Source organism: Esox lucius, chromosome 9 (assembly GCF_011004845.1).
Source record: "Esox lucius isolate fEsoLuc1 chromosome 9, fEsoLuc1.pri, whole genome shotgun sequence".
Classification (NCBI taxonomy): Eukaryota; Metazoa; Chordata; class Actinopteri; order Esociformes; family Esocidae; genus Esox; species Esox lucius.
In genome coordinates, this window is record NC_047577.1 from 9411494 (window position 1) to 9549457 (window position 137964).

Genomic DNA, 137964 nt, shown 5'->3' on the forward strand with positions numbered 1-137964 from the left:
GCTTCTGCTTGGTGCTGGGTATTTTTATAAACCTATGAGGGTGTTCACTGAAAATAGAGAAGCAATTTGTGGATACCACAACACAGTACATATCTGGATAGTGATTATCCTGAGTGCTAATCAATAAAACCAACAGTAATTTTAATTTTTTTACAAAACAAAAGATAGGAAGATAGGTTGTTAAAGAGAGTGGGAGGAAAGAGAGAGAGACCTGAGTGAGGAAATGAGAGGATAGACGAGAGAGAGAGACAGTACAGAGAGACAGATCTCTCTGTTGAGAGATTAAAAGAAAGGGTGTGTGGGTTGCTGTTGCTTGGGGTGGTTAACAAACACACACACTCATTAGTCGGCCTATACTGAGTACTGGGCTATAACCCAATGTCTGCTACTTTAGCTCCTAGACAGTAGCTCTTAGACACACACACCCTACCAATGTTTATTCCCACCAGATGCACAGTAGAATCACGATCCCCAAATTGTACTGTCAGACAGACAGACTCCCATGGAACTCTGCTAACAGGGAGATAAAACCTTGAGGCAGGCTTCTTATCCACTTCACGGCAACTGGAGAAAATGACATGTTAGCTTGCGTGTGTGTGTCTGTCTGCGTGTGTGTGTGTGTGTGTCTATTGCATCTTCAATACACAGCCCTGTTCCCTCTTCCAGCGCCCTCTGAGATAACTAATAACCCAGCCGGCTTGCATGTCACTACTTCGCCGTCCGTCGATCCCTCCTTCTCTCACGAAAAAACAAACTGCTCAACAAACCAATACTTAAACCTCTGAGAGGGTGCGTGTTTGAGAGAGAGAGAGAGAGGGAGAGCGGGGGGGGGGGGTGTGAGATGGAGAAAGGAAAAAAGCGATTGAAGTAGAGCGGGTGAAAAGGAAGGGTACGTGGAACTGAAGAGCAAGGGAGGAACAGAAGGAGAGGCAGAAGTGAAGACAGGGCAGGCTCAGCGAGGTCAGCAGGGGCGAGGAGAAATGGAGAGGGGAGAACGGAAATGAGAGGGTAGACGTGAGGTTGTGGGGAAAAAAACGGTTAAAAACATGAGAAACACCTCAAACTATTAATCAGTCACATTTATTTTACAAAGCCCTTTTCACAGCAGCAGTTGTCACACAGTCCTATTACAGAAACCCGGCCTGAAACAGGTCATTAAATGCATCTGGGCCGTGTCCAGAGTCCTTAAATAGAATCCAAGTCAGCCTCAGAACCAGGTGGACCAGGACAGGGACGGTCAGGTGGGGTGCGGGCTGTGGCTGCAGGAATCATCAGGCAGCAACTTCATCTGCAGAACATCTCGGAGGACTTTGGACAGGTACATCTACGGGTCATTAGGGCCTGGTACTGTAGTCCTGAGGTGTGGTCCAAGGGCTTGTGTCCTGACAAACAGGACACCAGGAAAGTTAGAAAGAGCTTTCCTAGGATTGCCAAGCATTCCCAAGCATACTTCTCAGACTAAGCATTGTACCCCATCACATAAAGCAATGCAACGTAACAATGTGGGACTTACATTCAATCAATCGCATTTATTTTATCGAGTCCTTATCACAAAGTGTTTATACAGACAGCAGTAAACACAATGTGTTTGTACAGACAGCAGTAAACACAAAGTGTTTGTACAGACACCTAGCCAAGAAAGCCAAAAGAGCAATCAACCGCAAGAGCTAGAAAAAAGTCCCGAGTGCCCCTAGTCCCAAGAGAAAGATGGGAATAGAGGCAGAGATAACTGCAAGACGACAGAATAAAAGAGAGACTGAATGGAAGGAAGTGAGGTCAAGACATAAGGCTAGGTCAGAGATTCCCCACCATTTTATCCCAGAGACCAGTAAATCAAAGTCATAAGGGAATATTTTGCAGCTCAAATTTAAAGTATGTTTTTTTTTTTTTTTAAGTATTATATACTCGGGCCAATTGCTACAACAGTTGGGAAAAACATGAAAAAAAAAACGTATAATATGGAAAGATAATAATAATCATCACATTCAAATATGTGTGAGGAAAAAGAAATATGTGAAACTTCTATGTCATGACCCAAAGAAGACTTACTGTGAAGCAATTAATTATTGGCCAATCAGATCAAACACTTTTAGCCAATACACACAAACATTTACAGCACCATTAGTCAATCAAAGCACAGGGTAATATCTTAAAAGATCTCCAGAAATTCTGACCTTCATACCTCAGCCAATAGTGAACAATAAGTTAATGAGGTGATTGTAATCAACTGTATTTTTTTTTTCAACACATAAAACAGAAATATTTAATAATCTCATATAAATAAGAGATGCATCTTAATTTATCAGGACAGACATTCTGCCAATTGTGAAACTGGACAATAATGTCTTGACAGATTATTATGCTCTGATAAATGTCACAAAGATTCATAGGTCTCTCATAAATTGAACAGCAGTAAATGCTCTGCTGGCCAAAGGACAGTAAAACATTCACTTCACTAACTTACTGTCAGTGGCAGTAAAGAAAAAGTGCTTGTCTGCAGTCTGTGTCTGTGAGTGAGTGTGTTTGTGTGTGACTCTAAAACAGCTAAATCTGCATGACACTAATTCTTTGTGGTTTAGTTGTTGCAGCTGCCCAGACGGTTGATTAAACAACACAGTTCCCCAGAGAAAATGAACACTAAAACTCATTCTGTTAAATAAAAGAGTAAAATGACACTGTGCTTATGTGCGTCTTCACATATTACCATGCCTGTGAGGACCTGAGGACCTGAGAGGGACTTCTTGTACTCCAAAACTCAAATGTGATCAGATCTTGAGCTATCCTAATGACTGATAAAGTTCATCTGATGAAACAAATAACACAACTGAAAAACAGCTGCAGTTTTACTTTTCTACAATGAGCTAATCAAAATCGAATTTCTTCTTTGGACAAAGTATTTGAACCTCTAGATTTCTCAGCCCAGTTAAGTAGTATTTGGTCCCATATTCTTTGCATATACTGGCCAACCCTATCCCCACAAAGCCATTGGATGAATCTGCAGTCTTTTTTATTGTGCTGTGGGCTGTTTTGCCCAAACGAATGGAGAAAATTAACTCCTGCCATTCTGGAGTCACATAGTAAGATAAAAAGAGTAATATATAATGTAAATTCAGTGGGTGAAGACAGAAGAGAGTTTTTGCTGAAGGAGTAGCGGGCCAGATTCGAACCCATGCAGTGGCAGTAAAAGAGCACTGGTGTCACCCGCTCAAACTGCTGGCTCAGACACCTCACGTGGTGCCGCGCAATACACACCTCCCCCCTTTTTTTTCCCGCCGAGAAATGTATTGCGTTGGAGACTCGTTGTCTGCTACAGCGATTGAATGATACGATTTCTGAGTTAAAACAAGGCGAAAATGAGAGTGGGAGGTAGGGAGACTAATTGTCCTGGACCTGAGTTCGAGCTCAGTGTATTTCAGAGATTTGCGGAATGTAAACATCTATGGAGGGGAATGGGACTGAAGGGGAATTGAGAGGAAACACTGGTAAACTCAAAACAGGTGTTATTGTAGCATGAAAACATACAGACACGCACACGGACACACACACAGACGCGCGCAACACACGCACATTGGTAGATTTGAGGCCACAAGTGATTGATCCCAAAGATGACATAAAAACAGGCCAAAATCAAGGCTCTCAAAGGACCCCAAACTTCCATTTATTTTCTGAGATGAGTATTCCTGTATTCCCAGGTGACACATGGAATCTGACAGTTCTTCCAGAAGACTCTTTTATCTCCCTAATTCCTGGAGACTAGGACAATCTGGCCCGATCACAACACACATGGATATCCGATAGGCCTTCAGGCTGTGTGTGTGTGTGTGTGTGTGTGTGTCCATGTCCACATTTCTCCTACTAAGACTTTTTTTAAGCCGGCCACAATGTCCAGTCACTTTCACTCCTAAACGCGCAGATGAGAAGCTCAAACTGCTCAGTATACGCTGGATGGAACCGATGAGAACCGAATTTGGATGAAATGATGTCGATAAATAACAGGGGAATTAGGGGAAGGCGGAGGCACAGGGGCATCGGTGGAGGTGAGGGAGGTGTGAATGCAGGTGGAAAACAGCTGCTCCGTTCCTCCTGAAGGGCGAGGAGGACGGAGGGACGGTAACACTGCAGAGAGACACTGAGACAGGAGACAAGACATGAAAGAGGGACTGATGGTGAATATGATATACGATCATAATATTGTCTTTTTTATATTATCATTATTGGTGGGAGAGAAGGGAGTGTAAAGATAAATTGGAGATTAGAGAAGACTGGAAAGTCTGTGGTACAGTAAAACCGAAAGCTGAATATTTTGAGGTACAGTACAACAGAAGACTGCATAGTCTGAAGTACAGTACAATAGAAGACTGCGTAGTCTGAAGTACAGTACAATAGAAGACTGCATAGTCTGAAGTACAGTACAGCAGAGACTGAATAGTCTGAGGTACACTAATACAAAAGGTTGGCCTTCTGGGTAAAAGTAACCCCAAGAACCAAAAATATTCAGGAATTTGCTGACCTGCACTGATCACACTGTCCACATGTTTCTGATAAGAATTAGGGTAGATATGTCAGTTTTGTATAAGAAGCACACATACACATACACACACACACACAGCCAAACACACACACACACGTACACACACACACACACACACATACACTCACACACACATAGCTTAGCAATCAATACCAATGCTAGTCAAGTCAACCAAACAGATTGCTATATGCATTTGGCAAAACCCCACAGGACATGGAATGGAATCAAGACCTCACCTAATTCAAAACAGGAATCGGTAGATTCTTAATAAGTTTCACAGAACAAGAGCTGTCTGAAAATGATCATGACAAATCTGACCAGAAGTAATCACTAATCTAGTCAGGATATACCAGTGACATAAGCAGGATAACTAGGTAGGGTAACTGATTATATCTTAGTTGTCAGATATCGTTCATCAAGAGAAGAGATGTGAGAGAGAAACAAGGAGGGGAAAAGAGACAGAGCTCGGAGAGAGAGAGAGAGAGAGAGAGAGAGTGGTGGGTGGAGAGAGACATGGAGGGAAAAGAGAGAGGGAAGAGATGAGAGAGGAAGAATTGAAAGATGACAACAATCAAAAAACAAATTAAATCAACTTTATAGTGTTATTCTATGATGACAGACATATTTATATATGTTATACTTGGCAGTCTTACGGTATATTATCATAAACTAAACACAACAAAAATCCTGAGTGACTGTGTCAGAAGCCCCCAGCAATGTGGTGTGCTTCTGTCATTGAGGGGTAGACTCCAAAAAAGAGTATTGCTAGACAGGAACGAAAAAGAAAAGTATCTTTAAAAGATGAAACTACACTGTATGATGTACTTACAATATGTTAGTGGTTATTAAATAGAGTAACTGTTCTGCCAGATACAAGTACACTAAAGACTTGAGTGATGGAGCTGTGCTTCAGGGAGGGATAGAAAGGCTGATCAAAAGAGGGCTGAAATGGGAGTATAAGCAACAGTCAGTGAGGAGGGAGAACGGGGAGTGGAAAACCAGAGAGACACTTACTGAGAGAGACACACATACAGACACATCGAGAGACAACAACAGAACGTGTGAGACCGAGAGAGAGAGAGAGAGAGAGAGAGAGAGAGAGAGAGAGAGAGAGAGAGAGAGAGAGAGAGGGGGTTAGGGAGAGGGTTTCAGCATTCTCCACGCGCACAGCTGACCCCTATTACGAATGCATTCGCGAGCACTATCGCGAAAAACACAGGGTAAGTTAAAGGGAACTTTCTGACATAATCATTTTTATATTATATGTTTAATAGGTTGACACTGCAACAAACTGTGTTTCTCTGAATGCGCGTGAATGCATACGTTGTTTTGGAGCCGCTTATCTACTGAATACATGCGCGTGTGCGCATTTCTAGTTAGGCTACCCCCCAGAAGAAGCCAACTCAGCAGTGTTCCGTGCTTGTGCGTCTTTACAGAACTTATAGAGACTTACTTTTTCGAGATCCACGTCGCTTCATGTAGAGTTGTGTCATCACGTGTGCCAGATAAATTGATATGTAGACGTGGCTGCTATGGTGAATGCATTGCAGCAGTTATTCGGGACATTGTTTTTTTTGTATCTTAAATCATTTCGACAACGTTGACAGATTGGGATCTTCATGCACATTACGGACAACTAATTCACTTGTTTTCATAAGGACACATGCATCATACACGTAAAAATAAACTGTTGGCTTTTGAACGTGCATATACTGTAGCCTAAAATCGGACGCTTTAGGAAAAGTCAGTTTTACCGACCTGACAACACCCTGTGTTACCGTTAACGGAAAACGTTAACGTATCATGACAGATGTCAAAGCAACTGTCAAAGGGCAATCTGAAATTCAAATGACAGCAAACATGGAACCTCGCAACTGTTTTGATAAACATGTCTTAAACACGTGTCATTCATCAGGTCTGACAAGTTGTCAGTTTCCATCTGTTGGGTTCTCCTGTAACTTCGATTTGATCAATTGGGTTTAATAACGTTCTAGTTCTGTTACTGTCGAAGATAGACTGCCAGCAACCTTCCCCCAAACCAACCGTGCAACGTTTGACTGCCTGACTGCCTGCCAGTCAACTGCATGTTATTTAGATAGGATAATTGTATCATTTTATATGTTAATCTTGTAACTTCCCAGATTGAAACAAGAAATATCACCCATTATTTCTGTCCTCACTTTAACCAGCCATCCATCATTGTAAAAACTTAACATTCCAGTATTGGTGTAAAACACCAGGGATCTCCTATTTGGCCCTGTCTCTGTCTCTCTTATACAAACACACACACACACACTTGGTACTTGTTCTCACGCAGACACGCACACACACACTCACGTGTTGCATACACAGGCAAAAATAAACACACATTCTTGTGTACATACACACTTTATTCCCCCCCCCCTTGCTTCCCTCATTCTGTTCCATTCTCTGCTATCTCCAAGTCTCCCTCCCTCCCTAAATACTGTGGGGTGAAACCCTCCCTAAATACTGTAGAATCAAACAGGCTGTAAATATATGTTTCCAAGCATTCCACTCCTCAAGGAGGAAGAGAGGAAGAGGTTTATTTGGTTTAATGCTTTGTGGTCCTACGCATTGTTTTGGTACCACACACCTCCTGGTGGACGTCCATTCTGACCTCATCATTCACAGAGGCGCCAGGAGTTAATGAATCAGCCTGCCTCTTACATGTGGCTCTATGTCCAAACCGCCGTGAATGTTGCTGGTCCTTAAGCTTCTGTGGAAAGTAACATTTGCATTTTGGTCTCACATCAAGGTATGGATTAGACATTGGTTTAGCAGTGTGGCTAGGGAAAGAGTTGTATCAGATGTTTAGGAAGACCAACTGCAGAGCCAGACAGGCATTTGACACTAACCTGTCCAGAGAGTGATGGGTGGCTGTCTCGTGTTTGAACCCACCGTAAGACGGTGCCAAGACATCCTCCTGTAAACCTCAGGCCAGGATTCAGTCCCACCTCAGGCCGTCGCTCCGAGAGGCAATGTTACCGACCTCCACAGACACGTCAGTCACGTTAAACGCTCTGAGCGCAGGCCCGTGGGAAAATGAAAAGCCTCTACGCGCTGCATTGGCGTCAACCCGCGGTCAGACTGCATCGCCTGTCTCGATTAGACCTCAAGTTCGGGGACATCGAGTTCATTAACCCGCTTTAGTCAGATGTACGTGTATTGAGCTTCTGAAGTGTTTCATTTGATCTATGGCAGGTTATAAACTGAACGCAGGAGGACTAGTACTTGTGACTGCGAAAAGCCCGCGACCAGAACTAATGTTTGTGGTCACGTAATCCGGATGAAACCTAGAGAATTCACTTTAGACCCCATGTTCAGTGGAACGTGACTGAATACGGTTCCGTAGTTGAGAGCAACAGGACAGGTCGGGGTGATTATGTCGTCGTTCCTATTTACTATGACGGGTAATTCTTCCACTGACCGCAGAGACATCTCACTTCATCCCCAATCTACTTTTACGAGACCACAGTGTTGGGACCGTACAGTCCATGTTACTGCTGTAATGTCTGTCCTGCTGTCAGTACTAAGTTTCACCTGATAGCAGCCGATCTCCGACTGTCTCGACTGCTCTCTCTTCATCTTTCCCTCCGTCAGTTTCTTCTCTCCCTTTTGCTCTTTCCTCTCCCCCTCTGCGTTTCCGTCCCCTCTCTCAACTCTCCCCCGTCTGCTTTTACCTCCCACTCCTTTCACCCCTCCCTCCATCTCTATCTTCCTCCCTTTCTCTCCCACCTTCCCTCCCCCTCCTCTCTCTCTCCACTTTGTGTCTCTTTAGTTTGAGACTGAAGGGACACACGCAGTGATTGTTTGGCTTTGGGTCCTCCAGAGTGTCATTCCAGGCGGGCCTGATGCCAGATTTAAATTACCCCGGCTTGGTGCACAGAGGCTGGGGCAAGGCCCCAGGGCAGCCTGGCCCATGCTCTGGTTAACCGGAACAACGTGTGGCGTGTGGATGGAGCTGACAGGGACAGATGACAAGTCTATTTCAGTGATGGATGGATGGATTGAAAGAGAGAGACAGAGGGTGGACGCAAATGTGAGGGATGGCGAAACCCGACTGAGAGAGAGAAGGGGGTCGAGGGTGAGGTGGAGACAGAATGGAGTGATGGCCAGACACGGGCTGCGGAGAGAAAGAGAGCGCCGGGGCGAGACAGAGCGGAGGTTTGCTGGGCGGAGATGCTTGCTGGTATTAACACGGCTAATGTGGTGTGCGTGTTTGGCTTGGCGACCTGCCGGGACCTCCTGTCCCGCTAACAGCTGCGTGGCCGAGGGACGCTTGTTTGAAACGTGTGTCCAAACCCTGAGCTCATGTGGCTGTGTGACTCTGGATTGGATGAGTGGGTGGCTGAGTGGGTGGCTGAGTGGGTGGCTGAGTGGGTGGCTGAGTGGGTGGAGGGTGTTGATATTCTCATCACGGTTGATAGGTGATGCTTATAGACACTGTGCCAAAAAGGTGCTCTTGTGTTGCTAAATGCAGGTGGTCACGTTTAATTCAGTGCAGGTGTGAATATGAGCAAGGTAGGTTGACACACACAGTCATCATGTTGTGTTTATGTGCGTGTGTGTATGTGTGTGAGACAACACAAACACAGCCAGCTGCCTCTGATCTCACCCATCAACTAACTCTCTCTCTCTTTCTCCTCCCCTCCCCAGGTATGGTCGTTATGTTAGGGGTGAGTCTGTCCGTCCTCTTGCTCCTCCCCTTGGCTTCCCTCAGCCCCTCCCCTTCCAGAGTTTGCAGACGATGCTGCGACCATCTGCAGCCCCCAGAGTCCTCTGCTTCACACCCCGCCCACACTGTTGCAGCCACACCGTACCAGATACCCGAAGTCCGGACCTACATCAACATGACCATACTCAAAGGCAAGGGGTGGTACATACACAGCGAACAACATTATCATACACACTGAACAACATTATCATGTTCATTGAACAGCATTATCATACTTAACAAACCACATTATCACACACACTGACACACATTATAACACATGCCGACCCACATTATCAAGCACACACCAAACCACATTATCATACACGCTGAACCACATTGTCATACACAATGAACAGCATTATCATGTTCATTGAACAGCATTATCATACACACCCAAACAACATTATCATACTCACAGAACAACGTATTCATACATACCGAACAGCATGATCATACACATCAAACATAATTATTATACTTATATCGTAATTATGTTAAAACAAAATCTCAATGAGTGAGTAACATTCCTGACGGCTGAGATACTCTATGGACTTTTTCAAGAAAACATGTTTAATAATTTATTCATAGCCTCCAGACAAGAGGATTTGTGGGCTTTGCCTTGGAGCAATTTCCCAACCCATTACTGGCCTTTGAAATTGTGACGATTTGTTAAGAAAAGGGGACTTGGCAGGAACAGCGATCAGCAGTTCCCAAGTACACCATAATACAAGATGTGTTGATTCAAGATACAGTTGTGAGGCAGCCAGCTGCAGCTTTGAGTTTACACAACAAAAATGCGTACAAAAGTGAAAATTGTGTCGAGCAGCTATTGCATCTGGTTGCTTTACAATATGACAAAATAAAAAAAATGTAAGCAGTGTACACACGCGCACACACACACACACACACACACACACACACTCAGACATTCGTAGTTCTTGTAAGGACGTGTGGTAACTGTTAGACCCTCAGCCACAAAGAATCGAGGAGCAACACTGAACACTGACTGCTCGTCGCCTAATCCTGTCCGCTAAACACACATACGTAGACACACACACACACACTCTCTTCCTCTGCCGTTCCCTCACCCAAGGACAGACACACACACACACACACACACTGCACCATGACAGCCTGGTATGGGAAGGGCTCCCCACACCACAACAGTGTCCCTAAGCGGGTGGTTTAGACAGCTCTCTAAATCACCGGAGCCGTCTGTAGTGGTATCCATGGGTACCATGAAGGACCAGACATGCCGGCGACGCGCTGTTTATACACGTGCTGTCAAACCGACAGGGGGGGCTGTGTCTCCCCTGGCTCACGGGCGGCTATTCTTTACAAACCGCTGTGCGTCTCAGCACTCGGGCTGGACGGAGTGACAGCAGCCACGTGCGCACGCACTCGCACGCACGCATCCTGACCCGCGCTCACACTTCGTTTTACCGTTCATTAGCGCTCCGATGATTCAGTCAAGTGTTCACTGCCGCGCAGTTTGCACATCCCCACTTCCCTGCGTAACGTGCGCCGTTAGGCTCCACCGCTTGGTTTTGCGGGAAACACACGTCATGTCCGGTCAGTCAAAATGTCTGCCTAACTTAAATCGTAATCTCACCAGAAACCGTTATTATGGCACCCGGAACGGCACCGGAGCTTTTATACAACCAGTCACATGACACACAGGTCCTTACTGTGCTGTCTAAGATTTGCGCGCGTTAAGGGCCACGCACAGACAAGACGGCCATACGTTAGCGCATGCGCTAGGCCCATGGACGTGATTACAACAGTCCACGGCAAATCAGCTTTAAATGAAAGAACATACCCATATGTAGGCTTGTGGGCCCTTTCCCACACACAGACCAAATGGCTTCCAGCCATTGATTGAGTGGCTTTTATTGGTTGAGAGGTTTTCATTTGTTGAGAGGTTTTCATTCGCTGAGAGGTTTCCTTTGGTTGAGAGGTTTTCGTTCGTTGAGAGATTTTAATTGGTCCGACGTTTGGCTTAGAAAACCGTGCCCAAGCTATTTCCCTTTTCTCTGTGCCTCCAGGTGAAAAAGGCGACAGGGGAGACAAAGGTCTGCCGGGGAAAAACGGTAAAGAAGGTCCCCATGGTAACCGGGGTCCCTCTGGTCCTAAAGGCACCAAGGGCCAGGCCGGTGCCCCTGGAGACGCCTGTAAGACGCAGCACTCCTCCTTCTCTGTCGGACGGCGGAAGTCCCTCCACAGCATCGACTACTTCCAGGCCCTGGTGTTTGACACTGTGTTTGTCAACACCTACGAGCACTTCAACATGTTTAAAGGTAAGAGGAAAAAAAAAACAGAGAACACAGACACACACACACGCACACACAGACACACACTGTTTTCGTTCTGTATTACATATGGTTACTGATTTGATGTCTACAACAATGCTTATTTGCAGGGTTTTGTTCTGTTAAGGATCAATTCATTACCCTATTCTTATTCTATCCTTTATTCTGTAAATTAATGGTAATAAATGGACTGTTTTAGACTAGGCCTGAATTTGCTTTAGACTGTTCATGGTTGCCACATATAGAAGAAGACCTAGGTCTTCTTGCATGCCCTGTTCTTAGAAGCAATGTGGGCCACAACCAAGGCGCTAGGCCTCAACCCTATCTTATCAACGACCCTGTTCAGTTGGCGCCAAGGTAATGCTGCCTGTGTCTCCTCTGTATTCTTCCTTTTGTGTAGCTCAGATCAGGAGGTCTGGTAACTATGACCTAGAACTATGGTTGCCATGGCAGTATAGGGTTCTATCGTGTTTTCCTATTAGTATGACAACTTGTTTTTCGTATGTATCTCATAGAATTAGAGATAACATTTTGGGGGCTGACAGGGGGAGTATAAAGAGCTGGAAGCCATCATTTGTAATCAGAACAATTGTTATGACACTACTCTGTTGGTCTCTGTACTTATACTCAGTTTTGTGAAAGCAGTTGATCCCCGAATATCCACGTAATGAAACTTGAAATAATCAACTGTTATACCAGACTTTGGTATTTTTTACCACAGTTTCAACCCGTTTTACATAACCAGTAATCCCTTATCTCCGCATCCTTCTTTTAAGGTCAAGTCTATCCCTCTGTCACGGTAATCTCCTTCTTCAGTGTTAGCTGTCGCTGGGGTGCAGGGTTTTGCTCCAACCCAGCGCCAAAACACCAGAGTCCAACTAATCCCTCTCCGTCCTCCGTCCTCGTCCGCAGGCAAATTCTACTGCTTCATCCCGGGCGTCTACTACTTCAACGTGAACATCCACACGTGGAACTTCAAGGAGACCTACCTCCACCTGATGCACAACGACAGGGAGCAGGTGATCCTGTACGCCCAGCCCAGCGAGCGCTCCATCATGCAGAGCCAGAGCGTCATGATGGACCTGGCGCTGAACGACGAGGTCTGGGTCCGCCTGTACAAGCGGGAGCGGGAGAACGCCGTCTACAGCGACGACGTGGACGTGTACATCACGTTTAACGGGTACATGGTTTCCCCCGGGGACCAGTGACGGGGGGGGGGGGGGACGAACTCTGGGCTGCATGTCGGTTGTCCCGCCATTTCCGCTGTTTTCAGGGATGACGTGGGACTCAACCCGGGGGGTTTGATTTTGAAGCTATTAGCGTCTGACCCACATGTGCCTACACAGCTCCTTAAATTTGAATGGGGAACTCTAGGTTCATTTTTGTTTCTCGCTTCAGTTATTCAAATGTGACACTGGGTTGATTTCAGTTGTCCCAATGTTGTGCCTACAGTAGACCGGCATACATGTTTTCCTGTTCCCTACAATGTCCTTCCTACGCTGTTCTCAGGTAGCCTTGGCATCAGGAAGATTTTGGTCACAAATTGACGACATTGGTTTGATAGTCCTTATTTTAACCAAACACACTTATTTTATCATACAATTTACAAACAATATTAACATTTCTCAACGCCTTTTCAATGTCTCCAAGTCAAAGGTTGGGGAATAGAGATTGTTGAAGTAATTCAAGTTAGTCTTGATTTCATGTTGATAAGTCTGTGTTCACAGGGCCACATTTTTAGGCTGCTGAGCAGCTTGTAACCTGTAAATAAATGTATAGACCTTAGAGACTTTAGTTACCGGTAACATTTTGATAATTAATCTGGGTGCTACTCGGTTTTGAAATGACATGTTGTTATTATTTTTGTTATTATTGTTGTTCTGATGGTTTGAACCTAGTGGTTCTAACCCTTAAAGGTGATTGAATGAAAGCCATGGTCTATCAGACTGTATTCCGTGGATAATACATTGGCATTAAACATTTTCACTGTTGTAATAACGTTAATAACCGATTCATAATAGCAATTAGTCACTTCTGGATCTCTGGTACAAAATCAATTCATTCATTGTATTTGTCAACACCTACACCTTATTGCTATATATATATATATATATATATTCTTTGGTAAAAATGTTGAGACCACTGCAAATTGAACATTTCTGTTCCTCATTCAAAACTTTCCTTTTTAACCTTTTTGGAAAGGAAAGAAAAAGGTGCAGTGGTCTCTTAATTTTTTTCCGGAACTGTATATATATCAGTTCCGTGATTTAATATATATATATATATATGTGTGTGTGTGTGTGTGTGTGTGTGTGTATAAATTCACCTTTGTTTTAAATTAAATGAAAATCAAACTTACAGCTTAATGACAGCAAATCAACAGCAGCTCCCTGTGTCCATGGGGAGTGGGGTTTCACCGGAGATCCCTTCCATGGGGACTGGGGTTCCACCGGAGAGCCCCTCCATGGGGACTGGGGTTCCACCGGAGATCCACTCCATGGGGACTGGGGTTCCACCGGAGATCCACTCCATGGGGACTGGGGTTCCACCGGAGTTCCACTCCATGGGGACTGGGGTTCCACCGGAGATCCACTCCATGGGGACTGGGGTTCCAACGGAGATCCCCTCCATGGGGACTGGGGTTTCACCGGAGATCCCTTCCATGGGGTCTGGGGTTTGACTGGAGATCCCCTCCATGGGGACTGGGGTTCCCCCGGAGATCCAGGAGACAGCCTCTGTTCTACTGTGTTGCCAAGCCACCTAATCTTCTGGTTCACGCTGTGCTCTACACCATGCCCACTAGTGGTTCTTTCCCCCTCTACACAGGCTCTGAATCTGAGTACTTCCAAGACGGTCTCTAGATTTCAGATATAGCCTGGCAATGGGCCGACCGGTTCCCTCTAGCTTCAATGGTCCGGCCGGTTCCATTTAGCTTCAATGGTCCGGCCGGATCCCTCTAGATGCAATGGGCCGACCGGTTCCCTCTAGCTTCAATGGTCCGGCCGGTTCCCTTTAGCTTCAATGGTCCGGCCGGATCCCTCTAGCTGCAATGGTCCGGCCGGTTCCCTTTAGCTTCAATGGTCCGGCCGGTTCCCTTTAGCTTCAATGGTCCGGCCGGTTCCCTCTAGCTGCAATGGTCCGGCCGGTTCCCTTTAGCTTCAATGGTCCGGCCGGTTCCCTTTAGCTTCAATGGTCCGGCCGGTTCCCTTTAGCTTCAATGGTCCGGCCGGTTCCCTCTAGCTGCAATGGTCCGGCCGGTTCCCTTTAGCTTCAATGGTCCGGCCGGTTCCCTCTAGCTGCAATGGTCCGGCCGGTTCCCTTTAGCTTCAATGGTCCGGCCGGTTCCCTTTAGCTTCAATGGTCCGGCCGGTTCCCTTTAGCTTCAATGGTCCGGCCGGATCCCTCTAGATGCAATGGGCCGACCGGTTCCCTCTAGCTTCAATGGTCCGGCCGGTTCCCTTTAGCTTCAATGGTCCGGCCGGTTCCCTTTAGCTTCAATGGTCCGGCCGGATCCCTCTAGCTGCAATGGTCCGACCGGATCCCTCTAGCTGCAATGGTCCGACCGCTTCCCCCGAAGCCGTCATCAGACCAACTGTAGTCACCAGGTCATGAAGCCTTCATCAGTCAAGGCAGAGAGAAGAGGTTGCCTGGCTGCGTGTAAAACTCAAAACAGCCTGGCGATTACGGTAGAGTGGGCCGAGCCTTTGTTATTGCCCCGACAATGCCATTTTTTTGTTGTCGTTTTGTTTTCCGACACATTTGTGGGTCACACTTTATTCTGTGAGGCATGGCTTCCATCTGCAGATGTTCTGCAGGTGGTTATACCATCAACGAGCCAGACTCAGCGGCCTCCTCACTGGGTACATCACCAGTCTAATGTCTGGTAGGAGCCCCTTTGGCCTCTGTCCGCTTCAGCATCTGAAACTTGCGTTGAGATGTCCTTCGGCTCTGCGATGTTGGGAAAGAGAGATTAAACGCGCATGGTCTGTCTGTCAGCTTGAATGGGTCTGGCTGTTCTCTGACCTCTCCCTGTTTTTGCTCACAGCGCCGTTCACCGGATGTCTTTTAGCGTTGCGCCATTCTCTGTGAGCCCTCGAGAGCGTAGCGTGTGAATATCCCAGGGGGTTTGCGGTTTCGGAGAAGCTGGGATCATCGCGTCTGGCACCAACAGTCCCACCACGTTTGAAGTTGCTTAAATTGCGCGTCTTCATCATCTTTTTGGTGGAACAACAACTGAACCTCTTGATCACGTATGCATGAGTTATTTATTGACTTGTGAACAGCTGTTTGGTAAGGTCAACGGTTCCTGGATGATATTCTGCTGATTGGCAAAAAAAAAAACATGACCGCAAGAGTTTTGTGTAGATTTGCACCTCCTGGAGCAAGAAAGCGCAAACAGATCTGTGATTCAAGTGTTCCATGCAGTTTCTATTCGTAACACGTGTGCAGTCTTGTATAAGCAGGCTAAAACTACACCTCAACCTTCCTTCATCCAAGCTACAACCAATAGTTGGAGCCCCTTCTGTCATCACATTAAGACATGGAGTCAGTTTATAATAACAGCATGTTTAAATCAGCGAACTGGCTTTAACCTCCCTCCACCACTGAAATACCTGTCACCATGCACTGGATAACAAACCACAAATTGAAGAGTAACAGTAGCTTATCCATGAAGGAATGTTGATAGAAGCCTCTGAACTTAGCAACTCGAGATAGGAGAGAGGTTGGCTCCGAGCCTTGGTGCAGTAGTGATAGGGTTACGAGTGGTTATGTCATCTGCTACGTCATGTTTATTGTGTTTGAGGCCGAGTCACGGACAAAGGTTTAAGTGTTACGAGGGCGGTTTTGAAGGACATTTGTTTCCCCTCTGTGTCAAAATAGGCCATTGTTTTCTCCTCATACCCCCGCTCCGTTTCCCTTCCCTTTCCCTCTTTCTCCTGCCTCCTATCTCTCTCTCCCTGGGGGCGATTTCTGTTTCAGTCAGAACCAGGACAGGAAGCTAGCAGGAAGCGTGTGGGTTCAGTTATAATGCCGACCAGACTTAAGGCCGACCACACTCGTCTGACAGACGGAGCGAGTGGGAGGAGAGTACCCGACGAGGGGGTCAAGTACTAAAAGGGAAAAAGAGGGAGGGACAGAAAAAGGCAAGGGGGGGGGGTGTAAAAGGAGAGAGGAAAGAGGGAGAAGAAGTGGATGGGAAGGGGGGAAGGGAAGAGAGACAGGAAACTAGGCGGGGGTCAAAAGACAAAGAGAAAAAGAGGACGGCCAATTGGCTGTGGGAATGTATGCCAGATCGTTAAGATGGAATAATAAGATTGTGTCTCTTAGAATATAGCACTGTCTTTTAAATCCGCAGCAGTTCTGTACATCTTGTACTAAAACCTCTGACCTTGTTGTTCTCTCCCATTTCTAGACTGAATCTGCTGTTATAACATAAGCATATGGCATGTGAACAAAAGCTGCCAGCAGACACTCACGTAAACAAAACATTTTTTTGCGAGGGAACCTTCTCTGACCTAATGTAAATAACATTGTCTAAATATTTGGAAGTTGTACTCCTCTCAGACGTCCGCATTGCCTTGGCAACGGATTGCAGCGTCCGTTAACTGACAGATAGCGGGATCTTATTGTCACCACAGACACACAGACGCACAGACACACTCTGCAAACAGCGAGAGGCCGGGCCGTGCGAGTGAGGTTGGAAAAAGAAACAGAGGGATTTCTACAACTCACCCCTGAGGATAAAACGAGACAAGCTTTCTTCGCTTGGCTTTGTGTGTGTGTGTGTGTGTGTGTGTTGGAACAATGAGTCTTTCTTGGCAGGACTGGATTGTATCAACCACGCCTAGATGGCAGGTGCCAGTACAAACACACTACCCAGGACCTAAGGTGAGACAGAGGGGAGTGAGAAGAGGAGGTCAAAATTGCAACTTGCGTGCCAATAAAGCCTAGTGAATTAAATAGAAAATGGAGAGAGAAGGGTGAGGGGAGTCCCGGAGAAATAAGAGAGAGGGCAGCATGGATGTGCCTGGGACACAATCACAGATGGTTCCTTGGCAATGGATTCTATCTCCAGCCTCTACATGTAGCATCTTTTCAGTGACCTTCAGTGTACACACCTCAACCTAACCATAACCTTAAGTATGTAACATTATGCCTAAAGTTAACCCAGCCCTAATGCTTGAACCTAACTGGTAATGCCGAACAGTACTTCTAACCCCAATCGAAACTTTAAACCTAATGCCTGTTGGAGGTAGGAGTACCACGTGCAAGTTCTTGCTCCGTTTCCACCTGTCTCTCTACTTTTCCATCTCTCTTTCAGTTCTTTCCGCCATCCTCTCTTCAACCTCCTCCTCTCTCTCTGTTTCAGTTCCTCTCATGGACTGAGATGCTGAGTGATTACTTACAATGTAATTTTCTAGACCTCCTACTGCTTGGATATTAGTTGGGGTGTTTGTTTAGGCTGAGTAGGATGAAGTTCATAGACGATTTAGCATTGTCCTTCCTTTAGGTGTAAAGACCTTCTTCTAGTCCATCGATGATGCAGTTCCCACTAAAGCCGTGCAAATCAGCACTCAAGGCTACTTCTACCATTCTGACAATCTTCACCCAGTTCTGCGTGGCTACCTTTTCAAACTTCACCGCTGTCAGACACTCTTTTCTCGTTCAGATCAATGGTAGTAGACTTTTACAAAGAAGCTCATGAAAAGATGTGTGAATTGGCGCAAAAAAAAAAAAAAAAAAAGGCTGACATTTACATGTACAATTTGTTTAGTGCTTGTATGCAAATTCTGTCCTTGGTCCACAAAATATAGTTACATTAAATAAATTGTATGTCTGAAGTTGGGTTTTCCGCCATAGCATGGACTCGAGACGAACGGACACACACACACACACACCGACATACTTCAGTGGCAAAAGCAGCCTGAGGCTGTGTTCTTTCTCTCCCCCTCCCCCTCCCACCCCCCTCTCAGGAACCTTCCATCTGGAGAGTAAACATTATTAATCATTTTTAATTCATGAGTCCTGCAGCTCTTGTTTACCTCTCGTTATGGCGGTCTTAGTGTGTGTGTGTATGTGTGTGTGTGTGTTTCGTTTACATTAGACAAGATCCCCTCTGTGTAACAGACTCAACAGTAAAGTGTGACTGTTAATACACAGGGATTAACCTGACCCTGTACATGCTGTTCAGTCACTAAAATATTAACATGACACTGTACATGCTGTTCAGTCACTAAAACATTAACATGACACTGTACATGCTGTTTACAGATTAAGACATTAACATGACACTGTACATGCTGTTTACAGATTAAGACATTAACCTGACACTGTACATTCTGTTTACAGAGTAAGACATTGACATGACACTGTACATGCTGTTTACAGAGTAAGACATTAACATGACACTGTACATTCTGTTTACAGAGTAAGACATTAACATGACACTGTACATGTTGTTTACAGAGTAAGACATTGACATGACACTGTACATGTTGTTTACAGAGTAAGACATTGACATGACACTGTACATGCTGTTTACAGAGTAAGACATTAACATGACACTGTACATGTTGTTTACAGAGTAAGACATTGACATGACACTGTACATGCTGTTTACAGAGTAAGACATTCTGGGGTTAAAATGTAAACCACCCACAAACTCCCAAATCCTATTTGACATTACCTCTAATATTGATCCAAAACCTAAACCTTACCTTGAACCCAAAACCTAAACCTTTAACTTGAACCCAAACTCTTACCTTGAACCCTAACATAAAAGCCAAAAATATCCCACTGTCTCACAGGTTTCTATAGCCTGGTACAAACAAGAGTACTAACAGACACACTCACTTTCTTCATTAAAATAATAGATACAGAGAGAGCATGTTTAGACTGCCCTAATGACAAATACGTTTAAGTAACATTTACATAACATGTAAATAGAATTTTCAATTTAATACTATGTAATGTGGAACTGTCTGGGCCAGTTATGTAGTAAGACTCAATACATGCACACACAGCCCTTTGTCCTCCTGTCCTGGTAAGGAGTGTAAACTCACTGACTCTGTTGTTTACCTGGTAACTAACATGGTGCTCTTCATCGAACAAGTGCTGTTGCTGATGATAGTTGAATTGCACCAGCAGAAAGTGCTATTGTTAGATTTTTTTTGTTGCTTGCCAACATCAAAATTATAATCTCTCTAATACCTCTTTTTGCATGTTGCAACACAAACCGAGTGAGACATCGGCTGTAGACCGCAGTAGCCACGGGGAATATCTGTCAGTAAAGTTTTCAATTAAGATTTCCACCTTTTTACATCATACTTATTTGTAGTTTTTTTTTTTTTTTATCTCTGACGCAAATCTGCCTAAAATTTTCATTCATGTGGATAAAACTATCCAATCCTAAACAGGCTCAGAGTCTGTGGCTGAGATTCACATCACCAACAACGCTTAGATGTGGTTCCTCAGTGTGTGTGTGTGTGTGTGTGTGTGTGTTTGTGTGTGTGTGTGATAGAGTATTCAGAAACAGAGTAATACAATTATAATTACACACTCCAACAACCTTTTGACTGTCGTTTTATTTATGTATGGTGATGAGTCAGACACGCTCAACAGTTGCATCTCAACGGCACCCTATGCCCCCTTCACAGGGCACTGCCATTGGCTTAAGCCCAAGGGAACAAGGGAACAATTTGGGATACACCCTCATTTGGGTTTGCAATCAGGAAGTGTTTCAAGCTCCACTTCTTGTTTCACTTCTGAGGAGATGATCACGTTCAAAAGCAGACGGAAAGGAAACAGCTTCTCGAAGGTAATGGAGCAACTGTTAACCCAGGGTTTTACACAAGGGTATGTTGCTGAAATTAAAAGTGATACACAAACATTCAATGTAAGAATCATATGAAAGGTCTAATGCCGCTGGCATTAAAGTCTTACTCAATAGGATCTTGATTGGTGCTGGTTTTCGGATAATTAATTGCAACCACCTGGTGTCCCAGCCAGGGCTACGTCGGTCCCTGATTGGAGTGGAAGATTGTTTTTAAAGCAGCAGAAGTGGATTTGAGGCTCGGGTTTTTCATTGGATGGACCTATTGTGTGGGACTTAATGATGTTGTTGTTTTCGCAGCGTCCACATGGGGGCGGTATTGGATGTGTTGGATTGAGCTTGATTGTTTTGGGTTGTTGTTGTCCTCGACTGTCCTCGGCTGATCTTCCTGTAGGATAGTGCTCGCCCTGTTTCAACCTTGGCCCTATAAACCAAGGATTTCCAACACGTTACAACAATCAACCGCAAGCTTGCCGAGGACCATGAAGATGCTGTGAACAAGGATGCTAATGGTGACCGCGACAAATACATTTATACTGGCTACAGTCGCTAACGTCTACGACATCATATACATTATGTCCTGCGGTACTACATTATGACACTGTGTCTTTTCGTTGACGACGGCGATGATGACGACGGCGATGACGACGAATGTCAGCTTTGCGCCTGTCCAGAGAGGTGCTCTTTGATCCAGCCGGTGAGTTTCGTGACCCGCGTGTAGACGCCATAGTAGTCCGCCCGGCCACACCCCTTCCCCCAGCTGACCACACCCGCTAGGAACCAACGACCCGAGGGCTCTTGGCAGACCAACGGACCCCCGGAGTCTCCCTGAGGGAGGGAGGGAGGGAGGGAGAGTCATTTTAGTTCAATCAATGTAAAGCCTATTTCTATTAAAGCAATACATATTTTCTACCAATGATTACTTTTTTCAACCTGCTCCCACAGCAGGATTCTACACTACTGGACGGTTGGCAATTTCTCCACCGGCTGACACATTCAAATGAGTGCACGGGAGCGTGATGAGACGTTTCGGGAGGTGGGCGGAGGTCTAGGTCTGGTTCCTGCCCCCCCGTGATTGGATGTTTCGTGAGGTGGGTGGAGGTCTGGGTCTGGGTCCCGCCCCCCCGTGATGAGTTGTTTCGGGAGGTGGGTGGATGTCTGGGTACCCCCCCCCCCGTACCTGACAGGCGTCCTTCTCTCCGCTGCGGTAGCCGGCGCACAGCATCCTAGGAGTGACCATGTAACCATAGGAACGGACGCAGGCCTGCTCGCTCACCAAACGCACGTCCACCTTCTGCAGCACATTACTGGGACTTCCTGGGGTCAGAGGTCACAGATCAATAACAAGGTTTCTGCGGTGAAGTTTAGGGCGACTCATCTGGGATCAGTCTCCACTGTACAGCCAACGACTCATTAGTTAACAAATATCCATTGTTTGGTCTCCTTGTGTGTAAGTGTTTAGAGGACTGTGAAGACGATGTGTAGTACATCTCCCCCCCTCCCTCCCTCTCTCCCCCTACTCCTGACCTCCTTCCTTCAGCGTCCCCCAGCCTGTAACCCAACAGAGCAGTTCGGGTTCGTGCTGATGCGTGGGGGATGGCAGGCAGACGGGCTGGGCCGGGGTCCCCGGAGCCGCGGGTCTCTCCAGTCGCAGCAAAGCCAGGTCATAATCGTGCGTCTCGTCGTCATAGTACTGGTGCAGGAACACCTGCTGCACCCGAATGGACTCCTCCATCTGGCCGCTGCGATTCAGAAGCAGTTTGCCAAGACAGGCCGTCCACGCGCCTGGAGAGAGACTGGCGGAAGGGGGGTGGGGGGGGTGGGGGGGGGGAGGAGAGGGGCCAAACTGAGACTGAGGAAGACGGGATCAAACCGAAGGAGAGGCGAAGAGGAGAAGAACGAAACTACCTTGTTTCCGCCTCTCTCCCTTTCGTGTACTCACCGGTCGTCATAGAAACAGTGAGCAGCGGTAACCACCCATTGGCTGGAGACCAGTGACCCTCCGCAGACGTGTCTTCCACTTATCTGGAGGCTGACCTGCCATGGCCACTCCCCCTCTGATGCGTTGACTCCTCCCATTATGCGACTGGAAAACTGCCTGAGACCACAGTCTGAAGAAAGGACAAACATCCATGAATGTGTGTGTGTGTGTGTGTGTATACTCTTTCCTATCAGGTCCAAAAATCACCAAAATATCTGGACATACATAAATCACCAGATTTTTTGGTTTTGGTTTTAGATTAGGAGTTGATGATAATACTTATGGGTCCTGAAAACATGGTGTGGTGTGTGTGTGTGGGGGGGTTAGGTCTTACTGAACGAATGGGGACAAAATGTCCCAATGAGTATAGTAAAACCAGAAAAAAATTACCTAATTGGGACCTTTTGCTGGTCCCCGTGAGGCAAAAGTCAATTTCCGGCTCAGGGTTTAGGGTCAAACTTACAATTGATTTTATAGTTAGAATTTGGGTTTCTTTAAGGTCCAGGCGTTGTTGGTTAAGTTTAGGGTTAAGGTTAGGCATTACATCTAGGTAAAGTTTAGGCATAAATGTTACTTTATTGAGGTTAAGGTTAGGTTTAGGGTTAAGTTAGGGTTAGGGTAAGGGTTAGGTTTAGGGTTAAGTTTAGGGCAAGGGAGTATACAATTTCTATTTTCTGGTCCCCATGAGGGTAGCTGTACAAACTTATGTGTGTGTGTGTGGGGTCTCACCACAGTGTCTCTCATCTGAGGCATCGGGGCAGTCAGAGATGAAGTCACACTCTGGGTTTGGCTTCTTCAGACATGTCCCGTCAGCACACACATATGTCATGTCAGTGCAGTGAACACCTAGACACATACAACACACACACACACACACACATATGTCATGTCAGTGCAGTGCACACCTAGACACATACAACACACACACACGTCATGTCAGTGCACACCTAGACACACACACACACACACACACATATGTCATGTCAGTGCAGTGCACACCTAGACACATACAACACACACACACACGTCATGTCAGTGCACACCTAGACACATACAACACACACACACACATAAATGATGTGATGCTCATCAGGCTCAAAAACCTAGCCAGCTGTCTTGCTGTGGTCTGTCTTGTTAGCCACATATATATGACTGAGAACAATTAGAGCCACCAACCTTCACACCCACCCACACACCCACAGTTACCCTCTGTGCAGTTCTCCTCATCCATGGCCTCGGGGCAATCTGGGTGCTGGTCACACACTTTGAAGTGGTCCACACACCGACTGTCTTCAGGACACTGATATTGGGCCACACACACTTGACACACACACACACACGCACACAGGCACTGTCAGCCACCGATCACGCTGTTTGTTCATTTGTGTTTGTTTGCGTGGGTGACGTACCACAGTTTCTTTCGTCCAGTCCGTTGGGGCAGTCTCTGATGCCATCACAGGCTGGAACACACAGGCCATTTAGAGTACAGAGGAACTGGCTGGGACAGGCTGAAACACGCACACACACACACACACATACACACACACACGAAACCATTTTTGTAAATCACCTAACCAGGGGCCCATTTCAGACAGACTGACCAGGAGCACCTTTCAGACTGACTAACCAGGAGCACCTTTCAGAGAGACTAACCAGTTTGGTGATTCAGTGGGAATATCGCAGGCCCCCCTCATTGGCTCCCCCCGATGTTAAAATCTTCCCTCTTAAATCCATTGGGACACACCTAGATGTGAGGCGTGTTAAAGCCGACTTACGGTCTGACTGGTTGAAGAGGCTGTAGTGGACCTGAAGGCCCGGTCCAGTGATTGACACCTCAGAAGTCATGACAATGCTGGTTGGTGTTGAGAGAAGGTAGACACGTTCGGTGTACGGCTGGAGACTCCGCGTTCCACACAGCCTGAGGCGGAGACAATCGTGGTCTTTACAGTGAAGTCGGTAAAAGTCGGGCGGGAAAAGATCGCGTGCGTCTGTTGCATTCGACAAGCGGTGCCGATTGATGTGTGTCAATCACCATGTCGGCAAAGGCTCATCACCTGCTGTACCTGCGATTCTGTAGCGTCCACTGGCCCTGGGTACAGGCCTGACTGTAGGTAGCCCTGCTCAGCTCATAGCCTTCAAAATGCAGGGACAGGCCATAGTCCACAGTGGGCACCTAGACACACACACACAAACACGCACACGGAAAAATGACCCCACACGCAATAACGACATATCTGAATATACTCGGAAGCACGCGTGAAATGAAATCGGACGTTCTGGAACAGAACGGTTCTATGTTATGACGTTTTGGAGATTACGGAAAAACAACAGGAGCCACAACACGACAGTAGAAGCCTGTTGACAGCAGTAAAAGCCAGTACACAAAACTAGGAGCCACTGCAGAACAGCAGAAGCCAGTAGAGAACAGCAGATGCCAGTAGACAACAGTAGACGGCAGTAGACTGAACAGGCTCTCACAGTGAATGTCCAGGTACAGTTGGTGTCAGGGGGATAGAAGCTGGGGAAGAATGGGGTTTCTACATAACCCTGTACTCCAAACACGGGCTTCAGCTCTATGGCAGAGGAGCACACTGAGGGAGAGAAAAAAAACCCCATTATATTTGTGGTTAGAATTGCATCACCATCTGCCCGCGTTGAATAAAAAAAATAAAAAACACAGATCCGAACAACAGGATGCCAGACGATCCCTGCCTCTGTGGCAGTGACATTAGGCCCCCGGTAGATCTCCGTCGCACGGCGCAACGCACCATCTGGCTCGCCAAATAAAGTCCGACGTCTAATCCTTCTCTCTGAAAAATCAAGAGGGGGGGGAAGGGGGCGGGGGGGCGGCAAACGTGTGCTAACCGGCGAAACAAGGCGTGTGGTGGTGGTGGGGGGAGGGGTGGGGTCATCTCACCTTCAGTGGTCCAGGCCTGCGCAGACAGGGAGAAGGGGTCTTTGTAGTTGTAGAGGCCCTGTTTCCAGAGCACCGTCATCCACTCTCCGGATGATAACACATTCACCACACGCTCCTGTCTGCTGCAACCATACACCCTGACGGACAGGGAGAAAAAAAAAGTGCTAGTTTTGGGCTCAGGTTGTTTTGACAACAGTCAGAGCTACAGCCCTTGCGGTCGAAAGTCGCATGCATTTCCCTGCAAGGACCGGCGTCTAAACGGTGCGTGAGCTCACGAGGTGATGAGGTGAGTATCAGTAGGCGTTAAACCATCATAAACAGCCAGCCTGTCTCTACACTCCGGCAGCAGCCACTCCATTCTCAGTTCCAGTCTGAACCTCTGGGCCCCCGAGCCTTGTGGAGCCCTGAGGTGCCAAAGGCAGGACGAGCGTTGGGTGTCCGGGCCCCTCAGAGTCACCACTGTGCCAGAGGTTACCCCTTGGTACCTGTAACAGTCTGATAGAAAAACAAGCACTGGGAATGGATGACAACAGCCAAGTTTGCCTGCCACTTACACAGTCGCAAAACTGTATTTTTGCAAAAAAAGTGAGAAAACTAAATAAATCATACCAAATGAAGCTTTCAAAACTTCTAGAACCTTAGGTTCCATTTCTGAGGGGATAAACAATAAACAAACAGGGGAAGGTGAACAACTCATTACAGCATAAACCGACAAACAAGTCCTCCGCCCGCGCTGGCGTTCCCCCCCCGCTTACCCGTCACGGCGAAAGACGGGAGGTGTATGAGATAACCTCCACAGCTGGCAACCTCCTCTCTCTGGCTCCCCCTGTAGGCTTCCAGTCGACCCTGCAGGCTGTCGCTGACTCGCTCCAAAGTGACCTTCTCAACATGGCTGCCGGGGACTGACAACACCAGCCAGAAGTGGGCCGCCACGCTCCCCTCCCTACCGAGGCCGCGGATGAGGGACAAAAGAGAGCCATGAGGTGATGTTCAACTGGTCACCTTCACACCCGATATCCGCTTCCTGTGGTGTCAGATGGGCATTGATATAGACACAGCACGCGCCGTAACGTGGGCGTGTATCGCTGGGAAATCGCTTTACGTACCCAAAGGCAAAGACCTTGGTAGAGTTGAAGTAACGCGACAGGGCTGACTCCTTCACTATCCTCTGCACCTGGGAGACACACACAGTTTGAATTGGAAGGTAGTACAGTTTTTATGGTTTGCGGCTCAGTCACTCTGGTATTTGCCAGGTAATTGCATGGATTAGGTTTTGTAGACTCTGGACACAGCCCACATGCATTTATTAATAATTAAAACTTGTACTCTTAAAATGTTCACCCGGCACAGCCAGAAGAGCCCCTCTTAGGGAGTTTTTTCCCCCGAGCCACTGTGCTCCAACCCTGTTGTTTGCTCATTGGGGTTACAGCCGGGGTGTTTTCTAAAAGCACTTTGTGACAACCGCTGATGGAAAAAGAGCTTTATAAATACATTTGATTGACTGATTGCTGGGAAGTTGCCGGGTAGCTGCCGTTGGTGCCAACATTTTACAAAGCAACATTTAATGGTTCGACCGACCAATCGGCATGCTCTCAGTGCTTAGCAGACTTTCGGGGGAAATCCTGTGTGACCAGATGCAATGCTGGTTCAAAGATAGCAAGCTAAGGGAAGGGCCACATCAGAAGCTCTAAGGCACACTGACCTAAATAAATCATAAATAGACTCTTTGTCCTGAGATAACTCAAAGCAGTAATGAAACCAGATGAAAAGAATTAAACCAGATGAAAAAAAGGGTTAGTGGATAGGAATAGGTATGTGCAGCTCACGCGATTAGGGTTAGGGTTGTGGTTAGGATTAGGGTTGTGGTTAGGATTAGGGTTGTGGTTAGGATTAGGGTTGTGGTTAGGGTTAGGGTTAGTGCATTCATCCTATACCATGTCTTCTACATCCTTGGCCTGGGCGGTAAAGGCCGGGCTGGTGTGAGATGACAGATCGGTTGAAAAGTTCCTGTTCAGGATGGAGAGTCTCCCTGTGTACTGCTTCTGTACCCTGGGCTCCGACACCCAAACCCGGTACTCTGGTGGAGGGAGGGAGGGTAGAAAGGCAAAGACAGGAAGAGCGAGAGGTCTGATGTCATATAAGTCCGGCAGTCCTACTGTTTTGCTGCTTCTGTACACTGGGCTCCAACACCTTACGGGTGAGAGAGGGAGCGGAGGTGGGTGTTGGGAGGGTGTCTGTTGTGTTGTGCTGTTCAACATGATGACCAGTGGAGAAGGGTGTTTGTGTCTGTGTACACGAGTATCCCAAGTTCCCATGACCCCTTGCTCACCCAGGAAGAACCAGCCAAGAGTCGCTCCGATGGCGAGGATGATAACGCCGATGACAACGATGACGACAAGGAGACACTTATTGGGTTGTCTGAATTTACCGGCTGCCTTCTGTACACAAAAACACCCCAACAGGTGAACAAACATAAGAATGGTGTGCACAAACCTCCGTAACAGCGGAAGAGGTTTCACCCTATAGCTTAAGTCTAGAGTAGACTAATCTGACTACACTTAAATAGCACAGCGCAAAACATGCCTGATTCCTTTATTCGAGGACTTTAGGATTAGTAGATTAATTGACTCGGGAGCGTTGGATATGGACTAGACCGTGGATATGGAATAGGCTACGTTCATTGGCTGGATGTCCCGAAGGAGAGGTTTGAGAACCGTTGTCAAGGACAATGCACGTAGACTTTGGCAGTCAATGTAGCGATGAACGGTGTAACCCAAGCCATAGCTAGTTTTTCCGACTCTTGCGTTACATAATGTCTGAAAACACGAACACTTGCCTGATGCCACTAACAACTAAACTAACAAGTAAAACATATTATTGCCATAAAATGTAGCTAAATCATACATTGTCAATGTCACACTACTCCTAGGTAGGCAGCTAGGCTACTGACCCCTTCCAACTTCGTATCCACAGGAGCTGGCGCGACCTCTTCATCAAAAGAGCGCGACTCTTTAGAGCCGTGCCCGAACGCCATAACTTAAATCCGTTGTTCCATCTCCACCCAAATAAAATACAGATGGTGTTGAGTTTATTTCCTCATGCGTCTCAGTAAAATCTCCGTCCAACTGTAACGGATACGATTGCTAGAAGCTACAGGGTAAAAACGCCACCTCTTATTTGCAAGTCCAAAGGTACTTTCGATCAATATTTCCCAAAGCGAGTTTGGATCTCCCGCTTTCCAATTGGAAAAAAAAAACACATGAATAACCGCCCCAACTTTAATCAATAACAACAGCAGCCAAAAAAGTATGGATTGTTCAGCCAGCCTACACGTACAAATATTTAATTGTAATAACGTATACAGCACCTGTAACACCGAAGCATCCTCTCAGGTCACAGTAACAGATGTGATGACATCCCTGGTCGACGCCTAGCAACCACCACTGCTGCCACCATCCCAGCAGCCTGCATCCCAGAGGTAAGTCGTCTATTTCTAACGCCATCGGCCCATTTGTAGAACTGGTCAGGCACCGCGCTTACAACGCAGTATAAATGTGTGATAATGTATGTCTGCTAAAAAGAATGGCTTAAATGTAAACTTTATTCATTTGCATATTCATATGTCTTATAGTATCGTTTAATAATGCGAAGTTACAGTATAAGCATGTACTAAATCTAAACACAAGCCTGAAAACAGTATAGCAAGAAAATAAATAAACGGAAGTGAGTCATATAGGTTAATACAATATTGTCTAAAAAAAATTCCCTTCTGAAATAAGGTGAAGGTTATTAAACAAAAAACGAGCATTCTCTCTTTGAGCCAGACAGTTAACCATAACAGCACTGGTAAGTAAACCTGGATAAGAGGTACTGTTAAAGGACTGAGACTTCTTTAGGCCATATTAAAATAAGACGTTACATTAATTGTCGTTCTTAATAATTGACTGCATCCGAACTCTGAAATGTTATCCTAGTTGATTTCTGAGCATCGCACTGGCATATAACCACCAGCAGAGGGCTCTATAAATATTGACCTGACGAATACAGTTTACCAGGCAACAACCTGCCTGGAAGATCGCTACTGGTACCAAGACCTAGAGATGGAGCTAACCCTGGAAAGGTGAAAGGTAGCTAGAGCAAACTGGTTAGGTGTATGGGGTGAAGCTGAAGGGAAAGTGAAAGTGAAGGGAGAGCGCCACAACACACAGAGAGCAGAGACCCAGAATGCACCTGGGCTCCAGTCACTCCACTGAGACATGGCTTGTCTTGGGTTGTCTTGGGTTGTCTTGGGCCATGACCCTGGCCTGGTACCTCTTCCCTCTCTCCAACTTGTCAGGGTCCAGGTCAAAATGGGTCGTCTTTTTCTGAATGAGCACCTCCTCAGCATCCTGCAACAACGAATAACACTTATAATACAATTCTGTATGTAGTGTATGTGTACATTAAGATAGTACTTTACTTTAAGAACTAATGTATGTGTATGTTAAGATAGTACTTTAAGAACTAGTGTATGTGTACATTACAAGAGTACTTTAAGAACTAGTGTATTTGTCCTATAAGACACTGCTTTTGTAAGTTAACATTTTCACCAATCTCACTATTTTATGTAGTCTCTTTTTTTCTGCTTTCTCAGTATCAGACCTGGCTGGGCCAACATTCTAACCATCATCTGCATCACCCCCCCCCCCCCCCCCCCACGATGTCAGCAGGAGAAGGAGCACTGTGTGTACTGGGAAATGGTCGGACTGAAACTACTGTGGTTATCACCACCTATCTTGAAACAGGAAAGGTGTGCAGTATATATTTTTTTGTCCCTGTGCACATGTGTGTGCGTGTGTGTGTGTGTGTGTGTGTATGCGTGTGTGCATTGGGACTGTGCAGACTGAAAATAATGCGGTTATCACTACACCCTCAGCTCTTTCCTCTCCCCCTCTAGCTCACTCACTCACTCACTCACTCTCTCTCTCTCTCTCTTCCCCTCCAGCTAATTCACACACGCACTCTCTCTCACCATCCAGTCCTGTGTTTCTTGTTTCCACTGTAGTTGAAAGTCATAGTTTAAGATTAAACTAGAAATGGGAGCACCAGGTGTCCAGTCGATGGACGTGTTGGTGATGGTGGGCTCGCCAGGGGGATGCATTTTAACTGTCCAAATACAAAACATCACAGTTAATGTAGTCCTAGTGTTAACACTAAAAGAGCTGCTTCTAGAGTTAATGTAGTCCTAGTGTTAACACTAAAACAGCTGCTTCTAGAGTTAATGTAGTCCTAGTGTTTGTTTTCAGCTTCCAACAGAATAAGAAAGAGACGCGTGTGTGGAGGGATTTGTGTGTTCTCATTCTGAAACCTGGTAGGAGACTGGCACCTGGCATGTGGGCCACTACTTTTAACCAGGTCCCATAGAGTTCTGGTGTGAAGTAGGGCACTTAGTAGGGAAAAGTCCGCCATTTGGGTGACATGTGAAACATTAGAAAGAGGAATATGAAGTGGGCTTGGCTGCTTTCCGCTGTTTGTCTGGTGTGTTTGTATTTTGGTTTGATCATTTTTATCTGTGAAACTAGATCGGGGAGGGGACATACGTGTCCCCATAGATACATACGCACGCACGCACCCACACAAACACACACACACATCTTTATATATACACACACACACACAAACGGCATCATATTTTTCAAATGGGTTTCAAATAGGGAGCAGTCAGGTTTCTTGACCACATCCCTGATCTAGCTAGGTGAGAAATGTGTTATTCTCTGTAACACTTTATTTGAGTAGGTCTATACACAGTCAATAACATTTACAACCTCAGCAAGCATTTACTTTGTTTTTGATATTTTGTTCATAATATGCATATCAGTAGAGCTTCTACTGATATTTACTTGATAATCCAAGTAAAGTGTAACCAAAGACTAAAATGTTAAAAATATATATTTGAAAAAGCAAAAAAGGGTATTCTCAAGATAGAGAGAAATATTTCCCACTCTGCTTAAGACAAGCCAACAGAGAGAATGTTATCATGTCACCAAGAGCTGGGATATCACCCTGGTAAAACTCTGTCTTCAAAACCCTGATTCAAAAGCTTAAAACTGAAACTCAAGCTAAAAAACCTTAAAACTCAAACTCAAGCTAAGAAAGCTTAAAACTCAAACTCAAGCTAAAAAAGCTTAAAACCCAAGCTGGGCTTTTCATTTGGGTCTTGTAATGAGGACAAACATGTTTTGTTGCGTAGGATTACGGTGATAATCTGAGTACTCACCAGGCACACATAACATGCTACTCTTAGATTTACCTCAGATTACCATCTAATACTACAAGAAAGACACACCGGTTTATTTTAATTGACAGTTCAGTACCAGGTTATCTATTATAGGACAGCTGACAGCTCTTTGTTCACTTTACAGAGACATGAAAATGACTGTGTAATCCCTAAAAGCATCAGGACAACTTTACATTAAATATGCTCTTTTCAACTGCCATATGCAGTTGCTCCACATAATCTCTTATCTTGTGTCTTTGAGTTCAACATTATCAACCTCTCCCTCATCGCCACTCATCGTCAACACACCTTTTATCTGATAGGTGTTTTTTTCTCAGAAGGAGGTAGAAATCTTCCACCATCAGGCTGAACGTTATATCCGTTTAACCACAGTGACCTTTAGATGCAAACAGCACACTGCCCATGTAAGGCAATGAAAAACATACTGATCTAATATACTGTTCTTTAGAAGAATATCGTTCAGAGGATGTTGTAATGAGGTTATGTTTTCTATGCATATAGATTGGGACTTGCTGGTCTTACTGAAATTATCATTTTTGCTCAGCCCACTGTCAATATATTAATACTATAATTTATGTAATGATACTCTTGACATTGACCTGGCAGATGGAGATATTTTTTTTTTATGTATTAGTTCATACAAACACCAAATACAATTATTCATGAAAATAAACATAAATACGATGAAAGGTAACCAGAGTCTGGAAGAAATGGCATAACGAAATAGTGCTAATGAAAAACAACTGGGCAGGTATGAGAGAGAAAACCCAGCAGACAACCTAAAGAGCTTTCTGCATGTGATGAATGGTACTCAAAGGGTCAATTTGAGGGCCAATAGGAGATCCAGTGAAATGCTTTGATCGTGAAACGTCATACAAGAAAGGGCCTTCTTGGGGCCAGGGGTCCAGGGGCTTAACTAAAGCTGTGCCGGATCACTTGGACAGAGACAAGAACCTGAAGTATCCAAAATCAAAAGCATATAACACAACTGGTCATTTCTGGGTTCAGTTCTTCTCATCTGGTGTTGTGTCCAGAGGCCCATCGCACAACATCTCACAGTAAGCTATTCATTACATTTTGGCCAGCCTGGAGTTAGGGTCATTAGCTTAGTCCAAATTCATGAATTGAAACAGTCATGCCTGATAAGAAGAGGTTTTAAAGTGGGCCCTTGGACACCACAGCTGGTAAGGCCTGCTAAGGTATTTTAATGGAGGCCACACCAAATTCTGACTCGGTTGACAAACACTGGGTCTTTTTGTTGCTTTTCAATGTGTTACTTCGATGGCAAATTGTGTTTTTTTCAAACAAACACTTATGGGTCAGAAATAGTGGCCTACGGCTTTTTTTCTTAACACGTGTGTGTTGTATGTGGACTACACTCTGCATGCACACATGGAATACACATTGTGCAAACACACATGCGTACATGCACACACATACAAACACACAAACACACGCACAGGGAAATAAAACCGCAATGTATTCATTTCACAGAATGTTTACGAGCCATTTCCAATAACAAACAAACCCGAAAAACCACTGACAACCATGTCCTCCCCTCCCGTGTCACCTGAACCACTTCTCCTAAACGAAACCACACGTTAACCCCCTCGTCACTCGTTTTCTCTGCTTTTTAATGGCCCAGTCAGTCAACCCCTCAGTCGCCCAGTCAGACAACCCCTCAGTCTCCCAGTCAGTCAACCCCTCAGTCTCCCAGTCAGTCAACCCCTCAGTCTCCCAGTCAGTCAACCCCTCAGTCTCCCAGTCAGTCAACCCCTCAGTCTCCCAGTCAGTCAACCCCTCAGTCTCCCAGTCAGTCAACCCCTCAGTCTCCCAGTCAGTCAACCCCTCAGTCTCCCAGTCAGTCAACCCCTCAGTCTCCCAGTCAGTCAACCCCTCAGTCTCCCAGTCAGTCAACCCCTCAGTCTCCCAGTCAGTCAACCCCTCAGTCTCCCAGTCAGTCGGTCAGTCAGTCTTCCAGTCAGTCAGTCACTCTCCCAGTCAGTCAGTCTTCCAGTCAGTCAGTCATTCTCCCAGTCTCCCAGTCACTAAGCCTGTCAGTCAGTCTTCCTCTTAGTCTCCCAGTCAGACAGTCTTCCAGTCAATCAGTCAGTAAGCCTGACAGTCTCCTAGTCAATAAATCCGTCTCCCAGTCAGTCCCCCAAGCAGTCAGTCAGTCTTCAAATCAGACAGTCAGTCTCCCAGTCAGTAAGCCTGACTGTCTCCCAGTCAATCAGTCAGTCTCCCTGTCAGTCTCCCAAGCAGTCAGTCAGTCTTCCAGTCAGTAAGCCTGACAGTCTCCCAGTCAGTAAGCCTGACAGTCTCCCAGTCAGTCAGTAAGCCTGTCAGTCTCCCAGTCAGTCAGTCAGTCAGTCTTCCAATCATCGCCTCACACCCTCCTCCACATCTCTCTAACTTCCTGTCTGCCAGTGTCTGTGACCTATAAAAACACCCATGCTATAGACATGCTATAATTCTGGCACCCTAAACCTCATTCAAAGTTCACTATACAGTGAGGGAAAACATTATTTGATCCCCTGCTGATTTTGTAAGTTTGCCCACTGACAAAGAAATGATCAGTCTATATTTTTAATCGTAGGTTAATTTGAACAGTAAGAGACAGAATAACAACAAAAAAAGATTTCTGGTTCCCAGGTGTCTTTTATGCAGGTAATGAGCTGAGATTAGGAGCACACTCTTAAAGCAATGAATCAGATTCCAAACTCTCCACCATGGTCAAGACCAAAGAGCTGCCTGCAAGGTCCCCCTGATCAAGAAAGCAGATGTACAGGCCCATCTGAAGTTTGCCCATGAACATCTGAATGATTCTGTGGAGGGAGCTGAAGGTTCGAGTTACCAAATGTCAGCCTTGAAACCTTAATGATTTGGAGAAGATCTGCAAAGAGGAGTGGGACAAAATCCCTCCTGAGATGTGTGCAAACCTGGTGTCCAACTACAAGAAACGTCTGACCTCTGTGATGGCCAACAAGGGTTTTGTCACCAATTTGACAGGAATATGGGGAAGTACAGAGGCTACAGACATACATTTCCACCAGTGGCTGCAGCTTTCACCCTAGACCACCTTAGAACACATCAAAACAATCAACTCATGAAGAACGGTGCCCAGGGCATGAACAGAAGTAACGTAATAACAGACCATCATCATCATGTTAAAGTAGGAACAACTGTCCCGTGATCATGCATTTGAAATCTCCTTCCACCTGAAAACTCCCAGCACATTGAACTAGTGGGAGTGTGGCCTCTACCCTACCCTACCACAAGCACCTCTCCGCGCCCTGAAACCTAGCAGGATCACTCTCTAAGAACAGTGGGTTTCTGCAGGAGCCTGGGCATTCTGACGTGGTGATCAAGTGTCTTGTCATCCAGACGGACTCTGTTGTCCAAGTCATCTCCCGCTCCCACACTCTGACACGCACACACTCTGACACGCACGCACCCACACACTCTGACACACACACACTCTGACACCAACGCACGCACACACACACTCTGACACGCACACACTCTGACACGCACGCACCCGCACACTCTGACACACACACACTCTGACACCAACGCACGCACACACACACTCTGACACGCACACACTCTGACACGCACGCACGCACCCACACACTCTGACACACACACACACACACTCTGACACACACACACACACTTTGACACCCACGCATCGCACTCACACAATTGTTTGAATGAACAAACAAAAATAATCTGGTTCATACCTGAACACAGGCGTGTTTCATCTATTAAAGAGGGCACTTACCCTTTTTATAATTGACATTCTAGCAGCTCTCTTGGACTCCCAGGCTTTAAACCATGTGACTAACCCCAGTGCTATCTGGCCATAAAACATTCCAGTTGAGTTTGCTGTCACCGAGAATGACAAGTTGTTGATAAGTAAACGAGCTCTGTCCCCAGAAAGAAAGAAATGCCTGGTTACTTTCTCTGAAATATCAATGAGTGAAAGGAAAAATGGCATCTGATCAAAAAGGTTTTTCTGTGGTTCTCAGAATGAAACGACGTCACGACTTAAACTCATATTTCACTTCCCTTCGGTTCATGGTTGGTAGTGGAGAAACCCCAATGTATCACTTGTCTTCATCAATCTCATTTACGGGCTTTGTTTCCTTTTTCTAAATCATCAGACAGAACTTTGGTTTAACTGTGAGTAATCTGATGATGGTAAAACAAGGACAGTTTGAAATTGTGTAGATATTTCACCCGTCTCCATGAGGAAAAATACACTTTGGTTTATTATGGACTTATTTATTATGAATTTACAGTTCGGATCAGGGTTAGAATTAGGTTTAAGGTTAGGTTTAACATAGTTATTTTCTGTTTAATATTTGTAATTCATTCTGAACAATTAGCAAATGTAATTTTCAATTTGACATTAGGGACTATTTCTGTGTTAATTCAGCAGCAAAAATATCCACATTTACTCAATTTTGATTTCACATTGTAACACAATAAAATGTGAACAAATCCAAGGGGGTGAATACATTTGAGAGCCACTATACTTCATTGTTAAATGGCTAACTCCACTACAGTTTTACTGTAAACCAATTACTGTCCAAAATCACCATAATATATATATATATTTTTATAATTTAGACAATCCTGACTTAATTAGTGGTGAAAGTGTCTGTTAAGCAGAGAAGACAATTCACTGATGAACAAACAGTGTCATGGGTGTGATGCTCAGACAGCCTTACTGTCAGTGTCATGGGTGTGATGCTCAGACAGCCTTACTGTCAGTGTCATGGGTGTGATGCTCAGACAGCCTTACTGTTAGTGTAATGCAAATCACTCATTTTAGTGACAGTCCAGAATGACAAAAACGACATGAGTCTGTTTAAATTGTTTATTAATACCCACAGCAAAATAGTTTGAGTTAAGTTGTCCCTGTAAGAAGCTCTGGGTAACAATGCTGTCTAAATGACATATAACGTAAACATGAGCCACTTGTAAATATATTACAATAAGAAAATTACATTCATTGTCATAAATGGTGCTTAACTTGGGCTGCAATAGGTGCTGGCACTCATATTGTTACCGGTGCTGTTTGTATTAAAGTGAAAGAGCTCCAATAATCCCACATCGCTTTCACCCGCTCCGCCCCCTCGACAGTTTGGCAAAGGACACTGTTAACAGCAAAGACAACACTACTGGGCATCAAGCTTCCTAATGGTCAAGAGGTACAAAAGTCTCAGAGGCGAATGGCCCGGGTTTAGAACAGGTTTCCGCCTCTATTTAACACTGTCGCGGAGGATCAGGACTCAGGAAACCAAACCAAAATACTAATACTGAAATGGCAAAATATCTGCAACATTGCAACGCTATCGCGGATCTCCCACACTTCCCATATAGAGGAGCATGGCGTTTGACGAGACTAGCAAAAATTGTCAAACGCCATCTCAGCTGACCTCTGAGCATCTCGCTGGCATATAGCCACTGCTAGAGGGCTCTATTTCTGTTGACGAAGACATGAGAGCCTTCTCCAACAAGCTCCCTGGAATGCCACTACTGGTACCAAGACCTAGAGATGGAGCTAACCCAGGAAAGGTGAAAGGTAGCTGGGGCAAACCATTCAGCGGGATGGGTAAGGGGGTGGAGCAGAAGGGAAAGTGATCGTCACCTAGAGGAGCGTGGTTGAAAGTGGTCATAGTGGGCCGGTCCGCATCCTCCACACTCCCCTGTTTTTCCAGATCCTTTCCCCCACGGCAGACGTCTGAATCTGGGCTCATGAGTGCCTGGCGCTGGGCCTGGTCCTGGAGGATCTCCACACGTTCATAGGAGGAAAACATCGTGAGGGAACATCCAGCCCCGACTTCCCCACCCGTTACCCCCAAACAGTCCAGTCCGGGGAATGTGAAGGGCAGCTTGGGGAACACATCGCCGTGGATCGGAGGAACAAGGCCGGAGACAAAATGGGGGACAGTCGCAATAGTCTCGTCCGAATCCTCCACGCTCTCCTGGCTTTCCGGCTCTTCTCCCCCACTGCCGATGCCTGAATCTGGGCTCTTCAGGGTCAGGCGCTGGGCCTGGAGCTTTTCAACACGCTCATAAGGAGACACCAGGAGAATATCTTCACCTCCACTAAGTAAACATCCTCCTCCATCCTTCTCCCCACACACCATCCCTCCGCCCTCCACACCGTCCCCCATCCCTCCTTTAGTCCCCCTGTCCTCTCCTCTGTCCTTCTGCTTGCCATCTTCCACTTGGACACTGGCGCCACCTGCTGGTCCATAAGGAGAGTGTTCCGAGCAGGGATCCAGGTTGGTGGCGGTGAGAGATCCAGGCCGGGAGCATCGAGACAGGAAGTAACTGCAGTTGGAGTAGCTGGCGCTGGATGACTGGGCGCAAGTGCCAGCCCACCTCTCATCCAGCAGTGGCGCAGTACCTGTCTCTCTCCTCAGGGGGGCGATTGAGTCGAGCTTCTCGTGAATCTCTATCTGGGTGTCTTCATGGGCAGCAGAAAGAGATCCAGGACCCAGCCAAGCCTGCGAAAAACACCCACAGAGACACCCGCACACACAGACACACACATACACACAGACGATATGAAACATTACAGTTACTATTGGTGATCAGTAATGTCACTTTTAGGTTGACCAAACGCTGTAATCTGAGCACAATGAAATGCTTCCAGGCAACTCAGCTGTTAAAAAGGATTATAGAACACAAACATTTGTTTCATCAACTGGACATCTATTGCAGAACCACACTCCAGGACTCACCCTGAAATCTCCATTGAAGTCATGGTCGAGTCCGCTGAAGAACTTGGAGGGATCTGGTATAGGAGCAGTCACAATCCTCTTGAACGAGTTACCGCTGAAGATGAAGAGGTAGCTGCGGTGAATCTAACTACAGAACATTCCATCCTTTCAAATGAACCATGTTCCCATTTACAGTCGGTTCACATTCAAATACATAATAATTTACATCTTTAATTTCACAATTTTCCTTTCAAAACATCGATGGTGTGTTTGTCTGTGTGTTTTTCTACTTACAGTTTTCCTTGGCAGAAGCACAAGCAGATCATTAGAAACAGCACGACCACCGACCCGACCACTGTGAACACGATGGAGTCCTGGTCCATTATGTCGAGGCCACCTGTGAACCGGACCGGAGGAACAACACAGGACATACTTAGAACACACACAATTCGGAACACTAAAAATAAGCTAGCGCACGGGCCTGGCACGGCCCGTTGTTTATTTCTGTTTGGGCCTGTTTGTTTTGTTCAGAACATCCAGATAATAAGCAGAGAGGGAAGGATGGAAGGGAGATCAGCGAGACAAATACATTTGCTGACTAAAAACAGAGCGCGCTGCTCATCAGGGACCAAAAGGCTTATCACTGACACTCGCAAGTTCTTACTACATATGTAGGTAACTTAAAAAGACACCTTCGGCCTTTGCTTCTCCTACGGCAGACACCCACAATGCACTGGGGCTCCAGTCGCTCCACTGAGACTGAGCTTCAGGGTCGGTTTGGGCCATGACCCTTACCCTGGCCTGGTACCTCTTCCCTCTCTCCAACTTTTCAGGGTCCAGGTCAAAATGGGTCGTCTTTTTCTGAATGAGCACCTCCTCAGCATCCTGCAACGATAAATAACACTTATAATACAATTCTGTATGTAGTGTATGTGTACATTAAGATAGTAATTTACTTTAAGAACTAGTGTATGTGTATGTTAAGATAGTACTTTACTTTAAGAACTAGTGTATGTGTATGTTAAGATAGTACTTCACTTTAAGAACTAGTGTATGTGTATGTTAAGATAGTACTTTACTTTAAGAAGTAGTGTTTGCATACATCAAGATAGTACTTTACTTTAAGAAGTCGTGTGTGTGTACTTTTAGATAGCACTTTGCGAAATAATGTGTGTTCTTTAAGATACAACTTAGAGCAGTTGTGTATGTGTACTTACTTTTATTTACTTTTAAAAATGAATCTTTCTGTCTACTCTCAGTCTGTCTGTGTTTGTGTCTGGGCATCTCTCACCATCCAGTCCTGTGTTTCTTGTTTCCACTGTAGTTGAAAGTCATAGTTTAAGATTAAACAAGAAATGGGAGCACCAGGTGTCCAGTCGATGGAAGTGTTGGTGATGGTGGGCTTGCCAGGGGGATGCATTTTAACTGTCCAAATACAAAACATCACAGTTAATGCAGTCCCAATGTTATCACTATCACAGCTGGCTACTGCTAATACAGTTAATGTAGTCCTAATGTTATCACTATAACAGCTGCTATTTCAGTTAATATAGTCCTAATGTTATCACTATAACAGCTGCTATTTCAGTTAATATAGTCCTAATGTTATCACTGTCACAGCTGGCTACTGCTAATACAGTTAATGTAGTGCTACTGCTATTATACTTAATTAAGTCAGTAGAGTGTGGTAGTAATGATAGTAGTAGTAGTAGTTATAACAGTGGTAGTATAGTAATAGTAGTAGTGGAAGTAGTAGGGTGGTAGTAGTAGTAGTAGTAGCAGTAGTATTCGTGGTGGTAGTGGTACTTGTAGAAGTGGTACTGGTAGTAGTAGTGGTTGTAGTAGAAGAAGCAGTAGTAGTAGTAGTTCATAGTAGTACTTGTAGTATACACTTACTGTGGTAATAAGGAATATATGTGCTATTAATCTGAATCATATTTTCTGAGGTTCCACAAGACACATGAATGTGCATTTCAATATGTGGCCAGAGGGTCTGAAAGTAAATTTCACAAATGTTCACAGAAGTGTCCGGTCATCTACTGAATGTTTTAATACAGATACATTTAATAAAAGTTTAAATGTTTACTTCATAATATTTTCTTAACATATTGTCATTAATGTAATAATGCGTATTTGACCAATCGTCTCTTTTTAACTTTTGTAGTAACTCACCGAATACGTGTAGTTGTAGTCGTCCGTGATGACAAGGTTGCCACCTCTCAACAATGTGTTGGAGCCCCCCAAAGATTGCATCTCACATTGACTGAAGTTACACAAATAGAACATGGTTAAGCACACACAAATAGACACTAATACCCTACAAATGATGAACACGCACATGCTTGTTTTACTGTTCTTGCAAGGACTTGTAAACCTAATCTAAACCTTAAATCTAAACCTAATCTAAACTGGTTATAATAAACACACCCCCGCCCGAAATGTAACCAAAATTCTAACGGTCACTTTAACACCTTTATTAGCCATATCTCCTAATTTTGCCAGATTTCAAGGTTGCTAATCTTCTGAGGACACAAACACACACAAACACAAACTCACACAGACAAAAAGACAGACACACACACACACACACACACATATTAGGCAAATCTGCAGCTGAACCCCAGTATCAGGTCCACTAGCCAGTGTCAGTCAGAGTCACTGGTCCCTTAGAACAACCATGTCACACGGCAGCCAGTCCACTCCAGCTCGTGACCTTAAGGTGTGCGTCTCAAGTCTACATTACCTTAATCTGTTGTCATACGTCCCATGTAGGGTGCATGGCACGTCCGGAGGAAGCCCCGTGATGTTCAGCACACAGGTGACATTACAGATAAAATCATTGACACACTGCAGCCCTGCAAGAGGTGAGAAATGACACGACTTTCAGTCCCAAACATCCATTCGGGGCCTGGATGTGTAACATGTTGTTTTCTATGCGAATCATCTTTTTTGGTAGAATCCCTTTCATACCTAAGTTAGCCAAGACATTTGAAGTCTTAGAGAGAGTCATTTTAATACCTGGGGCATATAGCCGTACTGAGTCTATGACATAATGCCCCGTTAAGAAGCCCTTTCACAACCAGCGAAATCCCAGAATGAACCGCTGTGTGGCGTTGCGTAACGGAACACTTCACAAGCTGTCACATACTATATGGCAGCCCATAAGGCTTTATGAAGGTGCTTATAATACATACTTGGGGTCAACTCACATGGTTGCGTTGCGCTGGAGCAGGTTCGCAGGGGGAGGAGCAGGGCTTGCAGTGATAGCACTGGCAAGAGGAGGCGGGGCAGAATCTCCATTACAGTGACCTTGATCTCATTCTAGAACCTGGTAGGAGACATTCACAAACAGATGGGAAGTGTCTTAGATGAGAGCGTTCTCATTCTGAAACATGGTAGGAGACATGCCCTTAGCAACACCTGGCATGTGGGCCACTACTTTTAACCAGGTCCCATAGAGTTCTGGTGTGAAGTAGGGCACTTAGTAGGGAAAAGTCCGCCATTTGGGTGACATGTGAAACATTAGAAAGAGGAATATGAAGTGGGCTTGGCTGTTTCCGCTGTTTGGCTGGTGTGTTTGTATTTTGGTTTGATCACTTTTTGATCATATGTTTCACCTATAGACACTCACACACGCAAGAAACGTAACCTTTAATTGCTCCTTTAAGTCGGTCTGGACATGCACTTGATTCACATTAAAGGGACACAAACGTTACTGTTTAAGGCTGGAGACAAACTGGAGGGTTGATAAATTCCCTCACTTGTTTTTAAACGTGCTCTTTCGAACTTGCACCATTTTAGCTATTAATGTTGTGATTTTACCTGCAACATCAACACCACCTCTATCTTTTAACACTTCTTTCATCTGCCAGGTGTTTTTTTATCTAAAAAAAAGGAGTGAAAATTTCCCCTATCTCACCTCAGGCTGAATAACACCAGTCAAACCGCAGTGACCTTTAAATAGGAAACTACTACATTAGAGCAACAGCCAACAGTACACTGCCCATATGCAGCAGTGGAAGTGAAAATAGGTCTAAAATGCCATTCTTCAGAAAAATATTGTGCTAATTAGGCATGACAAGGTTATTTGGGCTTTAGCCGTTTAGCCGTTGTGGAGCTCTGACGCGCCGTTCAGTTTTCTAGCGGCTCAACTGGCGAACACTAGGACCTGAATCAAATGGGTCGAAGAGAGACGTTCATTTGGCACCATGATTTCTTGATTTTATAATAAAATTATCTGCAGAAAATATTCACCAAGGACTGAATATCTGCACTGCAGGATCAAATGCTGGGGAAAGTGGGTCTTTGTGTTTCCCATGCATTCCTCCTGGAGGGTAAAGTCAGGTAAAGGAAAACATCTGCAGGTCTAATTAGTCAGATAAAAATAACCTGTTTGAACATGGATTCCACATTCACTTTGGGGCAGGATACTGCCTCGTACAGTGACTGTCAAAGGTGTCCATCCATCTGGGACCACACATTTTATCGTGACAACATGCAATCAGAATGGGTTTATTGTGGGGTTTTTGCCACTGACACACACAAAAAAACAGTCCATAATGTCAAAATGATAAAAGAAATTCTACAAATTGTCCTTTGGAAAGTCCATAATGCCACAATAAATATTCCATTTGGATGAGCCTCTATCAGCTTAGCATTTCTGGACGCAGGAATGGCTGCCCAGTGTTCTTGCTCAAGCTCTGTTAAGTTGGGTGGAGACCTAGTTGAATCTCCTTTCTGAAGACTTGGTTGCACTACAACTCAGGTGTCATTGCAAAGGGGCCAATAGTTATGCTACTCACCTTGTAAATAAAAAGGGGGAGCTTCTCTTCTTCATCTTGCATTAAGAAAGGCTCATCCACCGTTTTGATACAAAATACAATAATGTTTCCAAAAGCTAGCAGCAGATCAATAGAAGAAACTAAAGGGCACAGCATCTAATTATTTTATATGTTGAAACTGCTGCATAGCTATGGACGAAATCCCCATAGTCCAAAACAGATATGAAAGTGGCCTGGACTTTTCAATTTCCCCTTCCACTATTTACAGGCTTCCTGTGCCATTTCAACAACAGCACTTTGCTCTATACTGCAGGGAGTAGGAACAGGTGCCCCTTCGAAAAAGACCGCCAGTTTAAGTCAAGTGGCAATGAAATGCATCGACAACAGCATATTTTTCAGTAATGGAAACAGTGCCTTAAATTTCTTTAGAAAAGTGTCACTAGAATGTTACTGCTAAACTATTCTTCAAGCTTTTAATAGTTTTCCAAATTTTTGCTGGATTCCCTTTAAAGTCAGACAGTGTGTTTATGTAGAAGTCTGATTTAGCTTTTCAGACATGGGTGAATAGATCCCTGAGCGGCTTAACCATCAGGATCTGTTTTTCTAGCCTTGACCAATTAAGCATTTCTTTTACCTTTGATAGATCAGACATGAACCATGAGTCGGATCTACTTCACTCTATATTTCTTAAAAGGGACATGCTTATCTGCAGCAGCAGTAAATTCCTAGAAGTAGCTTAGGGCTAATTTAGGTTCTAATATAGCTAAATAATATTCAAGGTCCGTTCTGTAAAAGACATGCAAAAGCTTGTTCAGTGTGGTTTTTGAAGTTTGTTTTAGAAATTAAGAAGTCATAAATCTCCTAACACATACTGACACAAGTAAGGGGTGTGACATAAGCGGTCACTTAAGGCCCCCTCAACTGCTAGGGGGCCCCTACCGTAAGGAGAGGGGCCCCGAATAACATTTTGCTTAGGCTAGAGCAGGCACTGGTGTGTTGTAAATGATTGACATGAGTCTGCGCACGCACAATCACACACACTAAGAGGCTGAAGTTTACAAAACCACAATGTCCTCGTTTCACAGAATGTTTACGAGCCTTTTCGAATAGCAAACAAACCCCAAAACCACCGACAACTATGTCCTCTCCTCCTCTCACCACAACCGCTCTCCTACTCTCATGATCTCTGTGGTCACGAGGGGGGGGGGGACTTCTGGCACGTTGCCCCCAAAACTCGGTGACCTTGATCTTAACACCCAAAACACAGTATCATTTGAATCTAACAAACTAGTCATTAAGGAATAATATTTTTGATCAGATATATTAAGTGGTCATCAGTGACATCATGTTACATTGAGATATACAGTAAATATGAAGTGACTCACGGGCTAAACTCATCCATCAACATGGAAAAGGCCAGATAAAAAACACAAAAAGAAATGAAACTAAAGCATGTTGACCTGTCACACAGAAGTGTGGTGGTGGATCCGTGATGTTGTGGGGCTATTTTACATCCAATGCCCCTGGGAACCCGGTTAGGATACAACCTGGACTCCAATTATCAGGAAATTCTGTATCTGCCAGGGTTGGATCTCCCAGCAGGACAACGATCCAAAGTATACCTCAAAATCCACACCAAAATGGTTCACGGACCACAGAATCAAGCTTTCGCAATGGCCATCACGGCCCTCTGACCCGAATCTTATTCATAACCTGTGGATTCATCTGGCAAAGAGAATCCGCAAGCGAGGACCAAGGACTCACAAGGATCTGTTCCTGTGTGGAGGAATGGTATGAAATCCCTTCCCAATTGTTCTGAGAATTAATAATGACATTTGATCACAGGCTTTTTTTGTTCATATCTACCTAGGGCATCGATAATTCTGGAGGGAACTGTATCTAGTGCATCACATTCCCCACGGGCCGTGGTCAATGAGTGGTACAGAAAGTGTGTTTGAGGGTGCCTTTGAGTCATGCACCATCTTTCCCCACAATGACAGCGGTCTCCAGTTGAAAACTACTGGAGAAAAACCTGCGAGGTGTGTAGGGTTTTGGTTCAGCTCAGTCTGAACTTCACGTCTTACCACACTGATGCAAAATTCTGCCCCCAGCCTCCTCCAGAAGGTCTTTAATCTTGGTGGGCTACTGGTGGCCCAACATTTGTGCAGGGTTTTGGTCCAACCAAGCACTATAAATTGTTTGCATACATTTTTTGAAATGCCTGCAGTACACAAACATTTATCTGTCCTGATTTCACCTATTAGTTAGGTTTACATGTATAGAAATAGAATGAAGAAAACACAAAAATATTGACTGGAATAGGGATTGAATACGCATTTAAGACTAGACAGTAAGTGAAATACAGATGAATAACTTTTTCTAAGGTATTTCCTTAGTTATAGATGTATTTGACAAAAGAGTGTGGAGAAGCTCCGGACCAGATTCGAGCAGATGCTTTAGCAGTACATGTTTGTGGGAGGCAGTGTCTTAGACAACACTCACATAATAACGACATTAATAATAACATCATCACCATTTGTAAGACTTTTACTGTGTTAGTGGCAGAAAAACAGATGTCAAAGACCAGAAGGGTGTTATTGTTTCAAATGTATACTACCCCAAAGAACTCTGGACTAGCTAATAACCCCACTCAAAACCACCCTGGACTAGCTAATAACCCCACTCAAAACCTCCCTGGACTAGCTAATAACCCCACTCAAAACCACCCTGGACTAGCTAATAACCCCACTCAAAACCTCCCTGGACTAGCTAATCACCCCACTCAAAACCTCCCTGGACTAGTTAATCACCCCACTCAAAACCTCCCTGGACTAGTTAATCACCCCTCTTTAAACCACCCTGGACTAGTTAATCACCCCTCTTTAAACCACCCTGGACTAGCTAATCACCCCTCTTTAAACCACCCTGGACTAGCTAATCACCCCTCTTTAAACCACCCTGGACTAGCTAATCACCCCTCTTTAAACCACCCTGGACTAGCTAATCAACCCTCTTTAAACCACCCTGGACTAGCTAATCAACCCTCTCTAAACCACCCTGGACTAGCTAATACCATTCAAGTCTTGTTCAGTAAGGGAACAGGAGGATGAAGCTAATTGTGTCATTGCTTAAATTCGGTCTGGTAAACATTAGTGGCAGGATTCTACACAGTGCCCTTTCAAAGGGGAACAACTGTCACATGATCAACGACAAAATTAGTGACAACAGATGATAGCCCTTTTAATGTAACAGGACAGTGCCATCTCCACCTCTAACACACAAATGTTTAAATGAAAACCAAAAAAAAATATTATCTGTAGTCCGCATGAACACATTCTGATCTCACAGTTCAGAGTGAGCACTTACCCTGTACATTGTCAACCTTCTAGATGCCCTCGTTGGAAACCTAGGTTTTGGCCGGTGTGACTACCACCTTCGTTGTCTTGTCTCAAAGCCCTCCAGTTGAGTGTTAAGTGTTGAATTACCACATGGTCTCTCGTCAGACTCAACTTGTCTGATGAGTCAAGCCAATCACGCTCTCCGTCTGTACTCAGATAAAGGTTGCCTCTCTTCTATGAAATGTCAGCTCCTGTACAGAAAAATAACTGATGACGAAAAGGGATTTCATGCGGTCTTCAGAGTGAAACCACAACTTCTACCTGTTTCTCGCTTCCCTCCGATTCAGAAGCGCTAGTGGAGAATCCCCCACCGCCCTTTCGCTGAGCTTTTTCCACTGATCGCAGACGCTCATTTGATCTGTTCCCTTTTTTCTCAGACAGTTTTTTTCTGTTCAACTGTGAGTGTCGGTGTGGATAAAGAAGTTGCAATTGGACTTTGGTTAAGACTAAGCGGTAATACATAGGAAAACAGAGAAATGAGATTTGCTGCCCTCGGGTGGATATAGAATGACTTGTGGGGCAAAAAGGGAGTCTCTTTTCGACCGCGCTAAGCACGGTGAACAAAGACGGCCTTGGACGGCCGAGGCTCATTGAGGCCCGCGGGAAGTGAAGGCTGACCCGTGTGGTCCGATCCGACAGGCTGTAGCTCAAATTGCTGAAAAGGTTAATGCTGGTACTGATAGAAAGGTGTCAGAACACACAGTGCACCGCAGTTTGTTGCGAACCGGGCGGCGTAGCCGCAGACCAGTGGGGGTGCCCACGCTGAGCCCTGTGAGCACGGCCGAAAGCGCCTACAGTGGGCACACGTGAGCTTCAGAACTGCAGCACAGTGCAGTGGGCGGCCTGGTCTGATGAATCACGTTTCCTTTTACACCACGTGGACGGCCGGGTGTGTGTGCATCACTTCCCTGGAGATCACAAGGGACCTGGGGGCACTTATGGGAAGGCAAGGCGGCGGAGGCAGTGTGATGCTTTGGGCAATGTTCTGCTGGGAAACCTTGGGTCCTGCCGTTCACGTGGGTGTTACTTTGACACGTACCACCCTCCTGAGCGTTGTTGCCGACCATGTGCACCCTTTCAGAGCAACACTATTCCCTGGGGGCATTGGCCTCTTTCAGCAGGATAATGCGCCCTGCCACAAAGCAAAAATGGTTCAGGAATGGTTTGAGGAACACAACAAGTTCAACGTTTTGATTTGGCCTCCAAATTCCCCAGATCTCAGTCCAAATCGAGCACCTGCGGAATGTGCTGGACAAACACGTCCAATCCATGGAGGCCCCACCTCACAACTAACAGGACTTGAAGGATCTGCTGTTAACATCATGGTGCAAGATAGCACAGCACACCTTCAGAGGTCTAGTGGAGTCCATGCCTCACTGGGTCAGAGGTGTTCTGGTGGCAAAAAGGGGACCTACACAATATTAGGCAGGTGGTCATAATGTTATGGCTGGTATATGACAAACACAATTCTTGATACATATTCCCCGTATTCGGGTGATTTACCTACGGCAAAAAGACAAGGTTCCATCGTTAACTTATTGTTTTTATTGTCAAATGCACACAAAAATGAAACCACGTTTCTAACAAAATAAAGACCATGGTGACATTAGAACAGGGATAGCATGTCATAAGTTAATTCCACATTTACATGGACTGTCATAAGGGTTGTGGCGTGTTCATCAAATGAAACGGTCCTTAATCTGTCTATGTGCAGGACAGAGCCAGGCTGTCATCAGAGATACTGAGTGGAGCTGTTTAGGGCTACTTCTTAGTCAAACACGAGTCAAACTAGAGCAGCAAGAAAGAAAACAGTAGTGAAAAGTAGTGTCAATATTTGAAGGCTTAACAAATATATATATATATATGTGTGTGTATGTATATCAAATAGTGACACTACGTTTCACTACTGTTTTCTTTCCTGAGGCTCTAGTTTGAATCATGTTTGACTCCATATCTATTTATCTACGTCTATATATCTACACATGCCTTCAAATATTCCACCATAGTGTTTTGAGGAACTTACACTGATGTAATTTCCATGTCACTAATAGATCTAATGAAACATTGACCAACTGCCCACGTTCGGATCTCAAGCTAACCGGACTTCCTCCTATGACATCAGAAGGCAAACATTCCAGGGAACGCCGACCCACGTCATGTCCGAGCAGTAGAATACCGTAACCCCTGTCACCGATATAAGGCCACGGACCGGTGCAATTCCCTCCAAATGATTCAAATCAGGATAAGGCTCAAATACGATTCAACAGTACCTACAGGAACATTCAACCCAGATCCCTCACGCAATAATCGCCGCGCAGGAGGGGAGCTTGTCCGTTCCCCCTTCTGTTCAACCCCCGATCGTCATTCGCTCTCATGCGATCGCGCGGTCCTCCTCCCCTGCGGTCCTCCTCCCCTGCGCTCTCTCTCTCCCTCTCTCTCTCTCTCTTTCTCTCTCATCCGATCACGGGGCAGTGTTTCCCGAAGCCGGCGGAGATGACGTGCTCGGGCGCGGCTCGGGTATACCACTCGGACCAGGCCCCGTCGTACACGGACACCCCCGGGTGGCCGCATTCGTGGGCGGCGAGGGCCACGTGGCAGGCCGTCACGCCCGAGCCGCAGGACGCGCAGATCGGACGTGAGAGGTCCACGGCGGCCCGGGCGAACAGGTCCCGGAGCTCCTCCCGGGGACGCAGGTGGCCGGTCGGGGAGAGGACGGAGGTGAAGGGAACGCTGGCGGAGCCGGGGATGTGGCCAGGCTCGGTGTCTGGAGGAGAGAAGGGCACAGGTCATGTTCTCACACGGGCGCGCGCGCACGCGTTGTACAGTGCATGCATGTATGTGTACGTGAATTTACGGTGGGGCATATACGCACGTGTTCTGTGTCTGTGTGTGTGTGTGTGTGTGTGTGTGTGTTTGGTCGTTGTTGTTGCTGGGGGAGGCCAGTGGGAGGCAAAGACTGTGCTTATCTGTCCGTGACACTACGCAGGTCGTTGCCACTTAGGTGTCCGCCCCTTCCCTGTTACCGCTGAACAGCCGAGGTTATCAGGGCGAATGACGCTGCTGATAGTCGGGAGTTTGGGCAATGTTCAAACGCTGACAGTAATGGTCCCTTCTAAAGGGCGGGCTGAGATAACGTCAAGCAAGGAGCAGCTAGGGGAGTAGAGCTCAGTGTCAGCAGTTCTGGGCAAAGAGTGTGCGTGTGTCTCAGCCCCTGTTTGTAGAACATGTGAAATAGAGAGACACAGGTGGGGTTTGGCCTAATTTACACAATCTTGAAGAATGTTTCGCCGCCCAAAGCGACCCAATATCGGCCGGCTTTGTTGTGTCCACTTCACTCAGTGCAGATGTGTGAGACTGTGGGGAGCCCTTCAATCACACTGTTTATCTGATACAAAATTGTGGTGACTGATGTTTTGATCAACCTAATTTGGCTTATCAGCTTGGGCGAACAGAGTGGACCTTTGGCCTTGTCTGCAAACAATCTTTGTGTGTCCTTTCATTGGCTTTTGATCCACTCAACAGCCATTTGAGGAGATAAGCCCTCCCTCCCTCAGGTCTCCAATCAGCTCTGAGAGGAAGTGAGGAAACTAGGGCAGAGGAGGCAAGGACTTGACTGCTTAAAGTGTTTCGAACTACACCCTACTCCTAACTGGCCTTGGTAAAAGTCGTTTAGTTTGGGATTCAGCCCGCGTACGAGGAGGAAGTCACACACGCAGCTGGCCCGTGACCCAGGGCTAGACGACGTCCACAAGTGGCTGCCGACAGTAATACACCAACACACACCATTCTGAGTTTTTGCGAGACCAGGATATTCGATATGAACGGGTCATGAATGGCCTTAAGAAATCAAATATCGACATACGGGGTCGTTTGCCATATCCCTTTTGAGAAAAAGACAATTCGTAAATTAACGGACGTTGACATCCCAATTGTTTTAAATAAGTCAGTGTGTTGTGCGCGCGCTGTACTCACTGTCTCTGGGTTCTGGATCAACGCCAAGGAATCGGCCCTTGGGTCTGGCATCCACTACCTGAAACTCTTTACTGTCCAAATTATCCAGGATATCCTCGTATGTCTTGACCCAGGATCGGTTCAGGGAAGCCCTAAACTCAGTTTGCTCTGGTCTATAGTACCGGTCACTCAGTGGAAGTCCCTCATTCACCCAATTTTGGAGTCCTCCGTTCAACACGGATACCGAAATGTGGCCGAACACTCGGAACATCCACCAAACACGGGGCGCAGAGAACAAGCCGAAATCGCTCGCGTCGTATACTACGACGTGCGTGTCATTTCCAATTCCCAAATTGCCAACGTAATCTGCAAAAACACGCTCCGACGGCAGCATATGATCAAGCGGAGACGTTTTGTCGCAGCATTGGTCTATGTCAAAGAAGGCAGCACCAGGGATATGACTCTTTTTGAACTCGCTCTTTGCGTTGCGCCGGAGTTTGGGCAAGTACCAAGATGTGTCCAAAACGCGTAGTTTAGGTCCGATGCTTCCACCGTTGACTGCGTCGAGGAGCCACTTGGAGGCAACGAGAGCTCTTGCTTGGAGTGACATGGTGAAAAGTGAAATTCCCAACGGTTGCAGAAGTGGAACAGGTACAGTCGTCAGGAGAGAGCTGTCCCGATGAGAAATAACACGCCCCCAGCTCAGAGCCTGTAGTTCCAGCAGAAAGGGAATAGAGGCGGTACCTCTACCGTTTTTCCCGATAGAATGGGTCTATATCGGGCCTGAATGCAAAGAGTTCTTATTTTAAGTTGGTCTGCGGATCCCAAATGCACGCTGTCTACACTGCCACCTACTGACCGGGCGAATGGGGCCAACCGCGGACTCATTCGGAGCACTCTTCTAAAACATTTAAGAAACAAATAAAACCAAGGCATACATTAGTTTGCAGCTTTCGTTTACATTTCATGTGGGTTAGGGCTGTGGTAGGGGCTAAGGTTAGGGTTGCCTCTAAGTCCATGTCATGACGGTATAGCCTTCCAAGCCTGGCGCTGAATCGCAAACCCTACCGCACCCCCTATACACTTTCTGGGACTGGTTAGGGTTTTAATAAACGCATCGACTTCGAAACACGCTTGACTTGAATGGTTCATTAATGCTGTCCCCATTGCACATTTAGATTTGTCATTTGTACTTGCATTTGCCTTCATTGCACATCTATACATCCCACTTGTAACATACATATATATATACAATATTTTTGTAAGTGATTGGTAAACTTTTTAAAAAATGCCATAGAAGATTCAAATGTATTTAGGCCTATCAATTGTACCGAATAACACGGCGTTATCCTGCACAATGAAATTATTGTGACATAGCACCAAGAAAAAAAATATAAAGCTGTTTATACCGATTTAATGTTTTCAAGAAATAATTAATAGCTGCTTTACTACCTAACCAAATTCTTGGAAATACAGAAAACGTATGGACGGTAGAACTAACTCCATCTTTAGAGCCGCTCAACTTTTCTTTCCAAAACGTTGTAATTAACCCGACTTAGGTTTTCACTTGAGGAATTAATAAATCAAGGAGTGTTGAGAACAGTACGGAACCATTTGATTCGGGCTCTATTGTTTCCACCCGATTGTTTTTCCTCAGACACTCTTCGCCGGACGTAACTCACATGTTGTTTCTACTGACGAATTTGCTACTGAAAATAATTTATTTTACTTGTTTGTAATTTAAAACGTTAACAAGTTAAAAAGTAATTTGCACTGCAACATGTCGGCGTCAATGATTAGGAAGGGGCTGGAGTTGCTAAGCGATGACTTAAAAGGTAAATGATCCACATTAACCAAACAATGTTTTTAACTAGCTACCTATCGGCATGTAGCAGACACTTACCCAGACCGAGAGACGTTAGTGAGGGCATACAGTTTCATAATTGTTCGTACTGTGTATGAAACGAGCCAGTAGCGTCATTTGGCTTTCCATACGTCCCCATTTTGTAATGTCATTATTTGTATCAGATAAACGACGTCCCCGTCCTCTTTGCAACATTATACATCACACACTGCACTGTAAAATACGCCATATAATACCATTATGAGCTATCTCACTGGTGCATTTTTGGTTTTTAAATGCCCCCTCGTGTAGAAAACATTCCTGGGGGAAAAAAAACTCCAGAGCACCGATGTTTTCTCTCCTGCTCTCATCCTTGGGTGTTAGACAAAAAGCAGAAGGGTGCAGCCAGGAAGAAGAACACCCCTAAGAAGGCTGAGATGATGAACCTGGTCAGCACCAACAGGCAGGGCGTGAGCAGGGGGGTGCGCCGACTGCAGGGCCGTCTCGGCCCTGGGAAGAGTAAAGCCACTGTCAAAGGCAAGAGGGTCAAGTCTGCAGTCGGTGAGTGAAACGCAAACCAACACGACTCGTTCTATACGCTCCCCGGGGGGTTCAGAGATCTCGTTGCGCCGTAAAGAAACCGGGTGGCCGGTCCTCTTCTATGTGTTAAGAAGGCACTACCTTTCAAGGCCACAGCGTTCACCAGCACAAGCCAGCGTTTGGGCGCCCGGCGACGGCGGGAGACCTCTGGCGCCCGTTGACTGCTTACCGCCTGGTTTGGTCTCTTGTCTTCCCAGAGGAGTTCAGGAAGACGCAGGGGAAGAGCCACCTGACCTCCAACCTGCAGTACTTTCTGAGGACGGGCTTCAGCGCTGCCGAGTCAGAAACTGCAAAGGTACGACACGGGTTGCCCTGTATAGTGCGAAACCTTTCGCTGGTGCCTTGGGGCTACATGAGGAAGTGCACCCTAAGAAGGGAATAGGTTGCCATTTGAGCTGCAGTTTGTTCCCAAACCCCTCCCAGCATAGTTGTCCCCGAACCCCTCCTAGCATAGTTGTCCCCGAACCCCTCCTAGCATAGTTGTCCCCGAACCCCTCCTAGCATAGTTGTCCCCGAACCCCTCCTAGCATAGTTGTCCCCGAACCCCTCCTAGCATAGTTGTCCCCGAACCCCTCGCAGCATAGTTGTCCCCGAACCCCTCGCAGCATAGTTGTCCCCGAACCCCTCGCAGCATAGTTGTCCCCGAACCCCTCGCAGCATAGTTGTCCCCGAACCCCTCGCAGCATAGTTGTCCCCGAACCCCTCGCAGCATAGTTGTCCCCGAACCCCTCGCAGCATAGTTGTCCCCGAACCCCTCCCAGCATAGTTGTCCCCGAACCCCTCGCAGCATAGTTGCCATAACAGTTTAAGGGGATGCAACAGTACATGTTTTAAAACTGTACAAAGGGTGTTGCAGATGGTTTTCATCCATTTAGCCCCCAATAAATTTAGTCTCTTTTGGGCAATTCTAGCTGTTTATCAAATGGTGACAGAGGACTGATTCGTCCCCTTTTTGTTTTCCTCAGATTGTCAGTCAGAATTCCGGCAGGCAGTCCCGCCATCGTCCGGACCGCACGGTCCCCAAACCCCCCGAGGAAAAGTCTGTGTTCACGGAGGAGGAGTTCTTACAGTTCCAGAAGGAGTATTTTGGGAGGACAGTTGAGCAGGGGAACTAGAAATTCTACTGTTCCGGAAACTTCCAGTGCTGTGCACTTGCTCACTCCATGTCATGGATTACTGTCACTATTGGCTGAAGAGCTTCCACGTTCCTGCAGTGTTCTGTCCATGCCATAGAGTGGGCGCGTGCTCTCTTCTCACTTCAGGAGAAGACTGGCTCATTTGGAACACAGACGAGGCTTCTGGTATGGAGACTGAGGACTGGGCGAAGAGACTTGACCCCTGTCGGATTTCAGTGTCAGTCAAAACAACTTCCTGTTGGACTTGAATGAGAGAGTGAACTTAGATTTAGGTTGTATTTTGTCTGAGTAAATAAGTAAATCTCCAACGGGAAAAAAGTGTTTGAACCTTGCTTTTTTATGCTTTTCTACTTGATTTTCAGAGGCCATCTTTCTTATTGTATCTTTGTGTTCACAACTATGAAGTCACACTGAAGTAGTTTGCTTACAGTGAATAATACAGTTAAATAGCCTACCATACAGTGGTTATTACAGGTAAATGGCCTACCTTACAGTGAACATTACTGTTAAATGGCCTACCTTATAGTGAACATTATACTTATATGGTCTACCTTATAGTGAACATTACAGTTAAATAGCCTACCTTACAGTAAACATACATGATTTTCTGTTTCTGCATTATACTCTTCTTCCTCAGGATAATTACAGCCAGTAAAGGTTTTATGTAAAAAGCAAAGAGCAATGTACGCTGGGTGGTGTAAAAAAATCAGTTCCAGGCACTCGTGGAATGGACACCATGATGTCCCCGAAACGTAAGCCGAAACATGTTTTTATATGATCATCTAGCCAACACATTAAAGGCTTTGTAACTTTGAAATCCACACGAGTGCCTGGGATGTTATTTTCTATGCTGCCCAGTGTACATCGTTCTTGGCTTTTTGTCTGTCGGCTCCACTCCAAGTGCACCTGTGGGGGTGTATCGTTTTTGAATACCTGACGCGCTCCTGTTACATATTTGAATGTTTTAAATTATACCACAACAAAGGCGGGCGCAGCACCCTGCCGTTTAAATTGAGGATGGCGAGTATAAAACCACAGTTACGTTTTTGTTTTCATGAAAGTACATTCAATAGAAGAAACTATAAAATAAAACATTTACCAGACGTTTTTTTAATTTTAGCCAGTGTAGTTTTCCCACATGTTAACTTAATACTGTTGCAAGGGTGCATCTGAAAACTGGTTTCTCAAGAGAAGTGAGAGGATCATGAACCGTCTGGCAAAAGCCCAAATTAACCCTTTCCTCTTTGGTGTGAAAATGACCAAAGGTGTAGTGGCTTGTATTGACCATTTTGGGGGGAGGAAATACATTTATAATTTAATAAATGTGTAATTCTGGTTGGTTCTCTTGTGTCGTTAATGCAAGACAATATATTCAACAAAATTAACCTTCTACTCGACACTTGTACTTTATTATAATTATATTATTAATATGATTTCAAAACAAGCTCACCACGGTTTTCCACGGAAGCACTGAATTTTATTTTTTACCCAGTGTCCTTTGATTGCTATCTCTGGCTAAGTAGTTGGAATTCAATCACGATCACTGATAATGTAAGCAGTTGGAATTCAATCACGATCACTGATAATGTAAGCAGTTAGAATTCAATCACGATCACTGATAATGTATGCAATTGGAATTCCATCACTATCATTAACAATGTAAGCAACAAAGATGCTGTGAGAAAGAAGTGGCCAACATGGCTGAATTGGCAGGAAAGGTTACAACCGTTGCCATGGAGGTCGAGGGTAAGACATCCAGGGTTATCCAAGGCTTCACTTCGGGCAAAATCAAGAGTAGGGGAATGTCCAAATAAGGCAAGATGATGCGCGACGAAGCACAACAGCAGAAGGAAAGGCTGGAATTAGTGATTCAAAGATGAGCTATTGGAAAACTATCAACCCACTTTATTTATAAATCCCCTTTTGGATCAGCAGTTGTCACAAAGTGCTTTTACAAAACACCCAGCCTAAAACCCCAAGGAGCAAACAACAGTGTTGAAGCGCAGTGGCTAGGAAAAACTCCCTAACGGGATGAAATTTAGGAAGAAACCTAGAGAGGACCCAGGCTCGAAGGGTTGACCAGTCGTCTTCTGGCTGTGCCGGGTGAACATATTAAGAGTACAAGTTGTAATAATTAATAAATGCATGTGGGCTGTGTCTGGAGCCTATAAAACCTAATCCAGGTCAGAAGTATGACCAGATGGACAAGGACAGGGACAACCGGGTGGAGGGGGGTGGTTGTCAGACTGGCAGCTGGAATCGTCAGGTATCGTCTTGATCTGCAACATGGCTAGGAAGACTTTGGACAGGGGCAGCAATGAGTCTTTAGAGCCTGGTACTCAGGAGGTGTGAGCCTGGTACTCAGGAGGTGTGGGCCAAGACCTCATGTTCTCCTAAGTTTGAACGGAGCAGAAGACAAGAACATTTAGAGTGTGTATTCCTTTTTACAGTAGAGAAGGAGAACTGACCCTACTCCCCCTGGCACATTAATATAGCAGCGTAAAACCTTGGGGCTGAGACAGAAAAATCTTGTCCTCTGAAGAGTGGCAGGAATAAACTCTAGTCTAAGTTTTTCATATGCAGGGTGTATAAATGATAACGTTACAATTCTACTTGCAAGTTCTATTGATCGGGTCAGCAGTGCAGTATTTTGGGCCTGTGTCAATATGCCCAGGGCCTCCCAACATTACCAGAACAAGCCATAGGGTGACTGTGGATTTTTATGAACTCTAGGATGTCCTGAGGATCTAACTCGGACAAATATAGAAATGTGTAGATTTTTGTGCAGGATCACTGTCTGTATTATCCAGTTAATGTAAGAGCGGTTTGAGTTAAGTGTCTTGCTCAGGGACAGAACAACATATTTTTTATCTTGCTAGCTTGGGAATTTGTGGCAGCAACTTTTTTTTGGGGTAATCTTACCTTAACTCAAGGTTCGATTTCTTTAATATTTTGTCACTGATTAAACAACGCAAGCACAAGTATTTATAAAAACAATTCATAGCCTTTTTTGCTCATATTTACCAAGAGTGCCAATAATTTTGGAGAGATCCTTGCCTGCTTAATATGAATATTTTTAATATCCCTTTTTTTATTTTAGGTAAATCTACACTCACCTAAAGGATTATTAGGAACACCTGTTAAATTTCTCATTAATGCAATTATCTAATCAACCAATCACATGGCAGTTGCTTCAATGCTTTTAGGGGTGTGGTCCTGGTTAAGACAATCTCCTGAACTCCAAACTGAATGTCAGAATGGGAAAGAAAGGTGATTTAAGCAATTTTGAGCGTGGCATGGTTGTTGGTGCCAGATGGGCCGGTCTGAGTATTTCACAATCTGCTCAGTTACTGGGATTTTCACACACAACCATTTCTAGGGTTTACAAAGAATGGTGTGAAAAGGGAAAAACATCCAGTATGCGGCAATCCTGTGGGCGAAAATACCTTGTTGATGCTAGAGGTCAGAGGAGAATGGGCCGACTGATTCAAGCTGATAGAAGAGCAACTTTGACTGAAATAACCACTCGTTACAACCGAGGTATGCAGCAAAGCATTTGTGAAGCCACAACACGCACAACCTTGAGGCGGATGGGCTGCAACAGCAGAAGACCCCACCCGGTACCACTCATCTCCACTACAAATAGGAAAAAGAGGCTACAATTTGCACAAGCTCACCAAAATTGGACAGTTGAAGACTGGAAGAATGTTGCCTGGTCTGATGAGTCTCGATTTCTGTTGAGACATTCAGATGGTAGAGTCAGAATTTGGCGTAAACAGAATGAGAACATGGATCCATCATGCCTTGTTACCACTGTGCAGGCTGGTGGTGGTGGTGCAATGGTGTGGGGGATGTTTGCTTGGCCCCTTAGTGCCAATTGGGCATCGTTTAAATGCCACAGCCTACCTGAGCATTGTTTCTGACCATGTCCATCCCTTTATGACCACCATGTACCCATCCTCTGATGGCTACTTCCTGCAGGATAATGCACCATGTCACAAAGCTCGAATCAATTCAAATTGGTTTCTTGAACATGCCAATGAGTTTACTGTACTGAAATGGCCCCCACAGTCACCAGACAGTGATCCTGCACAAAAATCTACACATTTCTATATTTGTCCGAGTTAGATCCTCAGGACATCCTAGAGTTCATAAAAATCCACAGTCACCCTATGGCTTGTTCTGGTAATGTTGGGAGGCCCTGGGCATATTGACACAACCCAATAGAGCATCTTTGGGATGTGGTGGAACGGGAGCTTCGTGCCCTGGATGTGCATCCCACAAATCTCCATCAACTGCAAGATGCTATCCTATCAATATGGGCCAACATTTCTAAAGAATGCTTTCAGCACCTTGTTGAATCAATGCCACGTAGAATTAAGGCAGTTCTGAAGGCGAAAGGGGGTCCAACACAGTATTAGTATGGTGTTCCTAATAATCCTTTAGGTGAGTGTATATTTCCAATATTTTATTTTTATTCCCCACACTTCTCCACCAGGGGTCACTTTTCCGTTGGTGTCACTGAGCAGCACAAACCTGTCCTTATAGGCTGACCGACTGTTCACCTCCCTGGTTTATACTGGTAAGATGTTGTTACCCACAGGTCTCTGTTTGCCCTTTTACTACTCTTCACAGCTGTTCCAGGCCTCTGTCCACCATAGGATTCAGGGTGGTAGAGAATGTCCCTCTTCCTCTCGGAAATCTTAACAGCGTAAATTTGCTGTCCCCTCAAAATAACTTTTGTTCCCAGAGGTTTAGACATTAATGGCTGTGTGTTGAGTTATTTTGAGAGGACAGCAAATGTACACTGTTATACAAGCTGTACACTCACTACTTCACATCACTTGATCCCAGAGAACACACATGCACACACACACATAGGCTCAGTCACTCAGTCACTCACTTATTCACTCATTCAAATTGCTAAAAAGAAATAGATAGAATTCATTTAAGAGCCAACAGTCCAAGACCTCCTGTCAAACCCGATAGACAAGCAAAGGTGTCAACAACGGCTGGTCTGAATTCAAGCACAGCAGAAGGCTAAAGTGATGAAGCAAGCTTGACTGATGAATGCAGTGTGCAGTACATATCTGTACTTACATGGATGATGTAGAAAGACCAGCTTTTCTAGTTACGGCCCACTAAATGAAAGCAGCATTCCGCTTCGTTTGGAGGAGAGACAGAGAATAGGGACGACAGGAGAACAGTGTTTTGTCAGATAAGAGAATTCTGAGATCTGAGATGGCAAAGGTAAGGAACTTCTATATTTCCCAAAAGTATTTGGTTTCATTAAACATCCCATTAGAATGCTATAATGAAGCTTATTATCGAGCCTATCTTAAATTTTGTTGTTGACCAATGTTTTTGTCCTGTAGAGTGTTTTAAAGAGGGCAATATGGAAGATTTTTACTTTACTACTAGCATAAAAATAAGCAAAATGACCAGCTGATTTCTGCAGTTAATGTCTGAAATTAATGTTTTTAAATAAGATGTTTCAAATCTTTTTATATTCCCCATTGTAACTTTCTTGCTGGTTTGTCCATCAGATTGCATTGACTTGTAATCTCCAAGTATTTGATCCCCTGCTGATTTTGTAAGTTTGCCCACTGACAAAGAAATGATCAGTCTATAATTTTAATGGTAGGTTTATTTGAACAGTGAGAGACAGAATAATAAAAAGAAAATCCAGAAACACGCATGTAGAAAATGTTATTAATTGATTTGCAAGTATTTGATCCCCTCTCAATCAGAAAGATTTCTGGCTCCCAGGTGTCTCTTATACATGTAACGAGCTGAGATTAGGAGCACACTCTTAAAGGGAGTGCTCCTAATCTCAGCTTGTTACCTGTATAAAAGACACCTGTCCACAGAAGCAATCAATAAATCAGATCCTAAACTCTTTACCATGGCCAAGACCAAAGAGCTGTCCAAGGATGTCAGGCACAAGATTGTAGACCTACACAAGGCTGGAATGGGCTACAAGATCATCGTCAAGCAGCTTGGTGAGAAGGTGACAACAGTTGGTGCGATTATTCGCAAATGGAAGAAACACAAAAGAACTGTCAATCTCCCTCGGTCTGGGGCTCCATGCAAGATCTCACCTCGTGGAGTTGCAGTGATCATGAGAATGGTAAGGAATCAGCCCAGAACTACACGGGAGGATCTTGTCAATGATCTCAAGGCAGCTGGGACCATAGTCACCAAGTTAACACACTATGCTGTGAAGGACTGAAATCCAGCAGCACCTGTAAGGTCCCCCTGCTATAGAAAGCACATGTACAGGCCTGTCTGAAGTTTGCCAATGAACATCTGAATGGTTCAGAGGAGAACTGGGTGAAAGTGTTGTGGTCAGATGAGACCAAAATCGAGCTCTTTGGCCTCAACTCACCGTGTTTGGAGGAGGAGGAATACCTATGACCCCAAGAACACCGTCCCCTCCATCAAACATGGAGGTGGAAACATCATGCTTTGGGGATGTTCTTCTGTTAAGGGGACATGACAACTTCACCGCATCAAAGGGACGATGGACGGTGCCATGTACCGTCAAATCTTGGGTGAGAACCTCCTTCCCTCAGCCCAGGGCATTGAAAATGGGTTGTGGATGGGTAATCCAGCATGACAATGACCCAAAACACATGGCCAAGGCAACAAAGGAGAGGCTCAAGAAGAAGCATATTAAGGTCCTGGAGTGGCCTAGCCAGTACCTGATTCACTTTTAATGAAGTAGTACCTAAATCACATTCTAGGAAGTAGTACTTAAATCACATTCAATGAAGTAGTACCTAAATCACATTCAATGAAGTAGTACCTAAATCACTTTCAATGAAGTACTACCTAAATCACATTCAATGAAGTAGTACCTAAATAAAATTAAATAAAGTATTACCTAAATCGCTTTCAATGAAGTAATACCTAAATCACTTTCAGTGAAGTAATACCTAAATCACTTTCAATGAGGTATTATTTAAATCACTTTCAAGGAAGTTGAACCTGACTCACTCATTCATGTAGTTTAGATGTTTATTGATTTCATGAGTGGCCTAAGTCATCAGTCAAGTCTGTCATGTCTTACCTGATTGACCAGTAAAGTCATCAACAATGAATTATCTGCATTGACGCACTGAAGGGGACCATTAAAAAATCTGAAAAGTATATGCTTTTCTCATAATTCCCAGAGAAATGTAAAGAATTACCCAATTCCACTCGTCCACAGGCTGCACCTCACATCCCCACCAAAGAGAGCATCTATGAAGAACATGCTGATGAAGGTGTGCCCCAGAAGAGATGGAACTGTGGTTCTACCTACAGGTTTGGTGAAAGCAAGGTAAGAAACTCTCCATAAACCAGGAGATTTAATTAAACTACATGATTTCACATGAATCTCATTCCATGATAGCATGGCATGGGACATCTCCATTTCTGTCTTTGTCGATGAGTGAAAAGGAAAGAAAAGAGAGAAACAGTGAGTTGATGTTTGTCATGGACATAGACGTCCACTGATTCTCACCTAACTATGAATCTATGACCTGCTGTACAGTACACCTACCTATATTCATGCATGGGTTGTATGACAAATATCACCTGGACTCAATTTCAGAAGACGGACATTCCGGAACAAAATAATTTGTCTGTGGGACAGAATCCTCAACCAGGAGTTGGTCCTGCTACTCAGAGTGTTGCTGAGATCATCAAGAAGGTATCAGGCTCACTTTCTTCTCTTACACAAATCTTCTCTGCATTGTTTCATAAAGATGGATTTATCCTTTTGCAGTGAATGATTCTTGGAATATGGCTGAACCTCAAACCTCAATTGTCATTAAAACACTGTCATTTTTGCCACCTAATATTGTAACACTGTGCTTTACACAGTTCCAGGTGGAATCTGCAAAGGACCAGTCCAAGCCACTGATGGTAAGTCCTCCTCACAAGGCCCCTTTTGTCTTCGGCCTTTATCGTATTTTGTCATATGACAGAACCTTGTCTTCCCGTGTTTGCATTTGTTTGTTTTTTTATGTGTCTGTAAAACACACTTAAGCAAGTTTTTGGGAGAACATAAAATATATTTTCAACAAGTGATTCAATTAGAAAAAAGAAAAAAAAATATGTTCAATGTCATGCTTTTTTAGGTAAGTAAGGCATTTAAATAATCAAGGAAATCCAGGAAACTGTTTTTGTGGAAATCATAATTTCTTTCAGGTAATATGTACTGAGCCTGTGAATACATTTTAACAGGCTGTGAAAGGTTCTCAGCCACTCGTTCTGCAAGGTTGAATGAAAATGTTCTTAATAAGTAGCATTGATGACAAGGAAAATAATAAAAAATACTTTTACATCATCAAGGTAAAACCAAAAGTTATGTAAAATTTTCCTGTTGTCTTCAGTTCAAGGATCTGTTTTTCGTCTCCCAACGTAAATCCTTAGGAGCCTTTTCCACTGTTGTCATAGGAATCTTCAAAGCTTAGACTCGCTGCTTTAACAATTAAAACAAATGATTCAATTTGCAGGTTTTACTATCAAATTGAGGATCCTAGCCAATTAATCCCAATTAATATTTTTTTCAACTACCCTAACTTCAATTAACCTTACCCCAACTCCTAACCCTAATTATAACCCTAGTTCTAAACTTAACCTTTACAGACACTAAATGTTTCTTCCTTCTTGTAGTTTTAGTTAAGACGTTCAGACTTTCAGTCCTCACTCAGAAAAGTAAAACAGAAAAACACATGCACAAACAAATCTTTTTATGTTCCCCATTTAAACTTTATTTCTGGTTTTTCCATCAGTTTTCATTGACTTGTAATCTCCGAATGCTTGTTTTAGTCACTGGCAGTACTACCCTTCCCATCCTAAACCACCCTGGAATACCTACTACTATATTGTTTTTTTTCAGTAAAGGAAGACGAGGAGACAAATAATGTTATAGGGTTGAGATCCGGTGACTGTGCCGGCCACTCCATTATAAACAAAATACCAGATGACTGCTTCTTCCCTAAGTAGTTCTTGCATAGTTTGGAGCTCTGCTTTGGGTCATTGTCCTGTTGTAGGAGGCACCCCCAAACCATCACATCACCTCTGCCGTGTGTGACAGTCAGTGTCAAGCCCTCTTCATTTGCACACCAGCACTTGAGCATCTTTTCATTTGGTCTGCATCTCACTCATGTTTTTCTTTGTGATCCAAACACCTTAAACATAGATTTGTTTGTCCATATCACTTTTTTCCCAAACTTCCACTGCTCAGTGTCTGTGTTCTTTTGCCCATCTTAATCTTTTCTTTTTATTGGCAAGTCTGAGATATGGCTTTCTCTTTGTAGCTCTACCTAAAAGGTCAACATCACAGAGTTGCGTCTTCACTGTTGATCTTGAGACTGGTGTTTTGCGGGTACTGATTAATGAAGCTGCCAGTTGAGGACTTGTGAGGCATCTGTTTCTCAAACTAGACATTCTAATGTATTTGTCCTCTTCCTCAGTTGTGCACTGGGGACTCCAAATCCTCTTTCTATTCTGGTTAGAGACAATTTGTACTGTTCTGTGGAGGTAGTTGCACATAGCGCTGCATGAGATCTTCAGTTTCTTGGCAATTTCTCACCAGGAATAGCCTTCATTACTCAAAACAAGAATAGACTGACACGTTTCAGAAGGAATTTTGTGGTTTCCTTACCATTTTGAGCCTGTAATCAAATCCACAACTCCTGATGCTCCCGATACTCAACTTGTCTGATGGTTGAACAAGAGACTGATATGGGACCTCTGCACGCCTATGTACTCATTCCATTAAACATTTTAATTTACAACATACACAATGTCTACACTGTATTTCTGATCAATTTGATGTTAATGGAAAAAGATTTGCTTTTCTTTTGAAAGCAAGACATTTGCAAGTGACCACAAACATTTGAATGATAGTGAATATATTCATTTAACAAATAAGCCTCATTTAATAAACAAGTTATTTCAAATGATTTACTTGAATCCACAAATAAGAGTTCAGTTCAAATAGGATTCAAACAAAGTGCACAGGCACTCACGGACACCCATAGCCCCTTCTTCGCCCTGCAGCAAAGTAGTACCTGACTCACTTACAATGAAATAGAACCTGACTCACTTTCAATGAAGTTGAACCTGACTCTTTCCTTCATATAGTTTGGATGAAAGTGAACAGTATGGATTGACAGTGAGATGTTTATTGATTTCATGAGTGGCCTAAGTCATCAGTCAAGTCTGTCATGTCTTACCTGATTGACCAGTAAAGTCATCAACAATGAATTATCTGCATTGACGCACTGAAGGGGACCATTAAAAAATCAGAAAAGTATATGCTTTCCTCATAATTCCCAGAGAAATGTAAAGAATTACCCACTTCCACTCGTCTACAGGCTGCACCTTACATCCCCACCAAAGAGAGCTATGAAGAACATGCTGATGAAGGTGTGCCCCAGAAGAGATGGAACTGTGGTTCTACCTACAAGTGTGGTGAAGGCAAGGTAAGAAACTCTCCATAAACCAGGAGATTTAATTAAACTACATGATTTCACATGAATCTCATTCCATGATAGCATGGTACAACAACATCTCTCTAATGGACAACTCCATTTCTGTCTTTGTCGATGAGTGAAAAAGGAAGAAAAGAGAAAAACAGTGAGTTGATGTTTGTCATGGACATAGACGTCCACTGATTCTCACCTAACTATGAATATATGACCTGCTGTACAGTACACCTACCTATATTCATGCATGGGTTGTATGACAAATATCACCTGGACTCAATTTCAGAAGACGGACATTCCGGAACAAAATAATTTGTCTGTGGGACAGAATCCTCAACCAGGAGTTGGTCCTGCTACTCAGAGTGTTGCTGAGATCATCAAGAAGGTATCAGGCTCACTTTCTTCTCTTACACAAATCTTCTCTGCATTGTTTAATAAAGATGGATTTATCCTTTCTTCACTTCTGTGGGTTTTGCAGTGAATGATTCTTGGAATATGGCTGACATCAAACCTCAATTGTCATTAAAACACTGTCATTTTTGACACCTAATATTGTAACACTGTGCTTTACACAGTTCCCGGTGGAATCTGCAAAGGACCAGTCCAAGCCACTGATAGTAAGTCCTCCTCACAAGGCCCCTTTTGTCTCCGGCTTTCCTCGTCTTTTGTCATATGTCTTCCCGTCTTTGGATTTATTTTGGATTTTTATGTGTCTGTAAAACACACTTAAGCAAGCTTTTGTGAGAACCAGAGGCGTCGCTAGGATCACAATACATTCGGGACTTAGTCCTCCCCCCCGCCCCGCCCCGCCCCGCCCAGGACAGAAAGTACAGGGTTTTGAATGTACATGCGGATAATGTCGATGTACACGCTAGCGGGCTACACGTCCACGCTGTCATAATGCGCGTTCAGAATTATACAGTGGGGGGAACAAGTATTTGATACACTGCCGATTTTGCAGGTTTTCCCACTTACAAAGCATGTAGAAGTCTGTAATGTTTATCATAGGTACTCATCAACTGTGAATGACGGAATCTAAAACAAAAATCCAGAAAATCACATTGTATGATTTTTAAGTAATTCATTTTCATTTTATTACATGACATAAGTTTTTGACACATCAGAAAAGCAGAACTTAATATTTGGTACAGAAACCTTTGTTTGCAATTACAGAGGTCAAACGTTTCCTGTAGTTCTTGACCAGGTTTGCACACACTGCAGCAGGGATTTTGGCCCACTCCTCCATGCAGACCTTCTCCAGATCCTTTAGGTTTCGGGGCTGTCACTGGGCAATACAGACTTTCAGCTCCCTCCAAAGATTTTCTATTGGGTTCAGGTCTGGAGACTGGCTTGGCCACTCCAGGACCTTGAGATGCTTCTTACGGAGCCACTCCTTAGTTGCCCTGGCTGTGTGTTTCGGGTCGTTGTCATGCTGGAAGACACAGCCACGACCCATCTTCAATGCTCTTACTGAGGGAAGGAGGTTGTTGGCCAAGATCTCGCGATACATGGCCCCATCCATCCTCCCCTCAATACGGTCCAGTTGTCCTGTCCCCTTCGCAAAAAATCATCCCCAAAGAATGATGTTTCCACCTCCATGCTTCACGGTTGGGATGATGTTCTTGGGGTTCTACTCATTCTTCTTCTTCCTCCAAATACGGCGAGTGGAGTTTAGACCAAAAAGCTCTATTTTTGTCTCATCAGACCACATGACCTTCTTCCATTCCTCCTCTGGATCATCCAGATGGTCATTGGCAAACTTCAGACGGGCCTGGACATGCGCTGGCTTGAGCAGGGGGACCTTGCGTGCACTGTAGGATTTTAATTCATGACGGCATAGTGTGTTACTAATGATTTTCTTTGAGACTGTGGTCCCAGCTCTCTTCAGGTCATTGACCAGGTCCTGCCGTGTAGTTCTGGGCTGATCACTCACCTTCCTCATGATCATTGATGCCCCACGAGATGAGATCTTGCATGGAGCCCCAGACCGAGGGAGATTGACCGTCATCTTGGACTTCTTCCATTTTCTAATAATTGCGCCAACAGTTGTTGCCTTCTCACCAAGTCTACAATTTTATCCCTGATGTCCTTACACAGCTTTCTGGTCTTGGCAGTTGTAGAGTGGTTGGAGTTTGTTTGAGTGTGTCGACAGGTGTCTTTTATACAGGTAACGAGTTCAAACAGGTGCAGTTAAGACAGGTAATGAGTGGAGAACAGGAGGGCTTCTTAAAGAAAAACTAACAGGTCTGTGAGAGGCGGAATTCTTACTGGTTGGTAGGTGATCAAATACTTATGTCCTGCAAAAAAATGCAAATTCATTATTGAAAAATCATACAAGATGATTTTCTGGATATTTGTTTTAGATTCCGTCTTTCACAGTGTACCTATGTTAAAAATGACAGACCTCTACATGCTTTGTAAGTAGGAAAACCTGCAAAATCGGCAGTGCCTAATCTAATTATGTGACTGATGTAGCTTGTAATTCTTACATAATATTTACGTTGTTGGTTAAATTAACAAAATAAAAAAGTTTTTTCAGTTCAATGTCATGCTTTTTTTTAAAACACATATAGAGTAAGGCATTTAAACAATCAAGCAAATCCAGGAAACTGTTTTTGTGGAAATCACAATTTCTTTCAGGTAATATGTACTGAGCCTGTGAATACATTTTAACAGGGGGAGAAAGGTTCTCAGCCACTCGTTCTGCAAGGCCGAATGAAAATGCTCATAATAAGTAGCATGGATGACAAGAAAAAGAAAAAAAAAGACTTTTACATCATAAAGGTAAAACCAAATATTATGCTAAATTACCCCGTTGTCTTCAGTTCTAGGATCAGCTTTTCGTCTCTCAGCGTAAGTCCTTAGGAGCCTGTTCCACTGCTATCTTAGGAATCTTCACAGCTTAGACTCCCACTCCCCCTTTAATGTTATTCTTCTACCAGGATGCAGATTGCCTGATGGAATGGTGGGAGAACATTAAATGTGAGTATTATAGCACCACAATGTGATTACTTAAAATTAAAAAGGTATGTTCCACCTCTTTTAACCTGCCGTTTAATGTTTGCCCTTTAGCATGGGAATATTTCTCGAATAAACATGCAAGGAAGGGAGAAGAAGAGTAAGTTATTGAATTTAGACCGAGGTGGCAAAACGTATCGGTATATTTAAATACTTGGCCAGTTGTAGTAATTATCCCTCAACAGACTCTTCACATTGAAAGCTGAACGCATCCTAAATGCGGTGCAGCTGTACAACCTCCTTCTGAATACACATGGGGAGACCCTGAAGAACCACATAATGGAACTCTACGCCATCGCAGACAACTTCGATAAGGTAACAATATAAGCCAACAACTGTACATTATTGTACTGTAATACCTTCAGTTTAGGAAATTAGTGTAAGCTTGAGCCTAATAACAACTACTCCAAAATATTATTTAGTCCATGTTCAATCCAATTCGTTTCAGCAATCAGGTACAATTCATTTATTTGCTGCAATTTAATTATCTGCTATTACATTCTGTCCAAGTTCTCCAAGGGAACCAAGATCGCTGGTATCACGGGTGGAGCTACGGGGGCAGTTGGAGGGGCAGCGGCTGTGGCAGGGGTGCTGTTTGCCCCCGTCACCTTTGGAGCCTCACTGGCCTTGACAGTCCTCGGCGTCGGTGTAGCGGCAGCTGGAGGGGTGACAGGTGCCTCTGCTGCTATAGCTAACAAAGTGAGTAGTTAGAATTCACACATTATTACTAACAGAGTAGTTAGAATTCACACATTATCACAAACAAAGTGAGTCGTTAGAATTCACACATTATCACTAACAGAGTAATTAGAATTCACACATTATCACTAACAGAGTAGTTAGAATTCACACATTATCACTATCAGAGTAGTTAGAATTCACACATTATCACAAACAAAGTGAGTAGTTAGAATTCACACATTATCACTATCAGAGTAGTCAGATTTCACACATTATCACTAACGGAATAGTTAGAATTCACACATTATCACTAACAGAGGAGTCCTATCTAATAAAAATAACTACAACATAACATGTAGTTATAACATGTAAAGAACTGGACCTGCCTTCGAATTCATTATACGATATTGGCACACATAACAAATGTAAAGGGCCAATGGCTGATTGGACAGAGATCAGTATGATTAGTTTAATTTCTAACCTAGATATTTCAAAAAGAAAATAGATGTGCACATGACATCCATGTCAACTCTTTGTTCAAGGTGAGCCACAATAATGACAAGAACAAGATTGAACTGAACCTCCAGTACTTCCAGGCCCAATTTGGAGACATTGAGGCCTGTCTGACGTTCATCAATGTGGGCATGGAGTATCTGAAAAGGCATGACCTCTCAGTCCTCAAGTGGGTGAACACCGAGACCTTGAGGGTGTCCAAGTATGAAATTTATTCTATTTCATCATTGTTTTGACAAAAATCAAATTTATGATTTTTTTCTATATTTGAATATGCTCCAAATACCTCTATTAATCTCACTTAAATGTATTTTTTGACATGGAGAACTAGATCATTCGATTTTTACCAATGTCTAAATCTATTCTAACCAATAACACAGCTTTGATTTAGTTTTCCTAAACCTACATTTTAATCTTTTCAACCTGAATTTCAATCTAAACCAGGGTGGCTGAGGTGACAGGATTGGGTACCACCAGAGCTATTAAAGCCAGCAGTAAAGCATCTGGGAATCTCGAAGGCTTTGCTCTGGGCATGGGTATGTACTTCTCTAACAAAAAAAACAACAAAGGGGAACAGAAACTGAAGAATAAATTAGTGTCCGAGTTTGGAAGGAAAATACGTGAATTGGCTCGACAGTTGGATGAAGGGCTGAAAGAATTGTTCAAGGTCAAAGCTGATTTCATTAAAAACAACCTCATCTTCTGAATGGAAGCAGGAACAATACGATCTATATGTTAGACAACATGGCCTTTTGGTTTGTTTCTTTTCTATTTGATTTTCTTTATTCTATTCCATGATTTGTTAAGGTAATCTGTGATCAAGAAGTGTTGATAATGCTTTCATTAATCAAGACACATGGATGTTTTTTGCTCAAAATGATTCTCCTTATTTTTACCAATAACATTAGAAATGCACTATTTGTGTATAATTGTATGATTGGCGTTTGATTACTGCATTGTTGTAATCATGAGAGTAATAAACTACACACAATAAAGACCTAAAAAATCCCCATAATTTTCACACTTTATCCATTTTGCTCATAGATTTGTGGGACTGTTTTGGGGGAAAAAGTCAATTTTACCTGGGTCTGAGACCGAGACTCCAATACTACATACACTGAAATTTTTTATCTGAAGTTAAATATTTGCCTGCACATATAAGTTGACTACAGATCAATCAATCCATCAATCAAATGTATTTATAAATTTACATCAGTAGTTACAAAACACCCGGCCTTAAACCCCAAGGAGCACACAACAGCAGTGTTGAATTTCAGTGGCTAGGAAAAACTCCCTAAGAAGGCTGAAATTTAGGAAGAAACCTACAGAGTAACCAGGCTCAGAGTGGTGTCCAGTCCTGTTCTGGCTGTGTCGGGTGAACATATTAAGAGTACAAATTGTAATAATTAATAAATGCATTTAGGCTGAGCCCATAGTATATTTAAACTTAGTCCAGGTCAGAAGCATGACCAGATGGACAAGGACAGAGACAACACGGGGGGGGGGGGGGGGGGGGGGGTGTCAGCAGAGTGGCAGCGGAAATCGTCAGCTATCGTCGTGATCAGCAATACAACCAGGAGGACTTTAGACAGGGACAGCAACGGGTCTTTCAAGCTTGGTACTCCTTAGGTGTCATCCAAGAGCTAATGTCCTCCTAAGTTTAAAACGGCAGGAGACAGGGAAAATGTTCCTTCTCTACTATAAATCCTTAGATCTACAAGGATTTATAGTAGAGAAGGAGAACTGACCCTACTCCCCCAGCACAATAATATCACTGTAAGACCTTGGGGCTGAGACAGTGGGGTCCAGTGACACTGTGGCCCTATCTGGGGGAGGCCCCGGACCGGGCCCAACAGGCAGGAAATCAATCCACCCACATTGCCAAGCATCAACCAGAGGGACCCCCACCAACCGCAACCCCCATGAATGAGGTCTGAGTATTGCCAGCAGCGTACAGCCCAATTGCACAGTGCGCAACAGAGAGACAACAACAAGCCAGTGACTCCGCTCCCGAATGGCATTGGAGGGAGGGCATCCCAGTGGCGATTAGAGCCCACCTGGCAAGACAGCAAGGGTAGAGAGAATCTAGCCTTTCTGTTCACTTTCACGCCCCTAGGCCAGACTACACTTAATCATAGACCATGCTGAAGAGATGAGTCTTTAGTAGACACTTGAAGTTTGTGTTTGCATTTCTAACCTTAATTGGCAAATAATTCCACAGTAGTGGAATTCTATGAGAGAAGGCCCTGCCTCTGGCTGTTTATTAAAAATTCTAGGTACAATTAAAAGGCCTGCAGATACTTAAATATAAGTCTTATATTCACATATTTACAAATAAATGTGCAAAAACATATATCAGGCACCACACTGTTACCCCGCTTTCATTTATATCCCACACTGTTACCCCACTTTCATTTATATCCCACACTGTTACCCCACTTTCATTTCATTCTATTCCCCATTCGATAAATTTGTGTGGTCTACCACTTTGTGGCTGGCCTGTTATTGCTCCTAGATGCTTCCACTTCACAATTATATTACATACTGGGGCAGAGCTAGTAGGGCAGAAATTTCAATTTCAAATCTTATGTCATCTTAGGACAGTGCCACGTTTAAAGTCATGGCCTATCTATATACAATTGCTGTTGTGTAAAAAGTGAATTGAAGAAAACAATCAAAAACCAATGTGCCCATTTTATCAGCTTCAACTTTTCTACTGAAGTTCAACATTCTGAGATGTGAAATCCTGTCACGTCCTGGCTGTGCCCCTAGCCATCTCTGCGCTGGGCTCGGGGCATAGCCAGGACAGGACAGGAGGTGGCCTTTAGCCACCTCTACTCCTTTTTTTGGTTTCCCCAATTGGAGGCAGGTGTTAGTTATTTAAGTTTAGTTTGTATGCCCCGAGGCGTGGTTCATTTTGGTTTTGTTTATCTTGTGTAAGGAATACCCACGTCACTGGTTGCTGCCTTTTGTTTTGTTGGAGTCCTTCTTTATTTTGCATTAAACATGGATTATCTTCACCAACTCTACTCTGTTAAAATCGCAATGGGGTCGAGTGCTTTGGCTCACAACATGTATGAGATCCAGATAACGTCATGAAAAGCCAACCTCAATCAAAATAAACATGGGTGAGACCAGTTAGGACAAATATGCAACATGGGTGTGGGCCAGGATGAATGCCAGATGTCAGCTTTGCATCTCTGAATCAGTGTGACATATTTAACCATCAAAATCTATTTTCATATGCTAATTTTGAGTACTATATCTGTAAGATATTTTATTTGCCCATTTTGCGCAATATCCCAGTGGGCCATGTTTAAACTGAATGAGTAGTTACATTTTGGTACATCAGTCTCCCAAACCAGTTACAATTTAGTGTGTCGGGCATACTTTGGTGAAGTGAATGATGTAGAAAGACCAGACTTTTAGGCACTGCCTTCTGAAAAATAAGATATAAAAGAAACATTGTCCTCTATTTGGAGGAGGTAAAGAGAGAGAATAGATACTACAGGAGAACAGTGCTTCATGAGCTAAGAATCTAAGAACTGACATGGCAAAGGTAAGAAACTTTAATATTTAACAGAGATGTCTGGTTTAAATAAGCATTACATTAGAATGCTTGAAGCAAGCATATAATAAATGTTGTTAATATATAAAATGATAAATTGTCTTGTCCCAGGCAGTATATATTTTTTTTCTTTCAACTTAGCAATCTGCATTTGGCCAAATATTAGTTAAATGGATGCATGATTATAAACATGAATTCATGAATTGCAAAAATTATAATTTATTCATTCATTGATAATTTTTTCTCCACACACACTTTTTCCTTTTAAAGTTATACATTTGTAGGCATGTTATGCTGTATTGGACAAGAAGGTGCTGAAAGACAGAGGAGAGAGTTATTTCTTAAGTGCTAGGCCCAGAATCGAACACAGGCTGCAGCAGTGCACCTGAACCAGGGGCAATTGCCCAGACCAGAGTACCCCCCCAGGCCACATTCACACACATATTGAAAACGCTTCATTTGTCTCCACAAATCCATATTAAAGTCAAACAGGATTCAGCCGTTATGGTGGCCGAGACGATCTCTCCTTCTCCAGCCCTGGACCATGAAGGTGGATCAGTACCTCGCTAGCCCCTTTTACCTGTTACAGTAGTCAGTCTGTGTACGTGGCACGGGCTGCCAAAACACCAACACCGAACAGAGCCCCGACAGCCATGGCCACTTAGACATGACATGAGGGGATGGAATTTAATGTCTTTGTCAGCAGAGGCACACAAACACACACACACGCCAACAAACTCACACACGCCAACACACTCACACAAGCCAACACACACACACCCACTCGGTTCAACAGTCAGTGAGAGTGAAAGTGGAAGTGATGGAATGAAAATGTCTATTGATTAGAGGCCTAAACTGTCCAGTCCAACCCGATAGACAAGCTGAAAGACATAAACATGGGCATATCTGCGTTCAAGCGATGTGGAGGAAAAGCATCTTCAGGCTGATGAAAAAGGCAAACATTGTATGTGCACCTGATATGCTGCCCTCACATGTTTTTCCCATAATTCCCTGATAATTCCCTGCGCAGGCTCCACTTCCTCTCCCCAGGAAATATTTAATGGGGAAGTCTTTGGATAGTGCTAGAGCCTCTGGTCCACCGTCTCCTTCGGACACACCTGGCCCAGGGGTTGGTGAAGGAAAGGTGAGAAACCGTCCGGAGATTCAAATCGATACCTGGTCAATGACCAACGTTCGCGGCCCTCTATCTGTGTAATGCCCTGTCCAACTCCCTTTTCCATGTCTGTTGATGAATATGAATGTGATACATGTAGCATACCTTCCTGCATGCACGGTTTGTAATTGTAAATATCACCTAGATGCATGGTCCGGACCGGCCCGGCGTGGCCCACAAGAAGTGGCCCGTGAGACATTATTCTCAACCAGAAGTTGGTAATGCAGCTGGAAATGAGGGGGGTGTGGCTGACAGGATCAAGCAGGTATTCAATGTAGCTTCCCTTCACATACGCCAGCCTCTCACTCAACTCTTGGTCAAAATCAAACATGGGCCATCGTTGAAACGGTCTGATATATGACAGCTGGAACTGTTACAAGAGGACATTTGGGCTTTTCATTGTTTCTTCTTACAGTTTGAAGCTGAAAAGTACCAGAACAAGCAAGTGATGGGCAGTCCTCTTCCCAAGGCCACGTTCGTCTTTGACGGAGATGACCCCAGTACCCCTCTCAGTCAGGATGTTTTTTTTCAGCAGGATATTAATTTGGTAAGACAGACAGACAACATTGAATTTTAACACAGCGATTAAAAATATCAGTCTTCACACTGCTTTGTAATTTAAGAAAGCAGCTACCGTGTGTCCTTCTTTCCATTCTGGTGCGTATCATGTGAATGTCCCAAGAGTCAGACACCATTGCAGCCATTTATGTGGCTTAACGTTACATTCAAGATAAGTACCTAATAGATTCTTCAATGGTCCCTGCAGGGGAACGTTCTCCTTTAGTTCCAGGTAGCACATTCATAGATATTTCTTTATATCCAATATATGTGGTTTAACATTACATTCAAGATAAGTTTCATTGTAATATCCAAGAGTTTTCGCTACCCAAGGGACCGTGTCAATTTGACAGGATGAAAAACTATGAAAATGTGTCCACAAACTACACCACAGAAAGTAATTTTTTTTAATTTGACATTGGTAAGTTAAAACCAGTGCATTGCCTAATGTATATTGTAGTCATGTGACCATTAACTGGTCTAGGTTTAGAAGTCAACATTTCCTGACCCATACAGTATATAGGAACACAACATACAGTACATTTACCAGAGAGTCTTTTTTCTTTTCATAGTGACTGCACTTTGTAGACAGCCCAGCACGCTTGCAGTTTTTACATTTGTGCCATCACCAGACCAAGCACTAATTCAAAGGAGAGGTGGTCAAGGCCATACATATTACGTATTTTTCATTTAAATCAAAATGTACACCTGATATCTCTTGTTGAATTGAGTCGGCCACTTAGTACCTACACATGCATAGAACCTACAAAGAATCATTACCTCGACCATAAACCTTCAACCTCGACCATGAACCTTTTATTTGTTGTTGAATTCTCACTATTTTACCTGTGGCTTTTATTTTACCTGGTGACACACTCACCATTGAATTTCATGTTTGCACCAGGATGCAGACTGCCTGATAGAATGGTGGGAGAAGGTTCAAGATGAATGTGAGTATCACAGCATCAAAACTGTCAATGATTTTAACTGTAAGGGTGATTATTGTGAAATGGGACATGGGCCAAACACTTAAGGATTTAAGCTTTTTAACGTAAATTGAGTTTGATTCTGTAAATACTTGTACAAAATGTATATTTCATAATTATATTAAAATGATATTTACAAAGTTGTTAATAACCATATTTCACACTATATCCTCTTGTTCTGTCTGGCTTTCAGCATGGGAACAGCTTGTAAATGACCCTGAACACACCAAGAAGGGAGAAGCAGAGTAAGTGCTCTCATTTTAATGCAGCTAACACCCTTTTGGGTGCATTTGAATATATCTGTGGTTGCCACATACCGACCTTGTAGACAGTTCACTGTGAAGGCCCAGAGGGTCCTGAACGCAGTGCAGCTGTTCAACCTCCTTCTGAATACACATGGGGAGAACCTGAAGAGTCACATATATGAACTCAATGGCATTGCAGACAACTTAGATAAGGTAAAAAAAGAGGCACTACAAGCAAGCTACTGTACATCACTGCAACACCTATAGGTTTTTCATGTAGGCTATAAGCAAGTGCCTAATATGAATTTCACCCCCAGATTATTTAAATATAGTACAATCCAACTGATTTCAACAACTCAGATCAATGATTCAACCGTATTGTCTGATATTTAATTTTGGTCCAAGTTCTCCAAGGGAACCAAGATCGCTGGTATCACGGGTGGAGCTACAGGGGCAGTTGGAGGGGCAGCGGCTGTGGCAGGGGTGCTGTTTGCCCCCGTCACCTTTGGAGCCTCACTGGCCTTGACAGTCCTCGGCGTCGGTGTAGCGGCAGCTGGAGGGGTGACAGGCGCCTCTGCTGCTATAGCTAACAAAGTGAGTAGTTAGAATTCACACATTATCACTAACAGAGTAGTCAGAATTCACACATTATCACAAACAAAGTGAGTCGTTAGAATTCACACATTAACACTAACAGAGTAATTAGAATTCACACATTATCACTAACAGAGAAGTTAGAATTCATACATTATCACTTACAGAGTAGTTAGAATTCACACATTATCATTAACAGAGTAGTTAGAAGTCACACATTATCACTACCAGCGTGATCAGTTACAATTCAAACACTATTAATAGCAGTGAGTAATTAGAACTCAAGCACTTTAACTAAAGGAGTAGTAAGAATTCAAACATTTTACCTAACAAAGGGAGGAGTTTGATTTCAAACATGTCAACATCAATTCATCTCTGTTCCAGGTAAGCAGCACAAATGACAGGAAGAAAATTGAGCTGGTCCTCCAGGACTTCCAAGCCAAAATGGATGATATTGAGGCCTGTTTGACATTTATGAATGTTGGCATGGAGCAGCTGAGAAAGCATGACCTCTCAACACTGAAGGTGGTGAACACAGCGACCTACAGAGTGGCCAAGTATGATTTTCAGATATAGTTTGTTCCTGTTTAGAACAAATAACCGAGTTTTTAACATGTAAAAAAAACCTCACATTTAATTGTATTGGATGTGTAGCACTTTTGCCTGGACTATTGGTTTTGCTGAATTACCATTTACTATAACGCATTTCTGGTTTTACTCAGATGATTATCTTCTTACCTTAAATATTTTCTGGTGTATAACTTTAATAAATGTTGAACCTAAACCTTCTTAACCTTCACTTCAACCTAAACCAGGGCGGCCGAGGTGACAGGAGTGGGAAGCACCAGTGCTATTAAAGCCAGTAGTAAAGTGTCAGGGAATCTCCAAGGCTTCGCTCTGGGCATGGACATGTATTTCTCTAAGAGCAAGAATGCCAAAGGAGAGCCAAAGCTGAAGAGTAAACTAGCGTCCGAATTTGGAAGGAAAATACGTGAAATGGCTCAGCAGTTGGATGAAGGGCTAAATGAATTGTTCAAGGTCAAAGATGGCCTAGTGGAAAACAATCTCATCCTCTGAATGGGGCAGAGCAGTGAAACCAAGTAAAAGATAATTTGTGAAAAGCACAGTTTGTCACATTAACAAGGTTAAATTGCAATTCCTAATTCTAAACTCTACCTATTTACTTCTAAGGAACACAAACAAATACATAGCAACCAGGTAATGAGAACTGGTAAAACAAAAAATGGCGTCCAACATTCAGTTAGGTTCTATTAGGTTCTAAGTCGTCTGTGAATGAGAAGTCTTGGCGAGGCTTTGATGGATGCAGTTTATTTTCCTTTCCTTCTACACATTCTTAGTTTGTGCATTGTGTTCTAAGGGGTTCTTCAGTTGCTGTTCTCTATTGGGACAGAACAATTACCATTTTTATATATTTAAGTAAGAACACCCTTACTTTTGTACGTCACTTTTCTACCACCTGGGTGGAAGGATTTGCGGTGTATTGAACTGTAATATTTGTAATAAATATCTTTAAAATTATACTGAACTTCATACATGATCTTGAATAAAGACTTTTAAAATCAACATAACTCTGTTAGTTATTTTTGGAGGAATATGCTGACATGTTTAGGACAAAGGCTTACAGAAACCTTTTCTTCTATTTACATAATTAGGTTTTTTTTACATAGTGATTATTATTATTTTTATCTCTAAAGCCAGATTGGTGTAAGACATCTGCTTTATTTTTGGCCGATCGCTAAAGAGAACTATTGGCCAACTGAGCATTTCTAAATAGCCACCACAGGGTCCAGAACAACAGGATCTGTGTGATTTAGTCCACTGCAGGAACAGGTTACCAGATCTCCATTCCATCCTGAATCAGTAGTTCATCATTATATTTTGCTCCCATCGTAGTTCAGTGAAGTGTACAGGGCTTTTTCCGGTCATTAAGTGGATGATGTAGAAAGAACGGCCTTTTTAGGCACTGCCCTCTGAACAAGTAGATCTGAAAGAAACGTTCCTGCGTGGATGCCTTAGATTTATTCAGCATACACATCAAATTGTAAGAAATTGCTTGCCGCATAGGTTAGCAATGGTTGAATGTTGAACTTTTCTTTTCAGACATAACCGGGTAATGCATACTGTAGGTAAAGGCTTGTGGAATTATGCTAATAAAAAATATAAAACAGAAATAACCTGCATGCATAAGTATGTATCCCCTTTTGCTATGACACACCTGATTGAGCTGTGGTGCAACCAGTTGTCTTACATGTCAGATAATCAGTTAAATGTAGTCCACCTGTGTGCAGTTATTATTGTTCACATGATTTCAGGTTAAATACACATGTCTCTGGGAGGTCCCACGGTAGATTTGTGGGAAAGAAACGTTCCTTGCTTATAAGAGGAGAGGAGAGAGAATAGGAATGTCACAATGGGGTCGAGTGCTTTGGCTCACAACCTGCATGAGATCCAGATTACATCATGAAAAGCCGTCCTCAATCAAAATAAACATGGGTGAGACCAGTTGGGACAAATATGCAACATGGGTGTGGGCCAGGATGAATGCCAGATGTCAGCTTTGCATCTCTGAATCAGTGTGACATATTTAACCATCAAAACCTATTTTCATATGCTAATTTTGAGTACTATATCTGTAAGATATTTTGTTTGCCCATTTCGCTCAATATCCCAGTGGGCCATGTTTAAACTGAATCAGTAGTTACATTTCGGTACATCAGTCTCCCAAACCAGTTACAATTTAGTGTGTCGGGCATACTTTGGTGAAGTGGATGATGTAGAAAGACCGGACTTTTTAGGCACTGCCCTCTGAAAAAGAAGATATAAAAGAAACATTGTCCTCTATTTGGAGGAGGTAAAGAGAGAGAATAGATACTGAAGGAGAACAGTGCTTCGTGAGCTAAGAATCTAAGATCTGACATGGCAAAGGTAAGAAACTTTAATATTTAACAGAGATGTCTGGTTTAAATAAGCATTACAATAGAATGCTTGAAGCAAGCTTATAATCAATTTTGTTGATATATAAAATTATAAATTGTCTTGTCCCAGGCAGTATATATTTTTTTTCTTTCAACTTAGCAATCTGCATTTGGCCAAATATTAGTTAAATGGATGCATGATTATAAACATTAGTTCATGAATTGCAAAAATTATAATTTATTCATAATTTTTCACCCCACACACTTTTTTTCCTTTCAAAGTTATACATTTGTAGGCATGTAATGCTGTATTGGACAGGAAGGTGCTGAAAGACAGAGGAGAGAGTTATTGCTTAAGAAGTGGTAGGCCCAGATTCAAACACAGGCTGCAGCAGTGCACCTGAACCACGGGCATTGGCTCAGACCAGAGTACCCCCCCAGGCCACATTCACACACATATTGAAAACGCTTCATTTGTCTCCACAAATCAATATTACAGTCAAACAGGATTCAGCCGCTATGGTTGCAGAGACGACCTCTCCTTCTCCAGCCCTGGACCATGAACCTGGATCAGTACCTCGCTAGCCTCTTTTACCTGTTAAAGTAGTCAGTCTGTGTACGTGGCACGGGCTGCCAAAACACCAACACCGAACAGAGCCCCGACAGCCATGGCCACTTAGACATGACATGAGGGGATGGAATTTAATGTCTTTGTCAGCAGAGGCACACACACACACACGCCAACACACACACACGCAAACACACACAAACACGCCAACACACACACATGCCAACACACACGCCAACACACACACACGCAAACACACACACGCACACGCCAACACACACACACACACGCCAACACACACACATACGCCAACACACACACACGCCAGCACACACACACGCCAACACACACACACGCCAACACACACACACGCCAACACACACACACACACACCCACTCGGTTAAACAGTCAGTGAGAGTGAAAGTGGAAGTGATGGAATGAAAATGTCTATTGATTAGAGGCCTAAACTGTCTAGTCCAACCCGATAGACAAGCTGAAAGACATAAACATGGGCATATCTGCGTTCAAGCGATGTGAAGGAAAAGCATCTCCAGGCTGATGAAAAAGGCAAACATTGTATGTGCACCTGATATGCTGCCCTCACATGTTTTTCCCATAATTCCCTGATAATTCCCTGCGCAGGCTCCACTTCCTCTCCCCAGGAAATATTTAATGGGGAAGTCTTTGGATAGTGCTAGAGCCTCTGGTCCACCGTCTCCTTCGGACACACCTGGCCCAGGGGTTGGTGAAGGAAAGGTGAGAAACCGTCCGGAGATTCAAATCGATACCTGGTCAATGACCAACGTTCGCGGCCCTCTATCTGTGTAATGCCCTGTCCAACTCCCTTTTCCATGTCTGTTGATGAATATGAATGTGATACATGTAGCATACCTTCCTGCATGCACGGTTTGTAATTGTAAATATCACCTAGATGCATGGCCCGGACCGGCCCGGCGTGGCCCACAAGAAGTGGCCCGTGAGACATTATTCTCAACCAGAAGTTGGTAATGCAGCTGGAAATGAGGGGGGTGTGGCTGACAGGATCAAGCAGGTATTCAATGTAGCTTCCCTTCACATACGCCAGTCTCTCACTCAACTCTTGGTCAAAATCAAACATGGGCCATCGTTGAAACGGTTTGATATATGACAGCTGGAACTGTTACAACAGGACATCTGTGCTTTTCAATGTTTCTTCTTACAGTTTGAAGCTGAAAAGTACCAGAACAAGCAAGTGATGGGCAGTCCTCTTCCCAAGGCCACGTTCGTCTTTGACGGAGATGACCCCAGTACCCCTCTCAGTCAGGATGTTTTTTTTCAACAGGATATTAATTCGGTAAGACAGACAGACAACATTGAATTTTAACACAGCGATTTAAAATATCAGTCTTCACACTGCGTTGTAATTTAAGAAAGCAGCTACCGTGTGTCCTTCTTTCCATTCTGGTGCGTATCATGTGAATGTCCCAAGAGTCAGACACCATTGCAGCCATATATGTGGCTTAACGTTACATTCAAGATGGTTCCATATTAGAACATCTGCACAAAGGTCTACCTGGAACCAAACACAAATATACAGAATCTGATACCTACATTTTCCCCCTAAGCCTTTGTCCACAAGTGTAATGAGAGAAAGACAGCTTAATGAATTGATATAAATCCAGTGAATCTAGAAACGTGACATTGATTGTCTGCAGCATGATCATATTACCTGACAGTTCCCTCCACCAGAGTTTCATTGTAATTACCAAGAGTTTTCGCAACCCAAGGGACCGTGTCACTTTGACAGGATGAAAAACTATGAAAATATGTCCACAAACACAGAAAATACAAACATTTAAATTTGACATTGGTAGATTAAAACCAGTGCATTGCCTAATGTGTATTGTAGTCATGTGACCATTAACTGGTCTAGGTTTAGAAGTCAACATTTCCTGACCCATACAGTATATAGGAACACAACATACAGTACATTCACCAGAGAGTCTTTTTTCTTTTCATAGTGACTGCACTTTGTAGACAGCCCAGCACGCTTGCAGTTTTTACATTTGTGCCATCACCAGACCAAGCACTAATTCAAAGGAGAGGTGGTCAAGGCCATACATATTACTTATTTTTCATTTAAATCAAAATGTACACCTGATATCTCTTGTTGAATTGAGTCGGCCACTTGGTACCTACACATGCATAGAACCTACAAAGAATCATTACCTCGACCATAAACCTTCAACCTCGACCATGAACCTTTTATTTGTTTTTGAATTCTCACTATTTTACCTGTGGCTTTTTATTTTACCTGGTGACACACTCACCATTGAATTTCATGTTTGCACCAGGATGCAGACTGCCTGATGGAATGGTGGGAGAAGGTTCAAGATGAATGTGAGTATCACAGCATCAAAACTGTCAATGATTTTAACAGTAAGGGTGATTATTGTGAAATGGGACATGGGCCAAACACTTAAGGATTTAAGCTTTTTAATGTAAATTGAGTTTGATTCTGTAAATACTTGTACAAAATGTATATTTCATAATTATATTAAAATGATATTTACAAAGTTGTTAATAACCATATTTCACACTATATCCTCTTGTTCTGTCTGGCTTTCAGCATGGGAACAGCTTGTAAATGACCCTGAACACACCAAGAAGGGAGAAGCAGAGTAAGTGCTCTCATTTTGATGCAGCTAACACCCTTTTGGGTGCATTTGAATATTTCTGTGGTTGCCACTAACCACCCTCCATACCGACCTTGTAGACAGTTCACTGTGAAGGCCCAGAGGGTCCTGAACGCAGTGCAGCTGTTCAACCTCCTTCTGAATACACATGGGGAGAACCTGAAGAGTCACATATATGAACTCAATGGCATTGCAGACAACTTAGATAAGGTAAAAAAGAGGCACTACAAGCAAGCTACTGTACATCACTGTAACACCTATAGGTTTTTCATGTAGGCTATAAGCAAGTGCCTAATATGAATTTCACCCGCAGATTATTTAAATACAGTACAATCCAATTGAATTCAACAACTCAGATCAATGATTCAACCGTATTGTCTGATATTTAATTCGGTCCAAGTTCTCCAAGGGAACCAAGATCGCTGGTATCACGGGTGGGGCTACGGGGGCAGTTGGAGGGGCAGCGGCTGTGGCAGGGGTGCTGTTTGCCCCCGTCACCTTTGGAGCCTCACTGGCCTTGACAGTCCTCGGCGTCGGTGTAGCGGCAGCTGGAGGGGTGACAGGGGCATCTGCTGCTATAGCTAACAAAGTGAGTCGTTAGAATTCACACATTATCACTAACAGAGTAGTTAGAATTCACACATTATCACAAACAAAGTGAGTTGTTAGAATTCACACATTAACACTAACAGAGTAGTTAGAATTCACACATTATCACAAACAAAGTGAGTCGTTAGAATTCACACATTATCACTAACAAAGTGAGTAGTTAGAATTTACACATTATCACTAACAAAGTGAGTAGTTAGAATTCACAAACTATCACTAACAGAGAAGTTAGAATTCACACATTATCACTAACAGAGTAGTTAGAATTCATGCATTATCACTGAAAAAGTGAGTAGTTAGAAGTCACAAATTATCACTACCAACGTGATCAGTTACAATTCAAACACTATTAATAGCAGTGAGTAATTAGAACTCAAGCACTTTAACTAAAGGAGTAGTGAGAATTCAAACATTATACCTAACAAAGTGAGGAGTTTGATTTCAAACATGTCAACATCACCTCATCTCTGTTCCAGGTAAGCAGCACAAATGACAGGAAGAAAATTGAGCTGGTCCTCCAGGACTTCCAAGCCAAAATGGATGATATTGAGGCCTGTTTGACATTTATGAATGTTGGCATGGAGCAGCTGAGAAAGCATGACCTCTCAACACTGAAGGTGGTGAACACAGCAACCTACAGAGTGGCCAAGTATGATTTTCAGATATAGTTTGTTCCTGTTTAGAACAAATAACCGAGTTTTTAACATGTAAAAAAAACCTCACATTTAATTGTATTGGATGTGTAGCACTTTTGACTGGACTATTGGTTTTGCTGAATTACTATTTACTATAACGCATTTCTGGTTTTACTCAGATGATTATCTTCTTACCTTAAATATTTTCTGGTGTATAACTTTAATAAATGTTGAACCTAAACCTTCTTAACCTTCACTTCAACCTAAACCAGGGCGGCCGAGGTGACAGGAGTGGGAAGCACCAGTGCTATTAAAGCCAGCAGTAAAGTGTCTGGGAATCTCCAAGGCTTCGCTCTGGGCATGGACATGTACTTCTCTAAGGGCAAGAATGGCAAAGGAGAGCCAAAGCTGAAGAGTAAACTAGCATCCGAATTTGGAAGGAAAATACGTGAAATGGCTCAGCAGTTGGATGAAGGGCTAAATGAATTGTTCAAGGTCAAAGATGGCCTAGTGGAAAACAATCTCATCCTCTGAATGGGGCAGAGCAGTGAAACCAAGTAAAAGATAATTTGTGAAAAGCACAGTTTATCACATTAACAAGGTTAAATTGCTATTCCTAATTCTAAGCTCTACTTTTTTACTTCTAAGGAACACAAACAAATACATAGCAACCAGGTAATGAGAACTGGTAAAACAAAAAATGGCGTCCAACATTCAGTAAGGTTCTATGTTATTCTATTCGATAATTTGTCTATGTTGTCTGTAAATGAGAAGTCATGGTGAGGCTTTGATGGATGCAGTTTATTTTCCTTGGTTATTTTCCTTGACTATTTATTTCTTACTTGTAACTTCTACAAATTCTTAGTTAGTGCATTGTGTTCTAAGGGGTTCTTCAGTTGCTGTTCTCTATTGGGACAGAACAATTACAATTTTTGTATATTTAAGTAAGAACTCCCTTACTTTTGTACTTCACTTTTCTACCACTGGGTGGCAGCATTTGCGGTGTATTGAACTGTAAGATTTGAAATAGTTATCTTCAAAATTATACTGAACTTCATACGTGATCTTGAATAAAAAAAATTCAAATCAACATTATTTTGTTAATTATTTTGGGAGAAATATGTTGACATGTTTAGGACAAAGGCTTACAGAAATCTTTTTCTTCTATTTACATAATTAGGAGCCATTTCCTGGGCATGATTTTTTTTTTTAATGTATTGCCAGATTGGTGTAAGACATCTGCTTTATTTTTGGCCGATCGCTAAAGAGAACTATTGGCCCACTGAGCATTTCTAATGATTTAGTCCACTGCAGGAACAGGTTACCAGATCTCCATTCCATCCTGAATCAGTAGTTCATCATTAGATTAGTCCTTGTCCTAGAGAGTATAATGTACATTTTACACTTGTCTGCATTTGGCCAAACCTTGCTTCATTGTGTGCATGATTTTATACGAAAGTTCCTGCATTGTTTTTTTTTTTACCCATACTCTCGCACACACATTTGAAATGCATCATTTGAATCCAGAAATCCATATTTTAATAAGTTTGGACTGAAATAGTACAAATGTCGTCATGTGACAGTCAAGGTCACTGGTGGCAAGCGGCCCTCGGCCACTGACACGTATCAGTACCTCGCTAGCCCTTTTCACCTGTTACCGTAGTCGGTCTGTATACGTGGCACAGGCTGCCAAAACACCAACACGCAAGCTGCTACCAATAGCCAAGGCCACTTAGACACAACACAAAGGGACGGTATTTAATTACCTTGTCAGCAAAGGCACACACACACACACACACTTGCTTGATTCAATAGTCAGTCAGAATGAAAGGGATATGGAATGACAGACGCTCATTCCTTTAAGTCAACTGCCTAAGCTTTCCTGTCCAACCTGATAGACAAGTAAAGACACTGACAATTCCTGATGTGCAATAAAGCAACATGGGGGATAAATCATCTCTAGACTCTTTTACTCAGAGTTCCAAGACAACTCACACACTTCTGTTCCCATTCACCCCACCACACAGCCTCCACCCCATGTTTTCCACCAAAGGAGCATCTATTTGGGGCAGTCTGAGCATCTTGTGCCTCTGGAGACATGGACCCATATTTCTTCAAACACACCTTGCACAGAGGATTTGGTTAAGCAGGAGACAACTTTCAAGTCCTTGGAAGCACATTTAAGATGTACTTATCTATGGTTATTACTTCATAATATATTATACACCCACTTACATTTCCTATTCTTAATGACAATTATATTTGCAAATTAAAGAGTTACTTTGTTCCTAATGTTTTAGATCACATTTCAACAACAAATATGTCCGACTAATAACTACAAAGTCTTCAAGAAGCCACTATCTTTACAAGTCTCTCAGCCACTTGCTTAGCGAGGCAAGGCAGTTATGACCTAACATCATTGCATTTCGGAAAAACAAAAATTTCCAATGGAACGCTGCATTTGGCTCACAGCATTGTAGAGGCATTTGTAGTGTGTTCTATGGGGATGCGTGGATGCCTTAGATTTATTTAGCATACACATCAAATGGTATGAAATTGCTTGCCACATAGGTGGTTGAATTTTCAGACATAACCGGGTAATGCATTTTCAGACATAACCGGGTAATGCATGCTGTAGGTAAAAGTTTGTGGAATTATGCTAATTAAAAATATAAAACAGAAATAACCTGCATGCATAAGTATTTATCCCCTTTTTCTATGACACACCTGATTGAGCTGTGGTGCAACCAGTTGTCTTACATGTCAGATAATCAGTTAAATGTAGTCCACCTGTGTGCAGTTATTATTGTTCACATGATTTCAGGTTAAATACACATGTCTCCGGGAGGTCCCACAGTTGATTCGTACAATTCCTAACAAATTACATAATGAAGCCGAAGGAACATTCAAAGCAAATCCGGAATGAGGTTCTTCAAAAGCACCAATCAGGGTTAGGATATATGATCATCTACAAGGTCTTGAATGTCCCTTAGGGCTCAGTAAAGTGCATAATTGAGAAATGAAGAGAATATGGCACTGTGAACAGTGAATCTACCCAGAACAGACTGTCCTCAAAAACAGAGTACCCAGACAAAAACAAGGTGAAGTGGTTCAGCAGTTGCATTAAGGGCTGGGTAAATTGTCAAAAAGTTATCTAGTGGATAACAGCCTCATTCTCTGAAGTGGAAAGAAAACAGTGTGTAAACTGTGCACTGTACACACGTCTCATTCACACTGCATTTAATGAATAAAAATAATAATAAAAAAGTTGTACAACAAAATTGGACAACACATGTTCCTAGATTCTGTTCTGGATCTGGTCTTCCTCTTGTATTCTGTTTTATTCAGTGATCTTTCAAGGTCGTCTGTCTGTAAGTAGCCTTGATGGTGGCAGTTTATCCCATATTTGTCTATTTAACTTTTGAACCTCTACAAATGTTCTGTTTGGGTGTTGTGTTCTTTTTGGCTGTCGAGTTATTTTTTATTTCCTTAATCAAATTCTTAAAAGGCATTAGAAACTAACAACTTCTAGATTTGACTTTTCCACCACTGGGTGGCAGCATTTCAGTTGTTTTGAATTGTAAGGTTTGTAATCATGATCACTAATGATAAGCTATGGTCAGAAAAATTCTACTGAATTACTACCGCGAAATCGAATAGAAAAATATTTTTATAAACATCACAATAATTATTTTATCTGTGCATTTGTAATTAAAAACATGTTGGAGATATTCAGGCTTTAACTGTATTAATAACTATATATAAATACTAGTTCAAATGTGTGGATCTTCGATTTTAGACACGTGTTCTATCTCACATAGCAAATAACCCCTTCCAAATATTGTGCTGTCCGTGATTATGTGGGCCGCAGGCAATACATTTCACTTACTAGCGAATATTAATCCATGTTACTATGGGTTGATTTTGAAATACTAGATAACAACGAATGCTTTATATCTATGGGCTAAACACTAATATCCATTTGACTTTGACCATTTGATCTGTAAAATTACTTTGTTACAATGGCTGTAGTAAAAATATTTTTATTAAATACAATCTACTGATATCTTGATACATCGCTAACACTTCATTGTTCGACTCAACTTTCGTCGGTTACATTAAGGGTTAAACAATAAAGTGTGAACTATTTCTTTCCTAAGAGCAGAACGAGAATAGCCAATCAGAGGCATTTAGAGGCGGAGTGATACACTTCTACTAGGTCGGGTGGAAGGCTACTCTAACGAGTGATCTGGTACTATAAAAGCAAATATGACCACTTGCGCTCGCATTACCGCTCTAATAGTACTTCGTTCTATATTAGCATTCCGAGCGCCAAGCTCTCCCGCGCAAAATGGCAGTTTAGGCGTGCAGCGGCTAATCCAGCAGCGGCAACAACCCGGCAGTGCAACGGTCAAGCACTGGCTTTTTTAGGCAAAATGGCGTAAGTGAAACATTATAGATTTTTTTCTTAGTAAAATGGTAGATGGTTGGTCTTTAGTGTCTGAAATGTGCCAGCTGTCTGATTCGACAGGTGTGGCAAGCAGCTGACTTGGGAAGTTAACTTGCTAGTTAAGGAACAAGAAAACCTTACACGAACTCGTCTATTTCTTGTAATCTCAGAATAGTTTAAATTAGTAGTTCTGAAAAAGGTTTTTGGTTATTACTAACGTCAGCTGTTGTCGAAAGCCATTTATTCTCAACCTCCTGTACCTGACTCGTTTTTTCACTTGTCAGCGTTTCTGTCTATCAACCAAACACCACTGAGATCATGTGGCACTCGTGCCAGCTACAGTGGCACGAGTATACATATATTGAGTTATAGCCCGTGTTGAATAAGCTAAACTTACTAAAATATCTATTAGCGGGGGGTTGTTGTTATTTTTGCTAGCTAATGTTTTTAGCTTAACCAGACTAATCGATAGAGTTGTTATGCCAGACATGGCAACGTGGCACTTTCAAAATGGCGTACTGAACTAGTTATGTCCTCATTTCCCCACTTCCTTTCAAGACAGATGGTTGTGTTGTGAAAATGGCGGTATCCTCCCCTCCCCCACTGTTTCCATAGTGAGTCAGAGGGGGGGTGGAGTTACTGGCCACAGCATGACCAAATTAGGCAATGTTATCTCCCGGCTGAGGGCGGAGACTTTCCCGTCACAGGCTGAATGACTTTCCACTGAAGGATTAGATTAGAACCGTGCTCATACTTACTAGAATTTTACTGTGATACGTTTGAATATGAAATTCAACAAAAATCATGTAAGTGAAAATATAATGAATCAAAGGGATTTTAATTTCCTCTGACATTGCACTAACAGTCCAAATGTTATAGTCGACAAGCTTGAGACCTGGAATTTACTGTGCTGTACAAATACTTCCTAATTTTCTCTTACCAGGGTTTTATAGTGTTGCTGTTTTACTTGTGCCTACATATTTTGATGTGAGACCAGATTTGTAATTTAGGAATGTGCATCTCCTTGGTATTAATGTCAATGAGGGTTGTTTTATTGTAGACTGCTGGACACCGTTTAAGTGACACCATATAAATATGCTTACCTTTGACAAACTTTTGTGTACCTTGCCTGCAGTAATAATGAAGACCTAACCATATACCACATCTCCCTAATTCCTTCATTGCCCATTTTGGTAAATGTCCGATTCTCTTGTCTACCCAGGTCTCTCAAAGCAACCACCTTCAGCTCTGCTGTTGTCTACCACAGCACGATATCGCCGTTTCCCGAGACAGCGTCAGAAGACACTCGTTTGTCCCGTTACGCCACACTGTTACTGTTGACTACAACCAGAAGAAGCAGCCATGTCTCTGTTGGGCTCCCCACTGATCTTGGAGGACGTTGGGGCCCTGTTGCTGGGCAACTCGTTTCTGACGGCTGACCCCATGGGGCCCCTCCTGGACCACAACGAAGAGGATGATCTACCACTTGCTTTCTCCTTCTCTTCCTCCTTCTCAGAGGGGGGTGAGGCCACTTCGCCTCCCTTCTCTCTCTCCTCTCCCGCCTACACCACCTCCCTCTCTCCTTCAGAGTTCAGTTTGCCCTCTCCTTCCCGTCTGTCGTCCTCCGACTCCCTCCCTCCTTCCCCGACTCCCTCGTTCCAGGGGACCAGCAAGGCCGCCGAGGAGATGGACCCCCTGCTTTTGCCGTTGACTCCGTGGCTGGGCGCTGGCGAGCTGCTCGACGCCGACATGGGAGCAGAGTGCCGAGGTCAGGGTCGGCACGAATCCACACTGAAAGTTACTCAGGGGTTACTTTGATTTGGTGTTAACAGGTGTAGACAATTGTAACTGTTTTTCACCCATGGACTCAACTGAGTGTTTTTGCTGACTGCCACCACACACGCTCGCCTGCAGTACATTAGTCTCATTGTCCTCAGCATCATTGTCTAATCACTAACTATATCAGACAACTACACACCTGGTCCCACAAGTAGGTGTGTCTTGCCATCACACAGCACTGTATTAAAGCACCCACCCATTACCTGATCGGACTGGTTGGAACCAGATCTCCTCCCAGGCCTAGAGGCGGTCTGATTTACAGACAAAACGCTTGACTCCAGTTGGGTTTCCTATATCGCAGGAGTGTCAAATCGTGGGGATTATCGTGAAGACGTTTTTCTTAATCTACTTTTTATAGTACTACCAATAAAGAACTAGAGTGTTCAAAGGGATTCATAAGTTGTGCGCGTAGTTCTGAGTAACCTGTTTCTCCTGTGTTTTGGTCTTGACAGACGACGCATTCTCTGGCATGGACTGGATGGCTGAGAAGATCGACCTGAGTGACTTGGACTTGGACTCCCTGATCGGGTCTTGTTCGTCTGACGACCCGCCCAGTTCTCCCGAGGAGCTCCTAGCCTCCCTGGAGAGCCAGATGGACTTGGACCTGGTGGACACCTTCGCCAGCCCCGCACCTGCCCCGAACCAAATGCTCTCCCTGGGTGTCCCTCTGGCCCTCCCCACCCTGGAACTCCCTGAAGTGGCGGATGAAGTCAGAGTTCCGGCGGATGAAGTCAGAGTTCCGGCGGTGACGTTGGATCACCGGGTTGTCGTGAAGTCCGAGCCGCAGTCCCCCGCCCCCCTCTCTCCGGGGCCTCTGTCCCCGGCGTACGCCCTTGAGCTGGGCAGCGAGGTGGACGTCCTGGAGGTCAAGACCGCCGCGGACGTCGCCGTCGTCCCCGAGCCCCTCGTCAGCCTCCAGGCAGCCCCCATTGTGCTCTCCCTCTCCTCCTCCGGCCACTTTGTGGTGGTCGTCACGCCCAAGGATGAGCCGGCGAGCCTCTCCCTCCCTCTCCCCTCAGCATCCAGCGGCTGTGAAGACGACCAGTCTGACGACAGCGACTCCGGCATCGACTCCGTGTCCAGTTCTCCGCCCCGCCGCCCCTCCCCCTCTTCGACCCCTTCCCCCGTTGCCGGGTCCTCCAGGACCAAACCCTACTCCAAACCCGACCCGGGGTCCGCGGCCCTCGTGACCCTCAGCGCCAAGGTCAAGTCTGTGTCTGGCGCTCCCAAGGTAGTCGAGAAGAAGCTTAAGAAGATGGAGCAAAACAAGACCGCTGCAACGCGCTACCGGCAGAAGAAGAAGAGCGAACAGGATGTGCTGAACTCGGAGTGCTCCGAACTGGAGAAGCGGAACCGTGAGCTGGCAGAGAAGGCAGAGAGCATCAGCAGAGAAATCCAGTATCTTAAAGATCTGATGGAGGAGGTGCGCTCTGCCAAGAACAGGAAGAAGAAGAATAGTTAGGTTGGACAGAAAGACTAGAACCAATCCGGCACTTTGTGAAAGAGTGGCTACGAATATGGGAGGATCTTATTTGCGCTCCCCTTGCGTCCTGTCAGAGGTCGCGTCAGGAGAGGACGCAAGTGGGCCGCAATTGAGATCACCCCGAGGGCAGAGACTGTTATGTAGCCAGGGAATGATTAGAGGGTTGATAGCACAGTTGATGAGATTACTGCTCTTGTTATGGGTTCAAAGGTGACCCTGGACGACTTCGGTTCCTGGTGTCGTTACGCTGGTATGGGTTCAGTCTGCAGGATCGCCACGACGATTACGCTCATATACTGCGACACACATTTTGCCACGGCACGTGACGAAAGATCCAGTAGCGTTTATGGGAGTGTTTAGATTTAGTCTGACCTTAGTTCCCGCGGCGAAGGACCACTGACTCGCCCTACCGAAAACAAAAGCTGCCATCCAGTTTTAAAACCCTTACCAACACCCTCGGCAGCACCAAACCCCTACCCGCCACGCCCACTACCCTGTGTACCATGCATTTCCCCTGGTTGTTACCCGCCCCACTCATAATTCCACCTCTTTTTCACCCAAATGTTAGACTTCCTCAATGCAGCTTAAGTCCAGAAAGGGGCCTCGCCCTGTATGAAATCTTTTTTTTATTTTAAATTGTTACACTGAATGCCATCTTACTATGTTCTTTTGTTTTGTATATAGCTTGACTCGCACCTGAACTCTACTCTGGCTTTGTGGTTTTATTTAATGCTGGATAGTGGAGAACGACTTGTCCTCTGTTAGACTCAAGATACTCTGGTGTTGCTACTAGCTACGTGTTTGGCTTGTATAAATGCTTTGCTATTTTCTATTAAAGCTCCTTTTAAAACTCTGCTGATGCGTGTGGTGTCATCTTTCAGTGTTTTGAGTTGTGGCCAACTTCAATATAAAAGCATGATACTGTTCAGTGCTTTGTCATACCTACATATTCCAGATATTATTGATCATTGTGACTCAGCACGTGTCCTAGTGGCAGTTGTATATGATCCCGCCCAGCTGTTACTCCAATCATGTCTGCCAGTTATCGTGACCTAAAATCCACAGTTGGGATTATGCATTCGGGACTGTTCAACAATTCCAGTTCTGCTGGCTTGTGTGGGACTCGTTAAGAACTCCCGCTTAGTCATGATGATTCTGTTGCCCATCCCCGGATGTGTCTCTAATATGGCGGGAATGTCCTGCATGGCTTACTGCTGTGGCCACCTCCTGCTCAGTGCTCACTTGATTTACATAAACTTGTTTGAGCAAATGGAAAATAACCGGGTTGTTGGAAGTGCTAACCTGTATGTGAGTGAGACTAGAGAGGGTGATATGCTCTTGTATGTCAGTGTCGATTATAGTATTTTTTTTAAACTACATGTTCCATATTAAACCAAATAAAGGGTTTATAGGTTAAAGAAAGGTTTGTCATTGTGCCACAGTGGTATTAGCAAGATTGAGTCTACAGTGTTATGAGTTGTTCTACAACATGTTAGGAAAACATTGTAATAAGGCTATTTATCCCTGCAGCACTGACGTTTTGAAATGTTAGGCCAGTTATACTTAATGTTTTTAAAGTGAGTCTTGGTGTAAATGAAGCTATTTCAGAAAGTCTCAGGAAACGGTTGACCAGCTTAGAAAAACAGGTTTTGACCGCTCCGCGTTTGATGTTGTTTCTGGTAATGCCTGAAGGAGAAACAATTTTATTTCTGAGAGGCGAGAGAGGAATGGAAACAAGACGACTGAGAAACCGAAGTGAGAGAGGGGGAGGGAGAAAAGCACAGCTGTAAAAATTGCTTAACAGGAAAACCTCTTTCACCCTTGCCTGTTTTATCAGAAACCAGACTGACGGACGGGGGGAGGCTTGTAATGTCTGAGTTTGAGACTGAAACCTGTCGGCACCATCTGGATCATTATGAGTGGGGGGGGGGGGGGGGGGGGGTTGTGTGTGTATGTTCAATGAAATGAAAGTATATTCAGTTGGTAGTGTGTCCACGAACATGGAGTTCAGTGGGTTAAAGAAACCTGGCACTCGGCTGTGTAAATATAGCTTGTGCACTAAAATGTCACTTCAACCACGCACGCTGTGAGAGTCCACACAAACCTTCAGAAGTGACTAATTTCAAATAATCCTTTTACTGTAATGACAAAGCTTAAGCTAGTTAACTACGCAATTCTTACGTTTGCCTGAGTAACATTTCAATAAATTGACTGTCTAGAGTAGGATATTTCTGTACCACTTTACCAGTAAGGAGGTGAGTGAAAGAGAGATTTAATTAATATACTTCCTACTGTTACATAACTTTCTCACTTCCTTTTTCAATTTACCCATTTCCACGCTTGCAGATTCCATAGTAGTGGGGTCTCTGCTACTGTTTTGGCACTGATAAAAAACACCCTGATGAACACGTGGCAGATGAGGAGACTGAAATAAAAAGGGAGACGAGATGAAAAGAAAACAGCTGGAGTGAGAAAGAGGCCGGAAAGAAAACAAACCAGGAGCTGTTGATACAAGAACTGTCTGCCCCCGTTTCGGGCCTGTCCCTGTGCTGTGACAAAGGGGCGGCCGTCGGCTGAAGCCAGGGGAAGTACAGTGCAATGAATAAACCCCTGTTTCAAAAGGAAAATAACAAAACACCAACCTGTGATTTGGCACTCCAAGGAGAGGCTGAAGCGATTGCTTCAAAGGTATTTGAAGCGATTGCTTCAAAGGTATTTGAAGCAATCGCTTTAAAGAAAGTATTTGAACCCAGGTCTGAGCTGAGTATTTGCCCTGTCTGTCTAGATCCAAAGAAGGACCTGTGTGGCAACGAACAGACCTGTGTTCCAAATGTCTCCAGTTAAAAGACTGGATATAGGGCACAATTTGGGACGCATCCAAAGCCTGGCTATACTTGGTAGTCTTTGCAACACCCACGTGGCACCAAAAGTAGTGCACTTCATGGTGAATAAGGTCTGTACCAATCGGGACGTATCCCGTGGCAGTCCACTATATACTACTTCATAGAGGCATGTCAGGTTATTATTAGGATGCATGCCTTTCTAATACACCTATCATATTATAGCCCCGGTGGCTAATACACCTATCATATTATAGCCCCGGTGGCTAATACATCTATCATATTATAGCCCCGGTGGCTAATACACCTATCATATTATAGCCCCGGTGGCTAATACATCTATCATATTATAGCCCCGGTGGCTAATACACTTAACATATTATAGCCCCGATGGCTAATACACCTATCATATTATAGCCCCGGTGGCTAATACAGCTATGATATTATAGCCCCGGTGGCTAATAGACCTATCATATTATAGCCCCGGTGGCTAATACACCTATCATATTATAGCCCTGGTGGCTAATACACCTATCATATTATAGCCCCGGTGGCTAATACACCTATCATATTATAGCCCCGGTGGCTAATACACCTATGATATTATAGCCCCGGTGGCTAATACACCTATCATATAATAGGCCCGGTGGCTAAAAGAGACTATAGGAGACTAACAGATGACTCATCTCCTGTACTTAACGTTCAGGATATATCTCTCTCCCTCCCTCCCTATTTCCGTCCCCTCTGCCCCTCCCATACATCTTTATCTCTCTTTTTCGCCCTCCCTGGCCCTCTCTTAATCTCTTGCTCTAAGAGTCTAATAACCAACTTGTGTGTACCGGGCCTAGCTACAATCCAATGTAGGGCGTGAACAGGCAACTCTGCAGTCAGTCACTCTCCGGTGAAAGTACACAACTCCGACTGACTTACAACAATAGTGTATCTAACTCAGAGAATGTGTCTTACTGAAAAGCACCGTATTTCCTGTTTGGCAGACTGCTTATAACCAGGACCGACTGGATTCTGCAAGGTGTAGGAAACGTCCACGCTGATCCGATCCCATCACACAGTTACTGCAGATTGGACGGTGGTACCTGAGTGGTAGTTGTAACAGCGGACAGACAGGTTATTAGTGATAGTGGTAAAAGCAGACAGGTTGTAGTGATAGTGGTAACAGCAGACAGACAGGTTGTATTGATAGTGGTAACAGCAGACAGACAGGTTGTAGTGATAGTGGTAACAGCAGACAGACAGGTTGTAGTGATAGTGGTAACAGCAGACAGACAGGTTGTAGTGATAGTGGTAACAGCAGACAGACAGGTTGTAGTGATAGTGGTAACAGCAGCAGTAGACACACAAAGTTTCATAGTGGTGGCATCAGACCTACTTTTCTAAGGGTATATATAGCTCTCACTAAACCCCATTGCCATCAGCCGCCAGCTTGTTAATAAGCTCATAACCTCAGACTCTCTCTAGATACTGTGTGTGCGTCTCAGTAACCAGATAATTAGCCCGAAGACGCGCTACACATATCCAGAGACACAAGGCTTCCACAGCATGTGGCAATGTAAAAGACGGGTGGCAGATTGTGGAGGCATACACACTGATCTAATCTACTCTACTGATTCAAATCACCCCAGAAGAGAAGAGGCTCTGAGCTGTACAATCACGCCCATTTCACCCTTAAGGCTGAACAAGGCAGTTTAAAGTAGGCAGCAGTAGTAGTTCTTTAGAAAAGTAGGACTTTATGAGTTTGTGTGTCAGGAGAGGAAGCTGACCTACGGCACTAGTTTTGAACTTGCCAACCCTGTGTTAAGAGTAATGTGAATCACCACATCAGTAGTGCACATTAGTTGGGTTGAACAAGTTTCAATACTGATTTCATTATTTGTAAAAAAAAAAAATAAAACATTACAAATATGAATGGGTCAGTTCTTCCCACTCCAATCACACTACTTTCTTCAGCTGCTTGCATTTGGCAGGAATAAGAATTCTAGTTAGACAGATAACAAAGGTAGCAGCTGAGACATAGGGACAGAGTTTCATGATTAGAGAGCACTTTCTGTGTGTGTCTGTGTGTGTGTGTGTGTGTGTGTGTGTGTGTGTGTATATGTGTATGTGTGTGTGTATATGTGTATGTGTGTGTGAGTCATATCAGGTCTCTGTCACCAGGACTAAAAAAAGAAAGAAGTGTCTGTGTGAGTTCCACATTGGTGTTTTAATGCACGAACCTAATGCCCCAAGCCCAAGTTAGGGAAAGGGTTAACCGTTACATTTAGTTAAGGTTAGGGTTAGTTTAGAGTTAGGGTAAAGGTTGTGGTTAGGATTAGGGCTAGGGAAAAGGTAACATGGATTGCTGGGTTACATTAGGTCTCATGTCCTCGCAAGGATATAAAACCAATTGTGTATTTGTGTGTGTGTGTGTGTGTGTGTGTGTAGGCAATATGTGTGGTATTTTCATTTTACACTTCTTGAGAATCAGGGAAGTCGGTTGTGATGTTTTCCCTGGAATTATGTAAATCAGTAGTAATGTTTTCCCTGGAGTCAATCAGCAATCCTACAAGGTCAAGTGTCAGAATAATGTGAATAATAGAAATAGAGATTATTATGAATCTAAATTCAACAACTAAATCAAACTTTTCCTTTCCATTCATGACGTCGTGTCATTACAAATGTTGTGTTATGCTTCTGCTTGTGTTGTGCTTCAGTGTGTTGTGATAAACGTATGGAAATACAGACATTTGTTAGTTTAAAGACCGGCCTCTAGACTTTATTGCTCTGTCTTTATGACCTCGAATTCTCGAGCGACACCATGCGTCCGTTCTGTAAACTGCATCTTTTTAATATATACGTCAGGATCGTCATGAGTCATTCATGTGACCTACTTCCGCATTTGCCGTCTGTAATAGACATGCTTTATATCTATGGTAATAGCTTTTATGGGATACTGAAAGTTTATATTACAATGGTTGTCGTGGCAGTGTGATGGAAGTCACAGTACGGTTACACATCACGCCAAACTCGTTTTAAAATATTTCGAATAATCACAAGAACCGACTTGAATTGGTTTTGATTCCTTGTATTTTTTCTTTTCGTATGCTGCTTGGACGATTTCTCAGGAGGTAGGTGGTCAGATTTATCTGACAATTTTACGCATTCAAATCCATAATGAAAAACATCTTTAAAGATCGCTTTTGACTATTCCTAACATTTTTAAAGTCGTCCCAACCTTTTCGTATCTAATATGATTAGGTATATGGCCCATAGAGATATGGTTGTCTACTTTTAACTTCCTAATCCAAAACGAATGAAAACAAAACGCATGATGCTGACATCATATAAAATATAATTTCAGAAATGACACTATAACATTGATACAACTGACATGATCCATACTATAGGGTATGTTAAAGTGGTCGTATACTGTAGCTAGGCTATGCAACGTGATTTCCTAGCCTATTACCCCATTGGGATAATCGTTAACTAGATCTCATCTGTAACGTTTTTAGTTACCATCTTATCGATTAATGTCCCAAAAATAGTAGCATGAATGCATTGAAAAAATACCCCCCTGGTCTACTGGTATCACTGTCACAATTTCTCCCAACAAATTCTAATGCTCTCATTAGAAAAATTAAATTAAAACAGAACAAATGTTGAGGCACTCCCCAATTACAGTAAAGGGAAGCTTTTAGCCCAAGTTACCCTACCATTGAGTTACATTTAGCCTCTCTCTATTGTGAAGTGATGATCCACTTCTGCTCCTCAAATGTAATTTATCTCTTTCTCTCTCTCTCTCTCTCTCTCTCTCTCTCTCTCTCTCTCCATATTAGCTTAGCTGTGGTGTCTTAGCCATGGAATATCAACACCCTTGTTCCTTATTGGCTAACTCATTTACATCAACCAATTAAGGTGTTCAGGGGTTGTGGCTCTAATTTCTTTCTCCAATCCACTCCTGAATCACACAGGCTCGCCTTATTCCTCTCTCTACATTTCCCTGTCCCTCCTCCCTCTCCTTCCCTCCCTCTCCTCCTCCCCTTCTCTTTCGCACCCTCGCTCCCTACCCCAGCCAGGATGGAATCGTCCCTCCACAAACGCCGTCATGTCATCTGGGAGACAGAGGAGCTGGTGGCATACCTCCACCCTCGGCCCTGGACCCCAGGTAGGTGGGCCTGGATTAGTCGCCGGGTCTGGGTGGGTTTCTACATACACGGCGGTACTCACATACCTGATGTGACGTAAACAGCCCATCATCGAGTCTTTCATTTTGAATTGGGTGTGTGTGTGTGTGCTAAGGCAAAAACAAAAACGTGCACCACTTGGGGGTAATTGACACTTTTTTTTTTTTTTTTATGAATAAAGCTTTCCCATTGCAGGGTTGGTGTGTGCAGATTGATAGCAACAAATATGAGTTCATAATTAATAGGTAATAGTTATATATGACACACCATGATCTGTGAAAGTAGAAGGGGTCTGAATACTTTCCTGTACACAGTGTAAGATGCTAGGTCACGATCTGAAGTGGGGTACCAAGTGGCCTAGGTTGGTCTGGCCAGCTTCCTGGATTGTACCCGCCCACCATGGGTTCAAGTCTGGCCTCCGCCCAATAAAAAGCATAGAAAGTAGTGCGCTATTAAGGGTTTGGGTCAGGTGCCGTGTGGGACTTGGCACCTGACCCAAAGTCTTTCCCATACGTGTGATATCAATCGCAGGCACTGCTGTCCTGGAGCCGAAGACCCCGGGGCACCACGGCCAGGGCCCAGGCGCGGGGGCGCTGTTCAAGCTGGAGGAGGACGCGTACCTGCGGCTCCTGCTGGGTGCCAGGGCTGTGGGAGCCCTGCTGTGTGAGCGGCTCGGGGTGAAGAGGTGTGCTCTGGTTTCCAGGCCACACGGGGACAGTCACAGTCCACCTCAGGTCAGCTGTCTTTCTGTTGTACTGTAGCATCCTGTGTCACGTGGTCAGTTGGGTTGGGCGCGTGTGACGCCGGGGCAACGGGTTTGATTCCCGGGACCACCCGCGCATGCGTTGTATGCATGTGGCGACTGCAAGTGTCTGTGCATGAAGTCTTCTGCCAAATGGCCTGTATTATTTCACTATATTTAAACAGAGGCATGAGGGGGTTTGGTGTATGGCCAATATACCACGGTTAAGAGCTGTTCTTAGGCACGACACATCGCGGAGAGCCTGGACACAGCGGTTAGCCATGGATTATTGTCAATTTACCGAAAAACCCCATGAGACGCTGTTTATTCGGTTCAAGTCCATTCTCTGTTGAGTCTAGTTTTAAGTTGATAGCGGCATTGTTGTATGATAAATTAGCAAAAAACATATAACACGTGTGATATATAAGACACCATAATTCTGCCCCCGTTATAGAATGAACAGGTTGCTTAGTAACAGTGTTGTGTGATTGACAGGTCCGGGTGCTGCCTCTACATGGCCTGGACAACGAATGGCGCCCCCACTTGGCGGGAGAAGAACACTACACCCACCATGACCCTGGCTTTGTGACCTCCAAAAGCGGCCCCCGCTGGACGGACACGTCACTCCAGGAGATCCAGGCCGAGATCCGATCCCAGCTTCCCTTCCCTGATGCCCCGGTGAACCACACCTTCCTGGGGGAAGACCCGACCCACCCCTGCCTCTTCTCCCGGATCGTCCGCGGCGAGGAGCAGCAGTGGAGGGTGTGGGAGGATGAGGGACACGTCGCCTTTCTCACCCCCTTCCCCAACTCCCCCGGCCTCACCGTACTCGTCCCCCGTCGACCGCTGACCTCGGACATATTCAGACTGGAAGAGGGGGATTATAAGAGCTTGGTACTGGCGACCCGGAGGGTAGCACAGATTCTGGAGGAGGGGCTAGGAGCCTGGGGGGTGGGGCTTATTTTTGAGGGTTTCGAGATTGACTACGCGCACGCGAAGTTAATACCCCTCCTTTCCCCACAGTCCTCTGATCAGGTCGACGGGGGCTCCAGCACCACTGGCCCCCCTCAGGCCCAGTTCAGCGAGACCTATCCGGGGTTCGTTACCTCGGAGGACGGCCCTGAGGCCAGCCTGGATAGTCTGAGGGAGCTCCAGGCCAAAATCTCCCGGTTTTGATAATGTTACGGGTTGCCATTTCCTGATTTAGGTAGTGTGTGCTTTGACATGGGATGAAGGACACCACTGGTTTAGTACGGATGTTTTGCCTTTTGACTGCATTCGTCTCACTTGCATTGAACTGCTGAGTGATGTAATAATTTCGTATCCTTTTATCACTAGTAAGATATGCCACTTCCCTGTAATCTAGAACATGCTTGGACATTGATGAGGAGTGGCAAGGATTGAAATATTAGCAAACAATGGGGGGTGATTTAAATATCATCTTAGGAGAATAAAGCACTCAGTGTCTTTAAATGTCAAAGCACTTAACAGTGGCATGGAGAAATATGATTACTCAGTCCAAATTAATGTGTAACTTCTCTCCCGTTCATGTTTAATTTCAGAAGACAAAATGCTCTACGGTTTAAATGAGGGAACCCATAGACAAGTGAGCAACTTCTCAGCAATGTAAGACATGTTGTCAGCTTGTAATTTGGTTGAACTGTCATTAAATGCATTGAAATATCACAGTCATCCCTCCTCTTACATAAGCATCCGTCATCATTGAATCATCACCTGCCATATTTGTGTCTCAATTATGTTGCGTTATCTATTTACAGTTCAGAGCTTGTGCCCCATCTGTATAATTCTCTAACGATAATGTTCTCCTAACGAGGTTGGTCCCTGCCGAGTCTTGTAATTGGTCCCTCTGCGTTTTAATAAAATGTTTAATTGATAAACAGTTAAGCTGTTAATTAGTGGGTCATGAACAGGGCGTTAACCAAGGCCTGTTGCAATAATAATTGTATAGTTACTTATAAGTGATATTGATGCCCCTAATACTCTTCATAAACTTAAAAAACAAAGACTGGGCTGCATTTTACTGGTCTTCTCATGTTTACCGTAAGAGAAACACTGGTCTGTGTAGTCTTTTTTCTTCATTGGTCTTTTCCTCGTTGGTGTTTTCCTCGTTGGTCTTTTCCTCGTTGGTCTTTTCCTCGTTGGTCTTTTCCTCGTTGGTCTTTTCCTCGTTGGTCTTTTCCTCGTTGGTCTTTTCCTCGTTGGCCTTTTACTCGTTGGTCTTTTCATTGTGGCCTGTTTTTGTCATCAGTCTTTTCATAGTGGACAAAAATATGTACTTTGTTTATAGTTCAGAAACATGGCCATGGTTCCGGTCAGTGTTCACAGGCATGCCTTTTCTGTGAGCATGTGTTCCTCTAAGCTCACATGAGTGAACACCTGGCATGGTGGTGTTCCCAGCATGCCCAGAGTCAGATGATCCCCTGACGTCTTTCCCTGGGGACTTTCTCTACAATCTCTGGTTTCTCTTTTAGTGAGAGAGAAAGATGGACCCTCATTTGGTTGCTCTTTAAAGAAACAGAAAGACTAAACTCTCATCGCAAAACTCTTTCGTGATTACTATGGGTTACCACAAATAGAGACGGAGAAAGTCTGGGGCTGCAGGTTACGCAGGGTTAAGCTGCTCTTTAATTGGGGCAGTACATAAAAACCTAACAAACACATAACAACAAAGAAATTGCTCATTCTAATTATTATTTGAGAATATTAAAATCACACAATCTCACCTCACGTTCCACCCAACACCTTCTCACCTCACGTTCATTTCTGGTTCTGGTTTTTCCGATCAATTAACTACCACGTGGGTGGTCTCTGGGCCCATAAACCACAAGAACCAATTTAAATCGCAAGAACCCAGTGAGTTAGGTAATCTGCGCTCTTTGTGTTTCTTGGTGTTTTGCGCACATCTCTGCATGTTCCAACATTAGTATTTTCCTTAGCACAACCTTAGGTATAAGACCATAAAGTTTACATCTAACATAGTCTTTACCTCAACACAACCTTAGGTATAAGACCATAAAGTTTACATCTAACATAGTCTTTACCTCAACACAACCTTAGGTATAAGACCATGAAGTTTACATCTAACATAGTCTTTCCCTCAGCACAACCTTATAGATATTATTAAGACCTTGCAGTCTCTATAATGTCCTTGCATCACCTGTTTACATTGTGTAGGACCTACTCTGGCCCTCTAAGCTACTGTTGCATCAGAGAGAGAAAATATTAGATTGTAGGCATCCCAATCCCCCTATCCAACATAACACTACACCCTTTCCCTGAAAACGCCCAATAGCGTTACACCTTACACAGCTGTGCCACCCCGTAGATTGCCATTGACCAATCACAGCCTTCTGTTGAGGCTGCGCCAACTGGCGGACGCTTGCGTTGGGATTGTTGATGTTCCTCAGACTGTCATAAGGGTCTTCTGTCTTTCTCTCAGTCGGGGGTCTATGAGAAAGGGCTGAATGGTGCAAAGGGCCCCGTTTGGCATACGACTCGGATCCTCGGATTCAGTGCGCTCTGCCACAGAGGACCGCAGAGCTTGACTTCATAAGCGCAGTCATTTGGCGAGTGCAACGCAATTTGTAATCAGTCTTTGGGTGAACAGTAGGGGTCTGAGGACCGAGTCTGAGAAAAAGAAACAAGTGGCTGGGGACTAGTTCCAGAGACCTCCAACAGCACTGCTGAGGTAAGAATGACACAGGCTTTTTTAATTGATTGTCTAAGTCGGAAGAAATGTCTTTCGGACATGAACCAACAAACAGAGAATGTGTTTATGAGAGATGCACCAAGAGCATGTGATGACATTTACTTTAAAATAAGCTTTAAAATGTTTCAAGTTCTTTATTGAAATTCTATTTTGACCCGTAATTTGAACAGCCTGTTGAACAGATAATCAATTCAGTAATGTAATGTCTTACTATATCGTATCCATACACAGTTCTAATACCCCACATCTTCCCTTTTCTTCCTGATAGGAACCTAACCTCTCTACCTCGACCACACCTTCCCTGGCAGCAATGACTAACTCCACAGCCGTGACCTCCAGTGACCTCTCCCTGAACATGTCCACGCTGAGTTCGAATCCTTGGACCCGACCCCCCTGGTACCTACACCCTGAGTGCTCCGTAGCCCCGTACGCATTTGTCTTCTACTTCGGCGTCAAAGTCTTCAACCTGGCAATAGGTGTAGTAGCATGTTCTAGAAATACGTTACTCATAATGCTGTAGCATTTTGGCGGAAGGTAGAATATTATGTAGGTATATTTGTATAATGTACGACATCTATGAAAAGGACTGTATAAAATAAATTTGGTTGATTCCTTGATCATTTTGTAGTAGTACATCTAGAGAAATGATTTATTACAATAACCATCATGTTGTGGTAATAGGTGTGGTTGAATGCTGTACTACACTACACATAATGCTGTGGTAGCAGATTTTGTTAGTATTGTTGTATTGAAATTCACACAATGCTGATTCATTTAGTATAGTAGCATGCTTTTTATGAATGACAAAATTGTTTTTTCATAGCTGTTTAAAACAGTTTGATGAAAGAGAGAACAAATAGTCAGCTTAGGTGATGAGATTTTATTTGAATTTAGTATATCCTAGTTCTCTGGTAATTCACCTGTCTTCCATGTTGCACAAATCCTGCTGTTTTTTTTCAAGACGCAGAATTGTTTTCTATCTTTCCTATCCTGAGTTATAAAGCCTATTTCTTGAAATTCTACTCAACTTGCCATTGGGCGGAGAGGAAATGTCAGAAAATTCTACAGCAGTTTCTTAATGGAATAGTCTACAGCTAATTTCCCCTCAAAATGTACTAGTTTAGACATTACATATGATATTTGAATACATCTGATTAATTATTGAATGAATAACTAAATCCCTAAAACAGGCACACCCTGCAACATCTTGGTGCTGTGGCAGATTGCCAGCAGGAAGAGCGACTCGTCCACTTCTGACATCTTCATCTTTAACCTGGCCGTCCTGGACACATACTTCTGCATCATGGGGCCGATAGATATCATCAACAGGCTGGTTCTGAATGACCAAGGACTCTGGTACTTCCAACGCTTTGCCTACGGACTCAAAGACACTGCACCTCTCTTCCTGGTAAGACCATAAAACATAGTAGAATTTTAGACCTATTATAGCTGTACTTTCCTTTTCATGTGTCGGAAGTGATATAACCCAAGTTTCTAGTGCCCTCGTTAGTACCATTCTGTCCATTATTAAGCTCTAGCCTTTTGGGGGCCCTAAGCCAAATTTCATTTGGGGCCCCATCTCTTCTATCAGTCAGGGGCTCCTTAGCAGGTGGAGGCCTCCTAGCGGCCAGGGGCCCTAAGAAACCATTTATGTTGCTTATGCCTGGTGCCGGCCCTGCTTACAGGCTGAAACAGCCAAAGATATAATACAATATTGAGTTCATATTCTAAATAATATTGACATTCACCAATAAGCTAGTCTTGGCTGTGACATTCTACAAGCACAGTTGTTTACCGCAATGATTGGCATTCATTAAGTTCGGCAATGTTGCACAAGCCTGCATAATATGCTAAGCTTGATAATGTCAGCTATGTAATGTAACCTAACAACTCAGCCAGTCATTGTTACTTTAATAAATAAAAAAGGTGGTGCTGACGAGTGCTGCACATAGAAAATGATATATCTTCCACTAGCTAGCTACTGTTGATATGTTAGTAACTGCTTGCTAGTCACATGTGGTGTACCTGTTGTTGCTGCAAAGATTGCACTAACATTGAGGAAGACACTTGCTGCTGTGTACAGCTGGTCATAACTACTATTGCAGAGATTTTGGTTTACCGACTGAATCCAGTAAGAGTCATTTTAAATGTAAGGGCAACACATCTAGAACATTATGCTAAATAAAACCAGCAATGTTTGCCAGATCATGTAGCATTAGCTAGCTCTAGCTTAGAAGCTAGGCTAGCTCAGTGTCTAGTTTTGTGACTTACAACATTAGCTACAGCTAGCTAGCTAGGTAGGAATTGATGACTGATTTAAATTGGGTCCCGGTTTGGGGGTTTGAAAATGTGGTCACCCTATGTTAGACCAGCAATTTTGGCATGGCTTGCAGTTAAGCCTTATAGCTCGGCGGTTTTGGTAGAAAGTTCAGTCCTAAATGAGGACACAACATTATCACACAAGATCTAACGCAAACCTAATTTTGTAATGAATACTAAGGAAAGGAAGGTCAGGACTCGAGCGCAGAGCGCAGCAGGCTTTCTTAGAGAACACCCCACAGGAGAAGGCTGAAGTCTGGGTCGGGAGGCAGATGGTCATTCACGGGAAACGCAGGACGATAAGGCAAAGGTACAGGCAAGGAGAAGGCTATAAACAGAGTCGGTGAGACAGGCAGAAACTGGTCGGTACATAGGGAATTCAATAAACAACGAGTAATTCAAACAGGCTTAGTAGAGTTGGCCATGAAACAAACAATACCTCACAAAGGACAAGGAGAACTGAACAGAACCAGATAGTGGGGCTAACAAGACACGGGTGAGTGAACAGGTGACTAGAATTCTGGCGATTGCGATCTCAGGAATGAGGTGCGTTCAGATGATTGGGAGAGTGAGGTGCATTCATGGGATTGGGAGCCAGGTCGAGGACCTGAGCTGGAGGGGGACATTACAAATGTTCCCTACGATTCTGTACCACAGATTACATCACATTCAAATGTTTGTAGTCTGTTTATTTATAGTTCCCTTTCAGTTGATGAATCGGTACAACAGCTATGGGAGCATGAACGTGCACAACCTGAACACAATTTCAATCAAGCTTTTTAACACCAAACAGGGGGAGTTGTTTTCCCTTACCTTGGAATCCACCTATGGCGCTGAGTGTTGTTACAGTGAACATTCACTTCAGAGTTGAAGCTCCTTTGTTGTTTGGCACTTTGTGTGGCCCGATTTGAACCTTTGGTTGGTGTATCTGTGTGTCCTAACACGACTAAGGTCTTGTCCAGGTCCTGTGGGACCCTGACGGCCGACTACAAGCTGCCTATTCTGCTTTTTTCCTTGGACCCAGGTGTCAAACCGATTTGAGATACTGGCGTGCCCGGGCACTCCATTGTTGAGCATGCCAGTATCTGCCCTTTGTATTATCACGTTTATTATCAAATTTACCAAAAGAAAGGTCACGGACCGAAAGGAAATGTGGTTTCCTGAGGGAGGGAACAAGGTATGACACTGAATCAGTAATCAGGGTCCAGCTGGACTTAAGTCACCCGGGATTTGTGGCTTCTTTTGACAGCTTAACTCCCGTTTGGTCTTTAAGGGAGTGACTGAAATTGAGTTCAGATGATTCCCAAGAGTGGTCCCCTGACTGTCACACCTCATTGTCTCCGTCAAGGAACTAAGATTATACCCAATGTTTCTATAAGACTTCAATCCTTGTTCGTCTCCCTCCCAGGTGTGCATCTGTCTGGACCGCTATGTCGCCGTGGTCCACCCGGTCCTATTCACTAGCAGCCGAACCAACAGGTTCCGTGTCGCTGTCTCCGTGTTCAGCTGGGCTCTCATCTCGGCTTATGGCTTCTCAAAGAGCATTGTTGGAGTCAAGTACGAGATCTTCAGTGGCCTCATCCTGTTCTCCTTCGCCCTAATGATCTACTGTAACCTCTCCATCATATGGGTGCTACGCCGCTCTGTGGCTGGGAAGGAGGTGATGCACCCGGTGAAGAAGAAAGCTTTCAAAATGGTGCTGGTCATCTTGGGTATCATCTTGGTCAACTACCTTCCTCCAGTGGCTCTTGTTCCATTCTACACATACTACACATTTGTCCAGTTTCGATGTCAGGTCACCACTAGTGTCTATTCGATGATGGATTTGAGCTCTAGTATTGAGCCACTGCTGTATATTACCAAAATGGAGAGGCCGGCACATTTACCAGACTGGTGCTGTTGGGGCACACGCTCCACCAAGAAGCCTCAAAAGGTTGAGGTCAAAGTGTGATAGGGTAATAATATTACTGGTCAGACAAATTGTAACTTAAAATGTAACTTTAACCTAACCATACAACACCTCAATCTTATTCCTTACTCTAACCCTAAAGTAAGATAAAGCAGTGCGTTTTTCTTCGCATAAATGTTTTGTAGCAATACACATTTAAATATAAAGCAGGCAAGTGTTCTGTGTTGACATGTAAACTATAATGCTGTATTGCTAATAAATTATATTATTGAAAGTCGAAGTCATTTTCTGTCCTAATATTAAAAGATACATTGGGGAGAACAAGTATTTGATATACTGCCGATTTTGCAGGTTTTCCCACTTACAAAGCATGTAGAAGTCTGTCATTTTTATCATAGGTACTCTTCAATTCAATGACGGAATCTAAAACAAAAATCCAGAAAATCACATTGTATGATTTTTAAGTAATTAATTTGCATTTAATTGCATAACAAATATTTGATACATCAGAAAAGCAGAACTTAATATTAGGTACAGAAACCTTTGTTTGCAATTACAGAGATCATACATTTCCTGTAGTTCTTGACCAGGTTTGCACACACTGCAGCAGGGATTTTGGCCCACTCCTCCATGCAGACCTTCTCCAGATCCTTCAGGTTTCGGGGCTTTCGCTGGGCAATACGGACTTTCAGCTCCCTCCAAAGATTTTCCATTGGGTTCAGGTCTGGAGACTGGCTAGGCCACTCCAGGACCTTGAGATGCTTGTTACGGAGCCACTCCTTAGTTGCCCTGGCTGTGTGTTTCGGGTCGTTGCCATGCTGGAAGGCACAGCCACGACCCATCTTCAATGCTCTTACTGAGGGAAGGAGGTTGTTGGCCAAGATCTCGCGATACATGGCCCCATCCATCCTCCCCTCAATACGGTGCAGTCGACCTGTCCCCTTTGCAGAAAAGCATCCCCAAAGAATGATGTTTCCACCTCCATGCTTCACGGTTGGTATGGTGTTCTTGGGGTTGTACTCATCCTTCTTCTTCCTCCAAACATGGCGAGTGGAGTTTAGACCAAAAAGCTCTATTTTTGTCTCATCAGACCACATGACCTTCTCCCATTCCTCCTCTGGATCATCCAGATGGTCATTGGCAAACTTCAGACGGGCCTGGACATGCGCTGGCTTGAGCAGGGGGACCTTAATCCATGACGGCGTAGTGTGTTACTAATGGTTTTCTTTGAGACTGGTCCCAGCTCTCTTCAAGTCATTGACCAGGTCCTGCCATGTAGTTCTGGGCTGATCCCTCACCTTCCTCACGATCATTGATGCCCCACGATGTGAGATCTTGCATGGAGCCCCAGACCGAGGGAGATTGACCGTCATCTTGAACTTCTTCCATTTTCTAATAATTGCGCCAATAGTTGTTGCCTTCTCACCAAGCTGTTTGCCTATTGTCCTGTAGCCCATCCCAGCCTTGTGCAGTTCTACAATTTTATCCCTGATATCCCTTACACAGCTCTATGGTCTTGGCCATTGTGGAGAGGTTGGAATTTGATTGAGTGTGTGGACAGGTGTCTTTTATACAGGTAACGAGTTCAATCAGGTGCAGTTAATACAGGTAAAGAGTGAAGAACAGGAGGGCTTCTTAAAGAAAAACTAACAGGTCTGTGAGAGGTGGAATTCTTACTGGTTGGTAGGTGATCAAATACTTATGTCATGCAATAAAATGCAAATTAATTATTTAAATACAATGTGATTTTCTGGATTTTTGTTTTAGATTCCCTCTCTCACAGTTGAAGTGTACCTATGATAAAAATGAAAGACCTTTACATGATTTGTACCTGATTTTGCAGGTTTTCCTACTTACAAAAAAAAATGTGAATTCAAGGAAATAAGTTGGAAAACTGCCAGTGTTCCTTCTGTCTTAAAGAAGTGGGCATTCCTCTATACAGCCTTAGATATAAGTAAGATCTTGCAGTTTATATATTGCAGTTTTTCTCTTATAGATATTAGTAAGATATATCTGTCTCTATAATGTCTTTGCATCACCTGTTTACATTGTGTAGGACCTAATATATCCCTCTAAGCTACTGTTGCATCAGAGAGACAAAATGTGGATTCCACACATCCCAAATGGCACCCTCCAAAACATCCAATAACATTAGACCGTATGCGGCTATGCCCTCCCCATTTAGAGCAAACCAATCAGATTGTAGAGGTTCATTAAATTGTGATAATTGTCCAGCCTCCCTCCCTCCCTATCTCTCTCCCTCTCTCTTTGTCTCTCTGAGTCAGGGCAGGGGGCTGTCTTTATAAAGTGTTGTCCCCTATGAGACAGGGCTAAATGGAGTGAGGGTCCCGTCTGGCACAGTGGCTTGGATTCTGGTGTACAGAGATAGAGAGATCTGCTACCGTAGAGAGCCGTGGCTTTGCCACAGAGAAGTTTGTTTGCTACTGATAATCAAGTACAGTCAATTACCATTCATGACCCAATAGTTTGCAATCAATAGTCTTTTGATGCAGAAAAGAAAACTGAGGGATGTAGCTGAGGACCGAGACTGAAGAAGGAAGCAAGTGACAGGAGGGACATATCCAACATACTATTAAGGTAAGACTGAGTTTTCGTTAATCAAATGTGATTTAATGACTTAATGTTACCATGTAAAATGTATATGTTAGTCATTTTGATCATCAAAGCCATAAAGTAAGATACACTTATTTTTTTATACATCTGTCAATACATTTGACAGATGTTCGTGTATAATTAAGTAACAAAACATCTAACTATGGCAATATGGTAAAAGTAACATTTCAATTATACCATTTTAATGACCACATGAATATCTCAAACATACATCTTATATAAGTCTTCCTTTTCTCTCTTCTCTTTTTCAAACATTGGCACAAATCTCCATAGCAACAATGACTAACTCCACAGCCATGACCTCCAGTGACCTCTCCCTGAAGATGTCCACCCTGAGTTCAGATCCTTGGACCCGACCCCCCTGGTATCTACACCCGGAGTGCTCTGTGGCCCCGTACGCATTTGTGTTTTACTTCGGCGTCAAAGTCTTCAACCTGGCAATAGGTGTAGTACCATGATGTACTACAGCTACATTACCCATATTGCTATGGTAGTTGGTGTAGGAGCATGGTGCACTACATGACCCTTAATGCTGTGGTAGTTGGTGTGATAGAATGAAGCACTATATTATCCATAATGCTATGGCAGTAGGTGTAGAAACATAATGTACTATGTTACCAACAATGCAGGGCAAGAAGTTGCAGTAGCATGATGTACTACATTACCTATAATGCTGTGGTAGCACTGTAGTAGAATAATGTATTTGGTCTCGATTGACAATATACTATATTTCTTCTTGCTGTTTAAATCTGCTGGATGAAAGAGAAAGTAAAAAGCCAATGTAGGTGATCTGGAGCAGGGGAGAGTGAGATTATTTCAATGAACTATAGTGCTTTTCTAATTCACCTATCTTCCACATGGGTTACAAGTCTCAAACGAAATGTGTATGGCTTTAAAGTTAATTGTCTGCCTTTTGACACACTCCAATTTCAAGACATTCCATGCATCTGCTTATTTCCGTCAACACGCCAGAAATGTGAGTAGATTAATCTTAAATAAAACCACTGAAATATGTAGTGTGTGAAAGTATTCAGACCATTTATTCAGTACATTGTAGAATTGCCTTTGGCAACAATCACAGATTGCAGTCTTCTTGGGTATCACTCTACCAACTCTGCAAGTTTCTCTCGTTCTTGCATGTAGATCCTTCCAAGCTCTCCCAGATTGAATGGGGAGGGTCAGTGAACCACGATTTTCAGGTCTCACAAGATGTTCAGCTGGGTTCAAGTCCAGGCTTTGGCTGGGCCACTCAAGAAGAGTCCAAGTCTTGTCCCAAAGCCACTCCCGCGTTGTCTTAACTCTGTGCTTCAAGTTGTTGTCGTGCCGACAGATGTCCTCAGTCTAAGGTCCTGTGTGCGTTGGATCAGGACCTCCTTGGACTTTGCTTTGTTCGTCCTTCGATTAATCCTGACCAGCTTTACTGTAGGGAATGTATTTGCATTATTTTGCGTTACTTTGTTTTCGCCAGATTTATCGCTTGACATACTATTTTGCTATCATCTAACCAGAGAAACTTTTTCCTCTTACCCTTTAAGAGTCCTTTAGACGGCCTGTCATATGCCTTTTACTCTGGAGTCCTTCCCGTTCTAGCCACTGTAAAGGCCTAATTTAGAGAAACTCTGAAGCTCTGTTAGAGTGGCCATTGTGTTGTGGCACTTCTTGCCTTGTTACTTAGTTTGGAAGAATGGCAAGCCAAACTTTCCAAACTTCTTCCATTTCGCAGTGACAGAGCCGACTGTGCCCCTGGGGACATTCATTGCCATTCCTTCACCAAATCAGTGCCTTGACACAAACCTCAGAGGTCTATGTAGCGTCCTTTAGACTTCATGGCTTGGGTTTTACTTTGATATGCACTGTGTGGGAACTTAAATAGGCAATTGTGTTTTGCTAAATAATTTCCTATCAATTGAATTTGCCACAGGTGGACACCAGTCAAATTCTAGAGACATCTCAAGGACGATCAAAGGATGGTCACTTTTGTACATGAGAGATTTCAATTATTTTATTTTTCATAAAATGGCACAAATGTAATAAAACGTGGTTGGGTTGTTTTTATGGGATATAGTGAGTCGATTGATGGCGAAACAATCTGCCCAATGAGAAGAACCGCTGATGAACAACCATGTTTTGACGATTCCGCTAGCGTATGCAACGGTCCCCGTAACTCTTATTTTCTATGTTGAGACCTACTGTCCGCTTGTGTTTGGCTGGCTGCTGTTGCAGATGCCTTGAGTGTAGTGGTACACTGTACTGCATTTCCAATACCTCACGGTATCAGCTGTGGAAGAGTAATGTAATACATCATAATGCTGTCGATGTATGCTGTGCTACAACAACAGTACCCAAAATGCACTGTGTGACATCCAGTCTTATTCAGTTATTCAAAGGGATTTGTCTGAAGTTGATTCTTATTTCAAATTCCGTGCACCACTTTCACTATTCCCAATACTGCACAGATTTTAATGAAAATGTGTATAAGTTCACTATACATGGGATAACAGAGGTAGGACACTGTGAAGAGATTAGGGAGGCATGTTTAACACAGCCTTAGTTAAGATGTTCCTTTCACAAACTTTGTGGTGTCATATCCTTCAATGGGCTCTTGCCTAGTTCTCTACACAGAGCGTTCAGTGTCATTTGGAACATCCTAACACGGCATATCAATACCACAGGCACCCCCTGTAACATCTTGGTACTGTGGCAGATCGCCAGCAGGAAGAGCGACTCGTCCACTTCTGACATCTTCATCTTTAACCTGGCCGCCCTGGACACATACTTCTGCCTCATGGGGCCGATAGATATCATCAACAGGCTGGTACTGGACCACCAAGGCATCTGGTACTTCCAACGCTTCGCTTATGGGCTCAAAGACACTGCACCGCTCTTCCTGGTAAGACCATAAACCTTTTCTCCCTTTTTTGCTATCAGGGCCATACATAACATCACATCTGAATGCACAGTTTCAGAAGGATGTGTCAGCTATCTTGAATATCATTACTGTGATCCTGTTTCTTCTCCCTACCAGGTGTGTATCTGTCTAGACCGCTATGTTGCCGTGGTCCACCCCATCCTGTTCACTGGTATCCGCAACAACCGGATCCGTGTTGGTGTTTCTGTGTTTAGCTGGGCCCTCATCTTGGCCTACGCCCTCACCAAGAGCATTCTGGGAGTCATGTCTGTCAACGAGATCTTCAGTGGGCTCATCCTGTTCTCCTTCGCCCTAATGATCTACTGTAACCTCTCCATCATATGGGTGCTACGCCGCTCTGTGGCTGGGAAGGAGGTGATGCACCCGGTGAAGAAGAAAGCTTTCAAAATGGTGCTGGTCATCTTGGGTATCATCTTCTTCAACTACCTTCCTCCAGTGGCTCTTGTTCCATTCTACTCGTACTACACGTTTGTCCAGTTCCAATGTCAGGTGTCTACAAGTGTCTATTCTATTATGGATCTGAGTTCTAGTATCGAGCCACTGCTGCATATTACCAAGATGGACAGCCCAGCATGTTTATCGGACTGGTGCTGTGGGGGGGACAAGCATCACCAAGAAGCCTTTTGAATTTGATGGGAAGGTATAGATCGGTTAACAATGTCAGACTCTCCATCTAGTTAGTTTAACCAAATCTTAACCATACTGTTAATCCAATTCCTTACTCTATAAAATTAAAGGAAGACAAAACATTGAATTTCTGTTTGCACAATTGTAGCAATGCATATTTAAATATATTTCAACGCAAATGTACTCTGGTTGGACATGTACAACATACTGCTGTCTTGTCAATACATTATATTAATACGTAAAACTTTTTTTTGTTCTGATATTATGGGTTAAATTCCTTTGGTGGGGGATAAGTCAGAGACATAGACAAAACATTACTTGTCCCAAAATGCTTGGTACTTGAAGAAGAGCCAAAGAAGAAATTACTGGTTGAAAATGGAAGATGTCTACTGGGGATGATCAATCAATACTTCCAATGGTAAAGCAAACAGTCCAACTGATTGGGAACCCTCTCAAGGAGAAAGGCATTGATGTGTCAAACAAACATGTGCAGGAGAGAACACTAGCAGAACTTCAAAGTGTACACAACCAAATGCAAGGCTAAAAAAGAGAACGGGAGAAAGATTGGTGAAGAAGAAAGCGTTCCAGGTGGTGCTGGTCGTCTTGTGTATAATCTTCGTCAACTAAATTCCTCACGTGGCTGTTGTTCCATTCTTCTTGTTCTAAAGATTTGAATAGTTTTGATGTCAGGGGACTATTAGTGTGTTTTATATTAAGATCTGAGTTCTATTATAGAGCCATTGCCCTATATTGCCCAAATTGAGAGGCCAGTGTGTGCTGTCGGAGTACATACTCCACCAAGAGGTCAAGGTCAATTCTATGCAGTTGTAACCTAAAACATAACTTTAACCCAACCTTGCAACACTGTTAAAGTTATTACAAACTCTAACCATAAAGTAAGATAAAACATTGCATTACTTTTTGCATAATTGTTTTTGCTGGCAAATATATTGTGTGGACATAGCTATCCTGCTGTACTACTAATAAATTGCATTAATATGCAAAGTAATTTTTTGTCCAAATATTAAAGGATAAGTTACTTGTTATAAAGGGGCTAGATCTGTGTATGTATGTTTATATTGGATGTTAGTGATCCAATACTGACAATATACTTCGAAAGGTCAGAGGGATAATACTGACATAATCAAGTAGTAATAGTTTGAAAACTTCTCAAAAAACAGCTGAAAACCAGAGGCTGGACCTGGAAGAGGGGTTGGACCAAGAAGAGGGGTTGGACCTGGAATAAGGGTTGGACCAAGAGCAGGGGTTGGATCAGGAAGGGGAGTTGGACCTGGAATAAGGGTTGGACCAAGAGCAGGGGTTGGATCAGGAAGGGGAGTTGGACCTGGAACAGTAGTTGGACCTAGTACAGTAGTTGGACCTAGAGGCGAGGTTGGAACTGGAACAAGGATTGGACCTGAAACAGGGGTTGGACCTGGAGATAGGGTCAGACATAGAACAGGGGTTGAACCTGGAAGAGGGGTTGGGCCAAAAAGAGGGGTTGGATCTGGAAGAGGGGTTGGACCAATAAAAGGGATTGGACCTGGATCAAGGGTTGGACCAAGAAGGGGGGTTAAACCAAGAAGAGGGGTTGGACCTGGAACAGGGGTTGGACCAAGAAGAGGGGGTGGACTTAGAACAGTAGTTGGACATGGAACAGTAGTTGTACCTAGAGGAGGGGTTGGAACTGGAACAGGGCTTGGACCTGAAATAAGGGTTGGACCTGGAGCTAGGTTCAGACACAGAACAGGGGTTGGGGCTGGAACATGGGTTGAACCTGGAGGAGGGGTTGGACATAGAAGAGGAATTGGACCAAGAAGAGGGGTTGGACCTGGAAGAGGGGTTGGACCAAGAAGAGGGGTTGGATCTGGAAGAGGGGTTGGACCAAGAAGAGGGGTTGGACCTAGAACAGGGGTTGGACTTGGAAGAGGGGTTGGACCTGGAAGAGGGGTTGCATCAGGAAGGGGAGTTGGACCTGGAACATTAGTTGAACCTGGAACAGTAGTTGGACCTGGAGGAGGAGTTGGAACTGAAACAGGGATTGGACCTGAAACAGGTGTTGGACCTGGAAGAGGGGTTGGACCAAGAAGAAGAGTTTGTACCTAGAACAGGGGTTGGACCTGGAAGAGGGGTTGGACCAAGAAGAGGGGTTGGACCTGGAACAGGGGTTGGATCAGGAAGGGGAGTTGGACCTGGAACTGTATTTGGAAGTGGAACAGGGGTTGGAAAATGAAGAAGAGGGGTTGGACCAGGAAGAGGAGTTGAATATGAAGCGGGGCTTTGACCTGGACCAGGAACAGGGGTTAGACCAGGAACAAGAAAAAAATATTCTATATTCTTTGTAGTTTAGAACTGCAAACTTTTTTCTGCCTCCAGCCAAATGTGTATCATTTCAGTGTATTAGCATTTAAGCAGCAACAACAAACATCTGTGCTCCATGACAAAATGTTTTGAATTTAAGGAAATTAGTATGAAAACTGCCAGTGTTTCTTCTGTTGTAAAGAAGTGGGCATTAAAACATTCCTTTAAAATCAAGAATTGCTTTGTTCAGCCATGGACTTCCGAAGTCTTATTTAAAATCTCACTCAGGTTCGGTTTTGATAATGGGGGCTTCCCGGATTCACTATCACCAAACAATCCCCTGTCCCAAAAACATGTTGCTTCTAACAATCATAGGTGTACATTTAGATTTTGGGGCCTCCGCTGCCCTCAGATCCTTGGACCAGACCCCCCTGGTATCTACACCCTAAGTGCTCCATGGCCCCATACGCATGTGTGTTCTACTTTGGTGTCAAATTCATAAACCCGACAGTAGGTGTAGTAGCATGAACACAACTACATTTCCCATAATGCTGTGGTAGTAGGTGAAGTAGAATGATGTACTATGCTACCAGTAGTGCTGTGGTAAAAATTGAGGAAGCTTTACAGTGGGGAAAACAAGTATTTGTTCGTTTTCCCACTTACCGATTTTGCAGGTTTTCCCACTTACAAAGTATGGAGAAGTCTGTCATTTTTATCATAGATACTCTTCATCTGTGAGTGACAGAATCTACAACAAAAACCCAGAAAATCACATTGCATGATTTTTAAGTAATTAATTTGTATTTTATTGCATGACATAAGTATTTGATACATCAGAAAAGCAGAACTTAATATTTGGTACAGAAACCTTTGTTTGCAATGACAGAGAACATACGTTTCCTGTAGTTCTTGACCAGGTTTGCACACACTGCAGCAGGGATTTTGACCCACTCCTCCATACAGACCTTCTCCAGATCCTTCAGGTTTCAGGGCTGTCACTGGGCAATATGGACTTTCAACTCCCTCCAAAGATTTTCTATTAGGTTCAGGTTTGGAGACTGGCTAGGCCACTCCAGGATCTTGAGATGCTTCTTACGGAGCCACTCCTTAGTTGCCCTGGCTGTGTGTTTCGGGTCGTTGTCATGCTGGAAGACACAGCCACGACCCATCTTCAATGCTCTTACAAGATCTTTTTTTTTTATCTCATCAGACCACATGACCTTCTCCCATTCCTCCTCTGGATCATCCAGATGGTCACTGGTAAATTTCAGACGGGCCTGGACATGCACTGGCTTGAGCAGGGGGACCTTGCGTGTGCTGCAGCATTTTAATCCATGACGGCGTAGTGTGTTACTAATGGGTTTCTTTGAGACTGTGGTCCCAGCTCTCTTCAGGTCATTGACCAGGTCCTGCCGTGTAGTTCTGGGCTGATCCCTCACCTTCCTCATGATCATTGATGCCCCATGAGGTGAGATCTTGCATGGAGCCCCAGACTGAGGGAGATAGAACTTCTTACATTTTCTAATAATTGCGCCAACAGTTGATGCCTTCTCACCAAGCTGCTTGCCTATTGTCCTGTAGCCCATCCCAGCCTTGTGCAGGTTATCCCTGATGTCCTTACACAGCTCTATGGTCTTGGCCATTGTGGAGAGGTTGGAGTCTGATTGAGTGTGTGGACAAGTGTCTTTTATACAGGTAACAAGTTCAAACAGGTGCAGTTAATATAGGTAATGAGTGGAGAACAGGAGGGCTTCTTAAAGAAAAACTAACAGGTCTGTGAGAGACGGAATTCTTACTGGTTGGTAGGTAATCAAATACTTATGTCATGCAATAAAATGCAAATTAATTATTGAAAAATCATACAATGTGATTTTCTGGATTTTTGTTTTAGATTCCATCTCTCACAGTTGAAGTGTACCTATGATAAAAATCACAGACCTCTACATGCTTTGTAAGTAGGAAAATCTGCAAAATCAGCAGTGTATCAAATAATTGTAATAATCTCCCCACTGTATGTACTACATTACCCATAATGAGGTGATAGTACTGTAGTAGTATGATGTTGTTGGTGTCAAATGACACATCACTTGGTTTCTTATTGTTGTTTAATTCTGCTGGAGGAAAAAGAAAGTAAAAAAGTCAGTGTAGGTGATCTAGAACAGGGGAGAGTGAGGTTATTCAAATGAAGTATAATGCTTTCCTAATTTATCTGTCTTCCACATGGGTTACAAGTCTCTGACGAAATGTGCATGGCTTAAAAATTATTTCTCTGCACTTTGACACACTCCAATTTCATTTGATGAAATGTCATGCACTTCTACAAAGAGCCAGAAAAGCTTTTTGCTGATTAGATCAGTCGTACTTTGTTTTTAGCAGATTAGCAAATTCCTGGTAATTTCTTCTGCTGATTGTAGTTTGGCATTCTTACAGTATTTGCCTAGGTGCACCACACACCCAAGAAGACACGGGATAGGCTGAGCGGCAGGTTGACCCATAACTGGGTTTCTACTACGAAGGCCAAGGGTTCACATTCCCCTGACGGAATCGGACAAAATGCGCAGGTATTTGGGTATTGATGTGTTGTATGTCAGGGCTAGCTGACTCCGGAGGGTTGATACACTTCAGATGTTTTCTATTACCTATTAGCTAATTGCACTCACCTGGTGTTCCAGGTCTGAGTCGATCCCTTACTAAGAAAGAGAGGCTGGACCAGGAGTGTTTGAATAGTTGAATAGCAGTGATAAATGTGCTCTGTGCTGAACAGTTCTTCATGGATACATCCGAATCTGATTATCTGAGATCCCATCCGCTGTCCGACTGGGTTGAATACAACTTGTTGAGGTTCACAGTCAAATCCCGAATGGAATCACACATGGTGTCCACGAAGCTCAGATCGGTGTGATAACATGCGAAATACTGACTGCTCAAACATCACGCCGACCTTGAACCACCGTTCCCTCAGAAAACAATCACTTCACCCTTGACCCACTGCAGTTTGCCTACAAAGCCAACAAGTCTGTGGACGTTGCTGTCAACTACACGAAACTCTCCAACAACCCAAAGATGCATGCAAGGATTCTGTTTAGGCACTTCAGCTCTGCTTTCAACACCATCAACCAAGAACTGCTACAACACCCAACTGTCCAATTCTGGCTGTCAGTCGACCACTGACTTCTTGACCAATAAGATGCAACAAGAGTACACTTACGTTTTGGACTCCTTAGCCCTCAGCACTCGGGCGCTGCCAGGATGATTTCTCTCACCCGTCCTCTACTAACTCTCCACAAACAAATGTACTTCTAAACATCTGTCAAGCTACTCAGGTTTTCAGAAGACACCAGTCTGGTTGCTCTCAACACTGATGATGATTAGTTCATGCACCATGAAAAGGTAGACCAGTTCCGAATAAAATAACCTGGAACAGATGAAACAGTGGGGTTGATGGTTGACCTCAGGAAATGCCCCCCCCCACTTGCACCCCTTGAAATTAAGTGCTTAGCTGTCAGTTTGACAAAATCACAAAAATTCCTATGGTCCGTTAACTCACCTTAGTTGGGAGGATAACGTCGTCGATTACCAAGAAGGCAGAACAGCGGACGTCCAGTTAAGCCAAAAAAAGAAAATCGAAAAAAACATACCATTCCATCCTGATTGGGCTCTACAAATCAATTAGAGAGTCCAACCTCACCTCTTCCATCACCATCTATGGTGTCTGCATCTGCCTGCCTCAGAGGTGAACTGCAACACATGGTATGATACCCAGAAAAGGCAGTCGATTGCCACCTGCCCTCCTTCATGGCCCTACAGGGCTGGAATGCGTTAAAAATCCTGCGACCCGAACAGTTTGTTTTCCTGTGCTGAGCCTGGACTGGGCTGCATTTCAGTAGTCTTTTCATCAACAGGTCAAAGATGCTGGACAATTAATATTTTCTTTACCGAAGCCATTTACAACTGGTCATGTTTTTTCCTGCCATGGCGTTGCTGATTGCTAAACTTTTTATACAATAGTTTCCGTGTCACTTGAGTTGGGATCTGGCTTTTAGATATATGATAATTACTGTATCAATTCTCGTTCACAAAAACATTGAGAAACACTTTTTGAACCAATTTAAATTATTAGAGTATTTGTTTCTGTGTGTGTGTGTGTGTGTGTTTAATGGTTAATTATATTTCCAGAATTAAGGATTACGTCAACACAGCCTTAGCCTTTACGGTGTATATCTCACATTGTATTTTCTTCCAAATAATCTTGTAGATATTAGTACGTCCTTGCAGTCGCTATAATATCATTGCATCACCTGTTGACATTGGATAGGTTCTAGTCTATAGGTCTACAGTTGCATCAGAGAGAGAGAAAATATTAGATTGTAGTAGGCATCCCAAACGGGTCCCTATATCTAAACGAGTGTGCTGCCTCCGACCAGAGCCCAGTGACCATGTGCAGTGAATAGGGTCCCATTTGGAATGCAGCCTGGATAACATGCTGTTCCCCTTACCTATCCAACGTAACACTACGTCCCCATTCGGAAAACATCCAATAACACTGCGCCTTTTGCTGGTTACACCAGTCCCATTAAGCGTCATGAACCAGCCATCTCCCATTGAGGCTGTGCCAAATGGACACTTTGATGGACACTTTGTTGAGTTCATCAGGTGGTCATAAGGGTCCTCCCTCACTCTGTCCCCTCCCTCTCTCGCTGCCTCTCTCTCTCTATGCCTCTCTGAGTCATGGAAGGGGGCTGTCTTTATAAAGTGTTGTCCCCTATGAGCTGCAGGGCTAGATGCAGTAAGGACCCCGCTTGGATCCTTGGCTACAGTGAGCTCTGCACGCTGGAGAGTTGACAAGGAAAACCTCACTCATTGAAAAATCTACTGAGTACAGAAACTGAAGAAGGATACGGGCGGCTGGAAACTAGTAACGGAGACACATATCCAACGTATTCTGTTGAGGTGAGAACGAGAGGGACTTTTTAAACAAACCATGACTGAACGTCTTAGTATTTTCAGAGGATATGTAACTGCTAGTCTTTTGGTTTTAAGCCTTCTCTTTATTTTAAAGAGAAGCACCGAGTACAAATGCATTTCTTTTAAATGTTTTCCATTGAAGGGAATTTAGATTTTTAACCAGTGATCTGGACAGCCAATACATTCAACATATAATCACGGGTTATTGTACTTTACAGTAACACATTTAGCAGGTGCTGTAGTTCAGAGAGATACTCAGTTAATGTATACATTCCAAGTTAGCTAAGTGGATCAACCACACAGATCAGCAGTAAGTACGTTGTAAGTAAGTAACATAATATCTCATTCATGGCAATATGTTAAAGTAACAGTTTGAGGGTAGCAGGCAGGCAACTACTGCACTATATATTGTATATGTAAGCAATAAGGCATGTGGGAGTGGGACATGGACAATATACCACACAAGTACCACACCTGTTCTTAGGATTAATGCATAGCCGTGGTATATTGGCAATATGCCACAAACCCCCAAGAAGCTTTATTTTGATAATTAACTGGTTACCAATGCAATTAGAGCAGTAGAAAGTGCAGTGATGTTATACCTGTGGTGTACAGTCTCAAAAACCACGACTATCATTCATTCATTTAGCATTCAATATTCAAAGCATCTAGTGTTTATAAATACACTATTGATGAAAATTGTAAAATAAATCCTGTTTGTTTTTGAAATTTAAGCAGTTCAAGTCCAGTGAATATCCTGAAATTTTATAAAAGTAAACTACCAGAGGTTAAAACAATTGTTCAGATTACCAAAAACTGAAAAAATTATGTACATTTCAGAAATATTAAAAAAGGCCTTTTCAGGGAACAAGTAATGGGTTAACAGCTGTTCTGCAGCAATGGAATTAAACTAATCCTTGATAGTTGATGCAAAAAATGTATGTGTCCCAATTTTTGTTGATTATATACAAACCCTCTGTCTGAATTAAAGCAGTGTTTGACCAGGCTGTGTGAATACACCCACTTAAGCCTTATTTGGACAGTATTGTACTGCATGGAAGTAGTAAATCCCTATCAACATGGTGAGAAAAAAAGCAGTTAACATAGCAAGACAGACAGACGTTTATAACCCTACAAACTGTAGGCCTTTCATTTAGAGACATTGCAAAGAAAGCCAAGGTGTCAGGGAGTACAGTTTCCTACACTATCATCAATAGGCATTTGGTAACTGGTGGAAATTCTGACAGGAAGGGCTCTGGCAGACCCAGAACAGAATCATAAGACATGTTTCTGAGAGTCAACAATTTGCTTGATAGGTGGCACACAGGACAACAGCTTCAAGCAGGGCTTAACACTGTTTGAAGTAGGTCCGTCTCGGTTTTAACTCAAGACTTGGAGCTACAGGTTTGACAGGTTTGAGTGGCAGTAAGAAAGTCATTGCTAAGATGACAAAGTAAGGCAGTGGACTAATTAAGACTGAAAGAAGGTCTTTAGGACTGATGAATCTTTGGTTCATCACGCAGGGTTTTTGTATGCTGTCGAATAGGCAAAAGGATGGTTCCTCAGTGTGTTACACCAACTGTGAAACACAGAGGAGGAAGCATGATGGTCTGGGGCACTTTTGTTGGAGTGAGTGGTACCCAGATCCAAAATGTCTTCCACAGCATTGTGCAGCGCCATGCAATACCCTCTGCTGTACACCTAATTGGTCAGAGATTCATCCTACAGTACGATAATGACCCAAAACATACCTTCAGGCTATTTCAGAACTACTTTAGAAGAAAAGAACAAAAGAGTAGGCTTCAAATCATGAATTGGCCAGCACAGTCTCCAGACTTCAACCCCATCGAGCTGGTTTGGGATGAACTGGGTGGAAGCATAAAAGCAAAGCAACCTACAAGTGCATCACCTTTGTGGGAACTTCTGCAACAGTGTTGGGAAGAATTTTTTATTTCAATTGTAGAATATCACAGATGTGTTTCGGCTGGTATGTCTGAAAAATGTGGCTACTTTGATGAGTCAAAAAATTATGTTCAATGATTCCGTAATTTTTTCCCCGGTTCCAACAGTTTCTATGCTTTAATTTCAGAGTAGATTAAGTCATTAAACTGTGTACATTTACATAAAAATGTATGTGTTCTAAAACCTTTGAGTGGTTGTGCATATATACACTAAACGTATACTGCACATCTTCCTTTTTCTTCCTCTTAGAAACCTAACTTCTACCTTGACCCCAACCTCCTTGGTGAAAATCTTCATTGCCAAAAATGATTAACTCCACATCCATCTCCGATGACCTCTCAGTGAATTCTACATCGCCCCACAGCCCAGGACCTTGGACACCGCCCCCTTGGTACCAGTACCATGTGTGCTCTGTGGCCCCATACGCATTCATCTTCTACTTCGTCATCAAAGTCATCAACTTAGTAATAGGTATAATAGCATGATGTACTACAACTACATTACCCATAATGCTTTGGTGGTAGGTGAAGTGGCAATGATGTACTAAAACCACAACACCCACTGTGCTTTACTATGAGTTATAGAAGCATGATGTGCTATGGGGTTATTCAACTTCATTCTTGAAGGGTAAAAACACAATTTCTTTTCAACCTCTCTTTCTTACAAAGGCAATAATTCAGACCTGGTACACAAGGTGTGTGAAATTAACAACCAGTTAAAAGCAAAGAAACCTTTTTGTTTTATGTCTTCCAGGACTGGTATTGACTAGCCCTGAATACACACGAGGTAATAGGTGTAGTAGCACAGCGTAATAAAAGTACAGGACCCCTAATGCTCCGTGTTACATTCTGTCGTATCTGAAGATCTGTGCTCAAACCCTGTTCCCTACCTTGTGTAACGTTTCCTATTCTCTATGCTGCACACTTTTTAACAACAGCAGTGCGTTATGAAGGGAATAAGACAGGTAGTTCTCTATGAAGGGAATAAGACAGGTAGTTCTCTATGAAGGGAATAAGACAGGTAGTTCTCTATGAAGGGATTGCAAAGATTATTTGAACTCGGCCTCAGTAGATTATGTCCCAATCACAGACACTTTGGTGTCCCTAACAACTGTGGGCTCTTGCCTAGTTCACTACACAGAGCGTTCAGTGTCATTTGGAACATCCTAATACAGCATATCAATACCACAGGCACGCCCTGTAACATCTTGGTACTGTGGCAGATCGCCAGCAGGAAGAGTGACTCGTCCACTTCTGACATCTTCATCTTTAACCTGGCCGTCCTGGACACGTACTTCTGCCTCATGGGGCCGATAGATATCATCAACAGGGTGGTACTGGACCACGAAGGCATCTGGTACTTCCAACGCTTCGCTTATGGGCTCAAAGACACTGCACCGCTCTTCCTGGTAGGTCCATAAAATGCAAACATTTTGACTCAGTAAGCGTAAAAAAAATTTCAAAATGGGAATCAATCAGGGCCAAAAATAACAACACATTTTAATGCGTATGACATTTTATTACAGCAGATTATGGGAGCAGAATAAACAATGGGATATTGACTTTTGATACATTTCCTTCAGAATGTAGATACAGCGAGGAAAACATGTATTTGATCCCCTGCTGATTTTGTACGTTTGCCCACTGACAAAGAAATTATCAGAAATTAGACAGAATAACAACAAACAAATCCAGAAAAACGCATGAATTGATTTGCATTTTAATGAGTGAAATAAGTATTTGTACAAGGGCAAAATACTATAATAGGTTTTTCAATGTAGTAACTCAAATTCACAAATAGTAAGCTCTTTTGACATTGTTAATACTGGTAATATTGTAGCTATTTGTTATCCTCTAATGTGTAATTATATTCTAGACTGGATAGGATTATTGAAAAGAGGGTTTAAATCTTCTCCCTCTTTCAAAGCAGGCAGATAGACTTGCAGTGTTTGGCACATGGTTGGCCAACTGCTCGGTTGTTAGGACCGTCCTGGGACATATACAAGTTTGAACGTCTCGACAATGTCCTTGAGGAACACAGAGAACCAATCCATCTTTGCAAAAGGAAGTCTGTGTACGTTTGGGAAGTTTTTTTTGTACTCTGTGTATCCTTTGTCGCCTACATCCCAGGTGTGTATCTGTCTGGACCGCTACGTAGCTGTGGTCCACCCAGTCTTGTTTACCGGTATCCGCGACAACAAGATCCGCGTTGGTTTTTCCGTGTTCACCTGGGCCCTCATCATCGCATACGGCCTCACCCAGAGCATTCTGGGAGTTACATACCAGATCTTCAGTGGCCTCATCCTGTTCTCCTTCGCCCTAATGATCTACTGTAACCTATCCATTATATGGGTGCTACGCCGATTTGTAACTGGTAAGGAGGTGATGCACCCGGTGAAGAAGAAAGCATTCAAAATGGTGCTGGTCATCTTGGGTATCATCTTCTTCAACTACCTTCCTCCAGTGGCTCTTGTTCCATTCTACTCGTACTACACATTCGTCCAGTTCCAATGCCAGGTGATTATCAGTGTGTTTTCACTGATGGATCTGAGTTGTAGTATCGAGCCACTGCTGCATATTACCAAGATGGAGAGGCCAGCAGTTCAAGTACCAAACTGGTGCTGTGGGGGAACAAATTCCACTTATGAGGTCAATGTGTGATAATGAGAATTATCAATATGCCACCAAGTCAGAAACTCTGCCTAGTTCTACAATTCTTCTTATACTTAAACCCAAACCTTAACCTAACTTTAGCCACACTGCTAACCTTATTCCAAACCGTAACTGTAAAGTAAGAGAAAACAGAGAATTTCTTTTTGCATATGTTTCTATGATGCACACTACATGAATAGATTTGTCAATGCATGTAGCAGTACATACATTTACATTAAATGCTTCAGTGAAAATGTAAGGTGCTTTAAAAGATTTTACCAATAACAAATCTTTGAGTTTAGTGAAGAAATGTGTTCTAATTAAGAATGTTGTGTTAGTAGCCCTAACAACAGTAACTAATTCCACTGATTTTATTTCGACAATACCAAAATAATAATTTCAATTTCAATGAGACGTATGTCTAGGAAACACATCATGTTCAATTGTAGCTAAGTTTACCTAACTCAAAATTTTAAATGAAGGTAATACTTGCAGCAATGTAGTTGAATAACCAAAAAAAGCTGTGGAACTAGTTACTAAAAAATCAGTTTTTCATAATGTTGATGAACCAGAAACTGATCAAGACTAAACTAAACACAAACTTGTGTTCTGTGTTGTTTGTATACTGCCTATCTTGCATGTTTAGAAGTCCTCTACACAGGAAATAACTAATTCCTTTTTCATGAATTATGGTACTATTAAGGGGAGTTTAGATTATTTGGAACCATGCATAGGCAACTTTAATTGGATAACAGAAAAATGTCAAACAAACAAGTGGTTTTAGAATTCTGTTACATAGTGATTCTCTGATTCAGTTGAAAATGTGATTGTCAAATTTCATGCTGGAATACCCATCCACAACCTATTTTCAATACCCTTGCTGAGGGAAGGAGGTTGTCACTCAAGATTTGATGGTACATGGCCCAGTCCATCGTCCCTTTGAAGTTGTCAGTTGAAAATAGGTTGTGAATGATACCAATTGTTATATTTACTACAATGTTAACAATTTTAGAAATATTTAGCTTATTTTGGCCACAAGGCCCCAACTTATGCTGGTTTACAACCTGGAAGTGCCTGGCATTCTCAAGCCTCCCATCAAAGTTGACAATGTGAGTTGTGTTCTCTGGGTTTTTGGATAAATAAATCAAACAGGCCATTAAGCTAAAGTTGAAAGATGTTACAGCTGTATCTCTTGCTAATAGTCTGTGTCTAATTACGACAAAGTACAAATTATCAGATGATGATCCTTGTGATGTTCAAGCAATTCCGAAACAAATTGTATACCAATTCATAAACAAAACAAAGGAGCTGCCCAATCCCTGGTGGTGTCATTTTGAGGTAGATTTTTAAACAGGATATAAAAAGTTGTACATTTTTTTTATATTTAATTAAACAAATCTGAGATTGTCTAGATTTACATTCATTGGTCATGTCAATGTAGCTACATTTTGTGTTTCAAAACAAAAACATATTTAAACTATGTGTTTCTTTGTGTTGGTAGGTAGTCTTTTCATTTCAGTGTATTTGTCCCCAACATAACCTTAGATATATTCAAAAGACCTTGCAGTATATTTCTATTTTCTTCAAAAAGATGTTTGTAAGACATTGCAGTGTATTTCTCATGTCTACACCTACATAAAGTCCTTGCATCACCTCTCTCTCCCTATCTCTCTCTCTCTCCCCTCCCTCTTTTTCCATCTCTTTCTAAGGGGGCTGTCTTTATAAAGCATAGTCCCCTATGAGATGGAGCAAAATAGAGTGAGGGTCCTGTTTGGTACATGACTTGGCTTCTGGAGTACAGAGAGATCTGCTACCATAGAGAAACTTGGTTTTGCGACTGACAGTCAAGTACAAATGTTCAGCGTGCGCAACTCAACAATTTGTAAATAAAAGTATTTGGTTGCAGAGTTGAAAAGACATCAGACTGGAAAAGAAAAACTTTCACTCACTGAAATAGCCTTTAGGGTTTTGCTGCTAAGGACAGAGACTGGAAAACAAGGCAGGCAGCAGACGATTGGATACAAGATATCCAACCAACTCTACTGAGGTAAGATATTGATTGAGACAACTTTTTCTACATGGTTGATTTATTTTTTATTGTTCAGAAAAATTAGAACGCTAATGTGTTGGATTTGAAGTAACAAAGGGATGACAAAACTGATGCATAAAAGAACCCAGACTAATTAAATTTCAATTTTTTTTTATTTAATTCTGTGATTTAAAAAGACAATTTATTTTACAGATAATCATGTCTAATAATCCTTGAGTGTAATTATCTTATTTTTGGCCACACATTGAAGTATATTATTTACTACAATATTTACTACAATTATACTAAATATACCAAACCCTATTCAAATGCTTCAATATACACTACAATTACACTAAATTATATCAAACACCATTCTTGAAATACGACCCACGTTTCCCTTAAAAATTGCGACGCTGCGTAAAATGCAAATAAAAACAGAATGCAAAGATGTGCAAATTATCCCTTTATTTCTTTGAAAATAGTACAAAGGCAACAAGTCAGTTGTTGAAACCTAGAAATGTGAATGTTTTTGGAAAAATGCATATTATTTTTAATTTGATTCCAACAACACATTTCAAAAAAGTTGGGATGGGCACGTTTCCCAATATGTTGCATCATCTCTTCTTTTAACAACACTCTGTGTAAGCATTTAAGAACTAAGGAGACCGATTGCTGTTGTGTTGAAAGTGGAATGTTGTCCCATTCTTGCTTGATATAAGATTGCAGCTGCTCAAAATGTTTTAGGTCTCCCTTGCTGTTTTTGTCTTTTCATAATGCACCAATGATTTCAATAGGGGACAGGTCTGGACTGCACCCATTAGAAAAGGTTACTTTTTAACTGTAATCCTTTACAGTTACAAGTTACCTGTCCACATTTGTAATAAGTAACGTGACTTTTTGATTACTCAAACTCAGTAACATAATCTGATTAGGGTGGCTTGGGATTAAACGCCTTCCTGGGTTAAACCCCCCCCCTCCCCTTGTTCATCTAGGAAATGTTGTTGAACCATCTCAAATGAGCAAGTAATTCCACAAAAACGATTTTGACATAAATTGATCTTATTTTTGTCATTTATAAAACATTGTCATGTGATGTGTTGAAGTTACCTACTGATCAAGACTAAACTAAACACAAACTTGTGTTCTGTGTTGTTTGTATACTGCCTATCTTGCATGTTTAGAAGTCCTCTACACAGGAAATAACTAATTCCTTTTTCATGAATTATGGTACTATTAAGGGGAGTTTAGATTATTTGGAACCATGCATAGGCAACTTTAATTGGATAACAGAAAAATGTCAAACAAACAAGTGGTTTTAGAATTCTGTTACATAGTGATTCTCTGATTCAGTTGAAAATGTGATTGTCAAATTTCATGCTGGAATACCCATCCACAACCTATTTTCAATACCCTTGCTGAGGGAAGGAGGTTGTCACCCAAGATTTGACGGTACATGGCCCAGTCCATCGTTGGATATAAGGACACTATGTTTTAGGCTTCCGGCACCATTCTGCAGGAAGGACACCATATCTTGAACAGACAGTTGTCTGCGCCATGCTTAGATATTATACTTATCAGGTCCTACTAATCCCAAATAGCTAAGAGAAATAAAAATGCATACATTATCAAAGCTATCATTTGTGGATGCAGTGTCATACTGTGTTCACAGACAATGGTTTACAGAAGTGTTCCTGAGCCCATGCAGTGATGTCCACTACAGAATCATGTCTGTTTTTAATGCAGTGCCACCTGAGGGCCTGAAGATCACAAACATCCAATATTGGTTTTCGGAAGTGTCCCTTGCATACAGAGATTACTCCACATTCTCTGAAGTTTTTAATGATATTGTGTACCGTAGATGATGAGATCCCCAAACTCTTTTAAATTTTGCTTGTATATTTTATTTGTTATGCGTTATTTTTCAATTGTGGTCTATTTGCCTGCACAGTCTTTCACAGAGTGATGAACCCCTCCCCATCCTCACTTCTGACAGACCCATCCTCTCTGGATTGTTCTTTTAATAACAATCATGTAACTGACCTGTTGCCAACTGACCTAATTAGTTGTCTGATATTTCACCAGGTTTAGTTTTTTAGCAGTACACATTTGATATGTAGTCTTGGTATAAACAAATCCAGGTATAAATGACATGCACATCATTACATTCTGCAACATATTGGGAAACGTGCCCATCCCAACTTTTTTGGAAATGGGGTTGTAATTTTTTGTAACTTTTTATCCTGTTAGGTACCCAACCTATTCAATAATTTGACCACACCTTTCTTGGCAACAATCTCCATGGCAACATTTATTAATTCCACATCCATGACCTCTGATGACCTCACCCTGAACTCCACATCGAGCCACAGTTCGGAACCTTGGACACCATCCCCTTGGTACAAATACCATGTGTGCTCCGTAGCCCCATACGCATTCGTCTTCTACTTCGGCTTCAAAGTCTTCAACCTGGCAATAGGTGTAGTAGAATGATGTACTACAACTACATTACCCATAATGCTTTGGTGCTGGGTGAAGTGTCATGATATACTGCATTAGACATAATTCTGTGGCTGTACTTGTAGTGTCATGATGTACTACATTAACCATAATGCAGTGGTATTATATGCTCTGTAACATGCTGTCATATCTAAGGATGCATATGAATTCCAACCTTATTTCTCATATATTGTACCACTATGCACTATAGTTCAGAAATTGTTATAAACATGTGTTCAGTTTAAAAGGAATTAGACAGCTAGGAAACTGTACAGTCCTACTATGGGCTATTGCCTAGTGTGTTGTGACACAATAATTGAGTGGAACACATCCTAACATAACATATCAAAACCACAGGCACTCCCTGCAACATCTTGGTACTGTGGCAGATCGCCAGCAGGAAGAGTGACTCGTCCACTTCTGACATCTTCATCTTTAACCTGGCCGTCCTGGACACATACTACTGCCTCATGGGGCCGATAGATATCATCAACAGGGTGGTACTGGACCACGAAGGCATCTGGTACTTCCAACGCTTCGCATATGGGCTCAAAGACACTGCTGTGCTCTTCCTGGTAGGTCCATAAAACGTAGACATTTTGAAAATGGGAATTTTACACAATGGGAATCTAACAGGGTCGAAAATAACATGACGTTTGAATGTGGTATTAAATTAAATACCGCAGATTATGGGAACAGAATAAACAATGGGATACTGACTTTTGATTTGTGCAAGAGGTCATTTTTTCATACTGGCTTGTGATTGGTGGTGATGATGCAAGTATTACGTGTTGTATTAGTTCATCGAGCAATATCAGTTTTGCCGTTATTCTTTATATCTCCATGTCTGAACAGCAGAAAAATTAGTTCCTGCGAGATTGGCTGGAAATAGGGTTAGCTTTCCAGTAAATTCATGTTGTTTTTGAATGCAAGATATACTAGATGACCAAAAGTATGTGGATTCCCCTACCAATCATTGAGTTATGGTGCTTCAGCCACACCCATTGCTCACATGTGCATCAAATCCAGCACGCAGCCATTAAATCTCCATAGACAAACACTGGCAGTACAACAGGTCGTACTGAAGAGCTCAGTGACTTCAAACGCGGAGCTGTCATAGAATACCACCTTTGCCACAAGTCAGCCCTACTAGCTCTGCCATAGAATGCATCTTTAACATTGGCAAATATTCAGAACGGTTGGGGTCAGTGAATTCAGGGGTCAGTCCTTCGAAGTGGATTAAGGAATGTGTGTAGATTCATTCTGGACTGGATGATCTGGACTAGGGTGATTCAGATGCAGGCAGGTAGATTTACTGTTGTCGGTTAACGGTTGTCAAACTGTTGGGTGTTCAGTACCGTCGTGGGGCAACACTGTGAACCAAATATGTCTGCAAATGAAAGCTGGTGCATTTTAAGAAAATTCAGCTCAGGTTTTTCTGCTCTTTATATCCAAAGTCTCTAAATGACCCCCATCCTTTGTCGCCTACATCCCAGGTGTGTATCTGTCTGGACCGCTACGTAGCTGTGGTCCACCCAGTCTTGTTTACCGGTATCCGCGACAACAAGATCCGTGTTGGTTTCTCCGTGTTCACCTGGGCCCTCATCATGGTTTATGCCCTCAGCAAGAGCATTCTGGGAGTTACATACCAGATCTTCAGTGGCCTCATCCTGTTCTCCTTCGCCCTAATGATCTACTGTAACCTCTCCATCGCATGGGTCCTACGCCGCTCTGTGGCTGGGAAGGAGGTGATGCACCCGGTGAAGAAGAAAGCATTCAAAATGGTGCTGGTCATCTTGGGTATCATCTTCTTCAACTACCTTCCTGCAGTGGCTCTTGTTCCATTCTACTCGTACTACACATTCGTCCAGTTCCAATGTCAGTTGATTATCAGTGTGTTTTCAGTGATGGATCTGAGTTCTAGTATCGAGCCACTGCTGCATATTACCAAGATGGAGATGCCAGCAGTTCAACTACCAAACTGGTGCTGTGGGGGAACAAATTCCACTTATGAGGTCAATGTGTGATAATGAGAATTATGAATATGCCACCAAGTCAGAAGCTCCGCCTAGTTCTACAGTTCCTCTTATACTTAAAACTTCAACCTAACTTTAACCAAACTGCTAACAGTGAATTTCTTTCAGCATATATTTTCATGATGCACACTAGATGGTCATTGTTTGTAGCAATACAAACATTTAAATATACAGCAGGTAAAAGGTATTTTGGGTGGGCATGTAAACCATTCTGCTGTATTGCTTATAAATAATTGTATTATCATAATCACAGTTTCTGGTTCAAAGCACTGTTGAACCAGAAACTGATCATGAAGACTCAACTAAACACAAACTTGTGTTCTGTGTTGTTTGTATGCAGCCTATCTGGCATTTTTAGAAGTCCTCTAAACAGGAAATAACAAATTCTCTTTTTGTGAGTTAATGTAATCTTTTTTAAAGTGTTTTACAGTTTTTTATAATTTCTTCACTCTGATTTTGTGGGTCAGAGTAACTATATCTGGAAAAGTCAGATTTTGTGTGTTTTCATTTCAGGCTATAAGGCTGATTATTTTGAAAGGGGGTGGTGCACGGTCAAGCTTAGCTTTCTCTCTCATGGGTAGCTACCTTCCACAGCTCACAACTTTACCAAATGACCTAACAAGAACTGAGGTTACACCCAGTGTTGCCATCTTTCACTGATAATATTCTGGCCAATCAACCTGCTGACTCTAAATAAAAACAGCACAAATGCTATTTCTTCTTTAGTACCCTATCTGGAAACCTCTGCATCTGGCAACACTGGTTACACTCTCATGGTCACATATTGGTTGATCATACAAATGCATTATGGAATAACAGAACTAAATAGTCAACTTAATAGTATCTAGCAAAACATATAGCAAAATATCATTTCATTCTGCTTACAATATTTATTTCAACTGCAAGATAAACGTCTTGTGGGCCCCTCTGATTGGTTGTGTCACGTCCTGGCTGTGCCCCTAGCCATCTCTGCGCTGGGCTCGGGGCATAGCCAGGACAGGACAGGAGGTGGCCTTTAGCCACCTCTACTCCTTTTTTTGGTTTCCCCAATTGGAGGCAGGTGTTAGTTATTGCCTCCAATTGGGGACCCTATTTAAGTTTAGTTTGTAGGCCCCAAGGCGTGGTTCATTTTGGTTTTGTGTATCCTGTGTAAGGAAGACCCATGTCACTGGTTGCTGCCTTTTTGTTTGTTGGAGTCCTTCTTTCTTTTTTTTTGATTAAACATGGATTACCTTCCCTACTTCTACTCTGCGCCTGTGTCCTTTCCATCCCACGACCGTGACAGAATGAACCACCACCAAGAGACACAGCAGAAATGGACGGTAGGGGAACTCCTCGGTTGGCCGGACAGCGACACCGAGGAGGAGGAGAACCCCTACTGTCCTCTGCGGCACACCGGGCCTCCACAGCATCCACCCCGGAGGAGACGTCGACGGAGGCGACGTAAGCAAACCTCCGTGTGTCCGCCCCAAGAATTTCTTGGTGGGGTGCTGTGGGGGCAGGTGGAGTGGAAGGACGCGGCCGTGCCACCCGTGCTCACGTGTGGGGTAGTCCAGGTGCCCCAGCCCTGCCCGGTGCCAGCTCCTAGGCGTCGGGCAACAACGCCTGTGGGGCCTATGAGGGCTTTCCCTGATGTAGGGAGATGTGAGGACTGGTGGGGCTATCGTGACCCGCCGTACCGGTTCGCGCAGCCAGCGCCCCCCGCTGCCCGGGAGCCGCAGCCAGCGCCGTCAGCGCCCCCCGCTGCCCGGGAGCCGCAGCCAGCGCCCCCCGCTGCCCGGGAGCCGCAGCCAGCGCTGCCCGGGAGCCGCACCCGGCCGCCGCCCGGGCCCGCGGATGACTGGCCGCCCGAGGCCGCGGATGACTGGCCGCCCGAGGCCGCGGATGACTGGCCGCCCGAGGCCGCGGATGACTGGCCGCCCGAGGCCGCGGATGACTGGCCGCCCGAGGCCGCGGATGACTGGCCGCCCGAGGCCGCGGATGACTGGCCGCCGCCGCCCGAGGCCGCGGATGACTGGCCGCCGCCGCCCGAGGCCGCGGATGACTGGCCGCCGCCGCCCGAGCCCGCGGTTGACTGGCCGCCTTGTCCCGCAGCGCCTTCACCTGCCCAGGAGCCCCCGCATCGTCCCACGGCGCCCTCGCCTGTCCCGGCCTCAGCGGCGCCCTCGCCTGTCCCGGCCTCAGCGGCGCCCTCGCCTGTCCCGGCCTCAGCGGCGCCCTCGCCTGTCCCGGCTCTCCCTGACCCTCCGCCGGCTCTCCCTGACCCTCCGCCGGCTTCCCCGACAAAATTACATTAAACAGGTTTTGTTGAGCTTCTTGTAATTAATAAGAGGGAATGAGAAAAGAAAGTAAGAGTATCCAAAGAGTCCTCAGGTCGACATCTTGCCCAACATTCCTCAGCAGGGAAGGTTTGGCATACTAGAAGAGATGAAGACGAAGAAACTGGATTCCAAATTTGCCTACACAAAAATATGCCACTTGTATCTAAAGATGACTAGGTTTATTGAATGAGACAGGTAAGCCCAAGTCTTCCTCTTTTCCGACTGTTAATTTAGGTCTAAGTCATGCACCAGTAGTGTTAAAATCCCCTCCCATCAATCTGTACAGTTTTTGAATAATATCAATGAGGAACTCTGTTTTCTGCTTTTGCTCTTCACAGACCAACATAGAGTGTAACAGCCTCTGCTGACATTCTGAAATCCTTCATCATTCGGCTTGAGGGAGTTTGCAGGCTGTCTCAGAGTTGCACATAGCACGGAATCCAAACATGACCAAGTCTTCTGAGTCTCTTGATCAAAACGTAAGTGTCTGATACAAACACCCATTCTCTCTCACACTCTCATTATTTGATACTCCTTAGTTCCATCCAAGAGGCGTTATCCAGTTGGATACATTCCGAAAAAATTACCCTTGGTTTTATGAACCTTTTAGAAGAGGTTGAACAGTTTATGAACTTATGTTCCTTCATTTTTAGGCAGTTGTAAATGCATAAAATGTTTTTATTAATTTTAAATAACTTTTTCTGGTAAATCTTAAGATGTGGTCAGTTTCAAAATATGTAATTTTGAAGTACAGTGAATATAAAAGGTCTACACACCCCTGTGAGGTTCTTGTGATGTAAAAGAAGGAGACAAGATAAATCATGTCAGAACCTTTTCCACTTTTAATGTGATCTATAATGTGAACAATTCAATTGAAAAACAAACTGAAATCTTTGAGGAGGAAAAATGAAAAATAAAAACCATACAATAACCTGGTTGCATAAGTTGTCATTACAAAGACGTCAAGTTAATGCTGGATTGTAATACATTTGTAAAGTTGAAACATTCCAACTGGGAGTGATAAATAAAATGTCATTACAAGTCATTACAGCTAACAAATCTGTAAGGTTGTAACAACTTAACTTGAAGAGTTGAAACTATTAATTGGTTTGTTGTTTTGACTGTCAAATACAAGTCATCTTCACTTTTGATGTAAAAAAAAACTTAACAATTATGTTAGCACAACAAAAATAATATTAAACTTGTCATTGATTTTGTATGTTTTACTTACTTATATTTGGTTGAAATAATTAAAGTAATTCAGATATGGTTGAATTAAAACAATATCTCAACTTGACTTACATTGGTCAAGTCAATGAAGAACAGTAACTACATTTTGTGTGCTGAAACAAATAATTATTTAAACCGTGTGTATTTATTCGTTATTAGTTTCCTCTATCTAAACTAAGTTATCAGTGTATTTTTCACATATAATTTTCCTTAACAAAACCTAAGATATTGGCAAAACATTGTAGAGAATGTAATGTTGTCAACACAACCCAAGATGTTAGCAAGACCTTGTAGTAAATGTAATGTTCTCAACACAACCTATGATATTAGTAAGACCTTGCAGTACATTTCTCACATACTATTTTCCTCAACACAACCTTAAAAATTTGTAAGACATTGCAGTGTATTTTTCATACAATTTTCCTCAACACAACCTTAAATATTAGTAAGACATTGCAGTGTATTTCTCACATACTATTTTCCCCAACACAACCTTAGTTATTGGTAAGACACTGCAGTGTATTTCTCATGTCTATGTCTCCATTAAGTCCTTGCATCACCTCTCCCTCCCTATCTTTCTCTCTCTCTCTCCCTCCCTCTTTTTCCATCTCTTTCTAAGGGGGCTGTCTTTATAAAGCATGGTCCCCTATGAGATGGAGCTAAATGGAGTGAGGGTCCTGTTTGGTACATGACTTGGCTTCTGGAGTACAGAGAGATCTGCTACCATAGAGAGATGCGGTATTGCGACTGACAGTCAAGTACAAATGTTCAGCGTGCGCAACTCAACAGTTTGTAAATACAAGTCTTTGGGTGCAGAGTTGAAACGATATCCTGCACAAAGAAAAACCTGCACTCATTGAAAGGTTTTTGCTGCTGAGGACAGAGACTGAACGAGGCAGGCAAAACAAGACTGGATATCCGACCAACTCTACTGAGGTGAGATTGATTGAGAGAACTTTTTTTACAACCTTTTTTACTTGGTATTGGTCAGAAAATATTTGAATGCCAGTGTTTTGGATTTGATGCAACAAAGGGACGACAATACTGATGTGTAAGAGGAGAACCCAGACTAATTAAATGACATATTTTAAAAATAATGTAAATGTATTTATTTTTTAAAGATGTTGTTCTGATCTGTTATTTAAACAGACAATACGTTATACACATAATCATGCCTAATAATTTTCATATGTAATTATCGTATTTTTGGCCACATGCAGCAGACTTAATGATACCAGACATTCAACACCTTCTCCATTGACCTATTACACAGTTAATGTACGTCAATATTTACAACCCCGATTTCCCAAAAGTTGGGAGTCTGCATAAAATGCAAATGAAAACAGAATGCAATGATGTGCAAATTGAAAATAGAACAAAGACAACACATAAAATGCTTTGTTCAGCATTAATGGTGCCTTCACAGCTGTCCAACTCATCCATGCAATGCGCACTAATGCACCCCATACCATCACGAGTGTTGGCTTTTGAATGGTGCGCTGATGACAAGCTGGATGGTCCCTCACCTCTTTACTCTGGAGGACACGGCGTCCATGATTCCCAAAATGTATTTCTGACCACAGAACAGTTTTCCACTTCATCTCAGTTTATCCAAAATGAGCTTGGGCCCAGAGAAGGCAGCAGTGTTTCTGGATCATGTTCATGTATGGTTTCCTCTTTGCATAGTAGAGTTTGAATTGCATTTGTGGATGCTGCAACGTATTGTGTTAACAAGTTTATGGTTTTAGGAAGTGTTCTTGAACCCATGCAGTGATGTCCACTCATCCTAGAAAAACTAATAAGTCTGTGAGAGCCGGAATTCTTACTGGTTGGTAGGTGATCAAATACTTATGTCATGCTATAAAATGCAAATTAATGATTTAAAAATCATACAAGGTGAATTTCTGGATTTTTCTGCAAAATCGGCAGTGTATCAAATATTTGTTCTCCCCACTGTACATATCAGACTTTGCAAGGCAGTGTCAGAGTCCAGTAGTACAAGGGAGTAGTGCAACAAGTTCCCTGAGAGGTAGTACTAGGTTAGTGCTGGGTCACAGAGTTCAGCAGTGTTACAGTAGATGGGGAGAAACTGTTTCTGAGCCTGCTGGTGTGGGAAAGAAGAAAACAAAGAGAGAAATATATCAAAGACTATTCACAGATTTCAATATATACAACAATTTCAAAAATGTATCAAACAATATTCATATACTTCAGTAGACGCAACAATTAAAAACTAAATATATTAAACACCTTTCTTGAACTAAAATGTTTGCCTTTTTATCCTGTTAGGTAGCTAACATATTCCCTAATTTCACAACTCCTTTCTAGGCAACAATCTCCATGGCAACAGTTATTAATTCCACATCCATGACCTCTGATGACCTCACCCTGAACTCCACATCGAGCCACAGTTCGGAACCTTGGACACCATCCCCTTGGTACCAATTCCATGTGTGCTCCGTAGCCCCATACGCATTCGTCTTCTACTTCGGCGTCAAAGTCTTCAACCTGGCAATAGGTGTAGTAGAATGATGTACTACAACTACATTACCCATAATGCTGTGGTGGTAGGTAAAGTAGCCTGATGTACTGCATTACCCATAATGCTGTGGTATTATAGTAGTTGTATTGTCATAGTGTACTATATTAACCCTAATTCTAATTCTTTAGAGATGTTGGCCCATATTGATAGGATAGCATCTTGCAGTTGATGGAGATTTGTGGGATGCACATCCAGGGCACGAAGCTCCCGTTCCACCACATCCCAAAGATGCTCTATTGGGTTGAGATCTGGTGACTGTGGTGACCATTTCAGTACAGTGAACTCATTGTCATGTTCAAGAAACCATTTTGAAATGATTTGAGCTTTGTGACATGGTACATTATCCTGCTGGAAGTAGACATCAGAGGATGGGTACATGGTGGTCATAAAGGGATGGACATGGTCAGAAACAATGCTCAGGTAGGCCGTGGCATTTAAACAATACCCAATTGGCACTAAGGG

The 137964-nt window shown here is 43.4% G+C and overlaps 11 protein-coding genes and 1 long non-coding RNA gene across 20 annotated transcripts; 8 read left to right on the top strand and 4 right to left on the bottom strand.

The window, feature by feature from the left end:
* Window positions 1-1064: 1064 nt before the first annotated feature.
* Window positions 1065-6280, bottom strand: LOC109616076. The gene is made up of 2 exons (XR_002197140.2): window positions 5985-6280; window positions 1065-1382 (listed from the first exon to the last, which is right to left on the bottom strand). It is a non-coding gene; the product is annotated as an uncharacterized LOC109616076 (long non-coding RNA).
* Window positions 5495-13596, top strand: c1qtnf6b (C1q and TNF related 6b). Its single transcript, XM_010905494.5, has 4 exons — window positions 5495-5751; window positions 9209-9418; window positions 11315-11566; window positions 12491-13596. The coding sequence occupies exons 1-4, from the start codon at window positions 5718-5720 to the stop codon at window positions 12784-12786; spliced, it is 792 nt and encodes a 263-aa protein (XP_010903796.1). The 5' UTR covers window positions 5495-5717; the 3' UTR covers window positions 12787-13596.
* Window positions 13597-18829: 5233 nt separating this feature from the next.
* LOC105009014 (transmembrane serine protease 6) lies at window positions 18830-35448 on the bottom strand. 5 transcript variants are annotated; one of them, XM_034294219.1, is made up of 21 exons: window positions 35374-35448; window positions 30321-30454; window positions 29540-29697; window positions 28260-28774; window positions 27639-27747; window positions 27244-27386; window positions 26416-26483; window positions 26065-26252; window positions 25919-25960; window positions 25585-25804; window positions 25310-25446; window positions 24871-24983; window positions 24447-24565; window positions 24168-24310; window positions 23802-23900; window positions 23569-23712; window positions 23122-23238; window positions 22354-22522; window positions 21939-22207; window positions 21592-21728; window positions 18830-21239 (listed from the first exon to the last, which is right to left on the bottom strand). In XM_034294219.1, exons 4-21 carry the CDS (start codon window positions 28341-28343, stop codon window positions 21066-21068), a joined length of 2475 nt encoding a protein of 824 aa, XP_034150110.1. In that variant the 5' UTR covers window positions 28344-28774; window positions 29540-29697; window positions 30321-30454; window positions 35374-35448; the 3' UTR covers window positions 18830-21065. The 5 variants fall into 5 exon arrangements, with proteins under 5 accessions (XP_034150110.1, XP_034150111.1, XP_034150114.1 ...); XM_034294220.1 differs by lacking the exons at window positions 29540-29697; window positions 30321-30454; window positions 35374-35448 and having other exon boundaries at window positions 28260-28459; window positions 28677-28882; XM_034294223.1 differs by lacking the exons at window positions 29540-29697; window positions 30321-30454; window positions 35374-35448 and having other exon boundaries at window positions 23599-23712; window positions 24456-24565; window positions 28260-28882.
* Window positions 35449-37027: 1579 nt separating this feature from the next.
* Window positions 37028-47677, bottom strand: LOC105009012 (interleukin-2 receptor subunit beta). The gene is made up of 10 exons (XM_010868406.5): window positions 46477-47677; window positions 41539-41657; window positions 41073-41184; window positions 40502-40592; window positions 40226-40322; window positions 39621-39754; window positions 39022-39214; window positions 38624-38726; window positions 38351-38444; window positions 37028-38113 (listed from the first exon to the last, which is right to left on the bottom strand). The coding sequence occupies exons 2-10, from the start codon at window positions 41627-41629 to the stop codon at window positions 37028-37030; spliced, it is 2001 nt and encodes a 666-aa protein (XP_010866708.2). The 5' UTR covers window positions 41630-41657; window positions 46477-47677.
* A 361-nt stretch (window positions 47678-48038) lies between these two features.
* LOC105009011 (3-mercaptopyruvate sulfurtransferase-like) lies at window positions 48039-51619 on the bottom strand. Its single transcript, XM_010868404.5, has 2 exons — window positions 50481-51619; window positions 48039-49272 (listed from the first exon to the last, which is right to left on the bottom strand). The coding sequence occupies exons 1-2, from the start codon at window positions 51067-51069 to the stop codon at window positions 48962-48964; spliced, it is 900 nt and encodes a 299-aa protein (XP_010866706.2). The 5' UTR covers window positions 51070-51619; the 3' UTR covers window positions 48039-48961.
* On the top strand, window positions 49185-54356 carry rps19bp1 (ribosomal protein S19 binding protein 1). Of its 2 annotated transcripts, none has more exons than XM_020049933.3 (4): window positions 49185-49342; window positions 52687-52863; window positions 53100-53197; window positions 53868-54356. In XM_020049933.3, exons 1-4 carry the CDS (start codon window positions 49297-49299, stop codon window positions 54015-54017), a joined length of 471 nt encoding a protein of 156 aa, XP_019905492.2. In that variant the 5' UTR covers window positions 49185-49296; the 3' UTR covers window positions 54018-54356. The 2 variants fall into 2 exon arrangements, with proteins under 2 accessions (XP_019905492.2, XP_010866705.2); XM_010868403.5 differs by lacking the exon at window positions 49185-49342 and adding an exon at window positions 52111-52294.
* Window positions 54357-59209: 4853 nt separating this feature from the next.
* On the top strand, window positions 59210-69522 carry LOC105009009 (apolipoprotein L3). Of its 2 annotated transcripts, none has more exons than XM_034294065.1 (11): window positions 59210-59288; window positions 61252-61362; window positions 61636-61734; window positions 61908-61949; window positions 67199-67306; window positions 67465-67504; window positions 67595-67640; window positions 67726-67855; window positions 68051-68239; window positions 68764-68936; window positions 69179-69522. In XM_034294065.1, the coding sequence occupies exons 1-11, from the start codon at window positions 59280-59282 to the stop codon at window positions 69438-69440; spliced, it is 1209 nt and encodes a 402-aa protein (XP_034149956.1). In that variant the 5' UTR covers window positions 59210-59279; the 3' UTR covers window positions 69441-69522. The 2 variants fall into 2 exon arrangements, with proteins under 2 accessions (XP_034149956.1, XP_034149957.1); XM_034294066.1 differs by having other exon boundaries at window positions 61639-61734.
* A 2209-nt stretch (window positions 69523-71731) lies between these two features.
* On the top strand, window positions 71732-77349 carry LOC109616078 (apolipoprotein L3-like). Of its 2 annotated transcripts, none has more exons than XM_029122416.2 (10): window positions 71732-71862; window positions 73333-73446; window positions 73622-73741; window positions 73892-74023; window positions 74939-74984; window positions 75214-75265; window positions 75349-75478; window positions 75671-75859; window positions 76244-76416; window positions 76675-77349. In XM_029122416.2, the coding sequence occupies exons 2-10, from the start codon at window positions 73363-73365 to the stop codon at window positions 76934-76936; spliced, it is 1188 nt and encodes a 395-aa protein (XP_028978249.2). In that variant the 5' UTR covers window positions 71732-71862; window positions 73333-73362; the 3' UTR covers window positions 76937-77349. The 2 variants fall into 2 exon arrangements, with proteins under 2 accessions (XP_028978249.2, XP_028978250.2); XM_029122417.2 differs by lacking the exon at window positions 71732-71862 and adding an exon at window positions 71903-72293.
* A 2946-nt stretch (window positions 77350-80295) lies between these two features.
* LOC105008441 (apolipoprotein L3) lies at window positions 80296-84349 on the top strand. The gene is made up of 8 exons (XM_034294487.1): window positions 80296-80415; window positions 80566-80697; window positions 81698-81743; window positions 81973-82024; window positions 82120-82249; window positions 82440-82628; window positions 83125-83297; window positions 83556-84349. The coding sequence occupies exons 1-8, from the start codon at window positions 80296-80298 to the stop codon at window positions 83815-83817; spliced, it is 1104 nt and encodes a 367-aa protein (XP_034150378.1). The 3' UTR covers window positions 83818-84349.
* A 3203-nt stretch (window positions 84350-87552) lies between these two features.
* Window positions 87553-91910, top strand: atf4a (activating transcription factor 4a). The gene is made up of 3 exons (XM_010867747.5): window positions 87553-87724; window positions 88956-89501; window positions 90025-91910. The coding sequence occupies exons 2-3, from the start codon at window positions 89096-89098 to the stop codon at window positions 91032-91034; spliced, it is 1416 nt and encodes a 471-aa protein (XP_010866049.2). The 5' UTR covers window positions 87553-87724; window positions 88956-89095; the 3' UTR covers window positions 91035-91910.
* A 4867-nt stretch (window positions 91911-96777) lies between these two features.
* Window positions 96778-100504, top strand: LOC105008439. 2 transcript variants are annotated; one of them, XM_010867745.3, is made up of 4 exons: window positions 96778-97017; window positions 97864-98057; window positions 98608-98810; window positions 99314-100504. In XM_010867745.3, exons 1-4 carry the CDS (start codon window positions 96992-96994, stop codon window positions 99992-99994), a joined length of 1104 nt encoding a protein of 367 aa, XP_010866047.2. In that variant the 5' UTR covers window positions 96778-96991; the 3' UTR covers window positions 99995-100504. The 2 variants fall into 2 exon arrangements, with proteins under 2 accessions (XP_010866047.2, XP_010866048.2); XM_010867746.3 differs by having other exon boundaries at window positions 97965-98057.
* A 1780-nt stretch (window positions 100505-102284) lies between these two features.
* Window positions 102285-113149, top strand: LOC106024445 (hydroxycarboxylic acid receptor 2-like). Its single transcript, XM_020049683.2, has 7 exons — window positions 102285-102527; window positions 102817-103024; window positions 103739-103956; window positions 109277-109374; window positions 109684-109854; window positions 112083-112300; window positions 112436-113149. The coding sequence occupies exons 5-7, from the start codon at window positions 109689-109691 to the stop codon at window positions 112964-112966; spliced, it is 915 nt and encodes a 304-aa protein (XP_019905242.2). The 5' UTR covers window positions 102285-102527; window positions 102817-103024; window positions 103739-103956; window positions 109277-109374; window positions 109684-109688; the 3' UTR covers window positions 112967-113149.
* The last annotated feature ends 24815 nt before the right edge of the window (window positions 113150-137964 follow it).

Coding starts and splice junctions, on each gene's coding strand:
- c1qtnf6b (XM_010905494.5), top strand. CDS start 5,718: ATGCATTCGCGAGCACTATCGCGAAAAACACAGG. Junction 5,752..9,208: donor ACTATCGCGAAAAACACAGG/GTAAGTTAAAGG, acceptor TCCCCTCCCCAG/GTATGGTCGTTATGTTAGGG. Junction 9,419..11,314: donor CAACATGACCATACTCAAAG/GCAAGGGGTGGT, acceptor CTGTGCCTCCAG/GTGAAAAAGGCGACAGGGGA.
- LOC105009014 (XM_034294219.1), bottom strand. CDS start 28,343: ATGGCGTTCGGGCACGGCTCTAAAGAGTCGCGCTCTTTTGATGAAGAG. Junction 25,805..25,918: donor AGTTTTGAAAGCTTCATTTG/GTATGATTTATT, acceptor TTTTTCTATCAG/ACTGTTACAGGTACCAAGGG. Junction 25,447..25,584: donor GATACTCACCTCATCACCTC/GTGAGCTCACGC, acceptor CCTGTCCGTCAG/GGTGTATGGTTGCAGCAGAC.
- LOC105009012 (XM_010868406.5), bottom strand. CDS start 41,629: ATGGAGATTCTGCCCCGCCTCCTCTTGCCAGTGCTATCACTGCAAGCC. Junction 39,215..39,620: donor AAGAAACACAGGACTGGATG/GTGAGAGATGCC, acceptor TTATCGTTGCAG/GATGCTGAGGAGGTGCTCAT. Junction 38,114..38,350: donor ACTTCAATGGAGATTTCAGG/GTGAGTCCTGGA, acceptor TGTTTTTCGCAG/GCTTGGCTGGGTCCTGGATC.
- LOC105009011 (XM_010868404.5), bottom strand. CDS start 51,069: ATGTCACTCCAAGCAAGAGCTCTCGTTGCCTCCAAGTGGCTCCTCGAC. Junction 49,273..50,480: donor TGATCCAGAACCCAGAGACA/GTGAGTACAGCG, acceptor TCTCTCCTCCAG/ACACCGAGCCTGGCCACATC.
- rps19bp1 (XM_010868403.5), top strand. CDS start 52,240: ATGTCGGCGTCAATGATTAGGAAGGGGCTGGAGTTGCTAAGCGATGAC. Junction 52,295..52,686: donor GCTAAGCGATGACTTAAAAG/GTAAATGATCCA, acceptor CTTGGGTGTTAG/ACAAAAAGCAGAAGGGTGCA. Junction 53,198..53,867: donor CCGAGTCAGAAACTGCAAAG/GTACGACACGGG, acceptor TGTTTTCCTCAG/ATTGTCAGTCAGAATTCCGG.
- LOC105009009 (XM_034294065.1), top strand. Junction 61,363..61,635: donor ACAGGTTTGGTGAAAGCAAG/GTAAGAAACTCT, acceptor ACTCAATTTCAG/AAGACGGACATTCCGGAACA. Junction 67,641..67,725: donor GCAAGGAAGGGAGAAGAAGA/GTAAGTTATTGA, acceptor ATCCCTCAACAG/ACTCTTCACATTGAAAGCTG.
- LOC109616078 (XM_029122417.2), top strand. Junction 74,985..75,213: donor GGAGAAGGTTCAAGATGAAT/GTGAGTATCACA, acceptor TCTGGCTTTCAG/CATGGGAACAGCTTGTAAAT. Junction 75,266..75,348: donor ACCAAGAAGGGAGAAGCAGA/GTAAGTGCTCTC, acceptor CCGACCTTGTAG/ACAGTTCACTGTGAAGGCCC.
- LOC105008441 (XM_034294487.1), top strand. CDS start 80,296: ATGCATGGCCCGGACCGGCCCGGCGTGGCCCACAAGAAGTGGCCCGTG. Junction 81,744..81,972: donor GGAGAAGGTTCAAGATGAAT/GTGAGTATCACA, acceptor TCTGGCTTTCAG/CATGGGAACAGCTTGTAAAT. Junction 82,250..82,439: donor TTGCAGACAACTTAGATAAG/GTAAAAAAGAGG, acceptor ATTCGGTCCAAG/TTCTCCAAGGGAACCAAGAT.
- atf4a (XM_010867747.5), top strand. CDS start 89,096: ATGTCTCTGTTGGGCTCCCCACTGATCTTGGAGGACGTTGGGGCCCTG. Junction 89,502..90,024: donor CATGGGAGCAGAGTGCCGAG/GTCAGGGTCGGC, acceptor TGGTCTTGACAG/ACGACGCATTCTCTGGCATG.
- LOC105008439 (XM_010867745.3), top strand. CDS start 96,992: ATGCTGCTTGGACGATTTCTCAGGAG. Junction 98,058..98,607: donor CCCTCGGCCCTGGACCCCAG/GTAGGTGGGCCT, acceptor TATCAATCGCAG/GCACTGCTGTCCTGGAGCCG. Junction 98,811..99,313: donor ACAGTCACAGTCCACCTCAG/GTCAGCTGTCTT, acceptor TGTGATTGACAG/GTCCGGGTGCTGCCTCTACA.
- LOC106024445 (XM_020049683.2), top strand. CDS start 109,689: ATGACTAACTCCACAGCCATGACCTCCAGTGACCTCTCCCTGAAGATG. Junction 109,855..112,082: donor AGTCTTCAACCTGGCAATAG/GTGTAGTACCAT, acceptor TCAATACCACAG/GCACCCCCTGTAACATCTTG. Junction 112,301..112,435: donor ACACTGCACCGCTCTTCCTG/GTAAGACCATAA, acceptor TCTCCCTACCAG/GTGTGTATCTGTCTAGACCG.